Consider the following 144,179-nt stretch of genomic DNA (forward strand, 5'->3'; position numbering starts at 1 on the left):
CCGTAATACATAAGGCATACACCCTGTACATGTCGTTTACAGGGCGTTTACTTCGTGCACAATATTTGGTGTGTACATTGGACCATATATAACCGGTGATACATTGAATGTACTTGGTTTACATTTCCTATACACTTTATACATTGGGTATATTTGGTGTACCTGGCTGCGACTGCAGAGGTCGCAATTTAAACAAAATTTAACGAATTAGTTTGGACACAATATTTAAAATTGATGCAGCTCTGAAACAGAATTTCACGAAACCTTTTCAGATAATAAGGACATACTTTGTAGTTATGCATATCGACGGGAAATTGCGATTCCATTTTTTTTTCTAGAAGTTACGCCCCTTTGAACTTATTTGCCTCAATGTACTTCTGCAACAGTTTGTCATCTTAACTCCTCTGAAACCACACAACAGAATTTCATGAAATTTTGTAGATAATAAGGACATACTATTTAGATGTGCATATTGGCAGGAAATTAATTTTTCTTATACAATTTTTTTTTTCTTACACTTATTTAATTTCTCCAATGACATGTGGGGACGTGGGGTATGTGAGCGTGCTCACTTAGGTTATTTAATTCTATCCGTGTACACGGTTTAGTCACCATGTAACCTCAAGATGACAAAATTTTCTATAGAAATCACAAATAAAAAATAATGGTGCTTTGAAATACCCAAGACATATGTTTATGACACAGAAATAGTTTTACTGCAATAAAATGTAAGATTAATTACCTACAACGGTCAAATTCAAGGGAATATTTTTTTAGACCTATTTTTGTATGCAACCAGATATGACGTACCATGATTTGGTGGTATTACACCCAAATCAAAATCAAAACTGAAAACTTCTTGATGACAAACTGTTGCAGAAGTACATTGAAGCAAATAAGTTCAAAGGGGCGTAACTCCTATAAAAAAAAATTGAGTCGCAATTTCCCTTCAATATGCATAACTACAAAGTATGTCCTTATTATCTGAAAAGGTTTCTTGAAATTCTGTTGTGTGGTTTGAGAGGAGTTGCGATGACAAACTGTTGCAGTAGTACATTGAAGCAAATAAGTTCAAAGGGGCGTAACTCCTAGAAAAAAATTGAATCGTAATTTCCAGTCGATATGCACAACTATATAGTATGTCCTTATTATCTGAAAAGGTTTCTTGAAATTCTGTTGTGTGGTTTGAGAGGAGTTGCGATGACAACCTGTTGCAGTAGTACATTGAAGCAAATAAGTTCAAAGGGGGGTTACTCCTAGAAAAAAATTTGAATCGCAATTTTCCATCGATATGCACAACTACAAAGTATGTCCTTATTATCTGAAAAGGTTTCGTGAAATTCTGTTGTGTGGTTTGAGAGGAGTTGCGATGACAAACTGTTGCAGTAGTACATTGAAGCAAATAAGTTCAAAGGGGCGTAACTCCTAGAAAAAAAATTGAATCTTAATTTCCAGTCGATATTCACAACTACATAGTATGTCCTTATTATCTGAAAAGGTTTCTTGAAATTCTGTTGTGTGGTTTGAGAGGAGTTGCGATGACAAACTGTTGCAGTAGTACATTGAAGCAAATAAGTTCAAAGGGGGGTAACTCCTAGAAAAAAAATTGAATCGCAATTTCCCGTTGATATGCACAACTACAAAGTATGTCCTTATTATCTGAAAAGGTTTCGTGAAATTCTGTTGTGTGGTTTGAGAGGAGTTGCGATGACAAACTGTTGCAGTAGTACATTGAAGGAATAAGTTCAAAGGGGCGTAACTCCTAGAAAAAAAATTGAATCGCAATTTCCTGTCGTTATGCACAACTACATAGTATGTCCTTATTATCTGAAAAGGTTTCATGAAATTCTGTTGTGTGGTTTGCGAGGAGTTGCGATGACAAACTGTTGCAGTAGTACATTAAAGTATATAAGTTCAAAGGGGCGTAACTCGTAGAAAAAAAATTGAATCGCAATTTCCCGTTGATATGCACAACTACATAGTATGTCCTTATTATCTGAACAGGTTTCGTGAATTCTGTTGTGTGGTTTCAGAGGAGTTGCGATGACAAGAAATAGGACTGACAGACGGACTGACGAGTCAAAAACATTATACCCACGCAACTCGTTGCGTGGGGTATAATAAGGGGAGAAATTTGATTGGTTAACTTCCAATGATGGTTATTTTCTTATATGCAATGAAATGTGATGTGAAACTTTTTCTATAGAACTGGACAGGATAAAACTTTACTCATGCCAAGTATTTCTTTATTTGAAACAAAGATAAATTCTGCACAATTTTTTGAAAAGTGCAAATTTAACAAAGACTAATAGGGGAAAATCAATGGTGGTATTACACCTAGAGCCTTTTTTCATAGTTTTTTCCATGAATTGTTGCTTGTGCTAAAAAATCCCAATTCCATCCAGCAAGATTTGTAAGGATTGATGGTTTTTCTCCTCCATGTTGCTGTACAAATTTCTCTAGATGCTGTTAACCTTGATTTGCTGGCTAAAATCATTTCAAAATAACACTTCTTGTCAAAAAGCCTCATCTGTTGAATTTTCTTTTCTTTGTTTACATCAACCTTAAATGTGAACAAATAGTTTAGCATTTATATTTAATATCCTTGTCCGTGTAGGCCTTTGTAGGGAATAATGTTAAAATACCAATTTCGCTGCACCAGATGTGCAGATCAACAAATAGTTTTCATCAGTGATGTTTGAGGCCAAATTATTACCATGCAAAAACATATATATTTTTTCTACCATGCATGACAAACATGTACATTTACAAATGTAATTTTAATACAATGGCATGCATTATCAATAAAATACTTTTTGGGGTTCTTTTTGTAAGGTATCCCTCTTTTCATTCACATTTATAACTTCATGTACAAAAAAATAATAAAGATAAAGTATTAAAGAGACTTTAATCAGTGCGGGGCCACTAGGATATTTGCCCACTTTGCACCAGCATTATGATGATTTCCTAGGCAGGGAATCGAACCCTGGTACACTGAAAAAGTCTCATAAATATACAATGATTATGGTAGCACAAAGTTTTTGGGCATTATATACAATGGTTTACTTGAATAATCTGTTTGATATTCTAAAAACTTGGATCATAATTTCAAAAATCTAAAATTTGAAAACTTTTTAATAACTTTAATTAATAATTTAATTGATTTAAATTTTATACAAACCCACCTATACACAAGTTACTGTAAATTCATTTGCATTTTTTCCCCATTTAACCATATGCTCCGCAGTGCCCAGCTTTAAATGACCGCAGAGGTCCAACCATGAACATTTGGGGCAAGTATTAACACAACAATTAAGCTTGATATAGCTCTGAATTTGGATTGTGATTAAATAGTTGACACAACATAGGTTTCTATCACAGAATGAATTTTGTCTAAGATCTTAAACTTCGAAACTTCAAAATTTTAAATTATGGTCCAATACCCAAAATCTAATTACATGGTTAGATTCAGCATATCATAGAACCCCAAAATTCAATTTCTGATGAAATCAAATAACGTACAATTTTACACCCTTTAGATGTTTCGATCTCAATGTGGAGCAATTTAATTCTAACCGGGCCCAAACATTAAAAATCTAAATACATGGTTAGATTCAGCATATTGAAAAACCCCATACATGTATATTCATTTTTTGTTGAAGTTAAAGTGACAGCCAGGGCATTATGAACATGATGAAGTCCAAAATCAACACTTGTATTTACTATAAAGTTCTAAAAACATCTTAAACCCTTGAAAAACACCCTATAAAATTACAAGATTTATTTTTTTCTATTGTCACTCTCTTACCCAGTTCAAACCCTACCTTTAGTAAACATCATTCTCCCATCAACTTTTTTTTATGCAGACACCACTGTATTGATCTGAATCATGCATCTGATGAGTTAAAACCCCTACAAAAGAGTTTTAAATGTTTTTTTTTATTTTTGTGCTTTAACACCACTATCTCAGGTTAGAGAGAGGGTTTAAAATTTGGATCCATCAAAAACATTTAACCTAACTGTAGTTATCTATATGCACAATATGCCTGTCCCAAGTCAGGAGCTGTATCTTTAGTGGTTGTACATGTAGCTTGTTAATCTTTTTTTATTAGACTGGCCATAAGTTTATCCTACCTGAATTGTTTCACATTAGTACTCATTGGGGCCATTCGTAGCTTATATTGCAGTTTGAGACAAGGCTCTTTATTGAATGGAACACTCTGACCTTAGTAACCTATAATTGTTTGAGTTCACTGCTTTGGGTCTTGAATGGAGAGTTGTCTTATTGGTAACGATAACACATCTTTTTGTGATTATATTCATGTACAATGTTATCAGATAATAACATGGCATTTTTCATATCGCATGTATTATCAGCCCTTGGTGCAATATCAGCCCAAAAGCCGCATGGCTCGAGGGCTGATATTGACCGAGGGCTGATAATACATGCGATATGAAAAATGACATGTTATGATCTTTTTATCATATGCTTCAACAATGGAGAATAATACAGCTAAAATCATAATTAATCATTTTACATGGTTACCAAAAAAAGTTCAAAGAGTGAAAAGATCACGGACGTTGGACTCATAATTAAGTTCATTCGATATGAATACTTTCTATCATCTGCTCAACAGAGAATCGACAAAATATATAATTAAACAATATACATAATTAACAATGTTTGGAGGTCAACTTTTTTAAGCAACTTTCTAAATTATGTTTGAAACTTTTTTAAAAATGCAATTATTTAATAATTTGTTTGTTTCTTTTTTTTCTAATTATTTTACACAATATATTCTCAAGTATTTTTCACTGAAAACGTTGCATTGAGGTGCATTTTCCGGAATTTGCCGAGTATCACCGGAATGCCATGCGATAATGTTACGGAAAGGCATGTGATAACAATCGAAGCATGTGATAAACTTTTCATATCAGCCCGCCAAGCACCAATTCGAAAAATATGAAATTTACGTTAATTAAATGCTATTATCACACAGTAAAAATGATATGTTATTTAGTCTGAGTATAGGATAAATATAGATTCTTACATTGATACCAGTGGATTATCGGATTTATCCAATTGAGATAGTTAAATTATCAATTTTAAAGTTCGAGCCGCCTCGGCGAGTACTTTAAAATTTATAATTTAACTATCGAGATTGGATAAATCCGATAATCCACGAGTAACTATGTAAGAATCTGTTTCTCTAATGATTAAAAAGACATTTTCTTTTTTTGTTTACTGAAAATCCCCTTCGAGTGCCTTTCATATTGCACGAAGTTGTCAATTTCATTAACACCTGTTATCATATTTTGGTTCATCCAGTCAGCCAAAAAGGTCATGACCCTTAAAATCATCCAATGATCTTCTGAGATCACCAGCAACCACACGTTGATTAAATTTGTTTATACAATGGGTTCGAAAAGGGATAAATTTCCATAGAATTAGAGAAATATATATATTTCATGTATTTATGATCTTATTACATTACCTTTGTGTTAAATCAAATCAGAAGTAGGGGGACTTGAAAGTACATGTAATCCATGGCTAACAAAGATGCAGCAATATGGATGATTTTGAAAATTAAGCATGGGATCATGTAAAATGGCAATATTTACATTTGTATTTACACTCTTGTCAGAGTCTGAATAAGAATTGTCAAAGTATAAAAAATTAAGTAAGGCTACTCTATTCTGACATGATATTGGGGGATTATCTAAAAATAATATATATTAATTAAGAAATACTTTATCATGTTTATTGTAGTTTTAACATGGGTAGGCATTATAATATATTCATGATTATTTTTGCACAAGCAAAAGTGAAGGACCAGTTTAAAGTTCACAAAATGGTGTTTTGCATTTTGTCAAAATTGATAAACAAAGAATTTAGTATTTCCATCAATTTTGTTCATTAAACATAGTAAAATGATGTCCATCTATAATAAAGCAGGTGTAATGGATAATCAGCAGTACTAAGAAATACTTACAAAGGTTTTGTTGAAAAAAAGTACGATCATTTTTACTAGTTCACATTTTAGAAAGATTTAAATAACCATAAATATAAAAGACTGCAATGCAAACTTCTATGAAATATGTTGAAGTTCTTCTATCAAAATAAAATCTATTCGATATTAAAGATTTTTTTCATTCTCAGAGTGCATCTTACAATTCAAAGTAGTAGATAGATTTGATAAGAACACATATCCTTCTATTTGTCTTTTAGTTTCTAAGCAAAAGGGATCTGCAAAATGATATTATTATCTCGCAATTTCAACAAATACATTACTATTTACTTTACCTAAGATGGGATGAATTAGATGCACTTAACATTTGTTTTTGGATTTGATATATTGTAATAAAAGTGTTTAGGCCTGTCTTTCGTTTTTGTTAAAATGCTTTTTCCACATGGATTTTGTGTTTCTGTATTACATATGACGTAGCTCTGTACTTATATATTCTGTCAGAGAGTTACTTTTCTATGAATATTTTTTATGACTTGTTTTTTTACTGTTACGAATCACAGTTTATGACTAAACTCAACAAAGACCCATCGAAATTGCATTTATTTGATAAATTCAACAACACTTACCGTTATCTTGCTGATATTTTTTCATTAAATAATCAAGAATTTTCTAAATATACTGCTGAAATTTACCATAAGGAACTTACTTTAAATAAATCAAATTTATTCGGTAATAAATGTCCTTTCCTGGATTTAGATATTTCGGTTTTAAACGGGAAACTACACTCTAAAATTTACAACACAAGAGACGACTTTTCTTTCCCTATTGTTATTTTTTTCATTTTTAGATGGTGATGTTCCTTTGGCACCAGCTTACCGTGTTTATATTTCACAACTTGTTTGTTATGCCCATGTCTGTTATGACGTTTTTAATTTTAACGAACGCAACCTATGTATTACTGGTAAATTATTAAAACCAGGGATATCATGGATATCTTTACCATGAATTACTTAAAACCTTTACTGAATTTTTCCATAGACATGATAGATATAAAGATTTGTTTTGAAGTTTGATTGTACCTGTAGCAAACTTATTTCATACCGGATAGCACATCCTCATTTTTACGGAAATGTTGTTAACAGTGCCCAGAAATTTAGAAATGATCCATGTAAACTTGTCGCTCCCTTAAATAACTTATTCTAAAAGGTTACCAATTCAACACTGTAATAAGAACATTGTTTTATTGGTATAAATATTGATTTTGATATCAGTAGATTAAAAGATTAACTAAATATTACTGGTATGTTATATACATACATGTATACATATTCATGGATCTACAATCTGTCGATACCTGTAACTTGGCATTGCACAAGGTCATGTTTTTCTCTGGCTGTTTAAGACGTCTTTACACTAAATCCATTGGATGTTGGATGTGTACAGATTGATTATTCAGTCTTAGTTGCATGATTTTTTATTAGTTGTTAATGGCTTTGAACTAGCTGTGTCAGATAACTGTGAGTACTCTCGAGCTCACATCTGTTCATTGTGTCTTTTTGTGTCGGGATGTTTAAGTACCCAGCCACGTCCACTTGTATTTTTTGTCTATCTGACAAGTTAATAAAATTGAGAATGGAAATGCAGAATGTGTCAAAGAGACAACAACCTGACCTTGGATAAAAACAACAGCAGAAGCTCACCAACAGGTCTTCAATGTATCGAAAAATTCCCGCACCGGGAGGTGTCCTTCAGCTGGTCCCTAAAAAATATATATATACTAGTTCAGTGATAATGAACGCCATACTAATTTCCAAATTGTACACAAGATCTAAAATTAAAATGATACAAGACTTGGGATAGGCGCAAAAATGTGGCGGGGTTAAACATGTTTGTCATGTTTGTGAGATCTAAACCCTCCCCCTATACCTCTAGCCCATGTAGAAAAGTAAACGCATAACAATACGTAAGCCTTTGTCAACTGATTTTTATAGGTCCTTCTTATGTTGTACTGTTATACCACTGTCTCAGCTGGTTAGGGGAGGGTTGGGATCCGGCTTACACGTTTAACCCTGCCACATTATTTATGTACAAAAAATGTATGTACCTGTACCAAGTCAGGAGCCTGTAATTCAGTGGTTGTCGTTTGTCTATGTGTTACATGTACATTGTACATATTTGTTTTTCATTAATTTTTTACATAAATAAGGCCGTTATTTTTCTCCTTTGGATTGATTTACATTGTCTTTTCTTGGCCTTTAGTTTAAACATATTTATTTATAGTGGATTGGGAAACAAGTTTTGCAACTTATATTAATCCCTTTCCACTTTCTTGGCCTTTTATAGCTGACTATGCAGTATGGGCGTTGCTCATTGTTGAAGGCCGTACAGTTACCTATAGTTGTTAATGTTTGTGTCATTTTGGTCTTTTGTGGATAGTTGTCTCATTGGCAATAATATCACATCTTCTTTTTTATATGGCATCATTTAACTAGAGGCTTTAATGAGCCTGTGTCGCTCACCTTGTTCTATGTGCATATTAATTAAAGGACACAGATGGATTCATGAACAAATAGTGTTTTGGTGATGGCGATGCGTTTGAAGATCTTACTTTATTGAACATTCTTGCTACTTACAATTTTCTCTATCTTTAATAAACTTGGCCCTTTCCAAAAATTACTGTTAATTTAAAAGTTATCATGTACATATTTTTAAGTTACTGTACAATATCTAAGATACAAGGTATACAGAAAAAGGAAAACAATTTTGGACATTGAACGAGTTACCAAGGCAACAAATCATGACTTAATTTGCATCATGTGCATAATTTGTAAAATAATCATGTTATAGATGTACGAATACACGACTATTAACATACAAATGTATCATGTGCCAAAAAAAGTTTCAGTGTTTGATGATAATTTGCGGCAAAAATTAAAAATATTTATTTGGATATTTCGAATCCGTTCAAAAGATCTTCAGACTATGCTAGTTGCTGTGTAAAACGAAAGATGTGTGATCTTTCCACGTTTCCTGTAGATGTTTTATCCAGTTTGATATTTATTAACGGCTAATATCACCTGAGAATATCACAGTTGTAACAAATCGCAAATCCATTTACATTGAACATATATTGAGTTGATACGGTTTTATTTGATTGTAGACCAGTTTCATTTAAATCTATATCTTTTTTTCTTTTTTTTAAATATAAAACATATTTTATTAACAATCGCCTGTTACATCAACCCTCAGTTGCCCAGGGGAGCAACTAAGGGGGCCCCAATTGTTACAGTCTCATTTGTCGGGGGAAAATCAAATGAGAAAAAAAACCTCCCACTATAAATAATTAACATCAACCCTCAGTAAAAATATTATCTGTCCTTGTACAAATGTACATGTACCTGCAATCATTATCGATCTATATATCTTTACCTCTCACCATATATAATTTTTTTTAAATAAAGTTTGTTTTGTATCTTTATTTCTCACAAAAGCTACCTGTATTTATTAAGCAGTTTCAAAGTTACCGTACATCAAGTCTTTTGTTATGTTAATTTCAATTACATTTAAAATCTGGTCATGTGATTATTTACCACGTGCGATTTGTTAAAGGGATGTGTTACAGTAGTTCATTCATAAAAAAATGGATTATTTAATGATTTTTGATTTCCAAAAGGTTTTATTTCAAAGATATGGTGAGTAAATATTTGTTTATGAAATTAACCTGTTGATACAACATGTCTTGTTACAATTAGATGATAAACATGAATTACATACACAATAGAAATTACATGTACATAGGGAGCTGAGAGCAGTATATATATTATTATTCAATCAGTATCAAAGAGGTCATTGCACTGACCTGACCACACAAAATGTATATTTATATACAAAAAATGTCACACATAATAGAAAAGGCTTCGTTTTTTGTATTCGGTTTAAAATATTTGAGCAAAAATTGCATTTCTTGTTTTATCATATTTAAAATCAACGATTTACTTATCCCTTTATTTTGATATTTTGCGATATTTCTAGTTTTCCAGATAACCCATTTCGTGATTAGAAGTACCGTATCTAAAATTTGGGTATAAGATGCATCTGCATTAATGACCCCAAATATTATACTTGTTTCCGATTTTTGTAATTTTTCGATATTTAACTGTGAACAAAAATCCCATATTTTCTTAAAAAATCTCCCGCCAAACGTCTTCCACCAGTTTACAATAAATAAAAAGATGAAAAAGTGATTCTTTTTCATTGCAAAAGTGACACTTTCCGTTTGAGTAATTTTTTTTCAGTGTAAATTATATTATGTAGTAACTTCCATTGAAGTTGTTTAGTTTTCCTATTAGCTAAATTCTTATTCAAGTTTTCCCAAATGTATTCCCATGGTAGCTCATTCCCAAATTGTAAATTCCACTTAAACTGGCTTTTTGGAGCTGTTTTATTCTCATAGAAGTATCTTATATCTTTAAGGCATAATTTTTTGGCATCGACGACAACTCCATTTTTTATAAATTGACAAGAATTTATTAATTTTATAGGTCTATCAGAGTGACTTTGCATGCTAGAGTCTGTTTTTAAAACGTCAATTTGTTGATGTGTTAGCGAAGATTTAATGCGGCTATATTGTGCAATCCAATTCCTTTTATCTTTAAGACGGTTAAAAATATCAAAAGAAGTTTTAAAGGATTTATTGTCTAAGTCCCATATATCTTTAATTTTTTTTATTCCACTGGAGGCAAAACTTGCATAATATAATGCATGTCCCTTGAACTTAAATTTAAAATTGCCGAATATATTTTCTTCTAAAAGGTCCTCTTTCGTGACCGATGTTTGGATTTTCTGTAAGTCAGACCAGGAAATTAAAAGTTCTTTATAATATTTGGACATTTGTATTTGCCTAAAACATGTAGTGTCCGAACAAGAACATATAAAAAAATCTGTATCATATTTTTCGTCTAGTGACGTTAACCAGTATTTTCCTATTGCATTCCATTTTTGTGTTTTTGAGTTGACAATACTGTACATACTTTTCACCTGTTTTGATTTAATAAAGTCCCTTAAGTTTATCATTCCTATCCCCCCTTTTTCTTTCGGTAAACAGCACACTGTTCTAGCGATTTGGTTTGTTTTCCCATCCCATATAAAGGACCATATAATATTATTTATTTGTTTTTCGTATATCTCCGGGATACCTCTCATTTCAATTTAGTATCCAATGACAGACAGTACAAAGGATTTAATAATTAAAACTTTTCCCGTAAATGTGAGATCTCTTGATTTCCAAACTTCCATACAGCTTTTTATCTTATTTATTTTTTCTAACCAAATTTGATCAAAGTCTATCCCGTATCCATGTTGTACCCCTAATGCTTTCACAGGACGCTTAGACCATTCAATTTTGTTAAATTTTGGTTTTTTATTTCGCCACTTGCCTAAATACATGCCAACAGTCTTATCCATATTCATTTTAGCCCCCGAAGCATTTTCGTACAGTTTTAGAATTTTAAATGTTTCTTCGATAGACTCCTCACTTTAATTAAAGAGTTGAGTATCGTCAGCAAACATATTTAGCTTTGTTTCAATATAGTCCCCCGTTCTAGTAGGAAGTTTTATTCCTTCTATATTAGGATTGTTTCTAATTGAAGCTGCAAGTGGTTCTGCTTGCAGGATATATAGCATCGGGGCTATTGGGCACCCTTGACGAATTGAACGGGTTATGCCTACGAATCTAGAAGTAAACCCATTCGTATGAATACACGTCTTGGCGTTAATGAAAAGCATTTTTACCCAACTCCGGAATTTTTCCCCAAACCCAAATTTTAATAAACAAAAATCGATCCATTACCATTCCGCCCTATCAAATGCTTTTTGTTGATCCAAAAATAATATTGCATCCTCCTAATCTTCTAATTCACAAAAATCTATAACATCTTGTAGTTATCTATTGCCTTGAAAAATGTTGCGCCCTTTGACAAACCCTTTTTGATCGAAATCAATTATTTGCGGTAATACATTTTTTAATCTTTCCGCGAGTACTTTGGAAATAATTTTATAGTCCGTGTTCAAGAGCGTTATAGGACGCCAATTTTTTCTGTCTTCTCTCTCCCCAGACTTAAACATAAGCGTGATCATACCTCTATATTGAGATTCACAGAGCAAATTGTTGTCAAAGATATCCTTAATAACCGCCACGAAGTCTTCCTTTATCAAATACCAATATATTTTGTAAAATTCATTTACAATTCCGTCTTCCCCAGGGGATTTATCAGGTTTCAAGATTGTAATGGCCTTACTTATTTCATCCAAATTCATTTACAATTCCGTCTTCCCCAGAGGATTTATCAGGTTTCAAGATTGTAATGGCCTTACTTATTTCATCCAAAGTTATTTCCATTTCACACATTTTTTTATTTTCTTCGGTTAGTTTATGATCTATATTCTGTAATAGATTTTCTGCCGCCTCCCTATCCCACCCCTCGGACGTAAATAATTTTCTGTAGAAAGATACTTGTTCTTCTAAAATAGATTCTATATCATCTTTATACTTTCCGTCTGCACCTTTTATTCTAGACCATAATTTTTCCGCGCCCCTCTTTTTTTCTAGATTAAAGAAGTACCCTGTAGATTTTTCGCCTTTCTCGTACCAATTAACCTTCGACCTAATTCTTACTGCCTCGGCTTTTTTGTCATAATAGTCTTTTATTTTAACTTTTAAATCATTCAATTCGTTTTCATTATTTGTAAGATCGGATCCCGTAATTTTATCCAATTTTTTTTCCCACTCCCTTATTTGTTTTTCTGTAACGTTTAATTGCTTTGCCACTTCTATAGTAAGACTTTTGATTTTTATCTTAGTTTCCTCCCACCATTCAAGACTATTTGCGAACTTATTTTTTTTTAATTTCCAGTTTTCCCAAAAGCTTTTGAAAGTATTTCTAAATAAGTCTGATTGAATAACTGATGAGTTAATTTTCCACGTTCCGGGACCGCGTTCTGGTTCATTTGTTTTTAATTTCATGAATACACCGTCGTGGTCACTGAACGGGAAATAAACTATTTTTGCCTGTTGCGATTTATATTGAAGCTCACTACTTATAAAGATGTAATCAATTCGTGACCTTGAGTTACCTCGACAAAAAGTATACTGTTTGTCTTTAGGAAATCGTTTCCTCCACACGTCTATTAATTCGTTATGTTCGACAAATGTTTTTAATTCCAGCGATCCAATGTCTTCTCGAAAAGGCACCGGTTTTCGATCTAAGTTTTTGATAAGAGCACAGTTAAAATCCCCAAGAACAATATTTCTATTACCGTTATCAATGAGAATATTTTTTTCAAAAAATAATTTTCTGTCACCAGCCAAATTGGGAGCATAAATATTGTAAATAAAAACCCCGTTATTCCCTGGTGTTTTAACATGTACAGAAATTGTTCTTCCATTATTATCTTGGCCGTTTTTAGAAATTTCAAATTTAAATTTTTCTGAAAAAAGAATTGCTACCCCTTTTGAATTACTTGATCCATGATTCCAAAAACTGTCCCCCTTCCATTCCTTTTTCCATTTCGTCTCGACCTCACTAGAGCTATGTGTTTCTTGCAAGCATATTACGTCAATATTTTTCTTTTTACACCAGTAAAAAACGGCATTTCGTTTTTTGTTATCTACCATACCATTGACATTTAAACTAACAATTGAAATTGACATAATACAAAGTTATGGTAGAATAATGATTTGTTTTGTTCATATTCATAAGTGCTACAGATATGTAACAAGAAGTTACACACAATATATAGAAAGTTTCTCACAATAACAAACGTATCATTTTGCTCGTGCATACTTATGACATCGTCACAGTTCGCTGGGATAAGCATACACCCGTTATTGCCTTTTAAATTTTATTAAATAAACACCTTCATTCATTTTATGAATTTGTGATCTAGGCCGAAACTCACATTGGTAACTACAAATATTCATGGAAACTTGTTTTCGTTGGTCAACATAATAATTAAACATATTGTATATTTCATAGTGTACGTTGGTGAACACACTTAAGTTACAACAACTCTTTAAAATATTTGTCAATTTTACAATGATTATGGGGTCACAATTCAGGACATAGTTCACGTGTTTATATGTAAATAAAAATAAACAAAGAATTTTTACAAGCTGTTTAAAAAAAGCATTGATTTTAGGTATTGTTGACAAAGTTGAATTAAACAGATGCATTATAGCAATTTAGATTTCGACTACAATAAAAAATCATGTACTACATTTGTATATATATTGTAAATAATTTGTTAGTATGGTTTGGGCATCTTGGTTACTTGTTTCTCGCTTGAGCCAGGAGTGGAACTTGAACTTCGATTACGTTTTTTACTCGGGGTTTGATATTCACCTTCACACACTGAATTAATAAAGTCCTCAAATATATTTTCTACCAGTTCTGTACCGGACATGCTGATATGTACTCCACTCGGGTCGTTCAAATCGAACAGTGCTCGGTATGGTGTTTTGTTGGGAGCGAATTCGTCCCATAGGTCAATGTATTTCAGCACTTGACTTTTTGCACAGAGTTTTTGTGTAAAACTATTGACAGATCTTGCTGCTGTATTCAATGCTTGTATAGAGGCACTCTTACCTCTTCTTGGTAGAATACTGCTTATGCCAATGCGTGCCTTTGGATATTTGGTTTTAACTGTATCTATGCATGTCGTAAGATTTGCCGTTATTTGCTCGGTGTCACTCCTATGCTTACTGATGTCATTTGTCCCTAATTAGTAACTAGGTCAGAATTAACTATATAGTCAGATTGACAAACAAGTTTGTCAATTTGATCAAGAGTGGTGCCTGATACCGCTATAACATTTACACTTGTGTCCTCAATTCTAAGGCGACTGCAATTGGAAGCGCCAAATATAATTGATTGAGCAATCGGGAATGTAGCGTTCTTTTTTCAAACACACTTTCGGTGGTTTTATTCAGATCAATCATATGTTCGGTGGTTTTGTTTAGCTCGTTAATAACTTCCTCCGTGTTATTATCCTCGGTACACGAGTCATCTTTATCGGCGTCTCTGCCTTCCTGAATATTATGTACATAGTCACCATACATTTCGTGGTCATCAGTCTATATTAAATCTATATCTTGATTATATATATAAAATGAAAACAGTAGGACTCGTGAATATAATAAAACTTTTGCTGTGTAAAGTATAATTATGTTTTTGAAATAAATCTTGTTAGGATTTCGCACACATCTGACTTACGATATAATATTCCCCACAGTGTGATAAGTCTATCTATACATACTGCAGTTATGATAATATAAATTTACTTGTAATTGTTTATATACATTATGTTTACATTAGTGTATTATAAAGCCAGGTCAATGACCAAATACATTAATAAAGCCGTACCATAGTCCAGTAGTCAACACAGTGAAGTCTTTATATAAAATATTCAAATGTTATCCTAATTATAACTTAACGTGTTTCATTTAAATACACGACATACATATATAACCGATATTGATTTAAATATAGAACGTTGCTGTCATTGGTTATATATCTTACCTGTGTATTACACATTCAACATGATAAGCGTCAAAATGGCGCAGGCAGCATCGAAAACTTGTGAGATATGTGTTAGTGCCTCTGGATCCCAATACTGCTTAGAGTGTGAACAGTACTTTTGTGACAATTGTAAAGGTTTTCATAAACGACAGAGAGTGACAAAGAACCACCAGTTTCAGTCTTCCTCTGATGTTATACCGGAAGTTAAATCAAAATGTAAAGACCACAATGAAGACGTAAGTTTTGTATGTAATACCTGTAACGTAGCGGTATGTAGCAGTTGTGTGACTGGCAGTCACTTAGGGCATGCCTTTTCCAAACTTCTCGACAGCATATCACAGCTAAAGGAGACGAATACAACAGACCTGCGTAGTAAGGTACACGAGGCAACCCAAAACATGAAGCAGATAGAAGAAGGTCTGAAGGCATTTGATGTGAAGGTGGAAGGAATAGTCAAAGCTATTACAGAAGAAGGTACAAAGATAAAGACTATGATTGATAAATGTATCTCAGAGAAGATCGCATCGGTCAAGGATCAATCCAGGAAGGAAAGGGACAAATTAACAAAGCTATTGGAAGATACTCAAATGGATTTAAAGGCAGGACACGACTTAGACAAGAAAATTCATGAATTCAACAAGATACCAAACGATGGAAAATTGTTGCAGTCTTTACAGAAGATTACAGACGACATCGCAAAGCTGAGGGTAAAGCCTAAACCTGAATTTCCGAACGTACAGTATACTGCTAAGTCCGCAACAGATAACGACGTAAAACAGCTGTTTGGTAACTACATAATCAGGTAATTCTTCTTACAATTATTGAGCATTGTGTAGTCGTAATTTATGTTTCAATATAACCATAGTATCTTAAAGAGACTCGTATTTTTACAAAATCAAAATTATGTTGTTTGTTTTAAATATAAACTTACGTCTGGATAAAATATGACAAACAGAGGAGAGACAATTCATGAAATACAAATATGTGGTCATTACAAGTGTATTTTTGTTTAATATCAATGTGCGGAAAAATACGGGGTTTTTGGCAGTGTACATTTTAAGTTGTATTGATACATGTACATGTACCAACCATGACAATAAGTAAAAATGCAAACATAATTGCTTTCAAAGTAGTACAGATATATCTGTTTTTCTCGTTATAATTATTTTATTGTAATTTCATGCATTTTATGCAAGATTATAATATAAATAAAGACAATAGAAGTATACCGCTTTACAATAGTCATAAATTGATTAAACAGAAAAAAATCCGAACAAAACTGAGGGAAACACAAATTAAATACAAGTGGAAAGCAACGGAACAACATTTACACTGTACTGCTACAAAAACAAACGCCAACATACAAAGGAAAGGACTTTTTGTTAACAACTGCCATAATCCTAATACTTCACAGAACATTTTGAAAAAAAATGTACAAATTTTAGTTTTTTCTTTAATCAGTGAAATGCAGACACACCATACCATGAACAGAGAAAGAGAAATACCTTCCCCCAAGAGTTAGGGACATATATTTGTATATCATACAGTTTTTTTTATCAATTCTCTGTAATTATCAAACAATGTCAATACTGGCTGGCCACACTACCTTTTCAAATTTCTTTAAACTTATTGTGTGTAGTCACACTACATTACCATTAATGTTTTCAATATAAAAAAATTACCAAAATGATGGGTTGCTATGGAAACGGTGTTACCTATTTTTCATACAATGGCCTCCTGAGAAATAACACAAAAACTACAATTCTGACCAATTTAATTGACATAATATAGTATAATATTTACAATACAGTGGAATATGCTTTATTTATCTTAAACTACTGTATTTCAAGTTTCTTATCATATAAAAAAATATTCATAAAAATAATTTTGCATAATTCAAAACAACACTTTATATATACAAATTTTGGCATTTTACCAAATCAAGAAAATTCCCATTGGGAGCCTATTTTGAATAGATTTTTTTTACCTTTGCACACTGATTTGAAATTAAACTAATGGTAATATACGTAGATGATATATAGTTGGATTTAAACCCCCCAAAAAAATTGTGGGAAATTTCAAGACCTTTCTGTACATAAATCCTAAAAAATGACAAAAAATTGCAAAATATGCATATTTCCATGGAAATGGTAGTTCATTTCAAATTGCAATATATTGTCTCTTGGCAAAATATTTCACAAAACAATCAAAAAAATGATGATACTTAGCCACATTTTATAAAGGTTAATTAATTTTTCAGGTTTTCATTAAGAAACTTTTAAAGGGGGGGGGGGGGGGGGGAGAGAAGGGGGTGCAAAACTTGAAAACTTGAAAATAGCATAATTCTCACATTTTTTGTTCAATTTAAATGAAAATTGAAGGAGACTTGTTTTTTAGTACTGACACACTGTGTAAATTTTTAGATTAAAGGTTTATCTGTTTTCCAGTTGTCATCAGGACCCTTCCAAAAAAGGGGGAGGGGGGGTCAGATGGCATAAACTTAAAAATAGCATAAGTCATAAAACTTTTTGTTGGATTTAGATGAAAACTGAACTTGATCTGTTGTTTATAGGATTAAAACACTGTGTTAAGATTGTTACACATTTTTTGATTGGTTCTGAAGTTATCATCTGGATTCATCAGCGACTGACAAACATAACTTCAATTAAAGTTTGTCTTCGTCTAAAACATGTCTCCTTCCGTTTAGTAGTTTCAGAGGTAAGGTAAGTTCAAAAGGGCATAAGTTCAACAAATTTAGCTGATCAAAATTTCCTGTTAACATGCACAACTACATACCAAGTTTCATCATAAAATTCAGTTCTTTAGTTCAACAGGAGTTGCACTGATAAACTGTGAGACGGACAGACGAATAAGCCAAAACAATATGTCTCTCCATTAAATTTGTGGTAGTGGGGAGAAAAAATATATAAATTTTGGGGTTAATAGTTTTTTTTATCTTTCAGTGCCCTTTCCCTGCCCAAAAATCAGGGAAAATGTCATGATCAGGGTTGTGTTTTTATGCATAGGTGTTATAAAAGGTATACTGAAAATTAAAAAATTATTGGAATGTTTTTATTAATGCGAAAAATGTGAAAAATGTAAGAATCAGGTTTGCAATAAGGGCTATTCCAGAAAAAAATGTATGGGAGGGTTGGAAGGCACATTGTATTAATAATACATGGGTGATGGGTATCAGAGCAACTTTTCACACTATAATGCACTAAATTCTCAATTACAATTGTCTGGGTGGCAGGTGCTGACAAAAACTGCCTTCCAACCCTCCCATACATTTTTTTCTGGAATAGCCCTAACCTAAATTGGCATTGACATTTTTAGTGGTGATTTTCCTATACAAAAAAGTTTGTCACTGGTCAGATATTTGCAATAATAAATACATTCATTACTTTTTGAATTTACAGTTAATATAAATATTAAAACAAACAAGTATTTTAAAAAGACTTATAAAATACAGATATTTCACTGATAAACATCTTAATCTAAAATTATAGAGAACATTCTTTCAAAACCTTCCTTTTCAAAACAGAACATTTACTGTCTGCAGTTGCAGCTATTAAATCCGTTTCATCGATCTTCTTTTCTTTTTGCACAAGTCTTGAGAAATAGCTAGCTATTTGTTGTGAGGTTATATATTGAGATCTAGTGAACCTGTTTTTTCTCCATTTTTTTAAGACATATCGCATCTCCTCAGCTACTTTTGATGGGTCCTCTTTTCTTCCAGTTGTTTTCCCAATCATAAATTTTTCATGCAAGTAAGCCTTTTGGTCTAATATAAAAATCGTTTTTGGTTTGTTCACCTTTAATGCCCATCCTTTGTTTAGTTTGTCAGTAGCATCATTGTTGTTGTTGTCAGATTGTTTGGTAAATGACACTCCTAAATTCCCATCTTCCAACTTCTGAGCATATAAAACCTTTGTTCTATCTGCCAGGCTAAGTTTTCCTTCCTTCACATTACAGTTCCCCAACATGATGTGCTGATCTAGTGAAGATGAATGTTTAAAAGAACGTGTACATCCTTCCTCAGGACAAGTAAAGATTTTTGATATTGTCCGTCTCTTCTTAAGAACTGGTTCTGTAATTTTATCTTCATCATTACTCTCATTTTGTGTATCTTCATCTTCATTATCATCCTCCTCATCATCATCATCATCCTCTACAAAAACATTAATAGAAAATTAAGTGTTTTGTTATACTAAACAAAACATAGTTTTCATGGAAAGACATCATGCAAAATATATAAAAAAATCCATCATAATATAACATAAAAGTTGTCGTGACCTTGTAAGTGTTGTGCCATTAAATGGTTGTGAAGGTGTGAGCTTTTTTTCCATGTTGAAGGCCTAACTTTATTACAAAAACAATAATAAAAACACTTTTTATTTGGTTTTTTTTTGTCATGTATGTACAAGGATTCTGTATCATGAATTTATATGTTAAATCTTTTTTATTGTATCTTTTGAAATAATTTCACAAAGAAACACAAATTGTTACATATACACAGTTTTTTCAATAAAACATAACTACCTCTGTCAACAACTACTGAACCCATGGTAGCAAACTGGGTATACGACCAATCATGATGAACAAAAAGCTGTATCACAGGAATTTTCTTATCAATAATGCTGTTCCATGATATCAACTTTCCTAAAATGTAAAATATAAGCAAATAAATTATTTTATATAAATTTATCAAAAGGGATCTTGTATGAATGCTAATATCAATATACCGAAGTACATATAGCTCAGGTGGTCGTGTGGTCAAGCAGGACAGCTACAGTGCAGGCGATTTCTCAGTAGTATGGGTTCAAATCCCAGCAAGGGAAGAACAAAAAAATTCTGAAAGCAAATTTACAGATCTAATATTGTTGGGTTGATTTTTAGGACTGTCAATTACAACGGAATATTGTATGAAACATGAAGATTCATGTATAAAGCAAAATTTCTTTAGTTGTGAATTTATAACAGATAAATGCTGAAGGTCAAATGACATAACCCCTAGGGTTGTTTTTTTTAACTGGTCACCTGTAGTATCAAAAATAGACATTATTTCTTCCCTTTATTATCTATGCAAACCATTTTAGTTATGATTTTGTCAATTTGGTTAAGATATATCACATTGTGTAACAAGATAGAGGTACCATTATTGATTAACAAAATAACATTATGAGAGGCAACATATTGTCCTTCACTTAAACTATTTATCTAGAAACAATTATGTGGGTAGCAGAAATTGATACAGTTGAAAATCATAATAGAAGGAAACTTTCTTCCATTCTCTGGAGTAATGAAATATTCTTGAGAAATGTTAACATTGATATCCAAAGTGAATAAAATGGCTCTTCAAGCTACAGCTGAGCTGATAAGTAAATCATAAAATGATATTACCTTGACCAATATCATAAGCTCTCCAAACTTGCAATCCATTATCAGTAAACTTAAAATTATGGAGCGTAGAAATCAATGGAATACTTCTAAGTGAGACCTTATCATCATCAGCATTAATAACAGGATTTATCACTTTCACCATGTACTGGCCTCTTTGTTGCGAATCAATTGCCTGACAAAAATTAATAAAAGAAATAAAATTTCGCGAAAAGAAATTATCTTCTTTGGTCCCTACACTAGGTGACGTCATATGTATGCTTCCGACGTCAAACATAAACACCAGGCATTTTCTGGCTTCTGTGCAGCTTCAGAATGTAATAAAATTTTATAAACAGAAGATTTTTAGGTGCAACATGTGAGGTTTTTTTTTGCATATTATAGTAGAAATTACATGTCAATACATTCAGCAATTCAAAATGTCAGCTTTCTAAGTTACAGACAAGGAGATAGAGAATTTTAGGCTAACTGTCATCCAATCAGATCCATTGATACAAAATAATTGCATTAGAATTTGGCATGCACTTGATAGGTTAAATACATTTTGAGTGAATTTTACAAGTCCAAGGACAATAACTCTGCAAAAAAATCATCAAACTGTAACTTGTCATGGTTATACTATATACCAAATATCAAACCAATATCTTCAAGCATGAAACGTGTGGAAAGCTGGTTTGCTGGACTGACAGACCTCATTCAAGCTTTCTAGGGTTATACTTTGACTTTAATTGCATATCAAATATTCTTAAACTCATTACTATAATTAACATACCAGTTTCATTTGGTGTGCAGTTGTCACATTATTGCCCTCGTTTACATATCTTTTTATAGCCAACTTGATATGGGATGCCTTCCTGTCACATGCGCCCTTCCCATCCTGAGCCTCACAAAAATTGTAGGATTTTATTTTCTTGTCTAGCTCTTGATGTAAAGTGGCAATGGTCAATGTACTTTTGTAGCAACCGGCATTATCTGACCATATGTTGACCTTTTTATACGACCGCAAATTTTGAAAAAATTTTCGTCGTATATTGCTATCACGTTGGCGTCGTCGTCGTCGTCGTCGTCGTCGTCGTCGTCGTCGTCGTCCGAATACTTTTAGTTTTCGCACTCTAACTTTAGTAAAAGTGAATAGAAATCTATGAAATTTTAACACAAGGTTTATGACCATAAAAGGAAGGCTGGTATTGATTTTGGGAGTTTTGGTCCCATAATTTTAGGAATTAGGGGCCAAAAAGGGCCCAAATAAGCATTTTCTTGGTTTTCGCACTATAACTTTAGTTTAAGTTAATAGAAATCTATGAAATTTTGACACAAGGTTTATGACCACAAAAGAAAGGTTGGGATTGATTTTGGGAGTTTTGGTTTCAACAGTTTAGGAATTAGGGGCCAAAAAAGGGCCCAAATAAGCATTATTCTTGGTTTTCGCACAATAACTTTAGTTAAAGTGAATAGAAATCAATGAAATTTAAACACAATGTTTATGACCACAAAAGGAAGGTTGGTATTGATTTTGGGAGTTTCGGTCCCAACAGTTTAGGAATTAGGGGCCAAAAAGGGACCCAAATAAGCATTTTTCTTGGTTTTCGCACCATAGCGTTAGTATTAGTAAATAGAAATCTATGAAATTTAAACATAAGGTTTATGACTATAAAAGGAAGGTTGGTATTGATTTTGGGAGTTTTGGTCCCAACAGTTAAGGAAAAAGGGGCCCAAAGGGTCCAAAATTAAACTTTGTTTGATTTCATCAAAATTGAATAATTGGGGTTCTTTAATATGCCGAATCTAACTGTATATGTAGATTCTTAATTTTTGGTCCCGTTTTCAAATTGGTTTACATTAAGGTCCAAAGGGTCCAAAATTAAACTTAGTTTGATTTTAACAAAAATTGAAACCTTGGGGTTCTTTGATATGCTGAATCTAAAAATGTACTTAGATTTTTGATTATTGGACCAGTTTTCAAGTTGGCCCAAATCGAGGTCCAAAATTAAACATTGTTTGATTTCATCAAAAATTGAATAATTGGGGTTCTTTGATATGCCAAATCTAACTGTGTATGTAGATTCTTAATTTTTGGCCCAGTTTTAAAATTGGTCTAAATTAAAGTGCAAAGGGTCCAAAATTAAACTAAGTTTGATTTTAACAAAAATTAAATTCTTGGGCCTCTTTGATATGCTGAATCTAAACATGTACTTAGATTTTTGATTATGGGCCCAGTTTTCAAGTTGGTCCAAATCAGGATCTAAAATTATTATATTAAGTATTGTGCAATAGCAAGTCTTTTCAATTGCACAGTATTGTGCAATGGCAAGAAATATCTAATTTCACAATATTGTGAAATAGCAAATTTTTTTTTAATTAAGAGTTATCTTTCTTTGTCCAGTATAGTAAGCAAGAAATATCTGCAAGAATTTTTTTTAATTGGAGTTATCTTTCTTTGTCCAGAATCAACTTAAATCTTTGTTATATACAATATACAATGTATATTCACTTTTTACTACCAACTGGTAAATTTAAATAATCTCTACCATTCAGTGATAACAAGCAGTTTTTTACATCTTAATATTTTATGATGTATTTAAATGAGTAGTAATTGTTGCAAACTCCATTAGAATATTTTAATTGAAATTAGTTTTGGAATAAGGGAAAGGGGGATGTGAATAAAAAATTGGGTTCAATTTTTCTCATTTGAAATTTCATAAATAAAAAGAAAATTTCTTCAAACATTTTTTTGAGAGGATTAATATTCAACAGCATAGTGAATTGCTCTAAGAGAAAACAAAAATTTTAAGTTCATTTGAATACATTCATTCTGTGTCAGAAACCTATGCTGTGTCAACTATTTAATCACAATCCAAATTTAGAGTGGAATCCAGCTTGAATGTTGTGTCCATACTTGCCCCAACCGTTCAGGGTTCAACCTCTGCGGTCGTATAAAGCTACGCCCTGCGGAGCATCTGGTTGACAGATGGAATATTTTGAACCACATCGACCAGAATAGCTCCAGTTGTAGCTGCATCTTGAGGGGTTGGTTGTTCAAATATATGCACATGTGTAAGAAATTTCACACTTCCCTCTGATTTTAACATAGTAACAGTGATGTGCCAATTAATGCCTCTCTTTCCAAACCAATCTGTCTGGCCCTCTCTAAACTTTCGCGGTAAAAATTTCATGGCCCAGTCAGCTACCATGAAAGCCTCATTTTCCCCAAGACAGTTCACAACAGCTTGTCTTGCCTTTTCTTGATTTTTTGATCGAAGGATATGACTCTTCCATTCATAGATATCAGCTATTGCTTTTTCAACCTAAAACAAAAACAGTTTTGAACTTGTTTTTGAAAATTTATAAGAACAAAATACAATAACACTTGTGCTTATGTTCAAGTTCATATTCACCTCATTCTCACAATTATATCTAGAATTTACACTAGAGGCTCTAAAGAGCCTTTCGCTCATCCTTGGCCTGTGTGCAAGTAGCATATTAAACAAAGAACACATAATATAGAGGAGAATAGAAATGTAGAATTCATGATCAAATTTTGTTTTGGTGATGATAATAAAAAAAAAATGCAAAATTTTCTTAAAATTACCAATTCAACTGGTTGCCTGATTTGTCTAAAAATTTCGAATCCGGGTCCGTTCGCGCCCATTCACGTTCGCACCCACTCATGTTTGCCCCCTTTCATTTTCGCACCCCACATGTTCGCACTCCAATTCCGTTCGCACTCTACATGTTCGCGCCCAATTTTAATTGGTTTTGTGTTTAATAACTTTGTAATCAAGTTTTGGCAAGTAGTATTCTTAAAAGTATAATTGATTTCATTGTCTCAAAACAAATCTAGACAGCATTTTTTATGTGTTGAATAAATCTTAATCATGTTTTTGAGAGTGTATTGTTAAAGAAAATAAATTATTCCTTTCTAATTAAAGTGGGATTCTGTCAACGTTTTATTTTGTGTTGAATAACACTTAATCATGTTTTGTTTAGTGTATTACCTATAACTTTGTTTCAAAATGAAGTGAGATACGTTTTTTTTGTGCGTTGAATGAATTTTATCATGTTTTGGTTTATATTATAGTGTATTGCCAGAGACATATATACACATATATGTGTATATATGTCTCTGGTATTGCTATATTTTATTATTTAATTGTTTCAGATCAAAGGGACCAAGCTGTTAAAAACAATTATCTTTTGTGTTTTTCATTTAAAATATTTAATATTTTACTCATATCAAGCTATAAACACATTCAGTATTTACATCAAAGCAATTAAAACAAAAATCATGATTTTTCAATTATTCAACTGGAATTTGAATTAAAATTGGGCGTGAACGTGTAGAGTGCTAACGGACCTCGGGTGCGAACGTGCATGGTGCGAACGTGTAGGGTGCGAAAGTATATTGGGCGCGAACGGACCTGATACCAAAAATTTCAGGGCAGTTAGATCTTTACTTAATGAATAATTTTACTAATATCAAATTTGCTCTCAATGCTTTGGTCTCAGATATATATACTAGCCAAAAACTGCATTTTTCACCTTATGTACTTTTTTTTGCCAAGTTGGTCAGCTTGGTTGGTGGGCTGGGTCATTGGACACAATTTCTATACTAGATACCCAATGATGATTGTGACCAAGTGTGATATAATTTGGCTCAGTAGTTTTGGAACAGATTTTTGTAAACGTTTGCGAACCACGGACACAGGACGCCAAATAATGAAAAAACCTCACTTGGTCCTTTAGGCCAGGTGATCTAAAAACCAGAGAAATGTGTAATGTAGGTCAAATTTACATGTTTTAGAAGGATGGTCTCAGACTTGCGGTGCTGCATCTCCTATACCAAGTCGCATACATGTAACTATTTTTATACGACCGCAAATTTTGAAAAAAATTTCGTCGTATATTGCTATCACGTTGGCGTCGTCGTCGTCGTCGTCGTCGTCGGCGTCGTCGTCGTCGTCGTCGTCGTCGTCCGAATACTTTTAGTTTTCGCACTCTAACTTTAGTAAAAGTGAATAGAAATCTATGAAATTTTAACACAAGGTTTATGACCATAAAAGGAAGGCTGGTATTGATTTTGGGAGTTTTGGTCCCAATATTTTAGGAATTAGGGGCCAAAAAGGGCCCAAATAAGCATTTTCTTGGTTTTCGCACTATAACTTTAGTTTAAGTTAATAGAAATCTATGAAATTTTGACACAAGGTTTATGACCACAAAAGAAAGGTTGGGATTGATTTTGGGAGTTTTTAGGAATTAGGGGCCAAAAAAGGGTCCAAATAAGCATTATTCTTGGTTTTCGCACAATAACTTTAGTTAAAGTAAATAGAAATCAATGAAATTTAAACACAATGTTTATGACCACAAAAGGAAGGTTGGTATTGATTTTGGGAGTTTCGGTCCCAACAGTTTAGGAATTAGGGGCCAAAAAGGGACCCAAATAAGCATTTTTCTTGGTTTTCGCACCATAGCGTTAGTATAAGTAAATAGAAATCTATGAAATTTAAACACAAGGTTTATGACTATAAAAGGAAGGTTGGTATTGATTTTGGGAGTTTTTGTCCCAACAGTTAAGGAAAAAGGGGCCCAAAGGGTCCAAAATTAAACTTTGTTTTGATTTCATCAAAATTAGATAATTGGGGTTCTTTAATATGCCGAATCTAACTGTGTATGTAGATTCTTAATTTTTGGTCCCGTTTTCAAATTGGTCTACATTAAGGTCCAAAGGGTCCAAAATTAAACTTAGTTTGATTTTAACAAAAATTGAAACCTTGGGGTTCTTTGATATGCTGAATCTAAAAATGTACTTAGATTTTTGATTATTGGCCCAGTTTTCAAGTTGGCCCAAATCGAGGTCCAAAATTAAACATTGTTTGATTTCATCAAAAATTGAATAATTGGGGTTCTTTGATATGCCAAATCTAACTGTGTATGTAGATTCTTAATTTTTGGTCCAGTTTTAAAATTGGTCTAAATTAAAGTGCAAAGGGTCCAAAATTAAACTAAGTTTGATTTTAACAAAAATCAAATTCTTGGGCCTCTTTGATATGCTGAATCTAAACATGTACTTAGATTTTTGATTATGGGCCCAGTTTTCAAGTTGGTCCAAATCAGGATCTAAAATTATTATATTAAGTATTGTGCAATAGCAAGTCTTTTCAATTGCACAGTATTGTGCAATGGCAAGAAATATCTAATTTCACAATATTGTGAAATAGCAAATTTTTTTTTAATTAAGAGTTATCTTTCTTTGTCCAGTAAAGTAAGCAAGAAATATCTGCAAGAATGTTTTTTTAATTGGAGTTATCTTTCTTTGTCCAGAATCAACTTAAATCTTTGTTATATACAATATACAATGTATATTCACTTTTTACTACCAACTGATAAATTTAAATTATCTTTACCATTCAGTGATAACAAGCAGTTTTTTTACATCTTAATATTTTATGATGTATTTAAATGAGTAGTAATTGTTGCAAACTCCATTAGAATATTTTAATTGAAATTAGTTTTGAAATAAGGGAAAGGGGGATGTGATTAAAAAATTGGGTTCAATTTTTCTCATTTGAAATTTCATAAATAAAAAGAAAATTTCGTCAAACATTTTTTTGAGAGGATTAATATTCAACAGCATAGTGAATTGCTCTAAGAGAAAACAAAAATTTTAAGTTCATTTTAATACATTCATTCTGTGTCAGAAACCTATGCTGTGTCAACTATTTAATCACAATCCAAATTTATTTATATTTAGTACTTGAGAAAAGATTGGATCTATCTACACTAAAACCAAAAACTATCATGAGGAATAAAATTTGATAAGATGTTGTCTCACATCTGTATTAGTCACACAGTAACTTAGTAATGAAGAAGTTGATATTTTATCGTATGTTTTTCTATGTTGTGATGTTCTGCTATTGTTTCAGAAAAAGGGACAAGGTTTGGATCCATTAAAACGTTTAATCCTGCTGCAAATGTTTGCACCTGTCCTAAGTCAGGAATCTGATGTACAGAAGTTGTCGTTTGTTTATGTAATATACGTGTTTCTCGTTTCTCGTTTTGTTTATATAGATTAGACCGTTGGTTTTCCCATTTGAATGGTTTTACACTAGTAATTTTGGGGCCCTTTATAGCTTGTTGTTCGGTGTGAGCCAAGGCTCCGTGTTGAAGGCCGTACTTTAAACTATAATGGTTTACTTTTTAAATTGTTATTTGGATGGAGAATAGTCTCATTGGCACTCACACCACATCTTCCTATATCTATAGGACATAACATTTTACCAGAATTTAAAAATACCTTAAAGAGCACAGCTTCAGGATTATCCCAGTGTCTTTCAATTGCACTCTTTGAAATAAAAGATAGTGTTTCATCAACAAAACTACACTGTTGGCATTCATCAGTATGTGAATGGTTATCACATTTTAGGCAGAAGGGTCCTTTTTCTTCACTCAAAGCATACGAACAACAATGGTCTGCTATGGATGATGATGTATTTACATGTAGCTGAAACAAAAATTAGTTGATTCAATCTTTGGATTGGCTTCTGAAAAGATATATATATATATAGAATAACCATACATTGTCTCGAAATATCAATGTTATTTGTACAAGGCTTAGAAACAGGTAGAAAGCGAGGCCGAGTACAAATAACAAATTGATATTTCGAAACAATGTATGGTTATATTTTATATGCTGCAACTCTTAAAAATGTTCTAAATGAAGTATTTTGGGTAAAAAAACATCATTTTTTAATTTGAAGCGGACGACGTTAAATTTCCGCGAACCTGTATGTTTTATTGACGTCATAAATAAAACTCTACGGAAACCCATTGTCAACGTCATAAACAAGGTGATATACGGTCATGGACTGTATATGACATATGAATATACAGTCAATGCAATTTGACTGCTCAAATAGCACAGCTGCAGTATATATATAAATATAAAGAATAATATAAAAAAGAAGATGTGGTATGATTGCCAATGAGACAACTATCCACAAAAGACCAAAATGACACAAACATTAACAATCATAGGTCACCGTATGGCCTTCAACAATGAGCAAAGCCCATACCGCATATAGTCAGCTATAAAAGGCCCTGATAATGGTTGCTTTGAAAGTCATATTCCTATACACCCCCAAAAACTTTGTATTGAGGGGGAGGGGGACAAAAGTACTATATCAGACCTTTTTTGGCCCTTTTTTTTAGAAACATGTGGCACCAGAATCCCAAATTAAAAAAATAACCAAAGTAATATGCCAATAAAATGTGTAAACATTTCATAAGGCTCTATTAATTACCCAAATTAGACACAAAACCATAATTTTATTGATGGATAACAGACCCATAACCTTATAACAATGTACAACCACAAAATATTTTGAAGTCGTATGAAAAAGGGAATATAAAAACTAATAAAAACCTTATAATCTGTTTTTAGGTAATGCTTTGCTACCACCAAATTATCCAGTGTTTTCTTCTTTTCATCCAAGGTTAAATCTAACTGTTCTACAGTTTCTGTGAGATCTGTAAATGCTCGACTTCCCTCAGAAATATAGTAGTCAAGACCCTCCATAGCATGTCTGACTGAAGCACTGCAGTCGGTCAAAATCTTGTACATAGAACTTGTGCCTGCAAATGGAATTAAAATAGTTTAAGAAGAAAAAAAATAACACCAATCTTTGACAATATTTCACATGAAGTGTATGTATGTAATGAACATAAATATGAAATGAAGCCAGCTTTGTACTAGTCGGACAAGCTGAACCTGATCTTTAACTTAATGCTACCACACAAGGTAACAGTCTACAGGAAGACATGCCACCCCAAGGCGAGCATGCTACCACCAAAAAGGGCGGTTAAAAATAAAATGTTTTTGAACATTATATTTTAAGGTAATCCAATGAAATGAGATTAGCCAGGCCCCGGCGCCATAAAACAATTTGAGTAAAGTTTTTTTACTCAGCCTGAGAATTTTCTCAACTTTTTTATTCTCAGCAAAATACACCGCCATAAAAATATTCTCAGATATTTTTTTACTCAAAGTTAAGAATATTCTTAAATATTTGAGTAAAGCCAATACCATACTTAAGTAAAAAAAAATCTTACATGTTGATATAGAATTAAATGTCAATAAGGTTTTTTAAGGATTCCGAAGCGTATTAGAGACTTATAGTAAACATAAATGTGGTCTTGAAATTTTTGTTCAAAGTAGAAATTTTGACATTTCAAATCTTAAAATTTCTACTTTAAATGAAATTGTATCCGAAAATACATAATATCTTACAGTTGTGTGATAGCATATGAGAATCGAAAATTTGAGTTGATAACCCCATCTTTGTTATTTGGTTGTAGCATATTTATCTTACCGAATTTTAAAAGAGACCTAAAAAAAAAGCAACCAATTAAACAGCTTATCATTGTAGATACTCCTAATCTGGTAGTATTATGCATTATATACACCGCTTGTATATCAGATCTTTTTTTGAATTACCTAAGATATACAAGGTGATTTTCAGAGTTGATAATACCCCCCCCCCCCTTCCTCCAAATTGAAAAGAAAGAAAGAAAGAAATGTGCAAAAACTAAAAAAATAAAATAAAAAGACAGAATAAATGGGGTGGTAAATTTGATGTCCATTTACCAAATACATGTATAATCATCAAATATACCTAATGTCACCATATCTACCGTTACTATCTCAGATATTCAAATTATTAGCCTTCTGAAGAAAGTTAAATAATTCCCCCCCCCCCCTGTTTGGTGTTTGGTTTAAAACAGATCATAATCAAAATTGATGAATGTATCATTTGTGCAGCATAGTGACAGATTTGGGGGGGGGGTTAACTGGGTAGAATCGTCGTATATATGTCGTTGATACAGACAATAATATGCACGATCAGAACACAAGAATTTAACAGAAGACATTTCTTACTGAATAGAGTTAAAGGACCAATAGAATTACAGAATACGGGAAAATAGAACCATCAACTCCCTTTTCCCCCTTATCAAGACCCTCATATATAATTGTGACTGATAGTTTTGTTTGTTAGATTAAACAGTTTTTATTTTCGAAATTTTTTTTTTTTACAAGGTGTTGTTAATAAATGAACATGATGAAATGACCAATATAATATGCCATGCCTTCTCACACGATGTCGTACTTCCATTTTCTCTTTCTGACTGGGCAATATGATATTTAACTCAGAGCAGTTTTACTACTTGCATAATTGTTAAATTGTATTTAAACTATTAAATTCTGTATTAATATCTCGAAATTCAATATTAAAAACAAACAAATTGTTTTGTCGAAAACATTTTTCTATCACTTTTAGCATTAAATATAGTGGCAGCTGAGGGTGAAACAAACATTTTATTTTCTCAGGGTCAAAAACAAATTATTTTTTTCTCCTAAAACTGAAAATAAATTAAAAAAAAATCCCCACCCCCCAGAAAATCAAATGATTGCTACCTAAAAACTTCTGCCTTTTTTATGTATTTTTGTTTGTTTGTTGGTAGCTCTGTTTTACTTTAATAAACAAATGACTTAAAATTGTTACATGGTGTCTTCTTATGTCGTCTGAATACATTATGAATGTTATTGATCCGTAATAAATGTTTATTTGGCATGCCATACGTGATAGAAGTGCGGACGTGAAAGAAAGCACTCTTCACATAAACTTCAACGACTTCATTTAAACTGTATTAAAAAAAATTATGAGTAAATAAATAAATATTAAAATCAATATATATTTATAAGAAGGTACAGGTAAATAACTCAAAATATTTCAAGAATTTTATGTTATAATTTCAAATAATTGCCCACTATATACAGTATCCTGTGACTTTTTTTCCATAAACAGATGCTTACAAACTTTACATTTACCGATGCTTACAAAATGCTACTTGTCGTTTTATCTATCATAGATTTATTTTTATGTTTTGAATTATTGCTAAAGAGATAAAACTAAGTTTTAGCAAAATTTTGGTATACTTTTTAGTTTTCAAACACATATTTTACCGCTTACATCACTGAGAAAAAAATTCTCAGCAAAGAAAAAAAATTCTCAGCTAAGAATATTCTCAACGTTGAGAATATTTTTTATGGCAGATGAAAAAGTTCTCATTCTTAGCTGAGTAAAATAATTCATTCTGAGAATATTTTTTTACTCAGAAAAAAAAAGTTTTATGGCGCCGGGGCCAGAAAACCTTAAATTTTGTTAACAAAATGGCTGACGTCATCAGCAAACATACTAAATTCATAAAATTCAAACTGTTAATGCAGAATTGTAATCCAAATGAAATAAATACCTAAACGCTGAATGTTTTCAATCTCACAGAGCTGTGTATACTGCCTGATGATTGTTGCAGGGGCAATACTTCTGATTACATTTGGTGTTTGAATGAGTTCTCCAGTTGAAAGCTGTAATGTTTTTTCTCCAATTGGTAAATCTTTGATCAAGTGGTTCGAAGTAATGAAGTCTAAAAAATGGTCAAGCTGTCCATCATTTATTTTTGAACGAGGAATCTTTGATGTTTGTGCAGGAACACCTAAACCAATATTTTGTGCATGCTTCTTAGCAGAATAAAACTTGTAGTGAGATAATCCTGGTATACTGGCACTGACTTCTGCAAAACTGTAATCATTTGTTGCTATTGATAATAATTGTCTCCTCAACGTTGAGGTGTTTGCAACCATGTATGAGCTGACAATAGCATCCAACAAAGAGCTTGTGGTTTTATTTTTGTCATTTTCTTGCTCTCCAAAAAGAGATTTTTTGATGAACTCAGAATCATCAGGACAAATAGTGTTCAGTAGAGCAGTTATACAAGTATTAGCTTTTGATAAATATCTTCTTTGTGTTCTCTCACTTGACTTCTCTAAAGATTCAGTTAGACACTTTACAGGGCTTATGTCACATGTTTCCAAGAATTCATTGAATTTTCCAAGTCTATCAATTCTGATAACAGATGCTTCTGTACCCTGACTATCAGTATTGCAGTAACTTTCAGTTTCAACATAACTGGTTGTTTCCTGACTTGATGATGTGGAAGCATGTACAGCAAACTGAAAATAAATGTTATTTTAAAAATATAAATAAAATTCACAAATTTTATTAAATGTGTGCCTTTGATTAATACAGACAAAATAATTTTAATGCTATATTTATTTAACATGTGATGTGTTTAATGGGACTTGAAAAAATTACTGCTGAAATAACAAATGCATGCTTTTCTTACTATGAAGCTTGTATATAAATTGGAAGTCAATTAATTAACAAATAAAAAAGCTAGAATGTTTACAAATGAAATTCATTAAAAAAAACAATCAAAGGGCAATAACCCCTATAAAATAGGAATTTCCCAAATTTGAACTTGGCCAAGAGATTTTCACTTAAATGCTTGTTTGTAAGTTTGAAGTCAATCAGTTAAGAAATAAAAATTCTTGAGTGCTTACAAATTCAGGCAAACAGAACCCACATTTCCATATATATCCTCTACATTATACAATAATTTAATTTTGGATGTAAAGTGTCTTCTGATTGGCTGGCATAATTTTGTTATGAGCCTATAGACATAATTTAGTCATGTGACCGTGACGTCATCAACGTTTTTTCATGGTTTTCAAGGTTTAAAATGGAATCTAAATGGAATTTAGAATTAAATTATAAGAAATGACTGTAATATTTTTTCTGTCTATTCAAATAACAGAAAAATTTGGTGCACACTGTTAAACAACCTGCTACGCGTGTTATTCAGTGTGCACCAAATTTTTTATGTTATTTCTTCAAAGACAAAAAAAATATTACAGTCATTCCTTAAATGTGCCGGGAACAAAAGTCAGATTGAATAAACAGCTTTACGATCAGAGTGATCTCAAATGAACCAAATTATCAAATATGCAGTTAGTACATTGAAAGTTCTTGAAATCTTTTAGTCTTTAGCCATGACGAAAAGGAGATGCTTCATCTTGTTGTATAGGGCTAAGATACGGTTTGTGGTCTCGTTATGTAGCAAAATAAATTCAGAGTAACATTCAACATATAGACAATTTTTTATATAACTTCCTATTCAATAGAATCAATTCAAACATCATTTATCGAAAACATGATGTCATTCTGTTAACGTGGACCCAACCAGCATATTTAAACCCAAGTCAAAGTGAACTGCAGTTATTTAGCAGTTTATTAGCATTCACAGTTACCAAATATAAGGCAATGATTAATTTGCATAAAGGCATTCCAATTGCATTCCGTAGCTGTTTCTTAGCAGTTTATTTAGCCTTCACAGTTCTTTGGCAGTTATTTTTAACGAAAAATTTAAATGAGATCTGAATATTCATGAGAACTGCTATAATAACAGCTATCAAATAATGAATATTCATGATAACTGCTATAATAACAGCTGTCAATAATGAATATTCATGGCAACTGCTAAGTTATACATCCTAATATGGTTTTATAAACTGCTAATAACTGCTGTGGAATGCTATCAGATCTGCCAAAAGTTGCAATACAAAAAGGTGACACACGAAACCGGTAATCAATATACAGTGTACAAGATACGAAAGCAAAAATTATTAAAATTCTAATATTTTACTGTTAGTCTTTGTGAAATTTCAAAAAGTTGTACTTAAGGTAGCTCCCGACACTAAGGGAGATAACAACGTTTTACTGATGTAAAACTGGTTCCCGTTAAAAAAAATAGGATATATCGCCTGTATATCTAGGTCACGGTAACAGTTCCGATGTCGTCTGTTGACAACGTGTGTAAACAACTTCTAAGTTACAGCTCATCGCTCAGAAGAAAGGAAGGTTTATCATAAAGGATAAATACATGCGTTCTTTTAAAATAAAGAATATGAATAGCTTCAGCCTGAAAGTTCACACAGTATTGAATGATTCTCAACTTATCCAATGTTATCAGGTCATATGATATAAGTTTTCGGAACTGGAAGTTGGAGAAATTCGGCATCCGATCACAGTGATCTTTCGTATGACGAAACCTGGAAAGAAGGTCGACGGCTAGCTCTGGCTGATCACCTACCACAGAATATGTTCGTTAAGAGTAAATCCCCTGCGGATACTGTCTGTGAACGGAAATACGAACTTCAAAGCTTGAACCAGGAGGGCATTTTGTCCATATTCATACCATATCGTTGTAGCTGCAGTGCATGTAACCTGCATATCATACACGTTTAACAGTGTAGACACGAGGGAAAACATGGGACTGGTGAATTTGTTATCAATTCAAAAGCTGTATATGGTAAGAGTTCAATTTTCTCCTTATTATATTTTCTCTTTAAACATTTTACTGGGTGGAGAAGGTGTATGGTTTCATGTCTTGAATAAATGAACCTGCCCCACACCTCTCTTTTTCTTTCTTCAATACCCCTCTATTATGGTCTGGGGTTTATGTGGTTTGAGGGTAAAAAGCTTTATTTTGAGGGGAAGTGCTGCCCAAATTTTTTATGAAGCTGAACTTAGTAATTTTTCTGGAATTTTGCCCCTGGAAGTTATTTATCATTTTTGCAATGAACACAAAGACATCTATACATAAGGGGCTTTTTAGTTTTGCATTCAAAAGGGGAGGATTAATTTGTAAATACTTATTTGGTAGCAATTATATAACCATAAATAAAATTAGAATTGAAAAAGTAAACAAATGCAATCACAATGATTCATTCACAAAAATAATGTTTTACAAACTTAAAATATTATTAGTTTTCTTTATTTTATAATCAGAATTTTCATGTTAAGTCATCTTTTGCATGTAATCAGAGACCAAGTGGTCTTACATATGTAGTAATTTAAAAACACCTAGAATGATGTGTATGCAGGATAATCTATAAAAGCAAAAAAGAAAATTAAGAAGGGCACCCACCCTCATTCCACATTAGAAATGAATATGAGTCTGTGATCTACATTGTATATGTATAAGAATAAAAGTAAACATGAATTCACAATCATATTATGTAAATATAAATTGAAAAAATAATTGAATATCCCAAATAAAATTATGAACTCAAGTCTGAATAGTTTATAGTTTGTCTTATTAACCAATACAGGTGCAGACTGACATTTCATATCATATTTTTCAGGAATGATACATGCAGGAATTTGTGCCACACATTTCAACAATTTCCTTAATGGATTGAATGTACTTTTTGTGAATTCATCAGACATACTTAAAGAAAAAGGAGAATGAAACTTGAAAGAAAATATTTGCAGTTGCAAAAGAATCCTGTAAATAAATTCAAAACTCAGCAAAAGAAGAAACAGTTTTAAACATGGTTAATTTAATGAATAATTGGAAGGTAATTAAAACCTTTAGTCATATACATGTGTAATTTCAAAGTATTTTTTGATAAGTAGATATAAAGTATAATGAGGACCATAATTATATTCATATTTGCACTTACATGTAAGCAGTCATAAAAGTGAATTAACAGATCTTGGTAATAATTTCAAGTTTAGGGTCAATATTTCGAAAACAATTTTGTGGTAAAGCATTGTTATATATACTTGAAGACTTTCATGTATAGAACATGACAGAATTTGTTTCAACAAAAATATTGAACTAGAATTATTACATTCAAATTTATTTAATGAATGGCTATTATTTATTTTGATTTTATTGAAACATAAAACTAATTTTTGACTCTTCACATTGAATAATCCGCGAAGCGGATTATGTAAAATGTGAAGAGTCAAAAATTAGTTTTATGGTTCAATAAAATCAAAATAAATTATTGCCATTCATTATAAATAAATTTCTATCAAAAATAAGGCCCAAAGAGCTTTTTATTAACAATAACAACCGTACACACATGTTGGCGAATGAATACACAATGTCAGGGTGGGCGTGTCGCTATCAAAATTGACAACATTGAAAATAAAACTAATAATTTTAACCAATCAGAAGACAGTAAAAACACCAAATTTATTTATTAAATGAAAACTATATTAACAGATTAATGTATAATTTCAACAAATTTAAGGTAACCTATTTGGTTTTGAAAGCCTTTATACATATGATTTTGCCATGTGATTATGGACTTTCCAAATTGATTTTCCTCTGAGTTCAGTATTTTTGTGATTTTACTTTTTATTACAAATTTCATTGTTAACAGCCTGAGTTTCCAGTTAATTTTAAATGAATATGTTTTAGCTATAGTATTTGAACACTGCATGCACTTTCATTTTTATATATATTATATATACATTTGTTTATTTAATTTTTGTTATATTTGTTATCAATTGTAGGTCTCATTGTCATCATTTAACAGCAGGTTATTAGCAGCAGTTTTTCAGAAAAATGAAGGATAGCTGTCAATGGTAAATACATACATTTTAGGATAATTACATGTAGTTACCTTTGAGAAAAAACTTAGGTTTCATTTGAGACTTTTTAATCTGATAATGGTGTTTTTCAGGCATTTACAACATTTTTTTGTTTGGACAATATATTTAGTCCACTCAACTATAAAATGTAGGATCATGTAAATTTGTACACAGATCTCACTGACCTACATTTTCCACTTCACTGACTTTGGTAACATTAAAAATCCAATTTCATATACAACAAATGTATATCTCAGCAACTTAAAGGTGTCAGATCATGCAAACTTATATATACTCTCAGAGTCTCAGTTAGTAACTCAGCTTCCAGACAAAAGAAGGTCACAGTGATCACATTTTACACTATTGATTTGTACTGTATTTTATATCTTAAATACAAAGTATATAGTCAAGACTGCCATTGGTTCTTATGTGCCACAATTATGACAATGAAGATAACTTTGTGATGTAGATAACTTATGTTTATCACAAACTTGGTCGCATGCTGCATATATGCAAATTTATACCAAAAAGAACAGTTCAACTGTATTGATTTAAGGTAGACAGTAAAGGTCACACCTATTAAATATACATGTAGACCTTGAATTTGCATTGGACACTATAATGCTGCCTATAGCATATATATATTGTCAATTATTGCATGCCAAAGTGTCATTGTACACAAAACTAAAACCACTCAAAAGGATGTCCATCATATGCAGAAGCAATATAAAATGCATACCCATCAGCTGAACTAATTATTGCAATCACTTCAAAAACCTGGCCATATATCTTATTATAAAACGCTTAAGGAGTACCTTTGTTAGTCAGGTATAATACAATCTTTTTAAATTGATGTTGTAATGCATGATTGGATTAATTTGCACTCACTGAAATAATATATTGATTTAGTAGTTTATTTGTATATATTACACCTTTTCATTACAAATAATTTATATTTCAGGTAAATGCAGCATCAGAATATTCCCCAGGAAAGTTTACTCAGAGAGTTTGGGAAAGTATGAATAAGAAATTAGAGAGGGAAACAGATAACCAGAAAACAAAGATTTTAAAAGAAAAGAATTGCCACTATTAGTAATATGATATATCTGACTGGGAGCAACATGTACTATTCAATATGGAAGGATTAACAATTTTGACTGAGAACAAAGTGAACTCTAATAATGCTATGACTATCAATCAATACTTGACTGAATCAGAGGAGTAAACTATTTACATATTTGTAAATATAACAGTTATATGTTTGCTTGATTATTGAGGCATTCAAAATAAAGAAAGTTGAAAAACCTTTGAAAAAGTTATAATTTCATAATTTTTTGGTTATGTTACTATGACAACTGAAATATATAATGTATTATCATTATGCTTCATCAACTTAAATCATTTATTGAGGAAAAGGTGACAAAGTCTTTTTATCCATTTACTTGCACGACTGTTATCTATGAATCGATATTTAAAAAAAAAAAATATTTGGTGATTTTTGCTAACTTCTGACTAATTTATTTTGCTCATTTAATACCACAGTAATGCTTATATAAGCTGCATTATAATGTATCATAGTATTTGTTTACATTTACATAGCAGCCATGTGCTGTTGCTCTTAAATCATGGGATTTTATTTTCTATTGTCTGTTGGGTTGTAACTCTTGCACATCAGAACAATGCAAAAACTTGAATTTTCCAACTTCGTGTCCTGTTGCCATGGTAACCGTTGTTCATAGAAACAAAATAAATGTTCTCATTTCATTGCCTTGTGAAACTGTATTATTCTGTGTTAGTTTAACAAAGAATATGACAACATATGTCACACTTTGGTGAAGTTTGGTCACCGATGATGAATGATATACAAAAAACTGCTGGTGATCACTGTTTCGTTAGGGGTCACAAAAACGTTTTTGGGGCAAAAAATAGTCTGGTGACCCATATTTTTTTTTATTTCTTTTCAAAGCTCATTGTAATGACCATCTTATGTCAAATTAAAAAAAATATTCATTGGACCATTTTTTTGGAAATTTAAGAAAAATAGAACTTTTTAACAAAATCTGTGTTTTTTTTTGTGGTGCAGTGTTGATGAAATTGTAGCCGAAATCAATTAAAATGAATAAAACTGCCACTATTTGTGTTTTTTTTTCATTTTAAATAATAATTTTGTAATAATTGTAAAACAAACCTTTCAAAATACTTTCAAAGGCTTAAAAAAAATCCAGAGTTTCTACATCAGGTATGTATTTATGCATACACGTGATATACCAACTTTGGCGACCGTTACCATGGAAACGAGTCTGGTGACATACTATTTTTAACTCAAATTTTTATAGAGGCCATTGCATAGTATATGTATGCAAATTTTAAAAAAAATTCAATGGGGGAAAAAAAATTACTATATCTGTAGGGTGCCACCTTAAACTTATATTTGTAATTAGAGCAGTAACTATCCAATCTAAATACAGACTTAATTTTAAGGGAATGTAAACAAAAATGTGAGAAGCACTTACTTAAGCTGGTCTTAGACCCCTTATTAATTATGTTAGTGGCCGTAATGATATAGGAACAATTAAAAAAGCACTTTAATTATCAAGACTTTTAAAAAAGCAACTTATTTAAGAGATATTACTGCTAAGAGGCTAATTACTACCTGACTAAGTGATTTTCAAATTAGAAGTTATTTCATTTATCATTATTTTATTACCAAACATACCAAATGTACTGTTTTTATTCTATTAAATGTGGACCAAAAGACAACAGTTATATCCTCTTTCTCTTTTGGAATTTTAAACAAATAAATTCTTGATACATGTAATATATATTATGTTTCTTTTTTATGAAACAAACCTAAAGTAAAATTATATATTATAAATTAATTTCATTAAATGGATTGTTTGGACAATTTTAACCAATCAGCTATTCACAGTCTACTGGTTTACCTCCCCCTTTTTTCAACTCTTGAATATGATAAGATTGTTTTTTTTAACAAAATAATAGATTAAAATAATATTCATATCTATTTTTTTTCAAATATTACTTCAGCTGTAAGTATATATATATGCTAACACTCTATTACAATCCTGTTAACATCAGATATTCTATTTAAATAAACAACAATCCCCCTTTTTGGGGCTTTCTGTATGATTTCTGTTTCCCCCTTCAAAGTTATGTCAGAATTGAGAATATACACAAGCATTAACTATAACTTTCAACTTACTGTACTGCAGGTGTGTAAAAGTATTCAATTCATCCCAAATTAAGCTTATACTGACAAAAATACACTTTTTCACTAGCAAGTATTTCCACACAACATGGAGCCAAAATGCACATTTGAAAATGATCAAATTATCTTCAAATAAATGTTTAACTTTAAGCTGAAAACATAGCCAGATCCAAGCATTTTTATAACAAAGATTAATAGGTCAACTGCTATCGAACTGCTGTCATAACTGTTGTCCCGACTGCTAAGAGGAATGCTAAGATGAATGCTAAGACGAATGCTAAGCCGAATGCTAAGACGAATGCTAAGCCGAATGCTAAGAAATGGTGAAATGTGGCAGTTTTTCAAACTGCTATTAGATTGAATGCTTAGAACAGCTAAAGGACTGCTAAAAATATGAAAAACTGGTAAATAACAGCCAAAAAACAGCTAATAATAGCAGTTCAGTTTGACTTGGGAAGGCTGTGAGTGGGCCTACTTTATCCTATCTAGCTTTAATACTGCAAATTTTGATATCAATGAAATTTTCAATGATACTTACATTATATCCTGACTATTAAGTCGATGAGGTCTGAGATTATACTGTTCTTCATATTGATAGCTACATGTATCACCAAGGTTGTCACTGTTCATCAAACACTGCATAAAAAAAATGTTTACTTATATCAGATGATAAAGTCTTTAAAAACATAAACCACAGTAAGCTTATCCATTAACAGGCTATCAGGACTCTGTTAATTTTACGTTTGTTTTTGTTCCATCATATGTCATGTTCAACCCTCATGTGCCAATTCAACAAAAAATTTTGATGAGTTTATTTGTACTGAAAAAATGGGATAACACAATTTGCATAATGATATATATTTGCAATATATATATGACTAGAGGTTTTAAAGTACTGAATGAACCCACATATTCAATAATAATAATGTTAATATTCTGCCGTTGCTTATTGCACTAATATTGATTGTAATTTGTACATAGTTCAAGTTTTCAATAAAACTATGAACTGTAGAAGAAATTAATACTACATGTACTATGCACTTTAAAATAACACACATAAAACTTGAAGTATCATTTTTTTTTCTCAATATATATATTAAAAATGCTGAAGTATACTGAATGTCAATAGAAACACAACACCTACATGTACATGTATTTTGCATTGAATAAAAATTCACTGTCAGATCTTCTAACAAAATTCGTCTGTATCTGTCATTTTTCTCAGTTCAAAATTGATAGAAAAATTAACCCAACCAAATTTTTGTTTAACTTTAATGTAATATTCAACAAATATTTTAATATCTTTTTAATAAAAATAAATTGGGAGAATCATTATAAATTATTTTGGTATTCAGACTTTCAGTGCAAGGGTAAACTATTTGAATGTATCATGATGTTTGATATACCCCTTTATATGACATGTATGACAGTAGGACTGATACAATTAAGCCCATTAACGGATAGAGATACCATACATACATGTACATTGACTCTGAATAAAATAATAGCATGTACTACCATTAAAACTTACATAAGAATTTGCACAAATTTCAGCCACGCTACATGAAGTGGATTGCCCACAATAAAGGGTCTTTCTGCATCTTGGACATATTGCTGAAACATACAGTTCAAATTAATTTTTTTATAAATAAAGATACATTTTTAGTATATATATGCAAATTAAATAGATGTTTGTCCCATAAGAGAAAAAAAATGAATTTAGGAGAAATGGATTCTTATAAATTCCTTATTAAGTTTATAGTACACTACTGATTGTGACAAATTTAAATATTTTGAAATAAAACCTTATTTTTTGCTGTTTTTGCTGAACTTATTCTGTACCTTTGTTGTTGACAGGTTAAGCTACATGTTTTTGGAGAGAAATTATGTTTCTTGTTTACTTTCTTCAAACATCGGTAATATTTTGGGTAGGGGAAAGAAATGAATAAAATCATGCAATGTAAAGGTGTTTTTCCTTCTTTGATAACTTTAGAAACTGAAAGATTTCAGCTATTTATGCAATATCCTGACTGTTCCTTGTAAATTTAATAATAGGTCTCTTATTTTGGAAATAAAAGACATTTCGATTTAATTTATAATGGTCCAGTATTGCCTGGGAGGTGGGTTGGGGTCCACTTCAATACTTAATTGATAGGGGGTGCCGCTGGGGTTCTGTTACCCTACCCTTTTCATATAATTTAAAAAAGCTTAAATCAAATACCCTTTGCAGGGGCGGTTCCAGCCATTTTAAAAGGAGGCGGGGGGGGGGGGGGGGGGGGGGGTGTGTTCCAAACCCAGGACAAAAAGGGGTTAGGGGTTCCAATTACATGTCCCCATTCAAATGCATTGATTGTCAAAAAAAAAAGGGTTCCAACCCCTGGTCCCCCCCTTTTTCTGGATCCGCGCCTGCTTTGTAGGTTTTTTATGGGGAGGGGGGTAAACTTCTGCAAATTTAGTATATCTAAAATCAATTTTTACATATATATCCCTATTGTTCAATCAATTTTGCCCAAATCAAGTTAAGAGGGGGGTGGGGGTCAGTGAAAAAAAAAAACACTATGTGAATTAAGTTTTCTATCCTACATTGAACTTTTGATGTTATCCCCAAGCTGGTTAATAAATATAAATAACAAATTATGATACTAAATTATAAAATTAGAAATCATTTTAATTATTTTACTTACGAGTTCCAACTGGAACTATGATTCCTGTTCTAGCATGAATCTCTTTCACTTTTTCCAAAGATACATTTCTGTCTGCCTTTACCCCATACCATCCTCCATATATTTTGTTGTCTTTGTTGTGAGAGGAAATTATATCAGGTATTCCACATATCTTTGATTTGCAACCTGCTTTGTTTTTATTCAAAAACCTGTGAAAATGTTCACTGCACACTTGAAACTTCTGTGTAATATCACTTGGCAGTAGACCAGCCTCAGTAAGAACAATGGACTGCAATTCTGATGACAAAGAAGTCAGTGGGGAATTTTCACCTACACATTCACATATCTGTGAGCTTTTAAAGCTACAGAAGGACATGGTTATTTACAGACCATAACTATTGTTTTAACACTGACTGTTGATCACTGATATCGTCTGCAAAGTTTCTCCCATTTGTGTATACTTCCTGTGTACATGTGTGCTTTAGATCAGAAGAGTTCTACCAGGGGAGATAACTCTATATTATCAATAATGAATAATGAAGATTTTCTTAATACTTTTTTAAGGACATGCTTGAATATCCCATTCAATTTACAAGTTTACTTGGTTATTTATATAATAAAGATTATTTTTAGGTCAGATAGTACTTTGAAATCAGTGTGGAAAGAAATGAAAACATCTACAGATTTTAAGGATCTATGGAACACTGTAGAACCACTAAATTCTTTAAAATGTAGAAAACCTTGATAAATCTGCATATTGGCCTATTAAAACTTTTGAAAACATTAAAATAAGCTTGGAGAACATTTTTCATGACATTAAGCAGTCTTCAAACAAAAATTTAACAAGATTTTAATTACCTTTATTTTTACCTGAAAAGTCATGTTTCCATGGCAACAACAGGGTGACACATTATGATTATGGAGTGGCAAATATTTTTTTTTTGAAAATTAACACATTAAATGTATTGAGGTGAAATTTGGTGGAATTCTGTATCATGTCATGGCCAGCTCATTTTTATACGACCGCAAATTTTGAAAAAAATTTCGTCGTATATTGCTATCACGTTGGCGTCGTCGTCGTCGTCGTCGTCGTCGTCGTCTGAATACTTTTAGTTTTCGCACTCTAACTTTAGTAAAAGTGAATATAAATCTATAAAATTTTATCACAAGGTTTATGACCACAAAAGGAAGGTTGGTATTGATTTTGGGAGTTTTGGTCCCAACATTTTAGGAATTAGGGGCCAAAAAGGGCCCAAATAAGCATTTTCTTGGTTTTCGCACTATAACTTTAGTTTAAGTTAATAGAAATCTATGAAATTTTGACACAAGGTTTATGACCACAAAAGAAAGGTTGGGATTGATTTTGGGAGTTTTGGTTACAACAGCGTAGGAATAAGGGGCCAAAAAAGGGCCCAAATAAGCATTATTCTTGGTTTTCGCACAATAACTTTAGTTTAAGTAAATAGAAAATAATGAAATTTAAACACAATGTTTATGACCACAAAAGGAAGGTTGGTATTGATTTTGGGAGTTTAGGTCCCAACAGTTTAGGAATTAGGGGCCAAAAAGGGACCCAAATAAACATTTTCTTGGTTTTCGCACCATAACTTTAGTATAAGTAAATAGAAATCTATGAAATTTAAACACAAGGTTTATGACCATAAAAGGAAGGTTGGTAATGATTTTGGGAGTTTTGGTCCCAACAGTTTAGGAATAAGGGGCCCAAAAGGTCCAAAATTAAACTTTGTTTGATTTCATCAAAATTGAATAATTGGGGTTCTTTAATATGCCGAATCTAACTGTGTATGTAGATTTTTAACTTTTGGTCCCGTTTTCAAATTGGTCTACATTAAGGTCCAAAGGGTCCAAAATTAAACTTCGTTTGATTTTGACAAAAAATTAATCGGTTGGGTTCTTTGATATGCTGAATCTAAAAATGTACTTAGATTCTTGATTATCGGCCCAGTTTTCAAGTTGGTCCAAATCGGGGTCCCAAAATTAAACTTTGTTTGATTTCATCAAAAATTGAATAAATGGGGTTCTTTGATATGCCAAATCTAACTGTGTATGTAGATTCCTCATTTTTGGTCTTGTTTCAAATTGGTCTACATTAAAGTCCAAAGGGTCCAAAATTAAACTAAGTTTGATTTTAACAAAAATCAAATTCTTGGGCCTCTTTGATATGCTGAATCTAAACATGTACTTAGATTTTTGATTATGGGCCCAGTTTTCAAGTTGGTCCAAATCAGGATCTAAAATTATTATATTAAGTATTGTGCAATAGCAAGTCTTTTCAATTGCACAGTATTGTGCAATGGCAAGAAATATCTAATTTCACAATATTGTGAAATAGCAATTTTGTTTTAAATTAGAGTTATCTTTCTTTGTCCAGAATAGTAAGCAAGAAATATCTAATTGTTAGATTTTTTTTTATTTGGAGTTATCTTTCTTTGTCCAGAATCAACTTAAATCTTTGTTATATATACAATATACAATGTATATTCACTTTTTACTACCAACTGATAAATTAAAATAATCTTTACCATTCAGTGATAACAAGCAGTTTTTTTACATCTTAATATTTTATGATGTATTTAAATGAGTAGTAATTGTTGCAAACTCCATTAGAAATTTTAATTGAGATTAGTTTTGGAATAAGGGAAAGGGGGATGTGATTAAAAAAAATGGGTTCAATTTTCTCATTTGAAATTTCATAAATAAAAAGAAAATTTCTTCAAACATTTTTTTGAGAGGAATAATATTCAACAGCATAGTGAATTGCTCTAAGAGAAAACAAAATTTTTAATTTCATTAGAACACATTCATTCTGTGTCAGAAACCTATGCTGTGTCAACTATTTAATCACAATCCAAATTTAGAGCTGAATCCAGCTTGAATGTTATGTCCATACTTGCCCCAACCGTTCAGGGTTCAACCTCTGCGGTCGTATAAAGCTACGCCCTGCGGAGCATCTGGTTATATTTACAGAGAATTGATATTAAAGCGTATTTGACAATGTAAACATGTCATCAAATGTTTGAGTGAATTACACATTGTCTTCTTACATACCTCACCATTTGACGTTGCAATGTTTCTGATTAAGTTTGTATTATATATTGTGTACACCCTTATATCGTTTAATCTTTAAATCAATTAGAATGTCTCTCTGGTTTATGTATCTCCTCTTTTTTCCACTACGTTCGTTAGAATACGCTGACTCGAGCACGATTGCATTTAAGTAGATAAATCTTCTTACGATGTGCAAACGCATACTAGTAGCATAAAGTATTTCCAATAGTGTTTTGATTTTGTGGCATTTAATGATTTTAAATAAACTGCTCGTTAAAATGTGCCTGCTTCTCTAGTTTAAATGTTTAAACCTCCTTGTACTTATAGAATGTCTCTCTGGTTTATGATATCCCCTGTTTTCACTACGTAAGTAAGAACACACTGGCTCGACCACGATTGCATTTAAGTAAATAAATCTTCTGATGCGCAAACGCATATTAGTAGCATAAAGCATTTCTAATAGTGTTAAGTTTTTGTTGCATTTATCTTTCTTTAAATGTCCCTGCTTGTCTAGTTGAAATATTTAGAACCTCTTTAAACTTTTACGATATAACCAAAACATAAACGTCATTCATCACAATTATCTGGACTATTGAGGCACGTACAATCAAAAGACGAAATACTGTTTTACAACAACATAACTGTTTTGTTAAGTGTAGTTTGTCTTTTTGTAAATAGTCTTTGTATGTCATATCTTTTCTCCTATAGACATGAGCTCTTTTAATGCGGTGACTGAAAGCAGATTTTTTTTAATCTAATCTCCCCACCGAACACAAATCTATATAATATATCATTGGAAAGAGGAAATCGCGTACTATAATAATATGCCTGTCGCCAGGACTTGATATGGTCACATTTTTTTTATAAATTGAGGTCAAAGGTCATATGTAAAAATCTGTGAAAATTCGGGAGGGTTTCAATTTTGACATTTTTTCTTTTTACTAAACTCTATCTAAACACAAATGATACTGTTTTGGCTTTAGTAATGTTTGTTATTATACATAAACCTTAATCATTGAGAATTTAAAAAAAAACTAAAACGATGTTTTATAAACAAAACTTCGTAAATCAAGTTTTCAACCTATAAAATGTTTAGAGCACCTTAACCTTATGAAAGTTTCCATTTTCGGGTAAAAATTACAAGTCATGCAGGACAGTACTTTAAAATTATTTTTTAAACTATCATATTGGGTGAGGTATCAAACCAAAGCAATAGAACTCAAAACAGTCAAATATTACCTCAAATTGAATTTGCGGATACTTCAGGTTTTTTTATCGACTACTCGTTTTTATACGACCGCAAATTTTGAAAAAATTTTCGTCGTATATTGCTATCACGTTGGCGTCGTCGTCGTCGTCGTCGTCGTCGTCGTCGTCGTCGTCGTCGTCGTCGTCGTCCGAATACTTTTAGTTTTCGCACTCTAACTTTAGTAAAAGTGAATAGAAATCTAAGAAATTTTAACACAAGGTTTATGACCATAAAAGGAAGACTGGTATTGATTTTGGGAGTTTTGGTCCCAACATTTTAGGAATTAGGGGCCAAAAAGGGCCCAAATAAGCATTTTCTTGGTTTTCGCACTATAACTTTAATTTAAGTTAATAGAAATCAATGAAATTTTGACACAAGGTTTATGACCACAAAAGAAAGGTTGGTATTGATTTTGGGAGTTTTGGTTTGAACAGTTTAGGAATTAGGGGCCAAAAAAGGGCCCAAATAAGCATTATTCTTGGTTTTCGTACAATAACTTTAGTTAAAGTAAATAGAAATCAATGAAATTTAAACACAATGTTTATGACCACAAAAGGAAGGTTGGTATTGATTTTGGGAGTTTCGGTCCCAACAGTTTAGGAATTAGGGGCCAAAAAGGGACCCAAATAAGCATTTTTCTTGGTTTTCGCACCATAGCGTTAGTATAAGTAAATAGAAATCTATGAAATTTAAACACAAGGTTAATGACTATAAAAGGAAGGTTGGTATTGATTTTGGGAGTTTTGGTCCCAACAGTTAAGGAAAAAGGGGCCCAAAGGGTCCAAAATTAAACTTTGTTTGATTTCATCAAAATTGAATAATTGGGGTTCTTTAATATGCCGAATCTAACTGTGTATGTAGATTCTTAATTTTTGGTCCCGTTTTCAAATTGGTCTACATTAAGGTCCAAAGGGTCCAAAATTAAACTTAGTTTGATTTTAACAAAAAATGAAACCTTGGGGTTCTTTGATATGCTGAATCTAAAAATGTACTTAGATTTTTGATTATTGGCCCAGTTTTCAAGTTGGCCCAAATCCAGGTCCAAAATTAAACATTGTTTGATTTCATCAAAAATTGAATAACTGGGGTTCTTTGATATGCCAAATCTAACTGTGTATGTAGATTCTTAATTTTTGGTCCAGTTTTAAAATTGGTCTAAATTAAAGTGCAAAGGGTCCAAAATTAAACTAAGTTTGATTTTAACAAAAATTAAATTCTTGGGCCTCTTTGATATGCTGAATCTAAACATGTACTTAGATTTTTGATTATGGGCCCAGTTTTCAAGTTGGTCCAAATCAGGATCTAAAATTATTATATTAAGTATTGTGCAATAGCAAGTCTTTTCACAGTATTGTGCAATGGCAAGAAGTATCTAATTTCACAATATTGTGAAATAGCAATTTTTTTTTTAATTAAGAGTTATCTTTCTTTGTCCAGTATAGTAAGCAAGAAATATCTGCAAGATTTTTTTTTAATTGGAGTTATCTTTCTTTGTCCAGAATCAACTTTAATCTTTGTTATATACAATATACAATGTATATTCACTTTTTACTACCAACTGATAAATTTAAATAATCTTTACCATTCAGTGATAACAAGCAGTTTTTTTACATCTTAATATTTTATGATGTATTTAAATGAGTAGTAATTGTTGCAAACTCCATTAGAATATTTTAATTGAAATTAGTTTTGGAATAAGGGAAAGGGGGATGTGATTAAAAAATTGGGTTCAATTTTTCTCATTTGAAATTTCATAAATAAAAAGAAAATTTCTTCAAACATTTTTTTGAGAGGATTATTAAGTATTGTGCAATAGCAAGTCTTTTCAATTGCACAGTATTGCGCAATGGCAAGAAATATCTAATTGCACAATATTGTGAAATAGCAAATTTTTTTTTAATTAGAGTTATCTTTCTTTGTCCAGAATAGTAAGCAAGAAATATCTTATTGCAAAATATTGTGCAATAGCAAGATTTTTTTTTAATTGGAGTTATCTTTCTTTGTCCAGAATCAACTTAAATCTTTGTTATATACAATATACAATGTATATTCACTTTTTACTATCAACTGATAAATTAAAATAATCTTTACCATTCAGTGAAAACAAGCAGTTTTTTTACATCTTAATATTTTATGATGTATTTAAATGAGTAGTTATTGTTGCAAACTCCATTAGAATATTTTAATTGAGATTAGTTTTGGAATAATGGAAAGGGGGATGTGATTAAAAAAATTGGGTTCAATTTTTCTCATTTGAAATTTCTTAAATAAAAAGAAAATTTCTTCAAACATTTGGATTACTATTCAACAGCATAGTGAATTGCTCTAAGAGAAAACAAAAAAATTAAGTTCATTAGAACACATTCATTCTGTGTCAGAAACCTATGCTGTGTCAACTATTTAATCATAATCCAAATTTAGAGCTGAATCCAGCTTGAATGTTGTGTCCATACTTGCCCCAACCGTTCAGGGTTCAACCTCTGCGGTCGTATAAAGCTTCGCCCTGCGGAGCACCTGGTTCACAATTATTACTGCTTCCATAGTAGTATCTGTTGTTGTGTTTCACAATTATTACTGCTTCCATAGTAGTATCTGTTGTTGTGTTTTCTACTCTGGTTAATATCTATTACATAATAGGTTTTGTACCTATATCCCCTCTTTTTCCCTTCGCAACGTACCACAAACTTCAAAAGTATTCCATATAAAAAAAACATGTAATATGCTTGCTAATAAAACAACTCTTAAAATAAGACCAAATGAGACATAAATTAACAAATAAAGGTCCTGTACGGGCTTCAACTATGAGTAAAATTCATACGGCATAGTCTTCGATTCCTGAAATGAATAAATTAAAACAAAAGAAAAATATAACGGTCTGATTAATATACAAAATAAATAAGAAACAAACAAATATAGTATATAGAAACAAACATCAAACACTGCATAACCGTCGCGTGACTTGTAAAGCACATAAAATGTGGCGGGTTTAACTTTTTTAAAGTGGCGCCAACACTCCTATTGTAATGAGAAAGTAGGTGGTTGATCGTCTTGTTGATGATATGAAGTAGTATGTTGATTGTAGAGTTAGTTGTCCTTTGAGGACCTAAACTCTCAACAGAAGAATGACTGTGTGATAGATGGTCTTGGAATCTTTCCATTTTGCGGTGGGAACTAGCTTTGATCAATCTTGATGGGAACTAGCCGTGGACAATGCCTTGGATGGTATTTGGCAGTGCCGCTGGCAAGCCGCCGGCCGTTGTTGGCAATGTAGAGGCAGGCCGGGATCGACTAGCTGACACCTATAAGATTCAAAATTCAAACTCTTTTAATAAAATAAATAAAAACAAAAATAATACAAAACAGTTACAATCACAATAAAGTAAAACAAATATTGTCAATTATTTCTTTAAAAGAAAACAATGGATATTTTATTAAAACTTTATTTATGAAAACTATTAATTATCTCTATTTCAATTTAACTTGTTTTTAAAATATTTTACTTTAAATCTTAATAACTTTTAATTAACAATTCAAAACTCATGACTTACCTATAAGATTCAAAATTCAAACTCTGACGTCTCAAAGCAGAATTTTGACTTATATAGCAATCATGATAAAATTAGAAATTTCCAAATATGGTTAGGGTCAATTGTGTTTTGACTTATATAGCAATCATGATAAAATTAGAAATTTCCAAATATGGTTAGGGTCAATTGTATTTGTACAATTCGATTATATAATTTTTATGAAAGAGGTCACTCTGTTTATATCGGCCACGTAAACAATCGCGTATTGGTTCCAAATATGGTTAGGGTCAATTGTATTTGTACAATTCGATTATATAATTTTTATGAAAGAGGTCACTCTGTTTATATCAGCCACGTAAACAATCGTGTATTGGAAATTTGAAGTAGATAAACATATTAATTAAATGGACAGAGAAATTGATTATTAGCGCTATAAAAGTTAATGATTAATTCTAACAACATATGTGTCCTAAATTAATGTCAAAATACTGTCACAATAGATCTTTCTCCTTTAGAAAATCTTGTCCCAAGATTTAAATTAATTAGAAAAAAAAATTAATAATTTTATAAGATTTAGAGCAACTTAAAATATCATAATTTACTAAATTGATTATTGGATTTATAACTTTTAATTATTAATTTCAGTAAATAATTAATATCCATATGAAACTTCAAAATAACAAAGTAGACAATTAAGTTAAATATAAAGCAAGAATAAGGAATGAACTTTGTTTTAACATTTTTCTCTTTTTTTATTTTTTTCATTTTTTTGAGAGTTTATTTTTTTTAATCACATTTCTTATTGTTGGTTTTATTTATGATGTGAACTTTCCACAATAGTTTTAAATGTTATTATTATTATTTATTTATTATTATTATTCTTCTATTTGCTCAATTTACAATTGGACATTTATTTAAAAATTATGAAATTTATGGTACAATAATTATATACGCCTAAAGGTTTCAACAAAATGTTGTAATTCAAAATGAATTATGATTATGCAGAATAAACTTTTAACAGAATTTAATTAAGCATCTTTTTAGTCTCTAAGTTACTGTTAATCGTATGCATGGCGTTCCTACCTGCGAGGTAACCCATTTTATTTGTGGCGTTCCTTCTTTCAGGTAGCCCATTTTTATGCTCTTATATATATGTGGCGCTCCTAGTTTGAGGTAGCCCAATCTCAATATTAAGTTAATATCTACACTATTTTTATGACTATATTGTACGATTTTCTGTACAGCAAATGGCAACAGGACTTTCTACCATGTTCCATGTAGATTAATTTTACAAGGGGATTCACTTTATGTGTCCTTTAAATAAAATTCAATCTAATCTTAGTAAAAAACTATATGCAAATAATATTCTGAAAAGTTATTCAATGAAATGAAAATTTAAATGAATACATAATTAACAACATTTTATCGAGCAAATTTGCTAACTTAATTATCAATGTTTTAGTCATTTCAATTAAAAATTTACAGATATGAAACACAATGTAGTTTATGAAAATAAAAATGAAGATTTAGTTTCATCGCTGGAAATCTTAAAATCAAAATTAAATTTCTTATTTATCATTTTGGAACTACTTACAGTTTCATGAAAATACATATTTTAAACAATACACAATAATATAACTTTACAATTGTTATTGTCACTGATGTTAATAAATGTTCTAACATAGTTCTGCATACTGTATCCTTTTTATACGACCGCAAATTTTGAAAAAATTTTCGTCGTATATTGCTATCATACTGGCGTCGTCGTCGTCGTCGTCGTCGTCGTCGTCGTCGTCGTCGTCGTCGTCGTCGTCGTCGTCCGAATACTTTTAGTTTTCGCACTCTAACTTTAGTAAAAGTGAATAGAAATCTATGAAATTTTAACACAAGGTTTATGACCACAAAAGGAAGGTTGGTATTGATTTTGGGAGTTTTGGTCCCAACATTTTAGGAATTAGGGGCCAAAAAGGGCCCAAATAAGCATTTTCTTGGTTTTCGCACTATAACTTTAGTTTAAGCTAATAGAAATCTATGAAATTTTGACACAAGGTTTATGACCACAAAAGAAAGGTTGGGATTGATTTTGGGAGTTTTGATTTCAACAGTTTAGGAATTAGGGGCCAAAAAAGGGCCCAAATAAGCATTTTTCTTGGTTTTTGCACCATAACGTTAGTATAAGTAAATAGAAATCTATGAAATTTTAATACAAGGTTTATGACCATAAAAGGAAGGTTGGTATTGATTTTGGGAGATTTGGTCCCAACAGTTTAGAAATAAGGGGCCCAAAGGGTCCAAAATTAAACTTTGTTTGATTTCATCAAAATTGAATAATTGGGGTTCTTTGATATGCTGAATCTAACTGTCTATTTAAATTCTTAACTTTTGGTCCCGTTTTCAAATTGGTTTACATTTAGGTCCAAGGGTCCAAAATTAAACTTAGTTTGATTTTGACAAAAAATGAATCGGTTGGGTTCTTTGATATGCTGAATCTAAAAATGTACTTAGATTCTTGATTATTGGCCCCGTTTTCAAGTTGGTCCAAATCGGGGTCCAAAATTAAACTTTGTTTGATTTCATCAAAAATTGAATATATGGGTTCTTTGATATGCCAAATCTAACTGTGTATGTAGATTCTTCATTTTTGGTCCTGTTTTCAAATTGGTCTACATTAAAGTCCAAAGGGTCCAAAATGAAACTTAGTTTGATTTTAACAAAAATTGAAATCTTGGGGTTCTTTGATATGCTGAATCCAAACATGTTCTTAGATTTTTGATTATGGGCCCAGTTTTCAAGTTGGTCCAAATCAGGATCTTAAATTATTATATTAAGTATTGTGCAATAGCAAGTCTTTTCAATTGCACAGTATTGCGCAATGGCAAGAAATATTTAATTGCACAATATTGTGAAATAGCAAATTTTTTTTTAATTAGAGTTATCTTTCTTTGTCCAGAATAGTTTGCAAGAAATATCTAATTTCACAATATTGTGCAATAACAAGATTTTTTTTTAATTGGAGTTATCTTTCTTTGTCCAGAATCAACAAAAAATATCTAATTTCACAATATTGTGCAATAGCAAGATTTTTTTTTAATTGGAGTTATCTTTCTTTGTCCAGAATCAGCAAGAAATATCTAATTTCACAATATTGTGCAATAGCAAGAATATTTTTTAATTGGAGTTATCTTTCTTTGTCCAGAATCAACTTAAATCTTTGTTATATACAATATACAATGTATATTCACTTTTTACTACCAACTGATAAATTAAAATAATCTTTACCATTCAGTGATAACAAGCAGTTTTTTTTACATCTTAATATATTATGATGTATTTAAATGAGTAGTTATTGTTGCAAACTCCATTAGAAATTTTAATTGAGATTAGTTTTGGAATAAGGGAAAGGGGGATGTGATTAAAAAAATTGGGTTCAATTTTTCTCATTTGAAATTTCATAAATAAAAAGAAAATTTCTTCAAACATTTTTTTGAGAGGATTAATAATCAACAGCATAGTGAATTGCTCTAAGAGAAAACTAAAATTTTAAGTTCATTAGAATACATTCATTCTGTGTCAAAAACCTATGCTGTGTCAACTATTTAATCACAATCCAAATTTAGAGCTGAATCCAGCTTGAATGTTGTGTCCATACTTGCCCCAACCGTTCAGAGTTCAACCTCTGCGGTCGTATAAAGCTACGCCCTGCGGAGCATCTGGTTGTTGATTTTCTAAATGTCACAAATGAAATATTCTGTATATACTATGGAATCCAAAAGTTTGAAAGTTACGAAAATTATGTCCAACTGCAAATAGTTAATGTTCGAATTGTCCTTCTAGCATGTTATTTGGTCTGGATGTGATGATAAACTTTGACTTTTATAGATGTCTGTATAGATGTCAGCTTTAAGGGTCGTCCACCAATTATTGTAATGAGAATAATTGAATATTCTGGTACTGAAACATGGTCTGCTTCCTTTCGGACTCTCGACAGACACACTACATCTGTGAGAGTTGATGTTGGGACCTTTACATAATGTGGGGAAAACTAGCTTATGTCTCGAATGAAATGAGACATTGCGGCTCTGCTACCGTTGTTGAAAGCAGGCCAGCTGTCCTGATGTTGTAGAGACAGACCGGGATCAACTGACACCTATAAGTCCTCCACCAATTATTGTAATGAGAAAGTAGGTGGTTGATCGTCTTGTTGATGATATGAAGTAGTATGTTGATTGTAGAGTTAGTTGTCCTTTGAGGACCTAAACTCTCAACAGAAGAATGACTGTGTGATAGATGGTCTTGGAATCTTTCCATTTTGCGGTGGGAACTAGCTTTGATCAATCTTGATGGGAACTAGCCGTGGACAATGCCTTGGATGGTATTTGGCATTGCCGCTGGCAAGCCGCCGGCCGTTGTTGGCAATGTAGAGGCAGGCCGGGATCGACTAGCTGACACCTATAAGATTCAAAATTCAAACTCTTTTAATAAAATAAATAAAAACAAAAATAATACAAAACAGTTACAATCACAATAAAGTAAAACAAATATTGTCAATTATTTCTTTAAAAGAAAACAATGGATATTTTATTAAAACTTTATTTATGAAAACTATTAATTATCTCTATTTCAATTTAACTTGTTTTTAAAATATTTTACTTTAAATCTTAATAACTTTTAATTAACAATTCAAAACTCATGACTTACCTATAAGATTCAAAATTCAAACTCTGACGTCTCAAAGCAGAATTTTGACTTATATAGCAATCATGATAAAATTAGAAATTTCCAAATATGGTTAGGGTCAATTGTGTTTTGACTTATATAGCAATCATGATAAAATTAGAAATTTCCAAATATGGTTAGGGTCAATTGTATTTGTACAATTCGATTATATAATTTTTATGAAAGAGGTCACTCTGTTTATATCGGCCACGTAAACAATCGCGTATTGGTTCCAAATATGGTTAGGGTCAATTGTATTTGTACAATTCGATTATATAATTTTTATGAAAGAGGTCACTCTGTTTATATCAGCCACGTAAACAATCGTGTATTGGAAATTTGAAGTAGATAAACATATTAATTAAATGGACAGAGAAATTGATTATTAGCGCTATAAAAGTTAATGATTAATTCTAACAACATATGTGTCCTAAATTAATGTCAAAATACTGTCACAATAGATCTTTCTCCTTTAGAAAATCTTGTCCCAAGATTTAAATTAATTAGAAAAAAAAATTAATAATTTTATAAGATTTAGAGCAACTTAAAATATCATAATTTACTAAATTGATTATTGGATTTATAACTTTTAATTATTAATTTCAGTAAATAATTAATATCCATATGAAACTTCAAAATAACAAAGTAGACAATTAAGTTAAATATAAAGCAAGAATAAGGAATGAACTTTGTTTTAACATTTTTCTCTTTTTTTATTTTTTTCATTTTTTTGAGAGTTTATTTTTTTTAATCACATTTCTTATTGTTGGTTTTATTTATGATGTGAACTTTCCACAATAGTTTTAAATGTTATTATTATTATTTATTTATTATTATTATTCTTCTATTTGCTCAATTTACAATTGGACATTTATTTAAAAATTATGAAATTTATGGTACAATAATTATATACGCCTAAAGGTTTCAACAAAATGTTGTAATTCAAAATGAATTATGATTATGCAGAATAAACTTTTAACAGAATTTAATTAAGCATCTTTTTAGTCTCTAAGTTACTGTTAATCGTATGCATGGCGTTCCTACCTGCGAGGTAACCCATTTTATTTGTGGCGTTCCTTCTTTCAGGTAGCCCATTTTTATGCTCTTATATATATGTGGCGCTCCTAGTTTGAGGTAGCCCAATCTCAATATTAAGTTAATATCTACACTATTTTTATGACTATATTGTACGATTTTCTGTACAGCAAATGGCAACAGGACTTTCTACCATGTTCCATGTAGATTAATTTTACAAGGGGATTCACTTTATGTGTCCTTTAAATAAAATTCAATCTAATCTTAGTAAAAAACTATATGCAAATAATATTCTGAAAAGTTATTCAATGAAATGAAAATTTAAATGAATACATAATTAACAACATTTTATCGAGCAAATTTGCTAACTTAATTATCAATGTTTTAGTCATTTCAATTAAAAATTTACAGATATGAAACACAATGTAGTTTATGAAAATAAAAATGAAGATTTAGTTTCATCGCTGGAAATCTTAAAATCAAAATTAAATTTCTTATTTATCATTTTGGAACTACTTACAGTTTCATGAAAATACATATTTTAAACAATACACAATAATATAACTTTACAATTGTTATTGTCACTGATGTTAATAAATGTTCTAACATAGTTCTGCATACTGTATCCTTTTTGTTGATTTTCTAAATGTCACAAATGAAATATTCTGTATATACTATGGAATCCAAAAGTTTGAAAGTTACGAAAATTATGTCCAACTGCAAATAGTTAATGTTCGAATTGTCCTTCTAGCATGTTATTTGGTCTGGATGTGATGATAAACTTTGACTTTTATAGATGTCTGTATAGATGTCAGCTTTAAGGGTCGTCCACCAATTATTGTAATGAGAATAATTGAATATTCTGGTACTGAAACATGGTCTGCTTCCTTTCGGACTCTCGACAGACACACTACATCTGTGAGAGTTGATGTTGGGACCTTTACATAATGTGGGGAAAACTAGCTTATGTCTCGAATGAAATGAGACATTGCGGCTCTGCTACCGTTGTTGAAAGCAGGCCAGCTGTCCTGATGTTGTAGAGACAGACCGGGATCAACTGACACCTATAAGTCCTCCACCAATTATTGTAATGAGAAAGTAGGTGGTTGATCGTCTTGTTGATGATATGAAGTAGTATGTTGATTGTAGAGTTAGTTGTCCTTTGAGGACCTAAACTCTCAACAGAAGAATGACTGTGTGATAGATGGTCTTGGAATCTTTCCATTTTGCGGTGGGAACTAGCTTTGATCAATCTTGATGGGAACTAGCCGTGGACAATGCCTTGGATGGTATTTGGCATTGCCGCTGGCAAGCCGCCGGCCGTTGTTGGCAATGTAGAGGCAGGCCGGGATCGACTAGCTGACACCTATAAGATTCAAAATTCAAACTCTTTTAATAAAATAAATAAAAACAAAAATAATACAAAACAGTTACAATCACAATAAAGTAAAACAAATATTGTCAATTATTTCTTTAAAAGAAAACAATGGATATTTTATTAAAACTTTATTTATGAAAACTATTAATTATCTCTATTTCAATTTAACTTGTTTTTAAAATATTTTACTTTAAATCTTAATAACTTTTAATTAACAATTCAAAACTCATGACTTACCTATAAGATTCAAAATTCAAACTCTGACGTCTCAAAGCAGAATTTTGACTTATATAGCAATCATGATAAAATTAGAAATTTCCAAATATGGTTAGGGTCAATTGTGTTTTGACTTATATAGCAATCATGATAAAATTAGAAATTTCCAAATATGGTTAGGGTCAATTGTATTTGTACAATTCGATTATATAATTTTTATGAAAGAGGTCACTCTGTTTATATCGGCCACGTAAACAATCGCGTATTGGTTCCAAATATGGTTAGGGTCAATTGTATTTGTACAATTCGATTATATAATTTTTATGAAAGAGGTCACTCTGTTTATATCAGCCACGTAAACAATCGTGTATTGGAAATTTGAAGTAGATAAACATATTAATTAAATGGACAGAGAAATTGATTATTAGCGCTATAAAAGTTAATGATTAATTCTAACAACATATGTGTCCTAAATTAGTGTCAAAATACTGTCACAATACTCCCCTAACCTCGAGGAAGGGACTGTGGGTACATTTTGTACCAGTGCAACAAGCTTTATACCAAATCCACCGTTATCTTCATCATCTTTATTTTGATCAACCGTCACAAGACATGTTTTAATATTTCTACCAATTTCCCTCATGGCCACAGTTATGCACATGAAAGCTTCTGGTCAAAGCAAACACGTTATTTTGAGTTTTTCTTTACAAGTACCGACAGGGTACTACCATTATAAGAGCACTGATAAGCAAACAATTGACGTACATTTGAGTTGAGTTCGTTTTTACGCAAACAAATGGCGGTGCGACAACTTTGTAAGCCTTTGAAAAATCGCTCATAAATTACTATATATCATTTTTCAGGATATTTGTATTTAAATTCATAAAATTAAGCAAATTAACATTGATGTAGTAAATGCAAATACTAAACTTTTATCATTTTAGATAAAAGTTTTGGGATTCTCAAATCTGGAATCCCAATTTTTTCCCCGTGGGACAGATTTGCTCTTGTTATATGGAACGCGGGTTTTCCAATGACGTCATCATAACATCATAAAAAAAGCATAAAAGACTGAAGGAACCATTCTGTTTAATAATGGAAAAAATGTTTTGACGAAAATGATAGTTTAATGGTTACAATAAATGAATTATGTTACGCGGGACAGCCTTAAAATCGTCGTTTTTTTAAAGGTGAAGCTTGACGCATGCAACAAAAAAACATAGTTTCAGCGATTATTTTTTTCGTTTTTATTTTAAAATTCTTTATTTTTTAAAATACGTACAATAGCAATGGATATGATATCACAAAATTATATAATTGGCCTTGCATCTTGCCAACTACACCGAATTTCCAATAAGGTACGAACATCGCGCGTAACGTCATAGTATACATTTGCGCAATTTTTATGGTGCCATTTCCAGAGAATAGTCTTGGCTGAATGCAGTTTCATCGAGTAACCATAAAATAAATTGCAATAAATACGAAGGCATTGACTGAATTGAAGATGGAAAAGTCATTCATCCGAAGTTGGGTATTCTTCTGTAGAGTTTCGAAGTCTTTTCGAAGTATACTTGCAGCGGAATGAAATATATGTCCGTTATTTATGTCTATTACAGTTGTCATTGAGATTTTGAGGTCAGTTTTCAATTGACTAGCAGTTGATATGGCATCTCAAATAGTTATTTTGCTACTAAATATTATGTTATAGTTGCCTTGAACTTGTTGAAGATGTTTGACAACTGAATTTCTATAGAAATCAATGAGTTAAGACAGCATTTTACAAGTAGAATATTTTAAATAAGAATCAGCCGGAAGAAAAGATCTATATTTATCAAGTAACGGTGTCATGAGGAATGACCATTGAATCGTTCTCAATAGCCAAACTAAAATTAGTAAAAGCAGTATCGTGATCCGCAATATCTGCTTCTACGGGTTTCGATTTGTTTTTGTTTTTTTCGTTTTTAGCAAATATTTTGTAATGCAACCGTAATGACAGAGTGCTTGAAGTTTAAAAGATGGACGGGAAACTGTTCTCAACTTTAACTTTATCTGACACGAATAAAACACTCTTGATACGCTCATCTGATTCAAACTTGAGTTGTTTTTGATCTTACGAAAATGTTTTGTTGCAGCAAAATATACAAGCGCTCCAGTTGAACGACTGCATTCTAGAACGCGTACAAATACCCGAAACTGAGGGACAACAGTCCGATAATTTTATGTCGTCATTAAATGACATATAGAAGCTTCCTCACTCTAAAAGGGGGAACAATTATATTTACTTGTGTAACTTTTCTAACATGAACAACTATAAACTTCCTGCACAGAGTTCTTTGAATTAACAGCTTCCGCATGCAACATCTTGATGTTCACCTCATCCAATCTTTTATTCAAGTGCAGATTCAAAATCGACTTCCCTATACTGGTAAACTAATTTTTGGCATATTAAGCACTGCATAAAATTTAACGACTTTTGTCTTTTCTTTAGAATTATAATGGAGCAAGTTGGAACGAACTTAACATATCACGGAATATTTACTGAAACTATCCGTTAATTATTTTGATTTTACAATAAGTCTTTTTTGATGTTTGATAAGAAGAAATTATAGAATACAAACATATACAAACAAAGTATGTGGCATATATCAGTGCACTTCAATTGAAACCATGTGTATATAAAGCAAAGAAGGTAGTAATTTCATATTTCAGTTGAGATCAAATTATTGACTAATACACAATATGTGACGGAAGGCAAGTGATTGAGTTCAATGTTGAAATTGAAGTTTTTTACTCCATTCTTTTTTCATTGATTTCGTAAGGTTTCTTTGAAATTTTGGTTCCGAAATTGTTATCACTTACTAGTTTTATGAAATATTATATGCTTAAAATATTATGGGTTAATGTTTATTACTACTATGAAGAAGAAACTAAAGTTTGTGTCTGAATTTGCAATTAAAATTACCTCGATTTTAAATAGTCCAAACTTCGCAAATTTCATAGATTAGAAGAAAATAAAATACTGAATAGAATACTTTGACATATAAAAATAGCTCCAGGAAAAACTATTTCAATTAAATGTAAGCAAACATACAAATTGTTTTGATTTTGAAAAAGGGGAGTTGAAACTCTCAAATATACTACTAGTCATTAAAACGACTTTTTAGAAAAATGTGACCGTACGAAATTTTGACGACAGGGCAAAAATTAAAAAAGACATATTTGTCTTTAAGTTAAGAAAATTTTTAGCCGTATTTTATTTGGGAGATTAAACTCGCGATCTAGACGACTTTTTACACTTTTGTCACCGCACTATTTGTGATATTGTCACCTCTTTTTACCATAAAAATTATTATTGATTCACAAAGTTATTCGCAATCGACTGTCAATAAACAGTTCAACCACGCCAGCATTCACATTCACAATGAAGGGGTAAAAGATTTCAGCAGTCACATTTACCCTATTCACAATCGACTGCTGATACAGAAATTAACGAATTCAGTAGTCACTTTCACAATCGAATTTTGTTGACGGGATGAATGATTTTATCAGTCACATTTCCGAAATGCATATGAAATTAGTACAAGAGGTTTCGATAGTATGGTATAATTGAGAACTATCAGTCATTACAAAATGATTTGAGTAATCGTATATATTTCTTCAACAAGTTGAAACGAGATTACACATATGCTGTTTTATGAATGGTTAAATTAAAATAGTTCCTCATTTCATTCAGTTTGTAAGTATCTGTAGGAAAGACGGGGAAATAGAGGGAAAAGCGTATGCAATCAGAAATAATTCTATAAGGATTGGAAAGATAAAATATATATGACCTCAAATTGAATATATTGTTTTTGTTGATGTCATCTAGTTTTGTTTAAGGGAACGACATACACCAATACGACCATTACAGGTAAATAAAAGTCGAACTTAATTATAAGTTCTTGTCAAACATTACGTATACTACGTAACGACAACAAATGGTGAACTGTGATACTCTTTGTGGGTAAACAGCTTCTGTTCTACACTGAACCATAGAAAACATCTCTGAAGTAAAGCAATATACCTTTCTAGTAAAACAAATGTATCTCTGTCCAGGTGTAAGTTGATTTTTTTGTTTATAGATTATCAGTTCAATTCATTCGATATTGGCTAATTTGGTTTATGACTTGTATATATTTCAAATGCTTTTTTGATATTTTTGCACTGTTTATGTGTATAAGTTAGTAATACCTTGTTGGATTTTAATATTATCTTAGAATAGAGTAAATTTTAAGTCAATCAATTGTGTTGCTCATTATAGTGATTACAAACAGGATGTGATACCAAAGGAGCAAGGAAAATACCTGTTCAGATGTGACAAGTGTGGGTAAGTTCATAATAATTGTTTCTATGGACATAACACAAAGTTGTACATCTATATCGTTTAGCGAATCAAATGTATGATTTCAAAGTGTCAATGAAGTGCAAAATACATGGGTCTTTTATCTCGAAAAATGCAACTGGTGTCATGTGTAATTGGCTTGCGCCACACAGATGTTTGGACTGTTTAAGAAATCAATAAGAAACATCGATGAACAAACCAATAAGAGTGATATAGAGCAACATTATATCTATTAACTTGTAAATAATTTACACAAATGTAATGAGCAACACAGGTTCGCCTGCGTCAGCAGTGATGAAAATGGATGTTTACTAATAATACTAGACGCCATATTTTGGTACTCATATTTAATCACTCATAGGGCGCATTTGGTGGTTTGATACTAAATCATTCACGGGTATTATGCATGATTTGCATGATTTGCATAATATGGAGAATATAAAAAAAGAAGATGTGGTATGATTGCCAATGAGACAACTATCCATAAAAGACCAAAAAGAAATTCATTTATTAATCAGTTAAGATGGGGTCTATAGCTTGCATGCATGTCAGTAACTGTCTTTGTTGATATACGCATCATTGGCATATTGCATAGGTTTTTTTAGTTACCTTTTCTGACATCAGACCCTTTTAAATTGAGTTAAGCGCGCGAGGTTTGTTTAGACTTAAAACTAGATTCAACACACCAATGGCTATAAAAATGTTCTGTTTCAAGTCAGGAATATTGACATTGTATTCAAATAGTTGGGTTCTATGTATGCTGCATTGCCCTTTGTTTTTATTGCAGTTCAGTGTTATTGTTGTTTCATTGTGACTTCTTATAATTGGTGTGGGACTCTCAGTTTTAGGTTTGTTACCGGGATTTGTTTTCTTTCAAAATTTGTATGACGTTAAACTGCGGAAAACTACTGATGTCGTTATTGGCACTGTCTGAATAACTGTGTGTTTGTTGTGTCGACATTGAACAGATAATTGCACCTGTCCAAATTCAGGAGCCTCTTAGCCTTTGTTAGTCTTTTTCAAATTTAATTTCAGTTAATGTATGTGTTTTGCAGTTTGGTTTGACATCAATTGAACTAAGTTAGTACAAACGTTTTGTTAAGAGGCCAGTTAACGCCAGCGCAGGATTATCTCGTTGTCTTTAAAACCCATAGGTTGCCTTACATGTTCTCTCCTTTTTGTCGGTTTGTTGTCTTTTTGACACATTTATATTTCCATTGTCAATTTTACTTTGTAGTCAATCTTAGAGTGAGACATATATGGTGTGATAACAATTGTCGAAAGGTCAAGCAATACAATACTCATTTTTACAATATTGCAGTTTTGTTTGTATGAAATTTCCAGAGAAAAATTGAACAGCTTAACCAAAATCCTCAACCATAAACGACTAAGAATATTTTTACATTGAAATTTATTACAAACTACTCGACATTTTCCTTTTTCGTTGGGTATGTTTCACATATTTAAAAACGCTGAAACGGCTTAATGTAGATGACGTAAAGCTCTAAACGCAGCACAAATTTGTGAATTTAGACGATTTACGTTGGCATTATATGTCAGACCCTTTTATTTGCTGAGTCAAGTATCACTTTTGAAACATTAATTGTCAGATGCAGAAAGGTTGATGCCGTCAATGTTATGATAATGTAATATTCATACATGTTTATTAGCCAATACAATTCAACAATAGGTGGTAAAATGAAGTAAACTTACCTTAATTTATAGAAATTATTAGTATTGCTTCGGAAATATTTTCTGGCTAAACAGCAACTTATCTATCAGTATTTTTGTTTAGAATGTGTAACTGATACCATTGATCTGTTTCATCTTTCAGAAAGGAAGAGAGATCTGATTTGTAAGTATGATCTTCGTCTATTGTAAAAGACAAATATTCAAAGTTCGCAATTCGTCAAATTGTTCCAAAAAATAAGCTTACAATAGATTGTGACACGACGATGGCTAGGTCTAAGTGTTCTTTGTTTTTTTTTTATTAAACGTGTTGTTTGGCTTTTTTTTATTTTTTTCTTTGCTATGGTGTATGTTGTTGTTGGTTTTTATGATTTTCGAATGCCCATTGTATTTGGTTTAAAACATATTTCGAGAAAATAAACAGTTAACGTCTATTATACTGTAATCGAAAACAAATCCCACTTTCTTACTCCAGGAGTAGATTACCTTAGCCGTATTTGGCACAACTTTTTGGAATTTTGGGTCCTCAATGCTCTTCAACTTTGTATTTGTTTGGCTTTTTAACAATTTTGATCTGAGCGTCACTGATGAGTCTTATGTAGACGAAACGCGCGTCTGGCGTATAAAATTATAATCCTGGTACTTTTGATAACTATTTACACCACTTGGTCGATGCCACTGCTGGTGGACGTTTCGTCCCCGAGGGTATCACCAGCCCAGTAGTCAGCACTTCGGTAATGACCTGAATATCAATTATATGGTCATTTTTATAAATTTTCTGTTTACAAAACTTTAAATTTTTCAAAAACCTAAGGACTTTCTTACCGCAGGGGTAGATTACCTTAGCCGTATTTGGCACAACTTTTTTAAATTTTGGGTCCTCAATGCTCTTTAACTTTGTATTTGTTTGGCTTTATAACAATTTTGATCTGAGCGTCACTGATGAGTCTTATGTAGACGAAACGCGCGTCTGGCGTATACAATTATAATCCTGGTACTTTTGATAACTATTTACACCACTGGGTCGATGCCACTGCTGGTGGACGTTTCGTCCCCGAGGGTATCACCAGCCCAGTAGTCAGCACTTCGGTGATGACATGAATATCAATTATATGGTCATTTTTATAAATTTTCTGTTTACAAAACTTTAATTTTTTCAAAAACCTAAGGACTTTCTTACCCCAGGAGTAGATTATCTTAGCCGTATTTGGAACAACGTTTTGGAATTTTGGGTCCTCAATGCTCTTCAACTTTGTCTTTGTTTGGCTTTTTAACAATTTTGATCTGAGCGTCACTGATGAGTCTTATGTAGACGAAACGCGCGTCTGGCGTATAAAATTATAATCCTGGTACTTTTGATAACTAATTAAGCCATTGTGTCTATTATTTTGCTTACCCGTGCATAGTGTTGTCAATTTATTGGAATCATATGATACTGTAATACGATTAATAGGTTCAGCTAGTTATAACACAAGGTTAAATCCATCATTTTCTACATAAGTTAATGCATGTACCAAAAACGGGGCGAAAGATACCAGAGTAACAGTCAAACTTATATATCCATAATAAACTGGGAACCACATCGCTTAGAAATATAAAAAGAAACAAGAACAAAAAAAAACAATCATTGTTTATACTATAGAAATACAAAGAAACACAGATCAAACAAAACAATCATGTTGATGTACTAATGTTGTGAGATTAATTGCACATATATAAATACCAGGTTTTACAAATTAAAAATTCATGAAAAAAAAGATTAATGAATAATCTTGTCTCGTTGATAAAGACACTCTGCGACGTTTACTATGTGTCCAGTTTATGTGAACTGTGGTTAAAAGTTTTTTCTATCTAGTTACCATATCGTAAATCAAATGTTGCTCGGACAAAACACTAAGTAAAAATATAGAAGTGTCATGTCGAATGTTTGCTCATTTGTCACATTCCTATTTATACAGCACGTAAACATTGCAGGGTTTGCACCGCACACTCACCATGTTACTGCATAACTTGTTCAATTACATTTAGTCTATTTATCAATTTTTATATAATTAATTATTTGATATTTTCAGATTGTAAGTGTCAAGTAGAAACCAGATAAGTATAGCGTATTATTGTATATGTTATTTTGTTTGTTTGTGTCGGTTTATACAGATATTTATATAAATTAGTAAGGTAGCTTTACAATTTGAAATAATCTCAATCACTATGAGGAAACATGAGAAAACAAATCAAACTCATAGTAATGACTTTACTATTGAATTATCTGACAAAACACTCGATATTCTCAAAATGTTGTACTTTTATTGCATTACTTTTTCAATTAAATCCAATGACGATTTTTTGTTTTTAACTGTATTTTTTGCTGTTCAATAAATTGATTAGTTTGACTGGTTTTTGTTGAGCGTGTAACTGTCAAGTAACAATCAGAAAAGTATAATTATATATACTATAGTTCATTATATAAAGAGAGTAATACAAGTGTGTAAAGTTAAACAATAAACATGTTATGATTGTGATGTATGATAGCACTCGTTATGTCTACAAAAGAGGCGGAAGATACCAAGAGACATTTAAACGCATAACGTTATAATTTAGTACCCAGAACGACAAAAAGACAAGCAAATGAATACAAAATACAACAATCAGGATTGCGTTGTTTTCTATATGTATCTTCATCTTCATGACATAACGTGTGATTAATTCAGTAATAAAAGTAAAACAATACACATGTCATTAACGTGATGTATGTGAGACTCGCGGGTCGTCTACAAATGAGGCGAACGATACCAAAAACACATTCCAATGCACTGGTCGAATATAAACTGACACCGCCATGGCTAAATCTTATTCCCACAAAAAGACAAACAACAGTCGTCAAACAAAAACATGGTGTGATTTGATGCACTGATTTATAAATTTACCGTCATTGGAAATGTTGAAAGCAGAAATGTGCAAACCTATGACGTATAATTACCAAAACTGTTGAAGTATATGTCCTTGGAAAACAAACATCAATATGATTATCTCAACCTGTCGTCATTTTGTTTTGGTTTCTTAACAAATTATAAATGTTTAAAGCGTCAAATCACACAACTATTACTTTTAAATAACTGGCATCATTATATTTTATTGACTATACTTTTAAAAAATATGACAAAAACAAGCCGTCATCTACAAATTTTCTCCTATCACATTACAATTTATTCAATTAATTATATTGAAGATAACTTAATTTGTTGTTAAATGGTATGCTGTATTATATGGTTATTTTTTTGATTATTTCAGTTGGTAAGTTTCAAGTAGCAAACAGATGAGTATAACGTGCACTTCAAAATGAATTAATATGTATATAACGGTATTAGTAGAGTTGCAAAGTTAAACAAAGAACATACCATTTTAAGAGAGAAATATTCTTAATACCGCTGTTCGAAAGTCGTATATCGAATGAGAGAAAACAAGTAAGTGTCAAGTAAAAAACAGATAAGTAAAGCGTATTATTGTGTATGTAGGTCATTTTATAAAGGTATTTGTTCCAATTAGTTAAGTACTAGTGAACATTAAATTGACCATTAAAATGATGTATGGTAGACGCCAGCATAGCTTTAAAATGTGAAATCATCAAAATAACTATGAGGCAAGATGAAAACAAAATATAACTCATACTAATGACTTTACTATTGAATTATCTGACAGAACACTCGATAGTCTCAAAGTGATGTACTTTTATTGCATTACTTTTTTAATTAAATCCAATGACGATTTTTGTTTTTGGCTGAAAGATTTGCTGTTCACTATAATGATTAATTTGACTGATTTTTGGTCAGCGTGTAAGTGTCAAGTAACAAAGAGAAAAGTATAATTATATATACTGTAGTATATTATATAAAGAGAGTAATACAAGTGTGTAAAGTTAAACAATACGCCTGCTTATAATATGATATATGATAGCCATGCGGTGTGTCTACAAAAGAGACAGAAGATACCAAGAGACATTCAAACTCCTAACGTTATTGTACCAAGAACGACAAAAATACAATCAAATGATTACAAAATACAACAATCAGGATTGTGTTGTTTTCTATATATCTACATTACATAAAGTGTTATAAGTGTAGTAAAGTTAAACAATAAACATACCATAATTATAATATATGTGAGACTCGTTCTGTCTAATAAAATGGCGAAAGATACCAAAGAGAGATTCAACAGCATTGATCGGATATAAACTTACACCGCCATGGCTAAATCCTAGTGAGACATACAGATAAACAACAGTTTACAAAACAAAACGTAATCTGATGTCATTTACTGCCTTCTAGATTAATCTTCATTGAAAATACAAAATCAAAAATGGGTAAAACTTATGACATGTAATAACCAAAACTGTTGAAGTTATTTGGCATCATTATTTAATTTAAATTGAATATATGATTGTCCTTTTTAATAACCGATTCTTGATAAGTCTTCACCAGATAGTGACGTTCAAAAACATGGTATCCTGCTCAGCCCTGTCATAGAATTAATTGTCTCCTTTGTATTAGTCAATCAGGAGTATAATAGAAGAAACTGTCATTTAACAAAATGGTTTTTTTTTTATATTTTTATTACGTATTCAACTAATTCCATTAAAGTTGGTTAATTCATTGCAGAATTGTATGCTGTAATTTATAATTATTATTATTTGTTTACAGCTTGTAAGTTTTAAGTAGAAAACAGATAAGTATAGCGTACATTTACATAGACAATTTATAATGTAAGGCTTTTGATGCAATGGTGGTGGTAACATAGTTAAGTAAAACAATAATCCCACAACTTACATGACGTATCTCAGATGCACGCTTCATCTTTAAAGAGAAGGAAGATAATAGAGAGACATTCAAAATCATTAGTAAAATGTAAACTAAACAAATACCATGGCAAAAGTATAAAGAGACAAACAACAGTAAAAAAAACAACCCAAAAGACAAGGTAATTTAGAGACGATGAAAGCCAATACAGTTTTAAATAAAAATAGAGAACATACACAAAACTGGTTGAACTATCACTAGGACAACTTTTTTTTGAGGATGTTAGTTAAGAGTCTAGGGTTAACGTTTGTTACATATCCGATAATTTGTCAAACCTTCATAGGATTGTCTTAAAAACTTTGGCAGAAGATATTTATGATTCAGAAATAAGGTTTTTAAAATATATGTTCATTTGCAGTCTTTTTCTTATAGATGGTTTTGAATTAATTTAGTTTTACTTGAAATATTTTTAAACCTGCATTGATTTTTATGAAACTTGGGCTTTATTAATACTGTATAATATCGTTTTGTATACAATGTGAAATATCTGATAAATCCATAAATAAACTCATCATAGATAGTTATTAAAACTTTGCTTATCAGATAGTCTTTGTTGTTAGTGTTTTATCGTAAATAATCCAATTCTAAGGTTGTTTTTTCTCGCCAATTAATATATTACAGAGTGACGTAATTGATAAAAGTAAGAACTCGTTTGTATTGGTTTTTTCTAACATGATTGTTATATAATAAACAACTGGATACCATAGAATAAAAAAACATACAGAAGTATTTTGTTATCATGATTGTTATAATTTCATAATATATAATCAATGAGGTTTCAATATCCATTTACAATTATTATGGGAGAAATATATTCATTTTTATCATTAAATTTGCTTTTTATTTGTATATTTTTACTTTTTTGTGATAGCTCTCACATTTAGGAAACTACAGTATCTTCTGAATATGATTAACATTTCCAGACAAAATGCTGAACTTAATATGCACAAGTAAAACGTTGTATCTGATTTTTTAGATGAGTATTTTTCCTTTCGTTGTTCTCTCAAACTATTCATTCGATCTTAATTGAATTTATATTTCTTTTTTTTCCAGGGGCATGTAAGTACCAACCATATAAGTATGTTGTGCTAGGTTTAAACAAAATGGAAAAAAAACCAGCATGTGATATTGAAAATTGTATCTGATATTTTTATTAAATGGGAAAATATATTAGAAAAAAGTTCGTCCCTCTTGTATCCTTTAGTTTATGTTATAAGTGTACAGTGTACGTACACACATTCATGGTACTGTTTTGTTCTAAAATGATACAACCCATTTTAAGGAGCCACGTTATATATTATATGAGAATTGATATGGCATTTTGATGTAGCAACATTTTTTTTACATTATTTATAACATTATGTTATACAGTAAATCTTGCATCTTGTGTTTCATTTAGGCACTTCATATAGTATGTTATTTTAATTCACAATTGTCGATTCGTACTTATTTATCTTTGATTATAACTACCTTACGTCAACTTGTTTTAGGATGAAAACACCCAAGTGTCTTTCGAAAGTCTTGGTGTATAAAAACAAAAATCACATAAATTATGCAATTCATAATAGAAGTTGTTTGATGTAAATAGCTAGGCAATACAATACACATACCATTTAAATAATGTCACACAGACGTGCATTACGACTACAAAAGAGTCGGAAGATTAAGAGTATTGTTAAAAAGAGTAAAACCAGAAATGTTTTAAGCCAATGACATATAATAACCGGAACAGTTGAAATTAGACCATAAAAAGCATAAGTGAAACAAGTTTACTCAACCCCAGTTCACCTTAACTTTTAAAATAGTAGTAGTAGACTATTAGATTAATAAAAAATCATATCAACTTGATGTTGTCTCTCAGACCTACAAGGAGACAATGCCATACTATATACTGTAGTTCATTATATAAACCGAGTAATACAAGTGTGTGAAGTTAAACAATAATCATGCTTAAAATATGATATATGATAACCGTGCGGTGTGTCTACAAAAGAGGCAAAAAATACCAAGAGACATTCAAACTCATAACGTTATTGTACCAAGAACGACACAAAAATACAATCAAATGATTACAATATACAACAATCAGGATTGTGTTGTTTTCTATATATCTACATTACATACAGTGTTATAAGTGTAGTAAAGTTAAACAATAAACATACCATAATTATAATATATGTGAGACTCGTTCTGTCTAATAAAATGGCGAAAGATTTTAAAGAGAGATTCAACAGCATTGATCGGATATAAACTTACACCGCCATGGCTAAATCCTAGTGAGACATACAGATAAACCTTAGTTTATAAAACAAAACGTAATCTGATGTCATTTCCTGTCTTCTAGATTAATCTTCATTGAAAATACAAAATCAAAAATGGGTAAAACTTATGACATATAATAAGCAAAACTGTCGAAGTTATTTGGCAGCATTATTTAATTTGAATTGAATATATGATTGTCCTTTTAAATAACCGATTCTTGATAAGTCTTCATGAGATAGTGACGTTCAAAGACATGGTATCCTGCTCAGCCCTGTCATAGAATTAATTGTCTCCTTTGTATTAGTCAATCGGGAGTATAATAGAAGAAACTGTCATTTAACTATTTTCTTTTTATATTTTTATTACGTATTCAACTAATTCCATTAAAGTTGGTTAATTCATTGCAGAATTGCATGCTGTAATTTATAATTATTATTATTTTTTTACAGCTTGTAAGTTTTAAGTAGAAAACAGATAAGTATAGCGTACATTTACATAGACAATTTATAATGTAAGGCTTTTGATGGTGGTGGTAACATATTGTAGTTTCCAAAAATTCCTAAATCTCAGATGCACGCTCCACCTTTAAAGAGGAAGAAGATAATAGAGAGACATTCAAAATCATTAGTAAAATGTAAACTAAACAAATACCATGGCAAAAGTATAAAGAGACAAACAACAGTTAAAAAAAACCCTAAAAGACAGGGTAATTTTACAGACAATGAAAGCCAATACAGTTTTAAATGAAAATAGAGAATATACACAAAACTGGTTGAACTATCACTAGGACAACTTTTTCTTTAGGATGTAAGATAAGAGTCTAGGGTTTACGTTTGTTACATAGCCGATAATTTGTCAAACCTTCATAAGATTTTCTAAAAAACCTTGGCAGAAGATATTTATGATTCAGAAATCAGGTTTTTAAAATATATTTTCATTTTCAATCTTTTTCTTATAGATGGTTTTGAATTAATTTAGTTTTACTTGAAATATTTTGAAACCTGCATTGATTTTTATGAAACTTGGGCTTTATTTATATTGTATATATCGTTTTGTATACAATGTGAAATATCCAATAAATCCATAAATAAACTCATCATAGATAGTTATTAAAACTTTGCTTATCAGATAGTCTTTGTTGTTAGTGTTTTATCGTAAATAATTTTTTTCTCGCCAATTAATATATTACAGAGTGACGTAATTGATAAAAGTAAGAACTCGTTTGTATTGGTTTTTTCTAACATGAGTGTTAGATAATTAACAACTGGATACCATAGAATAAAAAAACATACAGAAGTATTTTGTTATCATGATTGTTATAATTTTCTAATATATAATCAATCCTGAGGTTTCAATATCCATTTACAATAATTATGGGAGAAATATATTCATTTTTATCATTTGATTTGCCATTTGTGTGCATATCTATATCTTTTTTTTTATAGTTTTACAATTAGGAAACCACAGTTTCTTTTAAATAAGATTAACATTTTCAGAGATAATTCTAAACCTAATATGCATATTTAAAACGTTTTATCTGGTGTTTTTAGTTGAGTATTTCTCCTTTCGTTGTTCTCTCAAATTATTCATCAGATTTTAACTGTATATATATATTTTTTTTCAGGGAATTGTAAGTATCAACCATATAAGTATGTTGTGATAAGTTTAAACAAAATGAAAATTAAAAGAGCATGTGATATTGAAAATTGTTTCTTATAATTTTATTAAATGGGAAAATATATTAAAAAAGTTCGAGTAATTAAAGACACAGTTAAAAATATGTGACAAATTACATTTGTATGAAAAAAGCAATCCCTTGGGAAGTTTTGGCTATACAATTTTTTTTTCAATTTCGCATACAGCTATTCATATCTTGATTTAGCGTTGGATTTTCAAACATTTTAGCATCGATCATCACTAAAGACACATTGACTGTCGAAATGCACACCTGGTGCAGAAAATTAGTATATTTTATGTTATTACAGATGATTTCTTTTTTTCAGGGGCTTGTAAGTACAAACCAGATAAGTATTTTGTGATAAGTTTAAACAAAATGAAAAATAAGAGAGCATGTGATATTGAAAATTATTTCGGATATTTTTATTAAATGGGAAAATATAATAAAAAAAAGTTTGAGTAATTAAAGACACTACTTAATAGATGAAACAAAATACATTTGTATGAAAGAAACAATCCATTGGCAAACTTTGGCTATACTTTTTCTTTATTTCGCATACATCTCTTAATATCTTAATTAAGCTTTGGATTTTTAAACATTTTTGCCTCGATCATCACTGAAGAGACATTGACTGTCCAAATACACACCTGGTGCAGAAATTTGGTATCGTTTATGTTATTACAGATGATTTCTCATAAAACGAATACAAGAATGTAATTTTCTAGTTATGACTTGTTAACTGTAGCTTATGAAAGTACATTAATACCATTACCTTCATAGTCTATATTTCTACATTTCTACGTCCGGAATCTGAGGTACAGTAGTAGTCGTTTTTTTCTGGTTTTATATAGCTTAGACGTTGGGTTTTCCCGTTTGTGTGGTTTTGCACTTGTTATGTTGGGTGCTTTTATAATTTGTTGTTCGGTGTTAGCCAATGCTTCTTGTTGTAGGCTGTGACTTGATCTATACTTATTTACTTTCATAAATTGTTCTTTAAATGGATAGTTGTCTCATTTGGGCTCATACCACACATTCCTATACCTATATTTGCACCGTTACTTCTGTATACAGGCATGTATACCATCTATACAGTAGTCAAATCTTAGTTTATCATATAGTTTATGTTATTAGTGTATAGTGTATTTATACACATTAATGGTACTGTTTGGTTCTAAAATAGTACAGCCCATACAAGTATAATAACATTGACAATTTCAACCCATCAATTTTCGATTTTTTTGTTGTTGATGAGTGTCACTTTACCAACCGATTATTATACAAATAGCTTTAGGCATTTGTTTATATACATGTTGGATATTAATGAAAACTGGCAGTATGTTGGACTGTTGATACATAATTTCAACATATGGAACAATGTTACTGAGAATTACTTAAATTACTTAAATAACTGGAAATCAAATATACGTGGATACTATAATCAGATTTATTACGCCTTAATTACAAATCCTTTATTAAGAAACAAGAAAGTAAAGAAAAGATGTGATTAAATATTGCCAATTAGACAGCTTTCAAGGAAAAACGTAATGATATTAGTGGTAGTTCAAATTTCAACAATAGGTTACCCCACGGCTTTAAACAATGGGCACTTTAGTACAATATTGTAAGCTAAACAGATCTCTACATGACAATATGTGAAGTACATTTAATGTGTAACTCGCCCAGATAAGTTCGATCGGTAAGTCCGAGCGACTCATTCTAAATAATATATTTTCTCATTTTAGCTGTTCATGTGGAGGGTAAGTACTACAGATAAAACTTTGATCAGCATTTTTCTTCTATTGCTTGACAATACATATCTTGAATTAGTCATGCAAAAATGTAGAGATCGTATTAATAAAAGACTTAATATGACCTATAAACTGATTATCACGTGTGTATGTGTTTGCTACTTTCGATCAACAACGATTATGTAATCGTTAGTCAAATTACAACATTGGTCGCAATGAATATGCAGAGAACAGCAGTTTGCTGCAGTAATCTCTTTTAGTTGCTTTCTTAAGTGATAACGAATGACAGAACTTTGTCAGTCTGTCTCTGTAACAAATCGTTTATATTTGAAAACATTGGTACGTTATCATACTGAATACATACTTGTCGAACACAAAATACTTCAACACTTACATTAATTATATTAGATATATACATTAAATAAAGGCAACAGTAGTATCTGCTGTTTGCTAGTCATAAATTGATTTAACTTAAACAAATCTGGATCATAAACAAAAACCGAGAGAAACTCAGACCTATAATATGTATAAGAGTAAAGCAACGGAACAATATAAACAACTTAAAACTGTCGTGTACTGTTAAAAAATAGTAAAATTGAAAATGGAAATGAGGAATGTGCCAAAGAGAGACTACAACCCGACAATAGAACCCGACCATAGTCTATAGTTCAACTAGTACTAAGGACAGAGGTAGTTCTTATTGAAGTTTGAATACATTGGAAGCTTTTACTTGTATGACTTCTGTTCAATAAGATAACTGAAAGCGAAAACAATTCATAGTGTTTGCTGATTTAAGTCGTGCATAAATGCTTAATTAAACAAATTAACGAACAAAAGATTTTAGTTATTTCAAAGTAACAATTATATTTATTTCTGCAGTTGGATGGGTAGAGTCCAGTAAAGAGACAAACTAAACATTTGCTAGAAACAGAAATAATCCAGGAACTTCCTTCAAATGAAACAACTGTGAAAAATATCTACTGTTTTGTTTTTAATTTCTTTTTATTGTGACTTATGCAAAGATTTCAAATGCATTCAAATGATGTACTATGAACATTTTTGCTTCAAAGTGAATAAACTATTTTTAAGGATGTATTTCGTTGCTAGAATGCTGTTTTGACCACGAACGTGTTTCATCACACAGTTCTTTGGAATTGTATTATATAACTAACTTTAAACTCTAACACTCTGATGAACTTGTATGCATGTAAAAACATTAATTTACATCGACTTGGTTCGAGATAATTAAATATGCACAGTGGAACTGTAAGTTATCGCTCAAAATATAAAGAATTTGGATTTGACATATACAATTCTATCTCTCACGATGTATGAAGATTATGTAGATTCAAATTATTGTATATTTCAACCGCGAAAAAAACTAATATATATTTAGATAATGTGATTGTAGATATTCTTGTATTTCGTTGCTAGAATGCTGTTTTGACCACGAACGTGTTTCATCACACAGTTCTTTGGAATTGTATTATATAACTAACTTTAAACTCTAACACTCTGATGAACTTGTATGCATGTAAAAACATTAATTTACATCGACTTGGTTCGAGGTAATTAAATATGCACAGTGGAACTGTGAGTTATCGCTCAAAATATATAGAATTTGGATTTGACATGTACAATTCTATCTCTCACGATGTATATCTTCGTGTGCATATGAAGATTAATTAGATTCAAATTATTGTATATTTCAACCGCAAAAAAAACTAATATATATTAAGATAATGTGATTGTAGATATTCTTGTATTATTAAACGGAATAACTATAAAACTTGTTAATACCATATATGTAATTTCTGCTTCACAGACATCAAACACAGGCCTTGCAACCGCTTTATTATGGCTATAGATCCATCATTCCAGCATTTTGTTCGTTTTTTGTTCGGTAGTAAACCTTCGACAAAGTTTTCGTGTTGTATTTTAATAATGATTTTATATCTTGTATGTAACATTATAATGATGATTAAAAGCAAAAAAAAAATGGTTACTCCGATTATGCTTGATATGGTTATATGTAGCTAGTATTTGGAGTGTTGTTTATACTAATTGTCTTTCAAAACATATTGAGGCACAAAGTCTAACTATATGGTGCGGGGCATCTCAGTTTGTCGCAGATTGTTGTGCGACCCCTGCATGGGTGCACATTTATTTTAAAGTACACTTCCGAAATGAAATATATCAAATACTGTTCTTGTTTCCCCCTCAGCATTACACTGCGGTCGGATATATATAACTGCTGTTTATATGTCTCTCCGTCAGAGCATAGGTCCAGTTCGTAATCTAATTTGGATACAAAGTTATGAAATAGCTTTTAACAAACCACCAGTTACCAATCTTAACAACAAAAAAGATATTTTTAGCTTCCCTGTTTGTGAACTTTCCATATCTATATAGCAACATTCCAGCAGCGCCTGCATACGGAGTATATATCTCCTTATTGATACAAAATTCCCGGGTTTGTATTTTCTATTATGGTTTTCTAGATAGAGGGTTGCTGCTCACAAGGAAGCTATTAAACCAAGATTTCCAAATAACGAAGTTGAAATCATCCCTTCGTTAATTTTACGGACGCCATTACGAGCATATTGACCGTTTTGGAATAACCGTTTCACAGATTATATCAGATATGTTCCTTATGTCGTAACAACAATCCACTTCCATTTTCACTACGAATGTGACCTACCGAATTATATTATACAACGGGTTTGTTATAACTTTAGCAACACGACAGGTGCCAGATGTGGAGCATGATCTGCTAACCCTTCCAGATCGACTGAAATCGACTGTGTTTTTGGGGACCGTGTTGCTTAGTCCTTAGTTTTCTATGTTGTGTCTTATGTAGATATAGGAAGATGAGATATGAGTGTTAATGAGAAAACTCTCCACACAAATAACAATTTATAAAAGAATACCAGTATAAGTCAAGGTACGGCCTTCAACACTGAGCCTTGGCTCACACCGAACAGTCAGCTATAAAGGGCCTCAAAAAATAACTTCTGAACTTTTATTTGTCTGTTTATTTTTTTTTATTTTTTAAGCCATGGCTTTGTCAGTTTATTTTCCATCTACGAGTTTGACTTTCCCTCTTATATATAATGCCCCCCCTTTTTTTTAAAGATTGAAAAAAATTGAAGGCGAAGAAAACTAAAATCTGTGGTGTTATCTTATTGTAAAAAATGTATTTACGAACTTGTTTTGAAGGTCTTGATCAGAAAGCTTCGACACATATTGTACATGTAAGAGTAAGCTTGTTATATTTCTCAAATAAACTCAGAAAAACATGAAGATTTTATATATAAAGGCTTGATTTTGAAAAGCACTATGAATTTGTAAAATTTCCCCCAAAACTGGAATAGTACTTGTTACCATACCACATCCTTATATTTGTATAATGTATGTTTCCAAAGAGAGCTAAACTTAAAAGATCTCGTAATGAAGGCATTTGTGAACACGTTTATTAAACATGTTAAACCAACTCCTAATCATGCTAATATCAGTAAAATATTTACATCAAAAATATGGTTATCATTAAATCAGATCAGAAGTTGATTTGAAAACTGAATCAGGTTGATTCAGGTTTATAGGAATTATCCTTGGAGATAGGAAAACTGGTGGTGCAGAAGGTAAGAAGAACTAACAATGTTAACGGCTCAGAATCATATGATGCTGAATCGTACGTAATGTGTCATCATTCCAAGTGTACACTATTTTGTAATATTGTGACTACTAAGCAACTCTGGGAAAACTTCTTTACAAGGGAGTTTTGCAATATATCGGTTGTCCTTCGTTCTTATACTTTGTTATTAAATTGTCTCTAAACAGCTGGGTTTTTGTGTTTGCTTAACTTCACTGATTCATCAGAAACATCTCTTATTGATTTGATTTTCCCGAAATGATCCAAGTTGACTTCTTTTGTGTTATTTTGTGGCCCAGTAGTAATCAGAACCTATTAGAACGGAAATCTTTAATATATCCATGCCGCTCAGAGTATACACTTACTAGTATAACAAAGAAGATGTTGTATGATTGCCAATGAGACAACTTTCTACAAGAGAGCAACTGATACAGAAATTAACCTCTATAGTTCAACGTACGGCCTTGACAGTGATCAAAGCCTGTAACTCGTAGTCAGCCATAAAAGACCCCGAAATGACAAAAGTAACACAATTCAAACAGGAAAACAAACAGCCTTATTTAAATATAAAACATGAACGAAAAACAAATATGTAACACATCAACACACGAAAAACACTGCATTACTGTCTCCTGACTGGGTACAGGCACATACATAGAGAGTGTGGCGGGGTTCAACATGTAAATGGCATCCCAAACCTCCCCTAACATGGGATAGAGGTTCCCCTAAGTTCACTGATGTATGGCAGTTAAGTGACACTTGATACTTCCATCCAAGACTAAACTAAACCCTTGGCATACGATATATATAAGTACATATACTTTGATCATGTCTGACTGGACGTATAACTTTTTACCATGTTTAAAACATTTGTCTTTATTTGCATGTTTTTATATATATTTTTTTCATTATAATATTTTGAACGTGTAAGTACTTTCTCCGATCATCGTTGACGTAATTACAACGCATACCATGACTTCTTCAATGAAAATAAGCACAACTAAATTACTTAGTTTCTACGTATGTCCTATTCCGATTGATAGTGTGAAGTGATTATTGTATTTAGTAACAAGAGACAGTTAAGTGCACCCACGTAATTAATTTATTAATATAATTTAACCATAACATTAAATGCAAAGTTTATATAATTATTGAAGAACTTGATAGCAAGTTATAACTATTGTCATGGTTTTAGAAGGAATTGCGTATGTTCGAAATATACCTGCATCTTTTTTTGACAATTGTGTGTACAAGTTGAATTGTAGATTTGTTTATTCTAAAAAATTTCCTTTGGTTTAAATAGATAAAATTTTGCTATTTCAATTGAAAACATATCTAAAGAGTGCGACGTTTTATTTCACCTTATTGTGAAATATATCCGACAGTGTATACAGTTAAACTATCACGGCGTAACTATTTATGTTTTGTATTATTTAAACAATTGAATTCGTTGTCATTGTCATATTGGTTTTGTTATATGAGTTTTCAATAGTTCATTAATTTTTGCTGACAATGTATTTTATTTTTGTTATGTATTCTCCTTTCAAATACACAATCCCGTTGAATACCTGCGAGTTGTTCTTTCGTTGAGTATAAGAGCATGCGATACAAGTTACACGATAAAGGATTATAGTAATAAACTCGCGATATCGATCCAATTTGAAATTGATTACAACTCAAAGGATATACAATGATTGTATAAAGAATTACTTAAGTCGCTCTTTTTCATCAATTTTGCATTCGTTTAACTTACATAAACTACTCTAGAACTTAAAGAATATATAAAGGTTGAAACCAAAATATGTGTGGTTACAAACCCGTTAATTAATGAACCTGTATCGAAAAGTGTCAATTATAAAATAAATTCCATAACCATTTTTTGCAAATTATTACATGTATGCAATATATAAAATTATAATTTTTTGTACTGTTTTAAGACAATTCAGATCTTAAAGTATGGTTAACAAATGTTTTATTACTTTGTATAAACTGCATAAATTTAATATTAGGTAACTCCTGATATTATAGTCCTATCCACCATAAATATATTTATATTGATACCTTTTGTTTTGATGTCCAACATAATTTAATTTAAAACTATAGAACATCTTAATTTGAATCGCGTCATATGAGACAAGACAATAAATTATAAACATAGAAGATCATGTATAAGATTAAAACTAGTGTTTTGGAAGTCAGTTGCCTGGCTGTATATTGTACTGATTGGACAAATTTCTTATACACTGTCTCCCCAAGTTCAGTAAGTCTCCTTGTAAATCAAATAGTTATTTTCTGTCAACCAATATACTTATTGTATATCTCTTTAAATTGAGAATCGTATTTCCTTACCATTTGAACCTTAGTGTAGTCAGAAATCTTCGACAAATGTGAGATCTGTTGTATATGTGATTGCCTTTAAAATCTAGAATACTCAGAAATACTGTTTTCAATTATTTATCCGAGTTCTTGTTTAATTATTCCAAAACCTATAATAACATACTCGATAGATATCCATGCAGATATGATATATAACATTCATCAAAGAGAAACACACTGTTCAATATATAATCCAATCGTCGATTCTTACAGCAACTCATCTCCCAATTCTTCAGTTAAACAATTTGCTGATATGGTTAGTTTTTTCTTTTTAATTTTGTTACATTGATAAACAATATTGATGGTAATCATTTGCTAGTGTGGCTCATATGTGTTTCTCGTTTATCGTTTTGATATGGATTAGAACGTTAGTTTTTTTTGTATGGGTTTGTTCTAGTTATTTGTGGGCCAAATTTAAACATGTGATTTAGAGAAAAAAACGGTAGAAGCTAGAGCAGGTTAAATTACCGTTTACCTCCGTTCCTCAATCGTCAGTCAGAATGCCATTATTCAAAGCTTCTTCACGTTACTTGAGATGATTGTTTTTTTTTATTAAGTATGCAGTTAGATATTGTACAGCCATAGTGTGTGAGTAATCTCTAAGTTTCCAGTTTGTACTGTTTTGTATTTACACCAGGTGCTCGTTTCGTCTACACAAGACTCATCAGTGACGGTCGAATCCAACACAGTTGAAAAAACCAAATGAAGTACAAATTTGGAAGAGCATTGATGACCAAAATTCCTAAACGTTTTGCCAAGTACCGCGTAGGTATTCCTGAGGTAGGAAAGCCTTAGTATTTAAAAAAAAATCAAATGTTTTATGTTCTTCTCATATATGTTATGATAGTATGATACTAAACCCCTAACGGGAAGGATTGTGCCTGATGTTCATATGATGAAATTATAATCTTTCAGTCAGTTTAATTAAAGTCTGGAGCTGGCACGTCATGTAATGTTCTTCTCATATATGTTATGATGGTATGATACTAAACCCTAACGGGACGGATTGCGCCTGATGTTCATATGATGAAATCATAATCTTTCAGTCAGCTTAATCAAAGTTTTGAGCTTGCATGTCAGTTAATTGCAAGTAGTCTGTTGTTATTTGTGTATTATTGTCATCTGTTATTAGAGTCTTGTTTTAAAAGACAATTTAAAGTAACCGAAATGAAGTAAACTGGCGAACATTGTTATCACAACTTATCCGATTGCAATTTTAAACTGATGAAACAATTACGAAATTATTGAATGTATGGTTAAAATTTAAATTTTAACCGCACAAACGTCATCAATAAGAATCGACATGTGTATTTCAAGCCCAGCGATATAAAAGATATGCGAATGTAAAAGTTAGACACGCTGCATTCACATTAGAATTAAGACATTTCAAAAACGCCAACTGCCCATAGATGTCTATAAAATATTTTCTGTCGATGTAAATAGTCTATTGACCAAATTGAGTAAAAAGCATGTTCCGATCAGAAGTTAGCAGTATCATTTAACTCTATTCCCGCTATATAGATGATGTTCTTTCACTAAATAATTCAAAATTTGGTGACAATGTTGAATGCATCTATCCTATCGAACTAGTTTTATGGGATACTACAGATACAGTTAAGTCGGCCTCATATCTTGACTTACATCTAGAAATTGACAATGAGATTCGGTTAAAAACACAACTTTACGACAAAAGAGATGATTTCAACTTTCCAATTGTGATCTTTCCATTTCTAAGTATCAACATTCCAGCAGCACTTGCAAACGGGGTATATATCTCCCAATTGATACGATATTCCCGTGCTTGTATTTCCTATAATCATTTTCTCGATAGAGGGTTGCTGATCACAAGGAAGCTATCAAACCAAGAGTTCCGAATGATGAAGTTGAAATCATCCTTTCGTAATTTTTACGGACACCATCACGAGTTGGTTGACCGATATGTAAAAACCGTTTCACAAATGATATCGGATATGTTCCTTACATCTTAATTACAATCCCATTTCCTTTTATGAATGTGACCTACCGAATAAAACTATTTACCGGATTGGTCATCACATTAGCAACACGACGGGTGCTACATGTGGATCAGGATCTGCGTACCCTTCCTGGGCACATAAGATCACCCCTAATTTTTGGTATTGTGTGTGTTGTTTATTCTTAAGTTTTCTATGTTGTGTCATGTGTACTGTTGTTTGTCGGTTTGTCTTTTGCATTTTTTAACCATGGCGTTGTCAGTTTGTTTTAGATTTAAGATTTTAACTGTCTCTTTAGTATCTTTCGTCCCTCTTTTATGGCTTACTGTTACACATACTTGTGTTAACTCGTTTCTGATTGAATTGACAAAAATGGAAATACTGATATATTAAGGTTTATACATATTTTGACTGATTTTGTCAAGATTTTAAAAAACAAAATTGTTTGGGTTAATTTACACTTTTTGGGTATATGATTTATTTAGCTTGTTCTTTTGGTTTGACGATAAACAATTCCTTTAACGGAAAACAGGTATGAACAAAGTAAATAACATCAATTTTACAGTGATACATAAAGAGATCCACCGTATAAATCGATGGAACTTGAAGTTAAATAAATTTGAATACACAATATCACAATAATTGAAACTTCAAATTGTGAAGTGATTATTGTTTTTAATAAAGAGAGACAGTTAAATGCACCCACTAATTATTAATTAGTATGATTTAACCTTTAAATTGGATAAGAAGTGAACATAATTATTTAAGAAAATGACAACAAGTTCTAGCTGTTTTAGAAAGTATTGCATGTGTTCGAAATGTACCTGGATGTTTTTTTGACATTTTATACATACTTGTTAAAATATAGATTTGTATACTAAATATTTTCCTTGTGTTTAAATATATAACATTTTGCTATTTCAATTGACCAAATTATTTAAAGAGTGCGGTGTTTTATTTCACCTTATTGTGAAATGTATCCGACGTTGTATACAGTTAAACCATCATGGCGTAACAATTTATGTTTTGTATGATTTAAACAGTTGGATTAGTTGTCATTGTCATATTGGTTTTGTTTTATGATTTTTCAAAAGTTCATTAATTTTTGCTGACACCGTATTTCATTTATGTTATTTAATCTCCTGCCAAATACACAACCCCGTTTAATACATGAGAGATGTTCATTCGTTGAGAATAATAGCATGCGATAAAAGTTACACGACAAATGATTATAGTAATAAGCTCACGATCTCGGTCCCATTTGAAATTGATTTCAACTCCAAGGATATCAAATGATTGTATAAAAAATTACTTAAGTCGCTCTTTTTCATCAATTTTACATTCATTCAACTTACATGAACTACTCTAGAACTAAAAGAATATATAAAGATTGAAACCAAAATATGCGTGATTACTCACCCATAAATTGATGAACCTTTATCTAAAAGTGGCAATAATAAAATTAATACCATAACCATTACTGTAAACCAATTAAATTTCGCGAGCGATGTAGTTTCGCGACTTTCCCTAATAGACAAATAACGCAAAATTAAATCGTCGCGAAAAGGAATAACCTTGATCTGTCCCTATCAAACTACATTAAACATAAGGAAAATCGCAAAATTAAATCGACGCGAATTTGACTAGCTGGGTAAAAGTGCGAAATAAAGTATCCACCAAAATAAGTTGGTTTACAGTATTTTGCAAATTTTTACATGTATGCAATATATAAAATTATAAATATTTATCTTGTTTAAAGATAATTCAGATCTTAAAGTATGATTAACCAAAGGATGATTACTTTGTTTAAACTGCATCGACGTCTTTATTAATTTAATATTAGGTAACTCCTGATATTATAGTCCTATCCACCATAAATATATTTCTGTTGATACATCTTGTTTTGCTAAAAAAAATTAACTTAGAACTGTAGAACATCTTAATCTGAATCGCGTCATATGAGATAAGCCAATAAATTATAAACAAAGAAGATCATGTATAAGATTAAAACTGTTTTTGGAAGTCAGTTGCCTGGCTGTTTATTGTACTGATCTCGGACAAATTTCTAATATACTCATTATGCATGGGATATATTAATAAGTTTTACAGTCTCCTAGCTCCTACGTAACATGAGTTTTACCTTCATATGTGAAGTACTGTCTAATATTTATCGATGAAAAATAGTTCTCCAATTCAGAAAAAAAGGTGATCGTTCATCGTTCTAGTATATAAGGTAAAACAAACTAGAATGTATATAAAAGACATCAAAATGCAATAAGATGTGCGTTTATAATCCGTTCCATAGTGTACACATGTTCCCTACGAAACAGTGCATATATTATGAAAAAATATTATTTAAAGAGTGTTTAACTGTTTAAGATTGCTCTTTTTAGTAACAAACAGGTCTATAGAGGTGTTGAAAATAACTCTTGAACAAAGTTGTTGACAAGTTGATTTTCCATTTTATTTGGTCTGAGATTAACACTTTTATTGAAAGACGCCCAGATTTGTCTAGCTTTATTTAGCAAGTTATAATTACTTGAGCGTATTTTATTCCTGTAAAAATAAAAGATAAGAATTGTCAGTGTATGTAAAGTGCGGATCCTAAAATATCATTTTTAATGTATATGCCATAATTTTTTTTATGTAGAATGATAAATAAACAGACGAATTATTTTTGTAATTTTTATTACATAATACTAATAAAACAAAGTAAGAGATGCGAACGGGTTTTTTTTTCGCGCCTAAATCCAAATAGCTGTGAAATATATACCAAAATAGGTGAATATTTAGGACATTTCACGAACAGATCGTGCAGGTGTTTTATAATTAACAGGTAAGATGTTGTTGCAGAAAAAGTATTCATTTCAACACAATCACAAAGTTGTATAACGTAGAATAGGTTTTGTCATTCAATTGCTGACAACATGGCACAGGCAGCTTCTGAAACTTGTGAGATTTGTGTAAGTGCCTCTGGATCTCATTACTGTTTAGAGTGTGAACAGTACTTTTGTGACAATTGTAAAGGCTTTCATAAACGGCAGAGAGTGACAAAGAACCACCAGTTTCAGTCTTCCTCTGATGTTATACCGGAAGTTAAATCAAAATGTAAAAACCACAATGAAGACGTAAGTTTTGTATGTAATACCTGTAATACAGCAGTATGCAGCAGTTGTGTGACAGGCAGTCACTTAGGGCACGCTTTTTCCAAACTTCTCGACAGCATATCACAGCTGAACGAGACGAATACAACAGACCTGCGTAGTAAGGTATATGAGGCAACACAAAACATGAAACTGCTAGAAGAATGTCTGAAGACATTTGATGTGAAGGTGGAAGGAATAGTCAAAGCTATTACAGAAGAAGGTACAAAGATAAAGGCTATGGTTGATAAATGTATCTCAGAGAAGATTGCATCGGTCAAGGATCAATCCAGGAAGGAAAGGGACAAACTAACAAAGCTATTGGAAGATACTCAGATGGATTTGAAGGCAGGACGCGACTTAGACAAGAAAATACATGAACTCAACAAGACACGAAACGATGGACAATTGTTACAGTCTTTACAGAAGCTTACAGATTGCATCGCAAAGCTGACGGTAAAGCCTTAACCTGAATTTCCGAACGTACAGTATACTGCTAAGTCCACAACAGATAACGACGTAAAACAGCTGTTTGGTAACTACATAATGAGGTAATTCTGCTAAAAATAACTGAGAATTGTGTAGTGGTAATACATGCATTAATATAACCATAGTATCTTAAAGAGACACGTATTTTTGCAAAATCAAAATTATGTTGTTGTTTTTCAATTATCAACTTATGTCTCGATATAATATGACAGACGAGATAACTCATGAAATACAAATATGTGGTCATTACAAATGCATTGTTTAATATTATGGATTCACATTGTGCTCCAGTAGATAAATACAGGGTCTATGACAGTGTACAGTTAAGGTTGTATTGATACATGTACATTTACCTATCTCGACAATACGTAAACAAATGCAAAAATAAAATTGAGAATGGAAATGGGGAATGTGTCAAAGAGACAGCAACCCGACCATAGAACATACAACAACAGAAGGACACCAACAGGTCTTCAATATAGCGAATACTTGCTTCCAAACTAGTACAGATATAACTGTTTTTCTCGTTATTTAAATATGTTATTCTAATTGCATGCATTTTATGTAATATTATAAAAGAAATAAAGACAATAAAAGTATACCGCTTTACAGTAGTAATATATCGATTAAACTGAGAAAAAAATCCGAACAAAACTGAGGGAAACACACATTAACTACAAGTGGAAATCAACAGAACAACATTAACACTGTACTGCTACAAAATCAAACGCCAACATACAAAGAAAATTACTATTTGTTCACAACTGTCATACTCCTGACACTTGACAGAACATTTCATGAAAAAAAAAATATAAAAAAAATCTGTTTATCTTTTATCAGTGAAATGCGTACACAACAAATCATGAACAAAGAAAGAGAATTGCCTTCATCCAAGAGGTAGGGAAATGTTTGTGTATATTGAACAGTTTTAAAGTTACATATTTGGCAATATAAACTTGTTATCAAATCTGTGAGTGAATTACACATTATTTTCTTGCATACCTCGCCATTTGACGTTTCAACGGTTCTGATTAAGTTTGTTTTATATATTATGTAAACCAGTTTACCGTTTAATTTTATTTTCGATAAATCAATTAAAATGTCTCTCTACTTTTTTCCACTACGCACGTTAGAACACACTGTATTCGACCCGATTGCATTTAAGTAGATAAATCTTCCTATGATATACAAACACATACTAGTAGCATCAATTATGTTCAATAGTGTTTAGATTTTGTTGAAATTAATTTTCGTAAATATACTGCTTGTTAAAATGTGCCTGCCTGTCTAGTTGAAATATTTAAAACCTCTTAATACTTATAGAATGTCTCTATGGCTTATGTATCTCCTCTTTTTTCCACTACGTACGCTAGAACACACTGGCTCGAGCACGATTGCATTTAAGTAAATAAATCTTCTTATGATATACAAACACATACTAGTAGCATAAATTATGTTCAATAGTGTTTAGATTTTGTTGCATTTAGTTTTTGTAAATATACTGCTCGTTAACATGTGTCTGCTTGTCTAGTTGAAATAAATAAAATCTCTGTATACTTATATAATATAACCAAATATAAAAGACATTCATCAAAGTTATTTGGACTTTTGAGGCACGTTGTACATAGTATAATCAGAAGTCATCATGTTTACAACAACATAAGGAAGACATACTGTTTTGTTAAGTGTAGATTGTCCTTTTGTAAATAGTATTTTATGTCATATCTTTCCTCAAATGGAAATGTTCTCTTTGTGATATTTTCACCTCTTTTTAACATAAATCATTATTGATTCACACAGTTATTCACAATCGACTGTCTTTGAAGAGTTCAACCAATTCAGCATTCACATTCACAATCGACTTTTGATGCAGGGGTAAACGACTTCAGGAGTCACATTGACAGACGACTGTAGATTAAAGAGTTAACGAATCCAGTAGTCACTTTCATAATCGACTTTTGTTGACGGGGTATATGATTTTATCAGTCACATTCCCGAAATGCATATTGAATTAGTACAAGGAGTTTCAATTGTATTGTATACTTGAGAACTATCAGTCATTACAAAATGATTGGAGTAATCGTATATAGTTCTTCAACAAGTTAAAACAAGATTATGTTTTAATAAATAGTTCGTCTTTACATTCAGTTTTTTATTGTCTGTAGGAAAGAAAGGCAAAAAGAAGGAAAAGTATATGCAAATCAGGATTAATTCTACATGGATTCGGAATATAAGAAAGAATGACGTGAATGTATTGTGTCCTTGTTAGTGTAAACTCTGATATTGTTTTGGTGATGTCATCCGATTTTGTTTTAAGAAATGTCGTACATCAATAAGACCATTACAGCTTAATAAAAGTCGAAATTAATTATAAGGTCTTTTATTAGGCACGCTACGTAACAACAACCCCCACTTATAACATATGGTGAATTGTGATACTCTTCGTGGGTAAACAGTTTCTGTTCTACACGGAACCACAGGAAACTTCTCTGAATTTAAGCAATATATCTTCCCGGAAAAAGAAATATATTTCAGTTTGGGTGTGAGCTGATTTTTTTTTCTTATATATTATTTTTTCAATTAATTCAAGATTCATTAACTTGGTTTTTGACTCTTGCATATATTTCAAAGGTTTTTTGATATTTTTGCACTGTTTATGTGTGTATCAGTTAGTAATAACTTGTTGGATTTTAATATCATCTTCAAATAGAGTAAATTTTAAGTCAATCAATTGTATTGCTCATTATAGTGATTACAAACAGGATGTGAAGCAAAAGGAGCAGAGAACAAACCTTTATAGATGTGACATGTGTGGGTAAGTTAATTATAATTGTTTTTTATGGACATAACACAAAGTTGTACATCTATATCATTTGGCGTATCAAATGTATGATTTCAAGTGTCAATGACGTGCTTAATAAATGTTTTTTTTTCTCGAAAAATGCAACTGCTGTCATTTGTACTTGGCTTACGCCACACAGATGTTTGCACTGTTTAAGAAATCAATAAGAAACATTGATGAACAAACCAATAAGAGTGATATAGAACAGCATTATATCTGTTGACTTGTAAATAATTTACACAAGTCATATGTATGAAGGTAATGAGCAACATAGCTTCGCCTGCGTCAACAGTGATGTTAATGAATGTATAAAAATGATAATAGACGGCATATTTTGGTACTCATATTTAATCACTCATAGGGTGCATTTGGTGTTTTAATACTTAATCCTTCACGGGTACTGTGCATGATTGTCATAATATGGAGAATTTCATGTTTAATCGGTTGAGTTGTAGTCTAGAGAGTTAGTATGCATGTCAGTAACTGCTATTAGTCTTTGTTGATATATGTATCATTGCCATTTCGCATAGATTTTTGTAGTTACCTATTCTGACATCAGACTTATGCGCGCGAGGTTTGGCTAGATATAAAACCGGATTCAACACATTAATTGTTTTAAAAAATGTCCTGTTCCAAGTCAGGAATATTGAAATTGTTTTCAGATAGTTCAGTTCTATGTATGTTGCATTGACCTTTGTTTTTATTACACTTTAGTGTTTCTGTTGTTCAATTGTGACTTCTTATAATTGGTGCTCTCTCGATTTTAATTTGGAACCAGGATTTGTTTTCTTTCAAAATATTTATGACGTTGAACTGCGATTGTATACTGTTGCCGTTATTGGTACTGTGTGGGTAACTGTGTGTTTGTTTTGTCGACATTGAACAGACATTTACACGTGTCCAAATTAAGGAGCCTCTGAGCCTTTGTTAGTCCTTTTCAAATTTAATTTCAGGTATATCTATGTGTTTTGGAGTTGGGTATGACGTCAATGGTAATTAGTTTTTTGTAAAGAGGCCAGTAAAAGCCCGCGCAGAATTATCTCGTTGTGTTTATGACCCATATGTTGCCTTACATTTTCCCTGCTTTTTATCGGGTTGTTGTCTATTTGACACATTTATATTTCCATTCTCCATTTTACCTGGTAGTCAATCTTAGACGGAGGGCAAATGTCGAAAGGTCAAACAATACAATACTCATTTGTACAATATTGTTTGGATGAATTTCTAGAGGAAAATTGAACAGCTTAGCAAAATTCCTCAATAATAAAAGACAAAGAAAATTTTTACATTGAAATGTATTGCAAACTACACGACATTTGCCTTTTTCGTCGGTTATATTTCAGATATTTAAACATTGTTTAAACGCTGAAACGGCATAATGTAAATGACGTAAAGCTCTAAACGCAGCAAACATTCGTGAATTTAGACGATTTACGGTTGTATTAAATTTCAGACACTCAGTCGAGTTGAGTCAATTATCACTTTTGAAATATTAATTGTCAGATGCAGAAAGGTTTATGCCGCCAATGTTATCATGATAATGTAATATTCATCCATAACGATTTACATGGTTATCTCACAATACAATTCAACAATAGGTGGTAAAATAAAGTAAACTGACCTAAATTCATAGAAACTTTTAGTTTTGCTTCGGAAATGTTTTCTGGATAAACAGCAACTTATCTATCAGTATTTTTGTTTAGAATGTGTAACTGATACCATTGATCTGTTTCATCTTTCAGAAAGGAAGAGAGAAGTGATAAGTAAGTATGATCTACGTCTATTGTAAAAGACAAATATTAAAAGTTCGCAATTCGTCAAATTGTTCCAAAAAATAAGCTTCCCATAGATTGTGACTTGAGCAACACGACGATAGCTAGGTCTAAGTGTTCTTTGATTTTTTATTAAACGTGTTGTTTGGCTTTTTTTTATTTTTTCTTTGCTATGGTGTATGTTTTTTTGGTTTTATGATTTTCGAATGCCCATTGTATTTGGTTTAAAACATATTTCGAGAAAATAAACATTTAACGTCTATTATACTGTAATCGAAAACAAGTCCCATTTTAAGCCATTGTGTCTTTTATTTTGCTCCCCCGTGCATATTGTTGTCAATTTATTCGAATCATATGATACTGTAATACGATTAATAGGTTCAGCTAGTTTTAACACAAAGTTAAATCCATCATGTTCTACATAAGTGAATGCTTGTACCAAAAACGGGGCGAAAGATTCCAGAGTGACGGTCAAACTTATATATTCATAATAAACTGGGAACCACACGGCTTCGAAATATAAAAAGAAACAAGAACATAAAAAACAATCATTGTTTATACTATAGAGATACAAAGAAACACATATCAAACAAAACAATCATGTTGATGTACTAACGTTGTGAGATTAATTGCACATATATAAATACAAGGTTTTACAAATTAAAAATGCATGAAAAAAAGATTAATGAATAATGTTGTCTCGTTGATAAAGACACTCTGCGACGTTTACCATGTGTCCAGTTTATGTGAACTGTGGTTAAAAGTTTTTTCTATCTAGTTACCATATCGGATAGGTAAATCAAATGTTGCTCGGACAAAATGATGTAAGGTAGACGTGAGCATAGCTCTAAAATTAGAAATCATTAACATAACTATTAGGCAAGATGACAAAACAAAATATAACTCATAGTAATGCCTTTACTTTTGAATTATCTGACAGAACACTCGATATTCTCAAAATGTTGTACTTTTATTGCATTACTTTTTCAATTAAATCCAATGACGATTTTTTGTTTTTAACTGTATGATTTGCTGTTCAATAAATTGATTAGTTTGACTGGTTTTTGTTGAGCGTGTAACTGTCAAATAACAATCAGAAAAGTATAATTATATATACTATAGTTCATTATATAAAGAGAGTAATACACATGTGTTAAGTAAAACAATAAACATGTCATGATTGTGATGTATGATAGCACCCGTTATGTCTACAAAAGATGTGGAAGATACCAAGAGACATTTAAACACATAACGTTATAATTTAGTACACAGAACGACAAAAAGACAAGCAAATAAATACAAAATACAACAATCAGGATTGCGTTGTTTTCTATATGTATCTTCATCTTCATGATATAACGTGTGAATAATTCAGTAATAAAAGTAAAACAATACACATGTCATTAACGTTCTGTATGTGAGACTCGCGGGTCGTCTACAAATGAGGCGAACGATACAAAAAAGACATTCCAATGCATTTGTCGAATATAAACTGACACCGCCATGGCTAAATCCTAGTCCTACAAAAACACCAACAACAGTCGTCAAACAAATTGTGTGATTTCATCCACTGATTAATACATATACCGTCATTGGAAATGCTGAAAGCAGAAATGTGTAAACCTGTATAGTTACCAAAACTATTGTCAGTTTGTTTTAGATTTATGAGTTTGACTGTCCCGTTGGTATCTTTCGTCTCTCCATTGAAGTTTATGTCCTTAGAAAACACACATCAATATGATTATATCGACCTGACGTCCATTTTTGTTAGGTTTCTTAACAAATTATAAATGTACAAAGCGCCAAATCACACAACTTTTACATTGCAATAACTGGCATCATTATATCTTATTGACTATACTTTTCAAAAATATGACAAAAACAAACTGTCATTTACAAATTTTCTCCTATCACATTACTATTTATTCCTTTAATTATATTGGAGATAACTTAATTCATTTCTAAATGGTATGCTGTATTTAATGGTTATTTATTTGATTGTTTCAGGCGGTAAGTGTCAAGTAGCATACAGATAAGTAATTTACACTTATATAATATGCACTTTAAAATGTAATAATATGTATATAAAGGTGTTAGAAGAGTTGCAAAGTTAAACAATAAACATACCATTGTAAGAGAGAAATTTTCTCAGTACCGCTGTTCGAAAGTCGTACGTCGATTGAGAGAAAACAAGTAGGTGTCACGTAGAAAACAGATAAGTATAGCGTATAATGGTATATGTAGGTCATTATATAAAGGTATCTGTACCAATTAGTTAAGTAATAGTGAACATTAGATAAACCATTAAAATGATGTATGGTAGACGTGAGCATAGCTCTAAAATGTGAAATCATCAACATAACTATTAGGCAAGATGAGAAAACAAAATCTAACTCATAGTAATGACTTTACTATTGAATTATCTGAGAGAACACTCGATAGTCTCAAAGTGATGTACTTTTATTGCATTACTTTTTTAATTAAATCCAAGACGAGTTTTGTTTTTGGCTGAATGATTTGCTGTTCACTATAATAATTATTTTGACTAATTTTTGTTCAGCGTGTAAGTGTCAAGTAACAAACAGAAAAGTATGATTATATATACTGTAGTTCATTATATAAAGAGAGTAATACAAAGATGTTAAGTACAACAATGAGCATGCGTATAATATGATATATGATAGCCGCCCGTCATGTCTATAAAAGAGGCAGAAGATACCAAGAGACATTCAACTGCATAACGTAATTGTACTCAGAACGACAAAAAGACAAGCAAATGAATACAAAATACAACAATCAGGATTGTGTTGTTTTCTATATATCTACATTACATACAGTGTTATAAGTGTAGTAAGTGTAGTAAAGTTAAACAATAAGCATACCATAATTATAATATATGTGATACTCGTTCTGTCTAATAAAATTGCGAAAGATATCAAAGAGAGATTCAACAGCATTGGTCGGATATAAACTTGCACCGCTATGGCTAAATCCTAGTGAGACATACAGATAAACCACAGTTTATAAAACAAAACGTAATCTGATGTCATTTCCTGCCTTCTAGATTAACTTTTATTGAAAATACAAAATCAAAAAACTGAGTAAAACTTATGACATATAATAACCAAAACTGTTGAAGTTATTTGGCATCATTACTTAATATAAATTAAATATATGATTGTCCTTTAAATTACCGATTCTTGATAAGTATTCACCAGATAGTGACGTTCAAAGACATGGTATCCTGCTCAGCCCTGTCATAGAACTAATTGTCTCCTTTGTATTAGTCAATCAGGAGTATAATAGAAGAAACTGTCATTTAACAAAATGTTTTTTTTTCTATATTTTTATTACGTATTCAACTAATTCCATTAAAGTTGGTTAATTCATTGCAGAATTGCATGCTGTAATTTATAATTATATTTTTTGTTTTTTTAACCACTTGAAAGTTTTAAGTAGAAAACAGATAATATAGCGTACATGTACATAGACAATTTATAATATAAGGTTTTTGATGCAATGGTAGTAGTAACATAGTTAAGAAAAACACTTAAATGCTGTATCTCAGAAGCAAATTGCGAAAGATCATATAGAGACATTGAAAAATATTAGTAAAATGTAAACTAAACAAATACCATGGCAAAAGTATAAAGAGACAAACAACAGTTAAAAAAACCCCAAAAGACAGGGTAATTTTAGGGACGATGAAAGCCAATACAGTTTTAAATGAAAATAGAGAACATACACAAAACTGGTTGAACTATCACTAGGACAACTTTTTCTTGAGGATGTTAGATAAGAATCTAGGTTTAACGTTTGTTACATATCCGATAATTTGTCAAACCTTCATAAGATTTTCTAAAAAACCTTGGCAGAAGATATTTATGATTCAGAAATCAGGTTTTTAATATATATTTTCATTTTCAGTCTTTTTCCTATAGATGGTTTTAAATTAATTTAGTTTTACTTGAAATATTTGTAAACCTGCATTGATTTTTATGAAACTTAATCCATAAATACACTCATCATAGATAGTTATTTAAACTTTGCTTATCAGATAGTCTTTGTTATTAGTGTTGTATCGTTTTAAGTTTTTTTTCTCGCCAATTAATATAATACAGAGTGACGTAATTGATAAAAGTAAGAACTCGTTTGTATTGGGTTTTTCTTACTTGATTGTTAAATAATTAACAACTGGATACCATAAAATAAAAAAAACATACAGAAGTATTTTGTTATCATGATTGTTATAATTTCCTAATATATACTCAATCCTGAGGTTTCAATATCCGTTTACAATTATTATGAGAGAAATATATTCATTTTTACCATTTAATTTGCTTTTTATTTGTATATTTTTTTACTTTTTTGTAATAGCCCTCACATTTAGGAAACTACAGTATCTTCTAAATATGATTAACATTTCAAGACAAAATGCTGAACTTAATATGCACAAGTAAAACGTTGTATCTGATGTTTTAGATGAGTATTTCCCCTTTCGTTGTTCTCTCAAATTATTCATCAGATTTTAATTGAATTTATAATTCTTTTTTCAAGGGCTTGTAAGTACCAACCATATAAGTATGTTGTGATAAGTTTAAACAAAATGAAAAATAAAAGAGCATGTGATATTGAAAATTGTATCTGATATTTATTTTTATTAAATGGGAAAATATATTAAAAAAAAGTTCGTCCTCTTGTATCCTTTGGTTTATGTTATAAGTGTATAGTGTACGTATACACATTCATGGTACTGTTTGGTTCTAAAATGATACAACCAATTTTAGGGAACCACGTTATATATCATATGAGAATTGATATGGCATTTTGATGTAGCAACATTTTTGTTACATTATTTAAAACATTATGTTATACAGTAAATCTTGCATCTTGTGTTTCATTTAGGCACTTCATATAGTATGTTATTTTAATTCACAATTGTCGATTTGTACTTATTTATCTTTGATTATAACTAACTTACGTCAACTTGTTTAAGGATGAAAACACCAAAGTGTCTTTCGAAAATCTTGGTGTATAAAAACAAAAATCACATAAATTATGCAATTCATAATAGAAGTTGCTTGATGTAATGTTGTTATTAAAATAGCTAGGCAATACAATACACATACCCTTTAAATAATGTTACACAGACGTGCGTTACGACTACAAAAGAGTCGGAAGATTTAGAGTATCGTTAAAATGGTATAACCAGAAATGTTTTAAGCCAATGACATATGATAACCGGAACAGTTGAAATATTAGACCATAAAAAGCATAAGTGAAACAAGTTTACTCAACCTCAGTTCAACTTAACTTTTGTGTGGTTCAACCTTAGTTCTCAAATGATTTCTAACTTTATAAAGCGACACGTTTAATTCATACACATACTGTTTATCACATTCCAATGTTTGCCATGCTTGATCAATGTTTGCCATGCTTGATTTATAAACTAATTCAATAATCTGACTTCAAAATAATCTACTATCACAACTACCTATGGTATTCTTCTATTGTCGTTGTTATCTCTCATTGCTAAATTGTATGCTGTTTTCTGTGGTTATATTTCTATAAGTTTTCCCTCAAGTTAGTGTCAAGTTAGGCAAACACATAGGTATGGACATTAGTAATTTATAATATAAGGTTTTGTTAAAATGGTAGTAGTAGACTATTAGATTAATAAAAAATCATATTAACTTAATGTTGTATCTCAGAAGGTTCGTCTACAAGGAGACAATGCCATGACAAACAGCAGTATACACAAAAACAAAATCAATATTTTGAGTCATGTTTTATATGTCTGCAAATACATGTAATTTGTTTTTTCTATGGTTGGGTCTCTTTGACACATTCCCCATTTCCATTCTCAATTTTATTTAATACTTGAATCAGATAAGTCTGTTAGAATTATGTTGCCTTTGTTTACATTTCGATCAACCATGTTGCTGTAGATTCTTTCATACCTTCAATGTGCATGCAAGAACCATATGCATGAGATCAAAAGGATCTAACTAAATTTTATATGTAATTATGATACTAGCAATACTGATAATAATAATCATATTCCACATTCTGAGCACATACTTGAAAATCCAATGCAAATGAAAAAGAATTCAAATTATCAGAAGTGGTTCATGTTTCATTAAGCAACCAATAATTCTTCATTAAACTAATAGGTATGTGGTACAGGTGTCTTTAGTTATCTCGTAAGAGCCGATTTTTGCCTCAAATTTCAGGTTCATCTAACGAAAGATTTTTGACACTTTTTAAGCACTTTAGGGGGCTCCTGGGTATAGATCAATTTTTATTTCTAATATAGGATTTCGCTATATTTTTTTGATAAATGAACTTTATCCCATACTTAATAGAAAAATGAAACAAAAAAAAATGGGGTCACCATTCATTTGAGCTCACAATCTGCCACCGGAAGAAGCATACATTTTTGTTAATGTCCTTTTTTTCCTGTTGAACTAATAGATGAAATTGAGGTAATATAAAGATAAGAAAATAATTACAGAAATCACTTTAATTTTACAATTATTTAGTTTATGTATAGCTTATTTGAAACCAATATTAGAAAATATAGGTCACCGATGAGTTAAAAAAGTATATTTAAAATTAAATGCCATTTTTGCACCAAAGGGAGATAATTTGGAGTTTTTCAATGATATAAACATTTTAAAAGTAATCGGGGGCCAAACTGAATCGATTTTTGTGGTTGATTTTTGTACCAAATCATAAATTAATAACTAATAGTGTTATAATAAAATTTGTAATAAAAAGTAAAGTATAATTTTTTGCTGAAATTTTTGTTCCGACGACCCTCCTGAAGTGTCTATTTCAGTTGATTCATTTAGTTTATGTGAAAGATTTTAACCGATTCAGTCATTATAAACGGTCTGTTTCAGGCTGAAAAATGAAAAATCTATCAAATATGCCTAAAAAATGTCACTTTTCAGATGATTTTTGTCAAACATGGAAGTGATCGCATCCGTGTTCATCCTCAACCTTTATATATGTTATGTATTATCATCAAGTACATTTTATATTTCATTATAAAGAATTAACACAAATGCAACCAATTTTTATTTGAGACGAAAACCGTCTGAAATTAAACAAAAATGCTAAAATTGTGACGATTTCGGTAATTAAGCAGAACTTAATGAGGCTATTACCCAATATATTGGCATTATCTTGTCAACAATAGCCCATATTTATATAGCAGATGCATGTTACTTTCCAATAAATACCTAAAATGTACATTTTAATAATTTTGCCAGAAGAACGACTATATTGCATAGTTTTTTTAAGATTTGTTGATGACCTTAAATCTTACTGTCAATTTCTGTTAAGAGTACAGGTGGGTAGTTGTTTCATCTGCATTAAGTTTTAATCTCCGTATTTTATATGAAAATCTAATCAATGATTATCAAATGAAAGCAGGAACCATCCTTCAATTGTGCTGGAAGAAATAGGTAAGATATCAGCCCTTGCATTTTTGTAGTACTGATCATGCTTATTCGGTTTACATTTATTATTTTTCTCATATTTTATTTTCAAAATAAACAATTACACAGTACATAAAGATGAATGATTTGCAACTGCATACATCATATTGAATTATTTAAATATGGCATGTACTTAGTGATGTCCTTTACATAAATTCCTGGACAGACATCACTTCATATTTATAGAGTAGCAAATAATTCTCATACTTTGATTTGGTAAAATAGATAATGATTAAAGGTTAGAAGGTACAAGTATGCTATTGTTCCCTAAATTATTCTAACCCAACTGCGCAAGTGCAAAATGCACACCATATGGTTTAGAAGTCTAGAACTATTTGCAGGTTTTAAGTCCAATGAATTCAAAGACTTTACATCTTTATGTCTTTGAGGTGTTAAAGGAGATTGTTGTAGTAATGTCGCTGCACTTTTATTGTGTGGAAAGAAGCCATTGTATATTAACCTATATTATAGAATAGAATAGAATAGAATGGAATATTTTATTTACCAAATTACAGGGCCCATGCAGGGCATGAAATCGAAACAATTGCTTTACATAATTGGTAACAGCAACAATAATAGATGCATATAAATATAAATTGGGAGTATAAGCATTGGTCAGAATCAACTAAAAAACCACATATATATAGTGAATAAAAGAAAAATAAAAATACATTATATCTGTATTTATATAAATTGTCCAGTTTTACATCTTTGCCGCCTTATCTAATTTTACCGGAACTCCGCCACCGCGCGCTGAATTATGGGTAACTGATCATAATCCTCTCACCTTCATGCATAAAATGAGAAACAAGAATCAGAGGTTGACTAGGTGGAGTTTATTGTTACAGGAATATGATGTAATTGTAAAACATATTAAGGGTAAAGATAATGTAATAGCTGATGCTTTATCTAGAGCTTATTAAATCACTTTGTATATATTATGTATTTTTGTTCATATTATTCATGATAAGTTTTTGTTACACTAAAACTTCTTTTAAGGGGGGAGGTGTTATGATATTGTAATTATTATGTTTATTCATGTTGGCCTAATTTGTGTTGTATGGCCTGATAGTTGTTTACCAAATAATCTTATAACTGTGCAGTTTAGGAATCACTGGAACAATCACAGAATGATTAGAACTTTCTAGAATGATCCTTATAAAAGATGCGTAATTTAAACTTCTACGTTATTCCAGAAACTTCCGTTGTAACTTTCCAGGATTTTCCACAATGTTCCGTTCTAGCGTGTTCTAGAATAATCCGTCACAACTATATATATACAGACACTAAAGTTAAACTCTCATAATTAAACTTGGACATAGACTTTGATAGACATTAGTATTCACAGCATTTGGATTGACACGTTTATTCTACAAACAACATCATACTGGATTGTGACATTAGTAGTGAACGTAATATTCAAATTGGATTCCGAAAGATTTCTGGATACAGATAAAGATAACAGATTGGACTCATATTTTGACAGTTAAGTTAACTGTAATATTTGTGTAATACCTTTTGTAAACTTTTGTATATTAAATATTGTTAAATTTTACTATTGATTTGTGTCTTTTGTTGGCTACAATTTAAAGGCGATTTCTGGCCGTAACAGAAATTGGGGACTCGTCCGGGATATCTTAAAAATATTTTAGTCAAAATTTGTTTAATATTTTTATTATAACTAGCCAACAAAATTCTACAAAATGGCATTTGATGCCGGTAAATTTTTGAAAACGCCAGACCTGGAGAGTTTTGATAATTTAAAGAAAGAGGAATTAGTGTTGCTTGCTAAACAACTGAAATTAGTTTTTAAAGTATCTCTGAGAAAACAAATTATAAAAAATTTGGTTATAGACAAATTAGTTGACGAAGAAATTTTAGGTGAAGAGGCTCTTGATCTTAAGGTTGAACATGTTGATGCCTTTAAATTAAAACAGCTTGAATTAGACCATGAATTTAAATTAAAACAATTGCAAGCAGAATTGGAAATGAAGGAAAGGTTAGAAATGGAGAAAAAAGAAAAAGAAGATGAATTTAAATTAAAAGAACTTGAAATGAGAGAAAGGCTAGAGATGGAAAAACTGAAAATTGAAATGGTCAAAGAAGAAAGCAACACTAAAGTCCAGTCAAAATCAGATTATTTTGATGCAGCAAAAAACATACGTTTGGTTCCGAAATTTTGTGAAAAAAACAGTTGATAAATATTTTCCACAGTTTGAGAAAATTGCTAATAATTTGAAATGGCCAAAGCCATATTGGACTACGATGCTGCAAAGTGTTTTTGAGGGCAAGGCCGCTGAAATATACTCTGCACTTCCATCAGAAAAAAGTTCTGATTATGACACGGTGAAACAGGAAGTTTTGAAAGCCTATGAGCTAGTACCAGAAGCATATAGACAGAAATTTAGATCTTATAAAAAGTTTGATTCGCAAACCTATGTGGAATTTGCTCGGGAAAAAGAAGATCTATTTGATAAATGGCTTACTTCAAAGAAAACAGATAACAATTTTGATAACCTAAGACAATTGATGTTATTAGAAGAGTTCAAACAATGTGTTCATTTAGACTTAAAAACACATTTAGACGACAAAACTGTTGAGTCAATACATGATGCAGCTGTTATTTCAGATAATTATACTCTTTCACATAAAAGAAGTTTCAAGGGTCAAAATGTTAATACTTCCAGTGGAAATTACAAAAATCAAAGCACTGATCATACTGATAGTAAGCCTGTTCCACAGAATAAGAGTCAGTCCAGTTATAATATGTCTAGTCCAAAATTTGATACTTTTGAGAAGAAGTCACTGACTTGTGCTTATTGTAAGAAGATTGGTCACCTGATGGCTGATTGTTTTAGACTCCAGAAGAAGAATGAACGAGATAATAAGCCGAAGACCAGTTCTTGTACGACACCTTATATTACCAGTACATTGGAATGTCCTGCGAGTCAGGCTTTTAAGTCCAGTTTTTGTGATTATATGGAGGAATACAAACCCTTTATGTCTAATGGGTTTGTTGCTATTGTTGATGATACCACTCTTCAGCCTTTTAAGATTTTACGGGACACTGGAGCTTCTCAGTCTTTATTGTTAGAAGGTGTGTTGCCTTTGTCTGAGAAGACTTCTGTTGGTGCCTCCGTTTTGTTACAAGGTGTAGAGTTAGGTTGTATAGATGTTCCTCTCCATCGAATTTATCTGAAGTCAGATTTGGTAACTGGACCAGTTGTTGTAGGTGTTCGTCCTAATCTCCCTGTTGAGGGTGTTACATTATTGCTAGGAAATGATCTAGCTAGGAACAAAGTGGTTGCTGAACCGATTGTTACCAGTGAACCGGTGGTGGATTTTAAATCACCTGAAGATGATGCTGAATTGTATCCAGCTTGTGTTGTTACTAGGGCGATGGCTAGAAAACAACAAGATGATAATTTGAAAGAAGACAAATTTGATTACATGGACCTTTCTGACACTTTTATAGCTGATATTGCAGATCCTAGTAAACCAGAAAAGGCCATTATAAAACCACCTAGTGTTAACAAAAATGTTATTATGCCATGGCCAGATGTAAACAGCCATTCATTAGACCGAGAAAATTTATCTGAAGAACAACATAAAGACCCTGAGGTTCTTCAGCTCAGCCAGAGAGCTCAACCACAGGAGGAAGCAGACAAAGTGGCCGAATGCTATTACCATCAGGACGGCATTTTAATGAGAAAGTGGAGGCCTTCTGATGCTACCCCAGAGGAGGAATGGAGAGTGGTGTACCAAGTGGTGGTGCCTAAAGTTTATAGGCAAGAAATTATTGGTCTTGCCCATGACACCCCCTTGGCTGGACACTTAGGTATCAGGAAGACTAGCCTTAAGATCTTGCAGCATTTCTACTGGCCTAAACTTAGAAATGATGTTGCAGAATACTGCAAATCATGTCATATATGCCAGGTTGTTGGTAAACCTAACCAGAAAATACCACCAGCACCACTTCTGCCTATTCCAGCCTTTGACGAACCTTTCAGCAGAGTTCTAATTGACTGCGTTGGACCTTTACCAAAGACCAAAGCTGGAAATGCATATTTATTGACAATCATGTGTACATCTACCCGCTTTCCTGAAGCTATTCCGCTCAGAAATATAAAGACAACTACTATCGTCAAAGCTTTGATCAAATTTTTCACATTAGTAGGACTTCCTAAGTCTATACAGTCCGACCATGGATCAAATTTCATGTCAGGTTTATTTCAACAAGTCGTATACCAGTTAGGGATTGCTCAATACAGATCAAGTGCTTATCATCCAGAATCTCAAGGTGCCTTAGAACGATTTCATCAAACATTGAAGAACATGATTAGAACTTTTTGTCTTCAATTTGACAGAGACTGGGATGATGGAGTTCACTTTCTACTTTTTGCAGTCCGAGAGGCTGTTCAAGAATCCCTTGGATTTAGTCCCTTTGAGTTGGTATTTGGTCATACTGTAAGGGGACCGTTAAAATTGATTAAGGAAAAGTGGCTTACTGAACATACTGACTTGAATCTTTTAGACTATGTATCTAGATTTAAAGAAAAATTGTTTACTGCTTGTCAAATTGCTCAGAAAAAACTTAAAAAATGTACAGAACAAGATGAAAATATGGTATGATAAAGATGCCAGGGACAGAGTTTTTGAGCCTGGTGATAAGGTACTTGTATTTTTGCCAGTCCCTGGACATCCTTTGCAGGCTAAATATTGTGGTCCTTATACATTAGAGAGTAAAATTAATGATTTGAATTATATTGTAAAAACTCCAGGTTGGCGCAAACAAAATAGAGTGTGTCATATTAATATGTTAAAACAATATTTTGAGCGTACTAATGTACTATGTGATAGTAAACCAGTTGCCACTTTAGGCATGGTTAAATTTGAGAACAATCATGACAAACCAGATGTAATTGAACCAACTTTTAGTTGTAAAACTATGGAAGAGACAGTTAGATTGAAAAATTCAGAAATTTTGTCAAATTTAGATTCAAAACTTGCACATCCGTCTTTTGATCGTAGAGAAGAAATAAAAACTTTGGTATTTTCTTTCAAAAATCTGTTTCCAGATGTGCCTAACAAAACAACTGCTGTTTGTCATGATGTTGATGTAGGAGATGCTTCTCCAATTAAGCAACATCCTTACCGGCTCAATCCACTCAAACTTGAAGTTATGAGAAAAGAAATTAAATATATGTTTGACAATGATATTATTGAGCCGAGTAACAGTGAATGGAGCTCTCCTTGTCTCCTTGTGCCAAAACCAGATAAAACCTTTCGTTTCGTGACAGATTTCAGAAAAGTAAATTCAGTCTCAAAATCTGATTCCTATCCGATTCCAAGGATAGACGATTGTATTGACAATATTGGTCAAGCAAAATTTGTGAGCAAATTTGATTTATTGAAAGGTTATTGGCAAGTTCTATTGACACAGAGAGCTCGTGAAATATCAGCTTTTGTTACACCAGATGGCTTATTTCAATATACTGTAATGCCGTTTGGCATGAAAGTGCTCCAGCTACATTTCAAAGAATGATCAATAATGTTATAAAAGATTTAGACTGTTGTTATGCTTATATTGATGATCTAATTGTATGTAGTGATAGCTGGGAACAGCATTTAACACATTTGTATGATACTTTTGATAGATTGTCAAAATCAAATTTGACTGTTAATCTTGGTAAAAGTGAATTTTGTCAGGCCACTGTTGATTATTTAGGGCATACAGTTGGCCAAGGTCAAGTAAAACCTATAATGGCTAAAGTGGAAGCTATTTCCAAATTTCCTCCTCCTACAAATAGAAAACAACTTATGAGATATTTAGGCATGATTGGATTTTACAGGAAATTTTTCCAATTTTGCTACTGTTGTTCAACCATTGACTCATCTTTTACGAAAAGACTCTAAATTTATCTGGAGTGAAAATTGTCAAAACGCTTTTGAAAACAGCAAATCACTTTTAATTAATAGTCCAGTTCTGATTACTCCAGACTTTGAAAAACAATTTAAACTTGCCGTTGATGCAAGCGATGTAGGAATAGGAGCTGTTTTATATCAAGAGACAGATGATAATGTTGAAAAAGCTATATCATATTTTTCTAAGAAATTAGATAAACATCAGAAAAATTATTCAACTATTGAAAAAGAGTGTTTTGCAATGTTGTCAGCACTTCAACATTTTGATGTATATTTGAATCCCACTGTATATCCTATTCTTGTTTATACTGATCATAATCCTCTCACCTTCATGCATAAAATGAGAAACAAGAATCAGAGGTTGACTAGGTGGAGTTTATTGTTACAGGAATATGATGTAATTGTAAAACATATTAAGGGTAAAGATAATGTAATAGCTGATGCTTTATCTAGAGCTTATTAAATCACTTTGTATATATTATGTATTTTTGTTCATATTATTCATGATAAGTTTTTGTTACACTAAAACTTCTTTTAAGGGGGGAGGTGTTATGATATTGTAATTATTATGTTTATTCATGTTGGCCTAATTTGTGTTGTATGGCCTGATAGTTGTTTACCAAATAATCTTATAACTGTGCAGTTTAGGAATCACTGGAACAATCACAGAATGATTAGAACTTTCTAGAATGATCCTTATAAAAGATGCGTAATTTAAACTTCTACGTTATTCCAGAAACTTCCGTTGTAACTTTCCAGGATTTTCCACAATGTTCCGTTCTAGCGTGTTCTAGAATAATCCGTCACAACTATATATATACAGACACTAAAGTTAAACTCTCATAATTAAACTTGGACATAGACTTTGATAGACATTAGTATTCACAGCATTTGGATTGACACGTTTATTCTACAAACAACATCATACTGGATTGTGACATTAGTAGTGAACGTAATATTCAAATTGGATTCCGAAAGATTTCTGGATACAGATAAAGATAACAGATTGGACTCATATTTTGACAGTTAAGTTAACTGTAATATTTGTGTAATACCTTTTGTAAACTTTTGTATATTAAATATTGTTAAATTTTACTATTGATTTGTGTCTTTTGTTGGCTACAATTTAAAGGCGATTTCTGGCCGTAACAGAAATTGGGGACTCGTCCGGGATATCTTAAAAATATTTTAGTCAAAATTTGTTTAATATTTTTATTATAACTAGCCAACAAAATTCTACAAAATGGCATTTGATGCCGGTAAATTTTTGAAAACGCCAGACCTGGAGAGTTTTGATAATTTAAAGAAAGAGGAATTAGTGTTGCTTGCTAAACAACTGAAATTAGTTTTTAAAGTATCTCTGAGAAAACAAATTATAAAAAATTTGGTTATAGACAAATTAGTTGACGAAGAAATTTTAGGTGAAGAGGCTCTTGATCTTAAGGTTGAACATGTTGATGCCTTTAAATTAAAACAGCTTGAATTAGACCATGAATTTAAATTAAAACAATTGCAAGCAGAATTGGAAATGAAGGAAAGGTTAGAAATGGAGAAAAAAGAAAAAGAAGATGAATTTAAATTAAAAGAACTTGAAATGAGAGAAAGGCTAGAGATGGAAAAACTGAAAATTGAAATGGTCAAAGAAGAAAGCAACACTAAAGTCCAGTCAAAATCAGATTATTTTGATGCAGCAAAAAACATACGTTTGGTTCCGAAATTTTGTGAAAAAAACAGTTGATAAATATTTTCCACAGTTTGAGAAAATTGCTAATAATTTGAAATGGCCAAAGCCATATTGGACTACGATGCTGCAAAGTGTTTTTGAGGGCAAGGCCGCTGAAATATACTCTGCACTTCCATCAGAAAAAAGTTCTGATTATGACACGGTGAAACAGGAAGTTTTGAAAGCCTATGAGCTAGTACCAGAAGCATATAGACAGAAATTTAGATCTTATAAAAAGTTTGATTCGCAAACCTATGTGGAATTTGCTCGGGAAAAAGAAGATCTATTTGATAAATGGCTTACTTCAAAGAAAACAGATAACAATTTTGATAACCTAAGACAATTGATGTTATTAGAAGAGTTCAAACAATGTGTTCATTTAGACTTAAAAACACATTTAGACGACAAAACTGTTGAGTCAATACATGATGCAGCTGTTATTTCAGATAATTATACTCTTTCACATAAAAGAAGTTTCAAGGGTCAAAATGTTAATACTTCCAGTGGAAATTACAAAAATCAAAGCACTGATCATACTGATAGTAAGCCTGTTCCACAGAATAAGAGTCAGTCCAGTTATAATATGTCTAGTCCAAAATTTGATACTTTTGAGAAGAAGTCACTGACTTGTGCTTATTGTAAGAAGATTGGTCACCTGATGGCTGATTGTTTTAGACTCCAGAAGAAGAATGAACGAGATAATAAGCCGAAGACCAGTTCTTGTACGACACCTTATATTACCAGTACATTGGAATGTCCTGCGAGTCAGGCTTTTAAGTCCAGTTTTTGTGATTATATGGAGGAATACAAACCCTTTATGTCTAATGGGTTTGTTGCTATTGTTGATGATACCACTCTTCAGCCTTTTAAGATTTTACGGGACACTGGAGCTTCTCAGTCTTTATTGTTAGAAGGTGTGTTGCCTTTGTCTGAGAAGACTTCTGTTGGTGCCTCCGTTTTGTTACAAGGTGTAGAGTTAGGTTGTATAGATGTTCCTCTCCATCGAATTTATCTGAAGTCAGATTTGGTAACTGGACCAGTTGTTGTAGGTGTTCGTCCTAATCTCCCTGTTGAGGGTGTTACATTATTGCTAGGAAATGATCTAGCTAGGAACAAAGTGGTTGCTGAACCGATTGTTACCAGTGAACCGGTGGTGGATTTTAAATCACCTGAAGATGATGCTGAATTGTATCCAGCTTGTGTTGTTACTAGGGCGATGGCTAGAAAACAACAAGATGATAATTTGAAAGAAGACAAATTTGATTACATGGACCTTTCTGACACTTTTATAGCTGATATTGCAGATCCTAGTAAACCAGAAAAGGCCATTATAAAACCACCTAGTGTTAACAAAAATGTTATTATGCCATGGCCAGATGTAAACAGCCATTCATTAGACCGAGAAAATTTATCTGAAGAACAACATAAAGACCCTGAGGTTCTTCAGCTCAGCCAGAGAGCTCAACCACAGGAGGAAGCAGACAAAGTGGCCGAATGCTATTACCATCAGGACGGCATTTTAATGAGAAAGTGGAGGCCTTCTGATGCTACCCCAGAGGAGGAATGGAGAGTGGTGTACCAAGTGGTGGTGCCTAAAGTTTATAGGCAAGAAATTATTGGTCTTGCCCATGACACCCCCTTGGCTGGACACTTAGGTATCAGGAAGACTAGCCTTAAGATCTTGCAGCATTTCTACTGGCCTAAACTTAGAAATGATGTTGCAGAATACTGCAAATCATGTCATATATGCCAGGTTGTTGGTAAACCTAACCAGAAAATACCACCAGCACCACTTCTGCCTATTCCAGCCTTTGACGAACCTTTCAGCAGAGTTCTAATTGACTGCGTTGGACCTTTACCAAAGACCAAAGCTGGAAATGCATATTTATTGACAATCATGTGTACATCTACCCGCTTTCCTGAAGCTATTCCGCTCAGAAATATAAAGACAACTACTATCGTCAAAGCTTTGATCAAATTTTTCACATTAGTAGGACTTCCTAAGTCTATACAGTCCGACCATGGATCAAATTTCATGTCAGGTTTATTTCAACAAGTCGTATACCAGTTAGGGATTGCTCAATACAGATCAAGTGCTTATCATCCAGAATCTCAAGGTGCCTTAGAACGATTTCATCAAACATTGAAGAACATGATTAGAACTTTTTGTCTTCAATTTGACAGAGACTGGGATGATGGAGTTCACTTTCTACTTTTTGCAGTCCGAGAGGCTGTTCAAGAATCCCTTGGATTTAGTCCCTTTGAGTTGGTATTTGGTCATACTGTAAGGGGACCGTTAAAATTGATTAAGGAAAAGTGGCTTACTGAACATACTGACTTGAATCTTTTAGACTATGTATCTAGATTTAAAGAAAAATTGTTTACTGCTTGTCAAATTGCTCAGAAAAAACTTAAAAAATGTACAGAACAAGATGAAAATATGGTATGATAAAGATGCCAGGGACAGAGTTTTTGAGCCTGGTGATAAGGTACTTGTATTTTTGCCAGTCCCTGGACATCCTTTGCAGGCTAAATATTGTGGTCCTTATACATTAGAGAGTAAAATTAATGATTTGAATTATATTGTAAAAACTCCAGGTTGGCGCAAACAAAATAGAGTGTGTCATATTAATATGTTAAAACAATATTTTGAGCGTACTAATGTACTATGTGATAGTAAACCAGTTGCCACTTTAGGCATGGTTAAATTTGAGAACAATCATGACAAACCAGATGTAATTGAACCAACTTTTAGTTGTAAAACTATGGAAGAGACAGTTAGATTGAAAAATTCAGAAATTTTGTCAAATTTAGATTCAAAACTTGCACATCCGTCTTTTGATCGTAGAGAAGAAATAAAAACTTTGGTATTTTCTTTCAAAAATCTGTTTCCAGATGTGCCTAACAAAACAACTGCTGTTTGTCATGATGTTGATGTAGGAGATGCTTCTCCAATTAAGCAACATCCTTACCGGCTCAATCCACTCAAACTTGAAGTTATGAGAAAAGAAATTAAATATATGTTTGACAATGATATTATTGAGCCGAGTAACAGTGAATGGAGCTCTCCTTGTCTCCTTGTGCCAAAACCAGATAAAACCTTTCGTTTCGTGACAGATTTCAGAAAAGTAAATTCAGTCTCAAAATCTGATTCCTATCCGATTCCAAGGATAGACGATTGTATTGACAATATTGGTCAAGCAAAATTTGTGAGCAAATTTGATTTATTGAAAGGTTATTGGCAAGTTCTATTGACACAGAGAGCTCGTGAAATATCAGCTTTTGTTACACCAGATGGCTTATTTCAATATACTGTAATGCCGTTTGGCATGAAAGTGCTCCAGCTACATTTCAAAGAATGATCAATAATGTTATAAAAGATTTAGACTGTTGTTATGCTTATATTGATGATCTAATTGTATGTAGTGATAGCTGGGAACAGCATTTAACACATTTGTATGATACTTTTGATAGATTGTCAAAATCAAATTTGACTGTTAATCTTGGTAAAAGTGAATTTTGTCAGGCCACTGTTGATTATTTAGGGCATACAGTTGGCCAAGGTCAAGTAAAACCTATAATGGCTAAAGTGGAAGCTATTTCCAAATTTCCTCCTCCTACAAATAGAAAACAACTTATGAGATATTTAGGCATGATTGGATTTTACAGGAAATTTTTCCAATTTTGCTACTGTTGTTCAACCATTGACTCATCTTTTACGAAAAGACTCTAAATTTATCTGGAGTGAAAATTGTCAAAACGCTTTTGAAAACAGCAAATCACTTTTAATTAATAGTCCAGTTCTGATTACTCCAGACTTTGAAAAACAATTTAAACTTGCCGTTGATGCAAGCGATGTAGGAATAGGAGCTGTTTTATATCAAGAGACAGATGATAATGTTGAAAAAGCTATATCATATTTTTCTAAGAAATTAGATAAACATCAGAAAAATTATTCAACTATTGAAAAAGAGTGTTTTGCAATGTTGTCAGCACTTCAACATTTTGATGTATATTTGAATCCCACTGTATATCCTATTCTTGTTTATACTGATCATAATCCTCTCACCTTCATGCATAAAATGAGAAACAAGAATCAGAGGTTGACTAGGTGGAGTTTATTGTTACAGGAATATGATGTAATTGTAAAACATATTAAGGGTAAAGATAATGTAATAGCTGATGCTTTATCTAGAGCTTATTAAATCACTTTGTATATATTATGTATTTTTGTTCATATTATTCATGATAAGTTTTTGTTACACTAAAACTTCTTTTAAGGGGGGAGGTGTTATGATATTGTAATTATTATGTTTATTCATGTTGGCCTAATTTGTGTTGTATGGCCTGATAGTTGTTTACCAAATAATCTTATAACTGTGCAGTTTAGGAATCACTGGAACAATCACAGAATGATTAGAACTTTCTAGAATGATCCTTATAAAAGATGCGTAATTTAAACTTCTACGTTATTCCAGAAACTTCCGTTGTAACTTTCCAGGATTTTCCACAATGTTCCGTTCTAGCGTGTTCTAGAATAATCCGTCACAACTATATATATACAGACACTAAAGTTAAACTCTCATAATTAAACTTGGACATAGACTTTGATAGACATTAGTATTCACAGCATTTGGATTGACACTTTTATTCTACAAACAACATCATACTGGATTGTGACATTAGTAGTGAACGTAATATTCAAATTGGATTCAGAAAGATTTCTGGATACAGATAAAGATAACAGATTGGACTCATATTTTGACAGTTAAGTTAACAGTAATATTTGTGTAATACCTTTTGTAAACTTTTGTATATTAAATATTGTTAAATTTTACTATTGATTTGTGTCTTTTGTTGGCTACAATTTAAAGGCGATTTCTGGCCGTAACAGCTTTGCGTGAATATTGCTACATAGAAACGGAAAAATATAACTGGATAGCCGAAGTATTTTTTGTTTTCATAAAATTTAGTTACAAAACGAATTTCAGGTATCAGCCAAGAAATAAGGCAAACGTAACTATAACCTTCGGTGTCCTGTTTTTAAAATTCTATTATATAGATGCATTCACCATAATAACTTTTAATTATTTTAGGCAAATGACATCTTTTATATAGCAGTACATAAAGTTAAATGATAATTCTACCTTATTTTCATTTTTGTCTGAGAATCTCCCCTATAAAGTCGATTATGAATAAAGGCATATGTTCACAAGAAGAAGAGTATAGTTCCCAGTAAAAGCTGATAGTAAAAGTGGTACAGTTTCAGCCGTAAAAGGAGTTCATTTGGAAAGCTGCATTGTCAATATTTACAGAAATGCAACCTCTATGAAGATATGCAACATTACCTCTGCTACTTTTACTTATAGGTTCAATTTGGGTACTCTGTGCGATTTTTGTACCGAGACGGTATATCTAATGTTTATATTTGGGTTTTATTTATGTAGTTTTTGTTAGCCTTATATGATTTTTAAATTTGTATTTCTTGTGTATAATTCGGAGTTAAGTATGACTGTTTCGAGTCATTTACACATTTTGGACCGTTATCAACGGTTTAGCAGAAAATTGTCAGTAACAGTTTTCTTTTTAAAAAAAGGGTCGAATATTCTAAAAAGAAAAGTTGACTTACAAGCATTTATTAATATTCGAATATCAGAATATGCCATCCAAAACACACAAATATCCCTTTAAATCTGACCACACGCGTATGTACTATAGTAGCCATGAAACTATAGGAGGAACTAAAACTTGCATTATTGAATCATTATTCACGGAAACAAGATTACCCAGTAGATGTTGCTGAAATACTCCACGTAGTGAGCATTCAAGTCACAAAACCGAAACGTCAGAAGGAAACTTATTCTTATGAAAATATAACTGTCAATCATAGAACTACAATATTTTAAAAACGCTTTTGATTTTCTTCCAATTTTACAACAATCTAAATAACCAAAGAAACTGATTCTAAAGTTAGCACAAAATATTACCACTTTTTAACCATTACTTTTCAAAGTCAGATTCGTATCGTTTGGCAACAATGTAAAGAGAGCGACTGTGGTTGTAGATGTGGCTGGACTATATGAACGAACGGGACTCTACGACATTTTAATCTAGAGAAACATTTAAAGTTAATGCAAGAATGAACTGCCCAACTTGTAAACTGGTTTGATAAATGCTTGTAATATTGTCTCAAATGTTCATTTTTTTAATTACGATAAGAAGTTTAATTAAAGACAGATCACGCAAACAAATTATACATAAAGATGATGATAAAAGTAATAACATCATTCATTAAAAAAACATCCCTGATGATATTTGATTCTATAAATGCAGAGCAAATATCTTTTCCAGTCGAAGACATTTTTTTTTATTATTTGAAATACACCAGTGTGGCTTTATGCTTAGTTTAAACTATCAACATATTTCCTATATTCACAAATGTAGGTTTGGCAAGCAATAAATCGGGTTCAATCCACATTTGTTTCTTAAAACGTGCTGTATCAGGTCAGGAAAATGGTAGTTAGTTATCTTGTTGTTCGTATCTAAATCTGTTTGTGTGTGTCGTTTGGTTTTTTGTTGCACTTTGCTATTCCATCCATTTCAGTAAAAGCTTAAAATTCTGCAGATACTAATTGTTGTCCGTTCCCAACTAACTATTTGTTCTGGCAAGCCTGCTCTCGCAAATATAGTCTTTAAAACTCTAATTGGCATTGGAATAACTTCATGCCATTTAGAATGAGCATCAATCACAATCAAGAACATGTGATCAATAAATGGTCCAGCAAAGTCAATATGAATTCGTTTCAACGGACTTGACGGCCAATCCTATGGATGAAGTTGTGACTGTTTTGGGTTAAGATGGTGCTTTTGACATCCGAGACAACGTTTTACTAGTGATTTTATCTCAGAATCAATATGTGACCACCATACGTAGCTCCTTGCCTATAATTTCATTTTCACTGGGTGCACAGAATGTTACAGTTCTAAAGTTTGCTGTCTAAATTTTGTCAGAACAATAGTAAGTTTTCCCCACTGCAAACAACTTTGACTGATCGACAGTTCTTTTTCCGGTTGAAATACGGTTTCAAATCAATATCATCATTGACGGTCCACCCTTTTTGTACTAATTCATGTACTCTTGATAAGATCTTGTCACGCTCAGTTTCTCGTCTAATGTTATAGTTTTTTAAGCTTAAATATATATAGAAAGATGTGGTGTGAGTGCCAACGAGACAACTATCCATCCAAGTAAAATTTTAAAAAGTAAACCATTATAGGTTAAAGTACGGCCTTCAACACAGAGCCTTGGCTCACACCGAACAACAAGCTATAAAGGGCCCCAAACTTACTACTGTAAAACCATTCAAACGGGAAAACCAACGGTCTAATCTATATAAACAAAACTAGAAACGAGAAACACGTATATATTACATAAACAAACGACAACTACTGTACATCAGATTCCTGACTTAGGACAGGTGCAAACATTTGCAGCGGGATTAAACGTTTTAATGGATTAAAACCTTCTCCCTTTTTCTGAAACAATAGCATAACATCACAACATAGAAAACATCAACTGCATCAAATTCATCACCATCTGCTTCTGTAAATTCCTGTGGTATTCTCGAAAGCACATCTGCGTTTGTGTGCTTGTTAGTGTTTTTGTACTCGATGTCATATGTATATCCACTTCGAAACAACCCATATCGCTGAAGTGGTAAAAAATCCCCTTTTCGGATTGAATATTGATACAAGCGTCATATGGTCTGTAAATTTACGACCATATAGATACGTTTGAAACTTTTAACGCCTAAAACTAAACCTAGAGCTTCAGTTTCGATTTGACTGTAGTTTCTTTCGGCTTTATTAAGTGATCTTGACGCAAATGCAATAAGGCGCTCTGTTCCATCTTGCTTTTTAAGTGACAAAACTTCTCCTAATCAAAATGGATAAGCATCACAAGCTAATCGAATAGGTAGTTCTGGGTCATAATGACATAGAACCTGCTCAGATGTTACCAAATATTTGGCCCTCTAGAATTCTTCATTCCAATCCCATTTGTAATCTTTTTCTAACAGTCTGTGTAGTGGACGCGCACAACTGATGAGATATTTGGTACGAATTATTTGGAGTAATTCATTAATCCGAGAATTGGACGTATCTGGGTAACATTTTGTGGTTCTGGTATGTTTAAAATCGTTTTGATTTTATCCTCTGTTTTGTGTAATCCATGATTATTTATTTTATGTCCATTAAAATCGATTTCATCTTTGAAAAACTTGCACTTGTCTTTATTAACTGAAAGGTTGTACATCTCTAATCGCTTCATACCTTTCTCGAAGTTCACTAAGTGTTCACGGTAATTTTTACCGGTTATAACCATATCATCTAATATGCATTGTACTCCTGTCAATACTTGAAGTATTTGGTCAATGGTGTTCTGTCAGATTGCAGGTGCGGAAGCTACATCGAATAACATTCGGTTGTACTGATAAAGTCCTCTATGCGTATTTATAGTCAAGTACTTCCTTGATTCCTCTTTCATATCGAGCTGTATATATGCCTGTCTTACATCTATTTGATCCACTTGAAGCTGCTGATTTATTCTGACGCCTCCTGACTTCTTCATGACAGGCACAATAGGCGTTGCCCATTCTCAAGATGGCACTTTTGTAATTATTCCTTCCTTTTCAAGACGGTAAAGCAAGTGTTCAACTTTTGTTGAAATTTGATTTATTTTGTTTGACTGCTGTTCAATAAAATAATCGAATGGAAACATAATCCCTTTTTCATTAACTATTTACTGCTCTAAATCAAAACTTGGTGCAAGAAAATATAACTGAACCAACAGGAGGATTGATTCGTTAAGTATATGAAACAATTTTTGTTGTTTTGGAAAAAAATTAAACCATGGAAGGAAATTTTGAAAATTGAGCCGTACATTGACCTATAATGGTTTTCTTATTTTTAAATTGTTATTTGGATGGAGAGTTATTCCTTTATCTGTTAACAAAGATCTAAGCAGAACATATACCACACCGCCAACGAATAAATTTTAACTTGTAATTTGCATAAAAAACATAAATGCATTGTATTCAAATAGCATGATTTAACATTTATAACAGCTGAAATACACATGGAAATACACATGTATTTTTGGAAAGCAAGTACAACGATTATGATGCATTTATTTTAAAATAACAACAATCATTATTTACTTTGTTTGCAGAATGATGCACATAATCAAGGAAATCAAATAACAAATACAGAAATTGGACTACAACTCTCTTCAAAATGCAACTATAATGGATAACTAATTGAATTAATGTTTTGTCTTCATTATATTGAATTATGATATGATTCTGATTACATAAACAATATATGCTTTGTAAATGATGTATTACAATGTTGGTTAAACCACAAACGAGTAAGGTCACACGTGTAACATCACACAAATTATCCATACTTCGGTGTTTTTTTTTAATTTTCACAAATTATAACATTATACGCTATCATTGCGGATACATATATAAATCCGAATTAGCTACTGTTACTACACTGCAAACAATTGTTACAAATTTAAAGTAAGTTGTTAGAAATATAACACCAATTATTCAAACTTATTTCCCTTTTGTAATAATATTACCAATATTTTTACTGTAGACCAGTACTTTATTGTGAAACATTGATTGATTCTAAACTATTTAAAAAAAAGTACTGTATACAAGTACCTATATTTTATTTTACTAAACTATATAAAATTTAAATTTAAAATATCTCTACCTTGCATTTTATTTCTTCATGTAAAAGCAAATACTGGAAAAAAATTTCACAATGGAACTTATAGCCATGCAGATTGAATTTCATATCTTACAACATTTCAAAAGTAAAACTATTATCACATTATAACAAATATTTTTATAAATGCTATTTTGTTATAGAATTGCTTGCTTATATTGAGATATGTAATGTTTCTTCATCATGAAATAAACGTTCAAACTGGTTTTACTGAATGATTTACCTGATACAAACTAATCTGGTAACCATTTGACTACGACGATTTTCAGTCTTTTCTTAATTCGATTGACGTCTCATGTTTTTTGTGGTTTCTCTGGAGAACATAGTTTTACATTCGCTCTTCAGATCGATAGTTTTGAGTTGTAGCATTTAAACAGTCTTTGTATCTATGTATGGTCATACATTGTGTCCGCATAGTTTCAACGAGTGTCGTACGAAGACATTGTTCGCTAAACATTTCCTGTCGTTTATTGAAGGAATCGTTGTTTATAAAAACAAAATTGTGCAATGTTGGTTTTCTAATGCACGTTTCTTTTTAATCCATAGCGTTGAAAGTTTCCTTTTTTTTATATATATTTGTGACCTTTGAGCTTAAATATGCTTTTGGTATTTTTCTTTGTTTTCCATTATTTTTTTACGAATTTGTTGACCGATGTGATATGTAATGCCTTAAAGTATGGTGGTTTTAGATTATTTGATAAAGATACTAGTTGACAGATTTTGTTTGATTGTTAAATTTTGACATATTCATGTATTGAAGGTTTTAAAAAACAAATGTTTATGTTATTACTATATTTGATTTTGAAATAGAACATAAGACACACACACACAACCAAATTAAGTTAATGAACGTATATAATGACGATACCAGTATGTTTTACTTCTAAATGTATATAAAGTCACTGGACGATAACCCTTTCCTGTACAAACGTTACTTTTTTTCACAAAACTGTATTACAATTCGCGCAATATACATTAGCTTACAGACCATTAGACAGTGTCAAGACAATGTATTATACATGTATCCGAACAATTCAATCAACGCATTTTCTGAATTTTTATTGATGCACACGACCAATCAAAGTTAGTAAGCGATTACATAAGTAGAAGTAGACTGGTTTATCGGAATGCAACCTTTTGTTAGTTGAATACACTAATAGTGAGATAACTCAGATGTGCATTATAAGAAAGCCTCAAATTTTATGATACGTTGAATTAAAGAAAAGGAAAATATTTCATATTTACCAAAATCTTTAGAAATATAGTGCGTTTGAATTATTGTACTCCTACACTTAAATTAGTTGTACGTTTTTTTTTTGTATGCACGATAGCTCTCACTAGTACTTCGGCAACCGTACAATGTAAGTAGAAGAGACACGCTTTGATGAACAAAACGAAAAGAAAACCTACCACAAGGTAAAAATTCAGCACATCCCGATTCCGATTGTGTGATGCACCATTTAAATTGAGTTATGCAGAAAGAAACCTACCACAAAATAACAACTCAGCACATCCCTATACTGGTTGCCTGATGCACCACTTCAATTGAGTAATGCAGAAATAAAAATGAAGACAGGTAACAACTCAGCACAACTCGATTTTTATAGATTTATTTATTGATAGATTGATGTTGTTTTCCTTACATCCAATGGCAAATATTTCATGCATGTGAAGGACAAGAATTAAATTTCAGTAGGTCATGAATAAGAGGTGTGAAGGACAAGAACTAAATTACAGTAGGTCTTGCAATATGAGGTGTGAAGGACAAGAACTAAATTACTGTAGGTCTTGCAGTAGGAGGTGTGAAGGACAAGAACTAAATTACAGTAGGTCTTGCAGTAGGAGGTGTGAAGGACAAGAACTAAATTACAGTAGGTCTTGCAATAGGAAGCGTGAAGGACAAGAACTTAATTACAGTAGGTCTTGCAGGAGGAGTTGTTAAGGACAAGAACTAAATTACAGTAGGTCATGAATAAATGGTGTGAAGGACAAGAACAACATTACAGTAGGTCTTGCAATAGGAGGTGTGAAGGACAAGAGCTAAATTACTGTAGGTCTTGCAATAGGAGGTGTGACGGACAAGAACTAAATTACAGTTGGTCTTGCAGTAGGAGGTGTGAAGGACAAGAACTAAATTACAGTAGGTCTTGCAATAGGAAGCGTGAAGGACAAGAACTAAATTACAGTAGGTCTTGCAGGAGGAGTTGTTAAGGACAAGAACTAAATTACAGTAGGTCATGAATAAATGGTGTGAAGGACAAGAACTAAATTACAGTAGGTTGTACAATAGGAGGTGTGAAGAACAAGAACTAAATTACAGTAGATCTTACAATAGGAGGTATGAAGGACAAAAACTAAATTACAGTAGGTCTTGCAATAGGAGGTGTGAAGGACAAGAGCTAAATTACTGTAGGTCTTGCAATAGGAGGTGTGACGGACAATAACTTATTTACAGTAGGTCTTGCAGGAGGAGGTGTGAAGGACACGAACTAAATTACAGTAGGTCTTGCAATAGAAGGTGTGAAAGACAAGAACTAAATTACAGTAGGTCTTGCAATAGGAAGTGTGAAAGACAAGAACTAAATTACAGTAGGTCTTGCAAAAGGAAGTGTGAAGGACAAGAACCATATTACAGTAGGTCTTGCAGGAGGAGTTGTTAAGGACAAGAACTAAATTACAGTAGGTCTTGCAGAAGGGGTTGTTAAAGACAAGAACTTAATTACAGTAGGTTTTGCAATAGGAGGTATGAAGGACAAGAACTAATTTACAGTAGTTCTTGCAGGAGGAGTTGTTAAGGACAAGAACTAGATTACAGTAGGTCTTGCAATAGGAGGTGTGAAGGACAAGAACAAAATTACAGTAGGTCTTGCAGGAGGAGTTGTTAAGGACAAGAACTAAATAACAGTAGGTCTTACAATAGGAGGTGTGAAGGACAAGACCTAAATTACAGTAGGTCTTGCAATAGGAAGTGTGAAGGACAAGAACTAAATTACAGTAGGTCTTGCAGGAGGAGTTGTTAAGGACAAGAACTAAATTACAGTAGGTCTTGCAATAGGAGGTGGGAAAGACAAGAACTAAATTACAGTAGGTCTTGCAGTAGGAGGTGTTAAGGACAAGAACTAAATTACAGTAGGTCTTACAATAGGAGTTGTTAAGGACAAGAACTAAATTACAGTAGGTCTTGCTATAGAAGGTGTGAAGGACAAGAACTAAATTACAGTAGGTCTTACAATAGGAGTTGTTAAGGACAAGAACTAAATTACAGTAGGTCTTGCAATAGAAGGTGTGAAGGACAAGAACTAAATTACAGTAGGTCTTACAATAGGAGTTGTTAAGGACAAGAACTAAATTACAGTAGGTCTTGCAATAGAAGGTGTGAAGGACAAGAACTAAATTACAGTAGGTCTTTCAATAGGAGTGGACCTTGATGAAATATTCAAAATGTCAATGGAAAATGAGGGGGTTTGGATAGGAACAACAATATAGCTTTTCGACAGACGGACCATATCAATAGTTATTACAAGTGTTCTTAATTTGTAGGAAGCATGACGTTCTTTCTACATGAGATAAAGCATTCAACGTCACTATTCTTACCAAACGTAGCGGCAAATGTATGCATCATAAACAACCAAATTCACGCTTAACTTTAGCAAGGGTTTACTGCCGGTTGGGAGGAACACCACAATAAGTTATTCTGTTCTTAAGTGATTCCAGTTCAAGTTGTCCCGTTACTAGCAATTCCGTTCTTAAACACTGCGTAAAACTTCAAGATATAGACACACAGTCTGTTACAACCGACCATGATTGTTTGTAGCCGTGGCTTCCCGATCTAAAACACTGTTTACAACTTAAAGATATAGACACACAACCTGTTACAACTGACCATGATTGCTTGTAGCCGTGGCTTCCCGATCTAAAACACTGTTTACAACTTCAAGATATAGACACACAACCTGTTACAACCGACCATGATTGTTTGTAGCCGTGGCCAGCTAAACATTTATCTATTGCAAGGCTATCTATTGTGGTGTACAAGAATGTTCTCAACGTTAACAAGAAATACCCAAAAACCTTTTATCCTCAAAATATACACACCGCCTCTTTTAAAAAGATATATAATAGTCATATACATTTTGTTTTGTTTAATACTGGTTTCCTGATATGATCTCTATGTATCATCTCATAGAGACATAACTTGGGTATGCAACCAATATAAATACACATGAATAGTGGTCAAACTGAAATTTAAGGAAACCCCTCAGTAAAGGAAGGGATAGTACAGAATTCTAATATAAGTAAAAATTCAGGACATATACAATGTTGAAAATATGCCGCAGAGGCCTGTATGTGTTGACCATTGAAAACAGAAGTGCATATGTACATTCCAATCTAGGATATATATTTTTTACGAAACTTAGTTTTTAAAGTTCAACAGTTTTAGCCATAACATCCTGAAATATATGAAATTTCAATCCTGGTATCTATGATGAGTTTATCCAATGTGAAATTGCATTGTTTTTCAACCTATAAGGGTGTGTATATATTGAGTAAATATTATGTGTAACAAGTGTACCATTTGGTAAAATTTCACCAAACAATAACCATTTGGCATTATCATGATTATGTTATAATAGTTTATGTTGTGTTCTTGTAAAGGAAGTACACCACTGACTCATGATCCAATTGTTTTCTATTTTACATTCCTCGATTTCAAGCATATCTCTTTCTTTTTAAGTTCAAATAAAGTGGTAATCATTACATGTCAAAGCAACACTTTATGGTGCCTTGTACTAAAAATACCAACATACCTTTAATGGCATATAAGAAAAAACTGGTTCCCGGAACTTCGGATGTACCAAAACAGGTACTTCAGATCTGACAAACAGAGAAAATGTACCATCTTTTTAAGATTTGATGCAATTTTTATAATATTCAAAATTATAAGTCCTAACGTGTTTTATAATCATCACCAGTCCTTCAGTTTCCATTTGATGCCAACAATATATAAATATCCTACATATTTTGAAAGTTACACTCATGCGTAGGATCTATTTTTGTGTTAAATATGTACTACTTTCTGGCTGGACCCGAATTAGTGGTGTTACACCAAAACGATACAACTTTTAATCAGTGTCAAAAAAAAAGGCTCACGTTACAAGGAGAACATTTGAAACGTGTAGATCGAAGAGAAAGTGACAACATCAAGGTAAAAGATACATCTACTAATTCGAAACGATAGACAATTTTACATAATATTCCATAGACAAGGTACGATTCACCAACACGAACCCAATTAAAAACGGGTTGATCTCATATGTTCTGGAGAAAGGGGCAGATCCAGCCATTTACAAAAAGGGGAGGGGGTCCCAACCCAGGATAAAGGGGCGAGGATTTTAACTATGTGTCCCCATTCAAATGCATTGAGCGGCAAAAAAAGGGAGGGGGATTCCGGGGGTTCCCCCTGGATCCGCCAATGAGGGGCGTAAGTTGATTATATTTCTCTAGTTATGTTGTTCATAGAGTTTATCTATAAAACAACAGACGACCGCCCAATCTTCAAAAACGAGCAACCACATACCGTTTAGTCAGCATGGCTTGATTTGTAACAAAACTATAAAACTTAAACGATACTAAATCACTGGTGTATTTTGATATTTTGCATTGCCAAAAACAATGACAAAAGAATAAGAATAAGTTAGATTGTCTTCCTCATTGAATATGAATAATGCATAATCGAACAAAATCATGTTCATGTGAATATCATCATACTCTATAGCATTATTTAGAGAAGGCATACTCAAAATTGATTTAAATATCATTTGGAACTCTTGGTTTAATATCTGTCTTGTCAGCAGCAACACCTTAGTACGGCGGAAGGTTAATTTGTAGGTTAGTGTTTACTTCTTTGCATTATTCTTAGAGATTTAAGAATTTAAAATCAAAGATTTAAGATTTAAGATCAGTGAATATCCAGTAAAATTTTGGACATGTCATCAAACATGTTCACTTGTAAACGCTATGCAGATTTCTCTGTTAAGTAGTGCATTTGAAAATAATAAACCAACAGAACGTGTATACTTATTCTGAGGTATAACAAAAATAAATAATGCATTAGAGCTCGGAAAAATGCACACAATCTAAATGAAATAGTATACTGCGAAATTGCATTAATGTTCTTGGCGCATTACAGTCCTTTCAAAACATGACATCATACGAATGAAAAAAACAAAGCTGAAGGTGTTCCCATGATGATGTTCATAACACTGCAGGAAGATAACTCTGTAAACTCAGCTGTTTTTTTTTATCACGTTCTATTGCTAAGCTTCTAAATGATTTAAAATAGTGTTTATCAAACCGTAATTTATCCAACCACCATTTTTAGATAAAGTGTCTAGACAAGTTTTTAAGATTTCGATGTTTTTGTCAGAGCACCAAAGTAAATATTAAGTCCTAATTTTATGAAATGATAACGATCCGACTTAATGTATTGATTCTTGATTTTTTAGGGGTCTTTAGAGAATAACAAACAACTCTAAAGGTGTTTTCATATATTTTATCAAGCTATAACCTAGATTTCTAAATTCATTATTTGACCATTTATTGAATTTTTCATGTTAAGGTAAAGAATCTCAAATTTAATAAAAAAAAATTAAGCATGTCTTCTTCTTTTTGTGGTTTAAAGTTTCTTTAGATAAGTAGGTTGCTGAAAAAATATAATATACATATATAAACATTACCAAGTTTTCACATTATTTTTTCAAAATGTTTACAAAGCTTCAAATTTGCAATTTCTTTAATGAAAAATACACGAAAAAAATAAAACTACCCATAACACTTTAGTTTTGTACATTTCATGAGCAGAAGATTATATGATTTAGTCAAATACAAACTTAGAACCCCATCAAAGTATCATAATTTACATAAATTTGAAGAAAAACAACCAAAAACTGACCAAAAAAGACCAATTTTTGCAAGAGTTATCTCCCCTTCCAATGTTAATTTCCATAGGAAATTAAAAATGCTGATTTTGAGTTTTCCTGAAGTTAGATTTTATGGGACTTTTTTCTGTGTATATAAAGGGTATTATGCTATAGATTAGAACTAAAATACTTTCTGTTGAAATTAGTTTGAGGTTACATCTTAGTTTGACTGGACTATATACAAAAGCGAGATAACATTCTCCATATATCTATAAAAAGCGCAGACTCAGATTCAGATTTAAAATCCATTATTAGCAATCGCATCGCAATATTTCAATTTATTTGTCGATTTTGCTTTTTTTAAATTCAAATATAAAAAATAAATTATCTCATAAACTGATTATGGTATTTTGTATGCATCTCTCCGAAATCTATAAAAATATGCGGATTCAACAGGTCTTAACATAAATTTAGAAAAGACCAATGTTGTTTGTACTTGGAAGAACAAGTTAATCCAAGACACTATGTGATTTAAGTAGGTATTGGTCTAAGGTTCTAGCAGATTTACCCTTCTTGTGAGTAATTACTCAGTGTATTTTAATGAAATTGAAAATTAAACTATGACCACAGATTGACAAAAATCGAAAATATTATATAGACATATATTAATTATTATTGAACAAACCAAATGCTCTCGCCAACTGGACACATTACAGTTATCAAAATTTAGGCATCTATTCTTTTCCATGCATCTACCTAGTACAATCATTTCAAACATTTAACCGACAAATGTTTTCCTTTATCTGGGATAACAAACTAGATAAAATTAATCCAAACTACACTGATCAGGAGGACTAAACATATTAAATATTGAAATATGCATAACTGTTTTAAAAATCACATTATGAATTAATATAAACTATTCAAAACTAGTAAAACTATTCTTCTGTCAGAAAATATGCATTTTTTGGAAATGCAATTTCTAGGCTCCTTAGAAAAGCTGAATTATCCATTTTGAGAAGAAAAATGTGATGCTTGGCAAGATTTTCAAATTCTACAGAATAAACTCTTAAATTAACACATGCCATGTATAAAAGAATGAAGGAATAAAGAATGGTGTAACAATTCAGTTTTTTTTTATAATGATTGGACAAAGAAAGGGGTTTGAGTGAGTAAGGACTTGTTAGATAAGGATGTAAATTTTATGACTTTTGATGACTTTAAAAAAGAAAAGAAAATTAAAACTAATATTTTTAAATATCAAGGCCTAATTTCTGCAATAAGAAAGTATTCAAAAGTCTAGAATAATTTATAAGCCCCAATGACTGAGAGAGAGAAAATGGTCCCTGATTGCCCTCAGTTTTTATTTGTTCCCAGACATGTATAATATTTGAAAGTCAAATCCTAAACATACATGTGAACCCAAATGGCCATTAATTCTCAATACCAACCGCGATTGGAAAAATATCTATATGATGCCCTTTCATATTTCCAAGAATTCAAAATTGCAGTGGTTTCAATACAGATTAATACTTCGAATTGTAGGCATGACTAAAATACCTGGACTCCTTTATTGTCGTAACAAATCTACAGACACCACATATAGTATATATATTTTATATCATATCAGTCTATGTCTTATAATCATATTCTGCAATGTACCAAACTATTACAACTGTGTCTATCAAATATATTACATATCTTCTGATTACTGTATTTAACTATTGAACATAAAAGAGTATATAACTTATATAATGTTCATTTGAAAATAAAACGAAATTAAAAAAATAGTTATGGCGATTTGTGTCATATGAACATTTACAAATTGGTTGTTCTACCAAAATGGTTTAGCTGTGTATCTTGTTGATATATATATATATATATATTTGTTAAACACTTAATGATTAAATGATTACTATAATAAACTCTATGTGAAAAGAAATATCAGCTACAAGTTATTTCTAATTATAAATTGTATACATCGAACTGTGTATTTTCTAAATAATTTTGGTTCGAATCAAAGTGCGATTTTTAAATAACTTGGCCATTTAACAAAACATTTATTGCTACAGGTTATTGTAAATTTTACCTGTGAATTTTGTTTACAACTATTAAAGTTTTACTGACGCAGTTAATTCAAGTATGTTTTTTACTTTTTTACTTTATTGTTGAGTTTGTTCTCTTATTAATACATCTACTATTACAATTAAATGCAGTTAAAGTTAAATATCACATTAACAACAGTTCAACTATTTAAACCAGTAATTCCTGTTTGCGATACAAAACAGTTCAAAGATTTAATTGGCTTATTCAATGGATTTTAAATCTACAAATATCCTTTGATTTCATATGCATGACTTGGACTAATGGAAATTTTAGTAGGTCTCATTAAATGATTAATCATTAACATGAAAGTATAAACACAATCTTAAACATTCCAATTTCTCCTGTTATAAAAGACAATTACAGGAGCTTTGGAAGATACTTTTTTGAGATAAGCTATATTTCTCTCAATATTGACAAAAAATATGAGTAAATTTAATGCAGCATTCTTGGTCCAACTACTCATTGTTCAAAAGAGTGGATGAATTTAACGCCAACATATTACTTTTACTATACCACGGCCTTCATATTTTGATTACGTTGGAAGCAGCAGCTTCATATCAGAACAAAGTCAATTAAAACAGGAGCCAACGCAATATTCAAGTGAGCACACACAGTGTTGATAAGCTTGTATATGATGAACTACGTGTCCCAATAAACCTTCAAACTGTTGATTTTTAAGATAATACGTTTCCGTTTCCTCATCCATGTCATGAGTCTGCATTTAATATTATAGTAATGCCTTTTTTTACAAGACATTGCGGGACGTAATTTACTTAAGGAATGACTGTACTAATATATATATTTTATATATTTATATGGATAATTCGAATCAGTTTAACAGATTTTCAGACTATGCTAGTTACTGTGTATAACGAAAGATGTGTGATCTTTCCACGTTTCCGGTAGATGTTTTATTCAGTTTGATATTTAGTAAGGACTAATATCACCTGAGAATATCACAGCTGTCCCAAATCGCAAATCCATTAACATTGAACATATATTGAGCGGATACGGTTTGATTAAATTGTAGAACAGTTTCATTTAAATCTTTATCTTGATTATACATATAAAATTTAAAAAAAAGCAGGACTCGTGAATATAATAAAACTTTTGCTGTATAAATTATCTGTTTTTGAAATAAATCTTTTTATGATTTCGTACACACCTGGCTAACGATTTAATATTTCCTACAGTGTGATAAGTCTATCTATACATACTGCAGTTATAATAATATAATTATACTTGTAATTGTTTATATATGTTTCAGACCATATGAGTATTTGGACCGTACGCGTACGGTCCAGACCGTATACGTATACTCGTACAGTCCGACCATACGCGTACGGTCGGACCGTATGGGTATACGCGTACGGTCCATCTGACCATACATGTTCTGGGATCATATTGGTTAAATTCAAACAAACAGTTTATCAGTCTTATTTTTATACATTTATCTATATAAAGTGTTATCATTACAATTAAATGGGTAAAGTGAATAAGCAAACATTTGAAATTAAATATTTCTTTAATTGTATATCAGTGAATTCTATATTGTTACTCTGACCCAAGGTTACACTTGCTTTTACAAAGGACATTAAATTTTTAAAATTTACATGTTGTGTTCATGCATGTTCCTTTGCGTTCTCATATTTTTGCAAATTTCATAAATATTCGGAAACAATTGTCCTCCCACATTATGTTTACTTCCGATAAGTTCAATTTTAATTACCATACTTGGCTGCAATTGATGATTAGATACAGGAAATTAATAGATTACAAGCGTATATTTAAAAAACATTAGTTAGAATATTTGGTTTTTATGTCAATAACTGTTGAACTTTTACTATTAATTTGAGACATAAGTTGATCTGTCATATACATTTATATCTAATATATTTGACTAATTTCTTAATATTCTTGAAAAAGTACGCATACGGTCCAAACCGTACGCGTACGGTCCTAATACTCATACGGTCTGGAACATATACATTATGTTTACATCAGTTTATCATAAAGCCAGGTCAATGACCAAATACATTAATAAAGCCGTACCATAGCCCATTAGTCAACACAATGAAGTCTTTATATAAAATATTCAAATGATATCCTAATTATAACTTGAAGTGTTTCATTTAAATACACGACATACATATATAACCGATATTGATTTAAATGTAGAACATTGTAGTCATTGGTTATATACATTACCTGTGTATTATACATTCAACATGATAAGTGACAAAATGGCACAGGCAGCATCTAAAACTTGTGATATATGTGTTAGTGCCTCTGGATCTCATTACTGTTTAGAGTGTGAACAGTACTTTTGTGACAATTGTAAAGGCTTTCATAAACGACAGAGAGGGACAAAGAACCACCAGTTTCAATCTTCCTTTGATGTTTTACCGGAAGTTAAATCAAAATGTAAAGACCACGACGAAGACGTAAGTTTTGTATGTAATACCTGTAACGTAGCGGTATGTAGCAGTTGTGTGACTGGCAGTCATTTAGGGCACGCCTTTTCCAAACTTCTCGACAGCATATCACAGCTGAAGGAGACGAATACAACAGACCTGCGTAGTAAGGTACATGAGGCAACCCAAAACATGAAGCAGCTAGAAAGAGGTCTGAAGGCATTTGATGTGAAGGTGGAAGGAATAGTCAAAGCTATTAAAGAAGAAGGTACAAAGATAAAGGCTATGGTTGATAAATGTATCTCAGAGAAGATTGCATCGGTCAAGGATCAATCACGGAAGGAAAGAGACAAATTAACAAAGCTATTGGAAGAAACTCAAATGGATTTGAAGGCAGGACGTGACTTAGACAAGAAGAAACAAGAACTAAACAAGACACGAAACGATGGAAAATTGTTGCAGTCATTACAGAAGCTTACAGACGACATCGCAAAGCTGACGGTAAAGCCTAAACCTGAATTTCCTAGGATACAGTATACTGCTAAGTCCGCAACAGATAACGACATTAAACAGCTGTTTGGTAACTACATAATCAGGTAATTCTACTAAAAAAAAGAGAATTATGTATTTGTAATACATGCTTTGATATACCAATACCATCTTAAAGAGACACGTATTTTTGCAAAATCAAAATTATGTTGTTGTTTTTCAATTATCAACTTATGTCTCGATATAATATGACAGACGAGATAACTCATGAAATACATATATGTGTTCATCACAAATGTATTGTTTAATATTATGGATTCACAATGTGCTCCAGTAGATAAATGCGGGGTCTATGTCAGTGTACAGTTTAGGTTGTATTGATGCATGTACATTTACCTATCTCGACAATACGTAAACATATGTAGAAATGCAAAAATAAAATGGAGAATGGAAATGGGGAATGTGTCAAAAAGACAACAACCCGACCATAGAACAGACAACAACAGAAGGACACCAACAGGTCTTCAATATAGCGAATACTTGCTTCCAAACTAGTACAGATATAACTGTTTTTCTCGTTATTTAAATACGAGTATGTTATTCTAATTGCATGCATTTTATGTAATATTATAAAAGAAATAAAGACAAAAGAAATATACCGCTTTACAATAGGAATATATCGATTAAACTGAGAAAAAAATCCGAACTAAACTGAGGGAAATACACATTAACTACAAGTGGAAAGCAACAGAACAACATTAACGCTATACTGCTACAAAAACAAACGCCAAAATACAAAGAAAATTACTATTTGTTCACAACTGCTATACTCCTGACACTTGACAGAACATTTCATGAAAAAAAAAATAAAAAAAAAATTCTGTTTATCTTTTATCAGTGAAATGCGTACACAACAAATCATGAACAAAGAAAGAGAATTGCCTTCATTCAAGAGGTAGGGAAATATTTGTGTATATTGAACAGTTTTAAAGTTACATATTTGGCAATATAAACTTGTTATTAAATCTTTGAGTGAATTACATATTATCTTCTTGCATACCTCGCCATTTGACGTTTCAACGGTTCCGATTAAGTTTGTATTATATATTATGTACACCAGTTTACCGTTTAGTTTTATTTTCGATAAATCAATTAAAATGTCTCTCTACTTTTTTCCACTACGCACGTTAGAACACACTGTATTGAACCCGATTGCATTTAAGTAGATAAATCTTCCTATGATATACAAACACATACTAGTAGCATCAATTATATTCAATATAGTTTAGATTTTGTTAATATTAATTATCGTAAATATACTGCTTGTTAAAATGTGCTGCCTGTCTAGTTGAAATATTTAAAACCTCTTAATACTTATATAATATAACCAAATATAAAAGACATTCATCAAAGTTATTTGGAGTTTTGAGGCACGTTGTACATAGTATAATCAGAAGTCATCATGTTTACAACAACATAAGGAAGTCATACTGTTTTGTTAAGTGTAGATTGTCCTTTTGTAAATAGTATTTTATGTCATATTTTTTCTCAAACGGAAATGTTCTCTTTGTGATGTTTTCACCTCTTTTTAACATAAAAATCATTATTGATTCACACAGTTATTCGCAATCGACTGTCATTGAAGAGTTCAACCAATTCAGCATTCACATTCACAATCGACTGTTGATGCACGGGTAAACGACTGCAGGAGTCACATTGACAGACGACTGTAGATTAAAAAGTTAACGAATCCAGTAGTCACTTTCATAATCGACTTTTGTTGACGAAGTATAGGATTTTATCAGTCACATTCCCGAAATGCATATGGAATTAGTACAAGGAGTTTCAATTGTATAGTATACTCGAGAACTGTCAGTCATTACAAAATGATTGGAGTAATCGTATATAGTTCTTCAACAAGTTAAAACAAGATTATCTTTTAATAAATATTTCGTCTTTTCATTCAGTTTGTTATTGTCTGTAGGAAAGAAAGGCAAAAAGAAGGACAAGTATATGCAAATCAGGATTAATTCTACATGGATTCGGAATATAAAAAAGAATGACGTTAATGTATTGTGTCCTTGTTAGTGTAAACTCTGATATTGTTTTGGTGATGTCATCCGATTTTGTTTAAAGAAATGTCATACATCAATAAGACCATTACAGCTAAATAAAAGTCGAAAATAATTATAAGGTTTGTCAAAAATTAGGCACGCTACGTAACAACAACCCCCACTTACAACAAATGGTGAATTGTGATACTCTTCGTGGGTAAACAGTTTCAGTTCTACACGGAACCATACGAAACTTTTCTGAATTTAAGCAATAATTTCCCGGAAAAAGAAATGTATTTCAGTTTGGGTGTGAGCTGATTTATTTTCTTATATATTATTATTTCAATTAATTCAAGATTTATTAACTTGGTTTCTGACTCTTGTATATATTTCAAATGCTTTTTGATATTTTTGCACTGGTTATGTGTGTACCAGTTAGTAATAGCTTGTTGGATTTTAATATCATCTTCAAATAGAGTAAATTTTAAGTCAATCAATTGTATTGCTCATTATAGTGATTACAAACAGGATGTGAAACAAAAGGAGCAGGGTACATACCTGTATAGATGTTACAAGTGTGGGTAAGTTCATTATAATTGTTTTTATGCACATGACACAAAGTTTTATATCTATATCATGTGGCGTATCAAATGTATGATTCCCAAGTGTCAATGAAGTGCATAATAACTTGGGTTTTTTTTTCTCACAAAATGAAACTCTTGTCATTTGTTATTGGCTTACGCCTAACAGATGTTTGCACTGTTTAAGAAATCAATAAGAAATATTGATGAACAAACCAATAAGAGTGAAACAAGCAGCATTGACTTGTAAATACAGGTATTGAGCAACATAGGTTCGCCTGCGTCAACAGTGATGTAAATGAATGTATAATAATATTACTAGACGGCATGTTTTGGTACTCATATTTAATCACTCATAGGGCGCATTTGGTGGTTTTCTGTTTACAAAACTTCGATTTTTTCGTAAAACTAAGGATTTTCCTACCCCAGGAGAAGTTTACCTAAGCCGTATTTGGCACAACTTTTTGGAATTTTGGGTCCTCAATGCTCTTGAACTTTGTATTTGTTTGGCTTTTTAACTATTTTGATCTGAGCGTCACTGATGAGTCTTATGTAGACGAAACGCGCGTCTTGCGTGTTAAATAATAATCCTGGTACTTTTGATATCTATTTGATTCTTAATCCTTCACGGGTATTGTTCATGATATGCATAATATGGAGAAATTCATTTTTTAATCAGTTAAGTAGTGGTCTGGAGCTAGCATGCATGTCAGTAACTGCTAATAGTCTTTGTTGATATATGCATCATTGCCTTTTTGCATAGGTTTTTAAGTTACCTTTTCTGACTTCAGACTGTTTTAAACTGAGTTAAGCGCACGAGGTTTGGCTAGACATAAAACCAAGTGATACACACCAATCGTTCTGAAAATGTCCTGTTCAAAGTCAGGAATATTGAAATTGTTTTCAAATAGTTCGGTTCTATGTATGTTGCATTGACCTTTGTTTTTATTACAATTCAGTGTTTCTGTTGTTCAACTGTGACTTCATATAATTGGTGTGTTTCTCTCGACTTTAGGTTTGTAACCGGGATTTGTTTTCTCTCAAAATATTTATGACGTTGAACTGCAATAAACTACTTTTGCCGTTATTGGTACTATGTAGATAACTGTGTGTTTGTTTTGTCGACGTTGATCAGACGGTTGCACCTCTCCAAACTCAGGAGCCTCTGAGCCTTTGTTAGTCTTTTTCAAATTTAATTTGAGTTAATTTATGTGTTTTGGGGTTTGATATGACGTCAATGGAACTAAGTTAGTACACTTTATTTTGTAAAGATGCCAGTTAAAGCCCTGCAGGACTATCTCGTTGTGTTTATGACCCATAGGTTGTCTTACATTTTCTCTGCTTTTTGTCGGGTTGTTGTCTTTTACACACATTTATATTTCCATTCTCAATTTTACTTCGTAGTCTATTTGTAACGGGATACATATATGGTGCGAGGACAATTGCGAAAGGTCAAACAATACAATACTCATTTCTTCAATATTGCAGTTTTGTTTGGATAAAATTAAAAAAAAAATATAGAAGAGCTTAACCAAAATCCTCAACAATGAACGACAAAGAATATTTGTACATTGAAATGTATTACAAACTACACGACATTTGCCATTTTCGTCGGCTATGTTTCAGATATTTAAGACGCTGAAACGGCATAATGTAGATGACATAAAGCTCTAAACGGAGCAAAAAGGAGTAGGTCCGGTAAGGGCTGATTTTGACCTCAAATTGCAGGTTCATCTTACGAATGATTTCTGACACTTTTTTAAACACTAAAGTGTCTATTTTAATTGATTCGATTGTTTTTTTGTAAAAGATAGATTTTAACTGATTTAGTCATTTACAACGCTGAAAGTGGTCGCATTCGTGTTTATCCTCAACCTTTATATATGTTATGAATTATCGTCCAATACAACTTATATTTCAATATTATGAATGAACACGAATGCGGCCAGTTGCATTTAAGACGGAAACCATCGAAAATTTAACTAAAATGCTAAAATTGTGAAGATTTCAGTAATTTAGCATGACTTTATGATGCTAGTACACAACATATGTGCATTTTATTGTAAAAAAACAGCCCAAATTTAGGTAGCAGAAGCATTTTGCATTCTTATAAATAGCTAAAAGATAACATTTTCACAATTTTGTAAAACTGCTTTATTTTGGGGTCAAAAAGGGGTCATACTGAACCAACTCCTTGATGAGTTTAGACGATTTACGTTTGTATTAAATTTCAGACAGTTATATTTGCTGACTCAATTATCAGTTTTGAGTCATTAGTTGACTGATGCAGAAAGGTGTATGCCGCCAATGTTATCATGATAATGTAATATTCATACATGGTTATCTCACGATACAATTCAACAATAGGTGGTAAAATAAAGTAAACTTTCCTAAATTTATAGAAACTTTTAATATTGCGTCGGAAATGTTTTCTGGATAAACAGCAACTTATCTATCAGTATTTTTGTTTAGAATGTGTAACTGATATTATTGATATGTTTCATCTTTCAGAAAGGAAGAGAGATCTGATTTGTAAGTATGATCTACGTCTATTGTAAAAGACAAATATTAAAAATTCGCAATTCGTCAAATTGTTCCAAAAATAAGCTTACAATAGATTGTGACACGACGATGGCTAGGTCTAAGTGTTCTTTGTTTTTTTTATCAAGCTTGTTGTTTGGCTTTTTTTAATTTTTTTCTTTGCTATGGTGTATGTTTTTTTGGTTTTATGATTTTCGAATGCCCATTGTATTAGGTTTAAAACATATTTCGAGAAAATAAACATTTAACTTCTATTATACTGTAATCGAAAACAAGTCCCATTAATAATACGATTAATAGGTTCAGCTAGTTATAACACAAAGTTAAATCCATCATTTTCTACATAAGTGAATGCTTGTATCAAAAACGGGGCGAAAGATACCAGAGTGACAGTCAAACTTATATATCTATAATAAACTGGGAACCACATGGCTTAGAAATATAAAAAGAAACAAGGACAACAAAAAACAATCATTGTTTATACTATAGAGATACAAAGAAACACATATGAAACAAAACAATCATGTTGATGTACTAACGTTGTGAGATTAATTGCACATATATAAATACCATGTTTTACAAATTAAAAATTATAAATGTACAAAGCGCCAAATCACACAACTTTTACATTGCAATAACTGGCATCATTATATCTTATTGACTATACTTTTCAAAAATATGACAAAAACAAACTGTCATCTACAAATTTTCTCCTTTCACATTACTATTTATTCCTATAATTATATTGGAGACAACTTAATTCTTTTCTAAATGGTATGCTGTATGTAATGGTTATTTATTTGATTGTTTCAGGCGGTAAGTGTCAAGTAGCATACAGATAAGTAATTTACACTTATATAATATGCACTTTAAAATGTGATAACATGTATATAAAGGTGTTAGAAGAGTTGCAAAGTTAAACAATAAACATACCATTGTAAGAGAGAAATTTTCTCAGTACCGCTGTTCGAAAGTCGTATATCGAATGAGAGAAAACAAGTAGGTGTCACGTAGAAAACAGATAAGTATAGCGTATAACGGTATATGTAGGTCATTATATAAAGATATCTGTACCAATTAGTTAAGTAATAGTGAACATTAGATAAACCATTAAAATGATGTATGATAGACATGAGCATAGCTCTAAAATTAGAAATCATTAACATAACTATTAGGCAAGATGAGAAAACAAAATCTAACTCATAGTAATGACTTTACTTTTGACTTATCTGACAGAACACTCAATAGTCTCGTTATGTCTACAAAAGAGGCGGGAGATACCAAGAGACATTCAAACGCTTAACGTTATAATTTAGAACCCAGAACGACAAAAGGACAATCAAATGAATACAAAAAAACACACAATAATATGATTATATCGACCTGACGTCATTTTTTTTTTGGTTTCTTAACAAATTATAAATGTGCAAAGCGCAAAATCACACAACTGTTACTTTTCAATAACTGGCATCATTATATTTTATTGACTATACTTTTCAAAAATATGACAAAAACAAACTGTAATCTACAAGTTTTCTCCTATCACATTACAATTTATTCAATTAATGTATTGAAGATAACTTAATTCGTTGTTAATTGTATGCTGTATTATATGGTTATTTATTTGATTATTTCAGTAGGTAAGTTTCAAGTAGCAAACAGATAAGTATAACGTGCACTTCAAAATGAATTAATTTGTATATAACGGTATTAGTAGAGTTGCAAAGTTAAACAAAGAACATAACACTTAAGTGAGAAATATTCTAAATACCGCTGTTCGAAAGTCGTATATCGAATGAGAGAACACAAGTAGGTGTCACGTAGAAAACAGACAGGTATAGCGTATTATTGTGTATGTAGGTCATTATATAAAGGTATGTGTACCAATTAGTTAAGTACTAGTGAACATTAAATAAACCATTAAAATGATGTATGGAAGACGCGAGCATAGCTTTAAAATGTGAAATCATCAACATAACTATGAGGCAAGATGAGAAAACAAAATATAACTCATACTAATGACTTTACTATTGAATTATCTGACAGAACACTCGATAGTCTCAAAGTATTGTATTTTTTTTGCATTACTTTTTTAATAAAATCCAAAGACGATTTTTGATTTTGCCTGAATGATTTGCTGTTCACTATAATAATTAGTTTGACTGATTTTTGTTCAGCGTGTTAGTGTCAAGTAACAAACAGAAAAATATAATTAAATATACTGTAGTTCATTATATAAAGAGAATAATACAAGTGTGTGAAGTTAAACAATAAGCCTGCTTATAATATGATATATGATAGCCGTGCGGTGTGTCTACCAAAGAATCAGAAGATACCATGAGACATTCAAATGCATTACGTAATTGTACCAGGAACGACAAAAATACAATCAAATGATTACAAAATACAACAATCAGGATTGTGTTGTTTTCTATATATCTACATTACATAAAGTGTTATAAGTGTAGTAAAGTTAAACAATAAACATACCATATTTATAATATAAGTAAGACTCGTTCCGTCTAATAAAATGGCGAAAGATATCAAAGAGAGATTCAACAGCATTGGTCGGATATAAACTTGCACCGCCATGGCTAAATCCTAGTGAGACATACAGATATCTGTACAACAGTGTACAAAACAAAACGTAATCTGATGTCATTTACTGTCTTCTAGATTCACCTTCATTGAAAATACAAAATCAAAAATGAGTAAAACTTATGACATATAATAACCAAAACTGTTGAAGTTATTTGGCATCATTACTTAATATCAATTAAATATATGATTGTCCTTTAAATTACCGATTCTCACCAGATAGTGACGTTCGAAGACATGATATCCTGCTCAGCCCTGTCATAGAACTAATTATCTCCTTTGTATTAGTCAATCAGGAGTATAATAGAAGAAACTGTGATTTAACAAAATGTTTTTTTTTCTATATTTTTATTTCGTATTCAACTAATTCCATTAAAGTTGGTTAATTCATTGCAGAATTGCATGCTGTAATTTATAATTATATTTTTTTGTTTTTTTAACCACTTGAAAGTTTTAAGTAGAAAACAGATAAGTATAGCGTACATGTACATAGACACTTTATAATGTAAGGTTTTTGATGCAATGGTAGTAGTAACATAGTTAAGAAAAACACTTAAATGCTGTATCTCAGAAGCAAATTGCGAAAGATCATATAGAGACATTGAAAAATATTAGTAAAATGTAAACTAAACAAATACCATGGCAAAAGTATAAAGAGACAAACAACAGTTAAAAAAAACCAAAAAGACAGGGTAATTTTAGGGACGATGAAAGCCAATACAGTTTTAAATGAAAATAGAGAACATACACAAAACTGGTTGAACTATCACTAGGACAACTTTTTCTTGAGGATGTTAGATAAGAGTCTAGGGTTAACGTTTGTTACATATCAGATAATTTGTAAAACCTTCATAGGATTTTCTAAAAAAAACCTTGGCAGAAGATATTTATGATTCAGAAATCAGGTTTTTAATATATATTTTCATTTTCAGTCTTTTTCTTATAGATGGTTTTGAATTAATTTAGTTTTACTTGAAATATTTGTAAACCTGCATTGATTTTTATGAAACTTAATCCATAAATACACTCATCATAGATAGTTATTTAAACTTTGCTTATCAGATAGTCTTTGTTGTTAGTGTTGTATCGTTTTATCGTAAATAATCCATTTCTAAATTTTTTTTTCTCGCCAATTAACAATGATTAATATAATACAGAGTGACGTAATTGATAAAAGTAAGAACTCGTTTGGCTCGGTACTTATACATCTCGTCAATGTGTTTGTATTGGCTTTCATTTTTTTGGTGATTTGTTTTGTATATGTGACTCTTTGTATTTCTTTTGTGCTTATAACGTGACTCTGTACTTTAAAAGATCCCGTCAGTATGATATTTGTCTATAATATGTCATTATGATATATTTCTATTATGAATTACTATATACGTTGAACCACAAACGTCAAAATCAATCAATGGCGTAGTGGAATTGACAATTTTTGGATTCTCATAAATTCTATGTATAACTTTTGAACTAGTTTGAATCTCGGTCTATTTCTGTAATTTATTCTTACATACTTTTGATTTTTTAACTCTGTATGCGTACATTGCCTATGAAAAAATTTTAAAATTGTTTGTATGCACATTGAACAACAAATTTATGTGACGTATATAATTTTTCTAACGTCAGACACTCAAATCAATCCATGTGTTCTTAGACAGTAGATGTTATTGTGTCCTGTTAAATTGTTCCCTTTAAAAAGTTTTGGATTCTCATATATTCTATGTATAATTTTTGGACTAGTTTGAATCTCGGTCTATTTCTGTAATTTATTCTTACATACTTTTGATTTTTTAACCCTGTATGCGTACATTGCCTATGTAAATTTTAAAATTGTTTGTATGCACATTGAACGACAAATTTATGTGACGTATATAATTTTTCTGACGTTGGACACTCAAGTAGATCCATGTGTTCGTGGATAGGCTGTTGTGTCCTGTTAAATTGTTCCTTTTAAAAGTTTTGGATTCTCATAAATTCTATGTATAACTTTTGGACTAGTTTGATTTCTGTAATTTATTCTTACATACTTTTGATTTTTTAACCCTGTCTGCGCTCATTGCCTATGTAAAATTTAAAATTGTTTATAATCCAGGTACTTTTGATAACTATTGTATGCACATTGAACGACAAATTTATGTGACGTATATAATTTTTCTGACGTCAGACACTCAAATCAATCCATGTGTTCGTAGATAGTAGATGTTGTTGTCTCCTGTTAAATTGTTATACGATGATGACTGATGTTCCCATATTTTGACTATTTTATTGATTGTGACTGTTTATTTAACGCATCATGTAAATGTAACGGAATTTGATGAGACTGTGAGAGGGTTAGCGCTATAGAACCAGGTTTAATCCACCATTTTCTACATTTGAAAATGCCTGTACCAAGTCAGGAATATGACAGTTCTTGTCCATTCGTTTTTGATACGTTTTGTTTTTTATTTTGCCATGTGATTATGGACTTTCCAAATTGATTTTCCTCTGAGTTCAGTATTTTTGTGATTTTACTTTTTTGTATTGGTTTTTTCTAACATGATTGTTAAATAATTAACAACTGGATACCATAGAATAAAAAACATACAGAAGTATTTTGTTAACATGATTGTTATAATTTCCTAATATATAATCAATCCTGAGGTTTCAATATTCATTTACAATTATTATGGGAGAAATATATTCATTTTTATCATTTAATTTGCTTTTTATTTGTATATTATTTTATTTTTTTGTGATAGCCCTCACATTTAGGAAACTACAGTATCTTCTAAATATGATTAACATTTCAAGACAAAATGCTGAACTTAATATGCACAAGTAAAACGTTGTATCTGATGTTTTTAGATGAGTATTTCCCCTTTCGTTGTTCTCTCAAATTATTCATCAGATTTTAATTGAATTTATAATTCTTTTTTCAGGGCCTTGTAAGTACCAACCATATAAGTATGTTGTGATAAGTTTAAACAAAATGAAAAATAAAAGAGCATGTGATATTGAAAATTGTATCTGATATTTATTTTTATTAAATGGGAAAATATATTAAAAAAAAGTTCGTCCCTCTTGTATCCTTTAGTTTATGTTATAAGTGTATAGTGTACGTATACACATTCATCGTACTGTTTGGTTCTAAAATGATACAACCCATTTTAAGGAGCCACGTTATATATTATATGAGAATTGATATGGCATTTTGATGTAGCAACATTTTTGTTACATTATTTAAAACATTATGTTATACAGTAAATCTTGCATCTTGTGTTTCATTTTGCAACTTCATATAGTATGTTATTTTAATTCACAATTGTCGATTTGTACTTATTTATCTTTGATTATAATTAACCTACGTCAACTTGTTTAAGGATGAAAACACCAAAGTGTCTTTCGAAAATCTTGGTGTATAAAAAACAAAAATCACATAAATTATGCAATTCATAATAGAAGTTGTTTGATGTAATGTTGTTATTAAAATAGCAAGGCAATACAATACACATACCCTTTAAATAATGTCACACAGACGTGCGTTACGACTACAAAAGAGTCGGAAGATTTAGAGTATCGTTAAAATGGTATAACCAGAAATGTTTTAAGCCAATGACATATGATAACCGGAACAGTTGAAATATTAGACCATAAAAAAAAATAAGCAAAACAAGTTTACTCAACCTCAGTTCAACTTTACTTTTGTGTGGTGCAACCTTAGTTCTCAAATGATTCCTAAATCTATAAAGCCATGCTTGATTTATAAACTGATTCAATAATCTGACTTCAAAATAATCTACTATCACAACTACCTATGGTATTATTCTATTGTCGTTGTTATCTCTCATTGCTAAATTGTATGCTGTTTTCTGTGGTTATATTTCTATAAGTTGTCCCTCAAATTAGTGTCAAGTTAGGCAAACAAATAGGTATGGACATTAGTAATTTATAATATAAGGTTTTGTTAAAATGGTAGTAGTAGACTATTAGATTATTAAAAAATCATATCAACTTAAAATGACAACATTACACGACAGGGCTTCAATAAATAAATCGAAGAAAAATAGGACAGAGAAACAAACGAATAATAGCCATCAAAGGGTACCAGGTTAGAAATAAATGTATACGTCAGACGTGCGTTACGTCCTCACAAAAACTATGCTCAGATGAAAAAAGTTTGAAAGCCAAAACAAGTACAGAGTACAAGAGCGATAAACGGTTTGAACAGTCATTTACCTTTTGAGGGGAGATAGTCATATTAACAACTTGGTTTGTCATTTTGTTTTATATTTAAGCATCGTTTAAGTAGCGACAATATTCACACAGTTTCATCTAATCAACAAACAAGCAATTTAAAGCAATATTTAAAAATTAGCAAATTGATAACTAATGTTTTGAGAAGATGTTTTATGTGTATCTGGATTTTGTAAAGTTTTTCCTTAGATTTCAAACTTTTTTTATATTTTTCAGTTATATGTAAGTGTTATGTAACAGATAAGTATATAGTGATAAGTTTACCAAACAAAAAGAATGAATAGACATCATATAGCGAATTGTGGGTGATGTTTTAAAGAATGGGAAAATATAAGCCAGTTCCAAAAAAAAAGCATTCTTATATAAATGTTATAAGAAGCCAGGCGATATTTTGAATTCTGTTTTTTTTTTAAGAATAATATCAGATAGTGATGATTACACATATTCCATAATTTTCTCCAATACTTATGTATTGTGACTTATATTAGAACGTTCATATCTTAAGCTTTAAATCCAATGAATATCTTATGTTTCATCATTAAAAAATTATACATTTATTTTAACTGTTGAACCAATTAACGCAAAGTTCAATAAGGATGTCCGAGCGACATGTTTTATATAAGTAAGTTTTTTTTTCTCATTGTAGATGTTCATGTGGCGGGTAAGTACTGCAGATAAAACATACATTCCATAATGCTCTTCGATGACTTTAAGTTCATGGTATGAATTCGTCATACAACGACGTAGAGATTAAAGTATTTATTTAGTTTATCAATTAAATTAAATATGACATGCGTATTATTGTTTTATTCTTCCATTTAGCAAATGATAGGCATTACTTAATGTTATTATGAGTATGTGCCTATCACAAGTGAACAGCCTGTAATTCACATATTTGTTTTTTCGTTTTGAACAAAAATTAGGCCGTTAGTCTCTTGTTTTACATTTGTCATTTCGGGGCTCGTTGTTAAAGAAGGTTATGTGACTTATAATTTTTTTGTCATTCGGTTTCTCTTGGAGAATTGTCTCGTTTAAAAATCAAACCACATATTCTATTTTATTTTTGCTGCAGAAAAATCTTTTCACTTGCGTTTCATAGAGACACGATAGAAGACGGATGACATACTTTATGTTTACAAGCATATTCTTTAGAAGGACACTTGTCTTATTGTTTAGTTAGTTTTAATGGCTGTCCTGACATAACTTGTTTCCATTTAAAACGATTGGTAAGTTATTGTACTTGATATCTACTCACCGAACAAAGAACATTTCAACGTATAAGGTATAAATATAAGCTATAGAAATCAATATTATACAGAACTAACATGTGCTGTTAAAAAATGTAAAAGGTGTCTTGAATACAACTTGATCAATAGAGTACGATATTCAACACATCGGAAGCTTTGACTTCTATGACTTTTGTACAATAAAAAATGTCAACATCAAAACCTACTATTTATCTAGTAAAATCATGACCAAATCCAAGAGCAAGCAACGGAACCAACATGAACAACAGTCACGCCTGATTTAGTTAATATATAAACCAATTAGTCATTAAATAGCTTAAACAAACCACGTCAGTACTGAAAGCCTCACAATGATTTAGCAAAACATGCACACACTGTTTAGTTTCATGAAGAATAAACCAATTGCAATCAAATCGCATAGAGTACAAATAACAACAAATTTATACTATTACGATTAGTTTGGAATGATATAATGTAATTATGGTGCATAAATTATAATAATAATAATTGTCCATGGTATTCATGTTTTCAGATTTATGGATTATGTAACCATTTAAGAGACAGTCTGTAACAAGCATTTGCCAGACAAAGAAATAGAAGTAGAAATGTGTTTTCTTCTAAACTGGAGAACCTTATGTTTTTATTTTGTATGTATATATGTTGTTACCGATAAGATCCATTACAATGATAATATTTGATAATATTTGTCCATGGTATTCATGTTTTTAGATTGATGGGTTATATCAAAGAACAGTAACAAGCATTTGCCAGACAAATAAATAAAAGTAGAAATGTATTTCCTTCTCAACTAACAGGACTAAAAAACCTAATGTTCTTATTTTGTATGTACATATTTTTTATTGATATCATATATGATTATAGCTACGAATAAAATAATCTTTTCAAAAAGTTAACTTAAATGTTGTTTCTGTCAGGAGTAGTTTTAACATTATCAAAGTCATGTATAGAGTTTAAAGCCTAACAAATGTTTTAAATACACTAGCAAAACTCCAGAATGTAAGCTTGTAGGGCTTCTGACTTCAACATCAGTCTTGTTTGTTCACTAGGAAGGAACAAACAAATGTCAAAATAACAAACATCTGTCAGGGAAACATGTAGTGAACATATAAATTTATCATGTTGTTAATGATATAAATATTAAATGATACGTTTTGTTTAGTAACTGGCGAATAAAACACGGTATTGTGGCTTAACCTTGGCAACATAAGCGTGGTTTGATGTGACAAAACGATAACATAACAGTCAACGTTATTAACAGCGCGTCAGTTAACATTTTCAGATAGGAGTCCATCATAGTGATTAGAATAATTCTGCTCAAAAGCTTCATTTCAAGCAGCAGCATAAACTGAGTCATGACAGAAGGAAAAACACAACTCCAGGAAAAATCGTATAAACAGATATTTATGTTATTGCTTGGATATTTTATTGAAATTGCTGAATGATGAACATTTCAGAAATTGTTGCATACAAATATTATTATTTAGAGTCTGATTGGCGAATTATATCATTAACTTTGTTTTAATTCCCGAATGTTCAGTATGCGTGTGTCCAATGTACTCCAACACTGCTGTATGTAACTACATGTTAATAAAACATTGGGTATTATAAGAAAAGGACGTTCTGGACAACTGATTGAAGTAAACCTGATCATGATTTGTGGTTGTCTTATATGCTCAGGAACATGGCATGATTATCGAAATAATAGTAGACTATGTCATTCAGGTTCTAATCATATCATCAAAAGTCTTAAACAGTAAATCACTTATAATTCAATAATTCTTATATGATTTGCATGTCTGCAAATACATGTATTTTGTTTTTTCTATGGTCGGGTTGTTGTCTCTTTGACACATTCCCCATTTCCATTCTCAATTTTATTTAATACTTGAATCAGATTAGTCTGTTAGAATTATGTTGCCTTTGTTTACATTTCGATCAACCATGTTGCTGTAGATTCTTTCATACCTTCAATGTTCATGCAAGAACCATATGCATGAGATCAAAAGGATCTAACTAAATTTAATATGTAATTATGATACTAGCAATACTGATAATAATAATCATATTCCACATTCTGAGCACATACTTGAAAATCCAATGCAAATGAAAAAGAATTCAAATTATCAGAAGTGGTTCATGTTACATTAAGCAACCAATAATTCTTCAATACACTAATAGGTATGTGGTACGGGTGTCTTTAGTTATCTCGTAAGAGCCGATTTTTGACTCAAATTTCAGGTTCATCTAACGAAAGATTTTTGACACTTTTTAAGCACTTTAGGGGGCTCCTGGGTATAGATCAATTTTTATTTCTAATATAGGATTTCGCTATATTTTTTTGATAAATGAACTTTATCCCATACTTAATAGAAAAATGAAACAAACAAAAATGGGGTCACCATTCATTTGAGCTCACAATCTGCCACCGGAAGAAGCATACATTTTTGTTAATGTCCTTTTTTTTTCTGTTGAACTAATAGATGAAATTGAGGTAATATAAAAATAAGAAAATAATTACAGAAATCACTTTAATTTTACAATTATTTAGTTTATGTATAGCTTATTTGAAACCAATATTAGAAAATATAGGTCACCGATGAGTTAAAAAAGTATATTTAAAATTAAATGCCATTTTTGCACCAAAGGGAGATAATTTGGAGTTTTTCAATGATATAAACATTTTAAAAGTAATCGGGGGCCAAACTGAATCGATTTTTGTTGTTGATTTTTGTACCAAATCATAAAGTAATAACTAATAGTGTTATAATAAAATTTGTAATAAAAATTAAAGTATAAATTTTTGCTG

General features: G+C 31.4%; 4 protein-coding genes and 2 long non-coding RNA genes across 7 annotated transcripts; 3 read left to right on the top strand and 3 right to left on the bottom strand.

Moving 5' to 3' along the window:
• The first annotated feature begins 15,529 nt into the window (after positions 1-15,529).
• LOC134717569 (E3 ubiquitin-protein ligase TRIM71-like) lies at positions 15,530-75,872 on the top strand. The gene is made up of 10 exons (XM_063580061.1): positions 15,530-16,346; positions 62,664-62,729; positions 64,579-64,599; positions 66,506-66,508; positions 67,722-67,724; positions 69,128-69,130; positions 71,995-71,997; positions 73,170-73,175; positions 73,549-73,554; positions 75,851-75,872. Exons 1-10 carry the CDS (start codon positions 15,565-15,567, stop codon positions 75,870-75,872), a joined length of 915 nt encoding a protein of 304 aa, XP_063436131.1. The 5' UTR covers positions 15,530-15,564.
• Positions 19,048-21,932, bottom strand: LOC134719242 (uncharacterized). The gene is made up of 4 exons (XM_063582248.1): positions 21,717-21,932; positions 20,948-21,119; positions 20,087-20,206; positions 19,048-19,715 (listed from the first exon to the last, which is right to left on the bottom strand). Exons 1-4 carry the CDS (start codon positions 21,723-21,725, stop codon positions 19,048-19,050), a joined length of 969 nt encoding a protein of 322 aa, XP_063438318.1. The 5' UTR covers positions 21,726-21,932.
• Positions 34,604-38,832, top strand: LOC134718508 (uncharacterized). The gene is made up of 4 exons (XR_010107396.1): positions 34,604-35,206; positions 36,042-36,257; positions 37,207-37,278; positions 38,246-38,832. It is a non-coding gene; the product is annotated as an uncharacterized LOC134718508 (long non-coding RNA).
• LOC134719397 (uncharacterized) lies at positions 41,768-44,061 on the bottom strand. The gene is made up of 2 exons (XM_063582399.1): positions 43,195-44,061; positions 41,768-42,124 (listed from the first exon to the last, which is right to left on the bottom strand). Exons 1-2 carry the CDS (start codon positions 43,547-43,549, stop codon positions 41,964-41,966), a joined length of 516 nt encoding a protein of 171 aa, XP_063438469.1. The 5' UTR covers positions 43,550-44,061; the 3' UTR covers positions 41,768-41,963.
• On the bottom strand, positions 54,739-58,857 carry LOC134718509 (uncharacterized). Of its 2 annotated transcripts, none has more exons than XR_010107398.1 (3): positions 58,385-58,857; positions 55,717-57,833; positions 54,739-55,165 (listed from the first exon to the last, which is right to left on the bottom strand). It is a non-coding gene; the product is annotated as an uncharacterized LOC134718509 (long non-coding RNA). The 2 variants fall into 2 exon arrangements; XR_010107397.1 differs by lacking the exon at positions 58,385-58,857 and adding an exon at positions 58,136-58,242.
• A 51,566-nt stretch (positions 75,873-127,438) lies between the features above and the next one.
• LOC134717570 (E3 ubiquitin-protein ligase TRIM71-like) lies at positions 127,439-128,209 on the top strand. Its single transcript, XM_063580062.1, has one exon. The coding sequence runs from the start codon at positions 127,439-127,441 to the stop codon at positions 128,207-128,209; it is 771 nt and encodes a 256-aa protein (XP_063436132.1).
• Positions 128,210-144,179: the final 15,970 nt, after the last annotated feature.

This window comes from Mytilus trossulus, chromosome 5 (genome assembly GCF_036588685.1).
Source record: "Mytilus trossulus isolate FHL-02 chromosome 5, PNRI_Mtr1.1.1.hap1, whole genome shotgun sequence".
Classification (NCBI taxonomy): Eukaryota; Metazoa; Mollusca; class Bivalvia; order Mytilida; family Mytilidae; genus Mytilus; species Mytilus trossulus.

Excerpts from the sequence above, each read along its gene's own strand:
- LOC134717569 (XM_063580061.1), top strand. The coding sequence starts at position 15,565 with ATGATAAGCGTCAAAATGGCGCAGGCAGCATCGAAAACTTGTGAGATA. Across the intron at positions 16,347-62,663 it reads TTTGGTAACTACATAATCAG|TGATTACAAACAGGATGTGA; the intron begins GTAATTCTTCTT and ends TGCTCATTATAG. Across the intron at positions 62,730-64,578 it reads TTCAGATGTGACAAGTGTGG|AAAGGAAGAGAGATCTGATT; the intron begins GTAAGTTCATAA and ends TTCATCTTTCAG.
- LOC134719242 (XM_063582248.1), bottom strand. Across the intron at positions 20,207-20,947 it reads AGCTTATGATATTGGTCAAG|GAAAGTTGATATCATGGAAC; the intron begins GTAATATCATTT and ends TTTACATTTTAG. Across the intron at positions 19,716-20,086 it reads TTCAGTAGTTGTTGACAGAG|AGGATGATGATGATGATGAG; the intron begins GTAGTTATGTTT and ends ATGTTTTTGTAG.
- LOC134717570 (XM_063580062.1), top strand. The coding sequence starts at position 127,439 with ATGGCACAGGCAGCATCTAAAACTTGTGATATATGTGTTAGTGCCTCT.
- LOC134719397 (XM_063582399.1), bottom strand. The coding sequence starts at position 43,549 with ATGTCCTTCTGTAGCTTTAAAAGCTCACAGATATGTGAATGTGTAGGT. Across the intron at positions 42,125-43,194 it reads CATAGTTCCAGTTGGAACTC|CAATATGTCCAAGATGCAGA; the intron begins GTAAGTAAAATA and ends TGTATGTTTCAG.